This window comes from Oncorhynchus mykiss, chromosome 12 (assembly GCF_013265735.2).
Source record: "Oncorhynchus mykiss isolate Arlee chromosome 12, USDA_OmykA_1.1, whole genome shotgun sequence".
NCBI classification, from domain to species: Eukaryota; Metazoa; Chordata; class Actinopteri; order Salmoniformes; family Salmonidae; genus Oncorhynchus; species Oncorhynchus mykiss.
The window spans coordinates 44319136-44463314 of NC_048576.1; the positions used below are offsets into that span (position 1 = coordinate 44319136).

Genomic DNA, 144179 nt, shown 5'->3' on the forward strand with positions numbered 1-144179 from the left:
GCATTGCTGGTATGACTGTTTTGACTTCACAACCGCCTGTTAGAGCTCTGTTATTTCCAAAATAAACATCAGGTAACATTTTTCAAGAAGAGACAGTTAAAGGGTAAAGCTGAAAGTAAAGTGAATTTCTTGGCCAAATTATCCCAAAAGGTATATAATTTGATTGTGTAGCTTAATTAAGTTACTTTAAGATGATTTGTGCAGATAATTTAAAACCTTCTAATTTTGACTTTGTATTGACTTGCATTGGTGATTGGATAAAAATGCTGAAGTTAGTATTTGGTGACAGCAGCCAGGTAAACTGAACCAAAGCATGGATTGCTGTCTCTCCATGTCCAAAGACTGCTTACAGGGTAAGGACACAAATATGTAATTGTGTAATTTGGATGAACTATCCCTTTAAGTTTGTCCAATTGAGATACAATCTTTTTCTCAAAAGAGACATGGAAAAGGGATGACATTTACAGTGTTAAGGTTTGGACAGTCTGATGACCTAAAGGAATAGTTAAACTTTCTTACTCATCATTATTCATGATACATAAAGTGCATTCATTTCTAAATGGTATAACAGATACTGTATGAATGACAATGCCCTCAAATAAAAGGTGGCATTCTGTATTGTAACCTCATATAAAACATTTGATCTCAAATCCAAAATATTGGTGTATAGAGCCAAATTAAACGTTTTAGCTTCATTGTCCAAATTAATACATAGTGGAGTGTATCTCTCGTACCTCTCCTGTCACTGCCATGTCTGGTCAATAAAATATAGGAAATATTTAGAGTTAAACACAACAACAAAAAATATAGACCATGATGGACCCCAACAGAGTATTTTGGGCATATAAATAACATCATTGTGCAATAGATTGTATTTCTATAAATTCAAGCTCCTGTTTGCATTATGAATACGAGGTGAGGTGATCTGTCCTGTGTGTGATGAGTGTAGACAGTGCTCCTGTATCGCAACCAGATCTCTAAGGACAGGGGATGTGGTCGCATAAATAAAGAAAGCTGCATACGCACGCAGGATGAATAAGGCATCCCTCTGTGTTTTTCTCACATTTATTCAAATGTCCAAACAGTTTACTCAAAGGAAAACAAATATCCCAGCCACTTTGGATGTTTACAGTGTCAGTGACATCATGCAACTCAGGCCCAACAAAATATTTATAGGGACATACTTTGGCCAATTCAGTCTTGTGTTTCGTGGCATTGTATTATTATGTTTGAAATATGGGCGATCTCTCTCACTTTGTCAGAATTATGAATTGCCCTCAAGCCAGAATTAATCTTGTGTAGAAAAAAATGTAAACACAATTAACGAAGTAAAGAAATGAATGAATGAATAATTTATTATTAAACCCTGAGCTTATTTTTTATAGGGTTGTTTATAGTTCTCCTTATCCTTCTGTACGTTCTCATATTGAGTTTGATCCGTTTTCACAATGAATATGTATTTTTGTGCATGACATGGCACATTTTAAAAACACAAGCATGGAACCTTAAATTTGACTTTGTGGCTTACATGATTTCGTCTTAGAGAGAACACTTGTGGAAGACGTCTAAGTCAGATTAGATTTTATCAAGGTTATTTTACGATGCCCTCTGAAGAAAAGTGTACATCTGCTTCTCATGTTCTGGTCAAGGGTAATAATTTAAGGTGGACATGGATACTGACACAAACAGGGTGGGTGATCCACCAGCCAGGAATCCAGAGAAAAATACGGAGGCCTCTGCATCCCAAATGGCACCCTATTCCACTTATTGTGCACTACTTTTGACCAGGGAGCCCAGAGGTCCTGGTCAAAAGTGGTGCACTGTATAGGGAATAGGGAGCCATTTGGGATGCACTCTGAGTCTTATTCTCAGTTCACAGGTTACGGAACCATATGTCTCCTACAGTGCTAAATAAAGAGTAACCTGATGGATACACTGTGATAACATAAATCAGGATATCCCATCGGGTTTGACGAAGTGCCCTATTGTTTTGATTCAAGTGGGTAGCCATCCTGACAGACGCAGAGCAGACGTATTCAGTAGTGGAAGAGGACATGGGGTTCTATTGAGTCTTCCTCTGTCGGCTGGCGTGTTATGGCGGGCTGCATTGTGATGTGTTGTTTATAGGAACGTTGTTAAGCAAGCTATAGGCAGTCGATGCCACAACCCTGCCCTGCTGGGTCGTCACCCACTAGGAGAGAAAGAGTGCCCACTGGGCACACAATGGATGAATCAACGTTGTTTCAACATAATGTGATGTGGAATCAACGTGAAAAATACATTGTATTTGAAAAACATAATCAACCAATACTGTTTTCCTTCTCAATTCAACCAGCGTTGTAAACAATGTCGTGAACAGGATGAAAAATATTTTTTACTTTTCTATGTGGAATTTTTGATGCAATTTCAACTTCTACATAGTTCTGATGATTATGTTTAAATTAGATTGATGGAACAACCAGTTAGTCAGGTTAAGTCAATGTATTTACGGGGATGTTTTACCCTAATTTCAATGTTGACAATGCTGGTTGAAAATAGTACTGGTTGATTACTTTTTTCAAATCCAATGTATTTTCCAAGTTGATTCCACATCACAATACTTTGACAAATAATGTTGAAACAATGTTGATTCAACCAGTATGTGCCCACGTGGGTGGACACAACTCAACCGTGAGGCACACTCAGGCCAGAAGCTTGTATTTATAATCAAAGGGAATAGATGGTTGCTGTGCTCCAGACTGGGCCGACCCCTTCTCTCCCTCCCTCCTCAACACAGTCAGGAAAATCCAGAGCAAACAACAACAACAAAAATGTAGGAACCAAACCATGAAAATTTGTATTCATTGAGCGGAAAAAGAGAGGGGGAGGCGGTTGAGGCTTTGTTCCGAAAACAAACAGTGGATTGTTGGTGATTAAGTCAGATGTGTTTTCCAGTGCTGGCCAGTATTAATTAGGAGGAAGCTGGGTGGTTCTTCCCAGGGACTTCATTGTGATGTTCTGTTGCTGTTGCGCCATTAAAGGACCTGATCAGTGGGAACCTCCATGTACATGAGCTCATTTGGTTCCTGCCCCTACCTGCCTGCCTCTGCCAAAAAGGTTGGTCCTTGCCTGGAATACACACCGGTGGCATCCGTGTCCGTAGTGTTCTAGGTATATGAAAGGATTTCTGATGATGCCGTTAGATATGCATATAAATTTGAGTCAGCCAGCCAAGATTCAACATTCAAAGCAATGCCAAACTTAAATTGACTTACTTCCTGTCCTTTACAAGACTTGCCTAAATGGACAAAACATTGTGCTTTTCTAGGTCAAATAGCCTAGTCTCACAGTGTTCTGTACACTTTGGATGTTTCAACAGGGTTAGCATTGGAGCTAACATGGCTACAGCTAAAGGGTTAGCTCCAATCAACCGGTGGTGTAAAGTACTTAAGTTAAAATACTTGAAAGTACTACTTAAGTTAGATTTTTTTGTGGTACCTGTACTTTACTTTATTTATATTTTTAACAACTTTTACTTTCACTTCGCTACATAACTATAGAAATAATGTACTTTTTACTCCTTATATTTTCCCTGACACCAAAAAGTAGTCATTACATTTGGAAAGCTTAGCAGGGCAGGAAAATTGTCTAATTCACACACTTATCAAGAGAACATCCCTAGTCATCCCTACTGCCTCTGTAACCGATGTGAAATGGCTAGCTAGTGAGCGGTGGTGCGCACTAATAGCGTTTCAATCGGTGATGTCACTTGCTCTGAGACCTTGAAGTAGTGGTTCCCCTTGCTCTGCCAGGGCCGTGGCTTTTGTGGAGCGATGGGTAACGATGCTTCGTGGGTGACTGTTGTCTGTGTGCAGAGGGTCCCTGGTTCGAGCCCGGATATGGGCGAGGGGACGGTCTAAAGTTATACTGTTACATTGATGCTGTTGACCCAGATCACTGGTAGCCACGGCTTTTGTGGAGCGATGGGTAACGATGCTTCTTGAGTGACTGGTTGATGTGTGCAGAGGGTCCCTGGTTCAAGCCCAGGTTGGGGCGAGGAGAGGGACGGAAGCTATTCTGTTACATTGATGCTGTTGACCCGGATCACTGGTTGCTGCGGAAAAGGAGGAGTTCAAAAAGGAGGTGAGTGTAACCAATGTGAAATGGCTAGCTAGTTAGCGGTGGTGCGCACTAATAGCATTTCAATTGGTGACGTCACTTGCTCTGAGACCTTGAAGTAGTGGTTCCCCTTGCTCCGCAAGGGCCGTAGCCTTTGTTTGAGCAATGGGTAACAATGCTTCGAGGGTGACTGTTGATGTGTGCAGAGGGTTCCTGGTTCAAGCCCAGCTTGGGGCGAGGAGAGGGACGGACTAAAGTTATACTGTTACACCTCTGATCTGGCAGACTCACTAAACACACATGCTTTGTTTGTAAATGATGTATGAGCACAACTGTGTCCCTGGCTATCCGTAAATTTAAAAAACAAGAACATCTGGTTTGCTTAATATAAGGAATGAAAAATGATTTATACTTTTACTTTTGATACTTAAGTACATTTAAAACCAAATACTTTTAGACTTTTACTCAAGTAGTATTTTACTGGGTGACTTTCAGTTTTACTTGAGTCATTTTCTTTTGAGGTATCTTTACACTTACTCAAGTATGAAAATTGTATACTTTCTCCACCACTGCAATCAATTTTTATATTGACTGGCTAAGTTTAAGCTTTGATCAAAGCTTAAAATTGTTTTATTGTGAGCGAAAGTCGCACCTATTATTTATCTTAGGTCAATATATGAGGACATTTCTTGATCTAAACTTACCCTCGCAGTGATGCTGCAAGTGCAAGCTAAGTATTAGTAACTTGTTTTGATTATTTTCTGAGTCCTGTCTGTTTCAAATGTTTAGGTTACTTTGCGCACTTTGTTTGTGCGTTTACAAGAGGAAATGTCAACCATAGTGTTTACTTAGCATAGTGACAGGAGGCAAGATGCAATAACCATTGGCAGGAAGAAACTGTGAAAGTTAGGCAAAAATTATATCGTAGTACAATTTAAGTTTTTCTACCAAGTATTTCTCCCAACTTGTTTAGGCCTGTATTACAGATATATTCCACGTTATGGCCGACTCATCTCAGAATCGGCTTCCTATCGCATCACTGGCCTGGGGAGACTACAGTATGTAGCAAACCTGATACACAAACATAGAGAGTACCTCGAAACTGTTAAAGGGGGAGAGAGAGAGGAAAAGAGAAGAGGGAGGATTAGGAAAGGATTGATGACAACCCCAGTCAGAGGAAGAGCGAGGAGAGACATGACAGACAAAGTGAGCTGACAGGGGAGATAAGAATGCTATGGACGGAAACTTTCATGTCTGGTATTCTAACCATTGGGAATGAAGTCTGTAGACTAACCTTTCCTCTTTGTTTCAGATGACAGAGCAGCCTGGCACCAGGGACTGCTGTCAACTTTGGTTGTCTGACAACTGAAGACTTCCTAACTCTATTGTTTACCCATAGGGTTGCAAAATTCGAGTACCTTTCCCAAAATCCAAACCTTTTTCAGAATGACATGTTGGAGGATTCCTGCTTATTCCTTCTTGATTCCAGGAAACTTCCAGACAGGACTTTGGGGAAGTTAACATAATTTTGCAAACCTACCCTGGTAGTTCAGTGGCCTTGTGGTTAGTATACGCCCTGAGATTGGAAGGTTGGGAACCCAATCACCGTCCTACCAATGATGCATCTCCGCTTGGCAGAGGAGAAACAGTGCCTTACAAAAGTATTCATCCCCCTTGACGTTTTTCCTATTTTGCTATGAAGCCCCTAAATAAGATATGGTACAACCAATTACCTTCAGAAGTCACATAATTAGTTAAATATAGTCCACCTGTGTGCAATCTAAGTGTCACATGATCTCAGTATATATACCCCTGTTTTGAAAGGCCCCAGAGTCTGCAACACACTAAGCAAGGGGCACCATCAAGCAAACAACACCATGAAGACCAAGGAGCTCTCCAAATAGGTCAGGGACAAAGTGGAGGAGAAGTACAGATCAGAGTTGGGTTATAAAAAAATATCAGAAACGTTGAACATCCCACGGAGCACCAATAAATCCATTATTAAAAAATGGAAAGAATATGGCACCACAACAAACCTGCCAAGATAGTGCCGCCCACCACAACTCACAGACCAGGCAAGGAGGGCATTAATCAGAGAGACAACAAAGACACCAAAGATAAGGAGGAGGGAGCTGTGAAGCTCCACAGCAAAGATTGGGGTATCTGTCCATAGGACCACTTTAAGCTGCACACTCCACAGAGCTGGGCTTTAGGGAAGAGTGGCCAGAAAAAAGCCATTGCTTAAAGAAAAAAATAGGCAATCACATTTGGTGTTTGACCAAAAGTCATGTGGGAGACTCCCCAAACATTTTGGAAGAAGGTACTCTGGTCAGATGAGACTAAAATTGAGCTTTTTGGCCATCAAGGAAAACGCTATGTCTGGAGAAAACTCAACTCCTCACATCACCCCGAGATTACCATCCCCACAATGAAGCATGTTGGTGGCAGCATCATGCTGTGGGGATGTTTTTAATCGACAGGGACTGGGAGACTGGTCAGAATTGAAGGAATGATGGATAGCTCTAAATACAGGGAAATTCTGGAGGGAGACCTGTTTCAGTCTCCCAGAGTTTTGAGACTAGGACGGAGGTTCCCCTTCCAGCAGGACAATGACCCTAAGAATACTGCAAAAGCAACACTCGAGTGGTTGAAGGGGAAATATTAAAAATGTCTTGGAATGGCCTAGTCAAAACCCAGACCTCAATCCAATTGAGAATCTGTGGTATGACTTAAAGAATGCTGTACACCAGCAGACCCCATCCAACTCGAAGGAGCTGGAGCGGTTTTGCCTTGAAGAACGGACAAAAATCCCAGTAGCTAGATGTGCCAAGCTTATAGAGACATACATTTCTGTTATTTTGTCTTATTTCTTGTTTGTTTCACAGTAAAAAAATATATGTATCTTCAAAGTGGTAGGCATGTTGTGTAAATCAAATGATACAAACCACCAAAAATCTATTTTAATTCCAGGCTTTAAGGCAACAAAATAGGAAAAACGCCAAGGTGGGTGAATACTTTCGCAAGCCACTGTACACTATATAGTGCCTTCGGAAAGTATTCAGACCCCTTGATTCAGACCCCCTTCCAAATTTTGTTACGTTACAGCCTTATTCTAAAATGTATTTCTTTCCTCATCAATAGTGACAAAGCAAAAACATTTGCTAATGAATTAAACACAAATAACTGAAATATCACATTTAGATAGGTATTCAGACCCTTTACTCAGTCCTTTGTTGAAGCACTTTTGCCAGCGATTACAGCATCAAGTCTTCTTGGGTATGACTCTACGAGCTTGGCACAGCACAATCTTCTCTGCAGATCCTCTCAAGCTTTGTCAGGATGGATGGGGAGCATTGCTGCACAGCTATTTTCAGGTCTTTCCAGAGATGTTTTATCAGGTTCAAGTCCGGCCTTTGGCTGGGCCACTCAAGAACATTCAGGGACTTGTCCCGAAGCCACTCCTGCGTTGTCTTGATTGTGTGCTTAGTGTCATTGTCCTGTTGGAAGGTGAACTTTCAACCCAGTCTGAGGTCCTGAGCTCTCTGGAACAGGTTTTCATCAAGGATCTCTCTGTACTTTGCTCCATTCATCTTTCCCTCGATTCTGACTAGTCTCCCAGTCCCTGCTGCTGATAAACACCCCCACAGCATGATGCTGACACCAACATGCTTCACTGTAGCTATGGTGCCAGGTTTCCTCCAGCTGTGGTGCTTGGCATTCAGGCCAACGAGTTCAATCTTGGTTTCATCAGACCAGAGGAACTTGTTTCTCATGGTCTGAGAATCTTTAGGTGCCTTTAGTCAAACTCCAAGGAGGCTGTCAAGTGCCTTTTACTGGGGAGTGGCTTCCGTCTGGCAACTCTAACATAAAGGCATGATTGGTGGAGTGCTGCAGAGATGGCTGTCCTTCTGGAAGATCTCCCATCTGCACAAAGGAACTCTAGAGCTCTGTCAGAGTGATCATCGAGTTCTTGGTCACCTCCTTGACCAAGGCCCTTCTCCCCCAGTTTGGTCGGGCGGCCAGCCATAGGAAGAGTCTTTGAGCGGGTTGAGAGTTTCAAGTTCCTTGGTGTCCACATAACCAATGAATGATCATGGTCCAAACACACTAAAACATTTGTGAATAGGGCACAACAACACCTTTCCCCCCAGGAGACTGAAAGGATTTGGCATGGGGCCCCAGATCCTCAAAAAGTTAAACAACTGCACCATCGAGAGCATCCTGACTGGCTGCATCACTGCCTGGTATGGCAACTGCTTGGCATCTGACATAAGGTGCTACAGAGGGTAGTACGTACGGCCCAGTACATCACCGGGGCCAAGATTCCTGCCATCCATGACCTATATACTAGGCGGTGTGAGAGGAAGGCCCAAAAAATTGTCAAAGACTCCAGTCACCCAAGTCATAGACTGTTCTCTCTGCTACCGCACGGCAAAAGGTACCGGAGGGCCAAGTTTAGGACCAAAAGGCTTCTTAAAACCTGTTTGGGATAAGGGGCAGCATTTTCAGCATACTTCCTTTGACATGTTTCTACGAACTGTAATATGACTTTTCTTCTGAACTTTCGCCTGGACTTGCCCGCGTGTCGTGTGTTTTGATTTTTGAACTGAACGTACTAATAAAAGGAGGTATTTGTACATAAATGATGGACTTTATCGAACAAATCAAACAATAATCAAATTTATTGTGGAACTGGGATTCCTGGGAGTGCATTCTGATGAAGATCATCAAAGGTAAATGAATATTTATAACGTTATTTCTGACTTCTGTTGACTCCACAACATGGCGGATATCTGTATGACTTGTTTTGTTGTCTGAGCACTGTACTCAGATTATTGCATGGTTTGCATTTTCGGTAAAGTTTTTTTTAAATCTGACACAGCAATTGCATTAAGGAGAAGGATATCTCTAATTCTGTGCACAACACTTGTATCTTATATTAAAGTTTATGATGACTATTTCTGTAAATTGATGGGGCTCTCTGCAAATTCACCGGATGTTTTCCAGGCACAACATTACTGAACAATAACGCGCCAATGTAAACTGAGATTTTTGGATATAAATATGAACTTTATCGAACAAACAAACATTGGTTAACATGAAGCCCTTTGAGTGCCATCTGATGAAGATCATCAAAGGTTAGTGATTCATTTGATCTCTATTTCTGCTTTTTGTGACTCCTCTCTTTGGCTGGAAAATGGATGTACATGTTTTTGTGACTAGGCTCTGACCTAACATGTTATGCTTTCGCTGTAAAGCCTTTTTGAAATCGGACACAATGGGTAGATTAACAAGAAATTATGCTTAATTTGGTGTATTGCACTTGTGAATGTATGAAAGCTAGCGGAACCCCTAGCCATAAGAAGTTTAACAGCTTCTACCCCAAGTCATAAGACTGCTGAACAATTAACTTCTTATGGCTGCAGGGGCAGTATTGAGTAGCTTGGATGAAAAGGTGCCCATTGTAAACGACCAGCTCCTCAGTCTCAGTTGCTTATATATGCATATTATTATTAGTATTGGATAGAAAACACTCTAAAGTTTCCAAAACTGTCAAAATATTGTCTGTGAGTATAACATAACTGATATTGCAGGCGAAACCCTGAGGAAAATCAAAACAGGAAGTGGCTACTATTTTAAAAACTCCATGTTCCACAGCCTCCCTTTGCTCTAGTTAAAGGGATATCAACCAGATTCCTTTTCCTATCGCTTGCTCAAGGTGTCAACAGTCTTCAGACATAGTTTCAGGCTTTTATTTTGAAAAATGAGCCAGTACGATAACATTGCGTCAAGTGGTCGCATGAATTTTGCTCGTGCAACAGAGCAACATTGCTTTTCCCTCTCCTACTGATAAAGACATTTGCGGTTGATATATTATCGATTATATATTTTAAAAACAACCTGAAGATTGATTATAAAAAACATTTGACATGTTTCTGTGGACATTACGGAAACTATTTGGAATTTGTCTGCGTTGTCGTGACTGCTCTTTTTTCTGGATTTATTTTTTTTATTACCCCTTGAGGTATCCAATTGTTAGTAGCCGCTATCCCCCCACAGGAGTCGCCCGGCCCGCCACGCCACAGGAGTCGCTGGTGCGCGGTGAGACAAGGATATCCTTACCAGCCAAACCCTCCCTAACGACGCTAGGCCAATTGTGTGTCTCCCCACGGACCTCCCGGTTGCGGCCGGTTATGACAGAGCCTGGGCGCGAACCCAGTCTCTGGTGGCACAGCTGGCCCTGCAGTACGGCGACCTTAACCACTGCACCACCCGGGAGGCCTCCTGTCTGAACATAACGTGCCAAACAAACTTTGGATATAAAAATAATCTTTATGGAACAAAAGGAACATTTGTTGTGTAATTGGGAGTCTCGTTAGTGAAAACATCCGAAGATCATCTAAGGTAAACAATTAATTTGATTACATTTCTGATTTTCGTGACCAGCTACTTGATGCTAAGTGTACTTAATGTTTTCTCGAGTGATTGATAAACTTACACAAACGCTTGGATTGCTTTTGCTGTAAAGCACATTTTCAAAATCTGACACGACAGGTGGATTAACAAAAGGCTAAGCTGTGTTTTCCTATATTGCATTTGTGATTTCATGAATATAAATATTTTTAGTAATATTCATTGAATGTAGCGCTATGCAATTCAGCGGTTGTTGATGACAATTATCCCGTTAACGGGATTTCAGCCATAACAAGTTAATCCCCCTGTATATAGCCTTGTTATTGTTGTGTAATTATTATTATTATTTTTTTTTTTTAAACATTAGTTCATTTAGTAAATATTTTCTTAACTCTATTTCTTGAACTGCATTGTTGGTAAAGGGCTTTAAGTAAGCATTTCACGGTAAGATCTACACCTGTTGTATTCGGCACATGTGACAAATAACATTTGATTTGGTGGTTCCAAACTTCTTCCATTTAAGTATGATGGAGGCCCGTGTGTGACCTTCCATGATGCAGACATTTTTGGTACCCTTCCCCAGATCTGTGCCTCGGCGCAATCCTATCTCTGAGCTCTACGGACAGTTCCTTCAACCTTATAGCTTGGTTTTTGCTCTGACATGCACTGTCAACTGTGAGACCTTATATAGACAGGTGTGTGTCTTTCCAAATCATCTCCAATAAATTTAATTTACCACAGGTGGACTCCAATCAAGTTGTAGAAACATCTCAAGGATGTTCAATGGAAACAGGATGCAACTCAATTTCAAGTCTCACAGCAAAGGGTCTGAATATTATGTAAATAAGCTATTTCTGTTTTTTATTTTTAATACATTTGCAAAAATGTCTCAACCTGTTTTAGCTTTGTCATTATGGGGTATTGTGTTTAAATTGCTGAAGATTTGTTTGTATTTTTTAAATCCAATTTAGAATAAGGCTGTAATGTAACAAAATGTGGAAAATGTCATGGGTCTGAATAATTCCAAAGGTGCTGTATATAGAAAAGTACGAGGACACCCCTTCAAATGAGTGGATTTGGCTATTTCAGCCACACCCGTTGCTGACAGGTGTATAAATATGAGCATGCAGCCATGCAATCTCCATATAGAAACATTGTCAGTAGAAATGCCTTACTGAAGAGCTCAGTGACTTTCAACGTGGCACCATCATAGGATGCCACCTTTCTAACAGGTCAGTTCATCAAATTTTTGCCCTGCTAGAGCTGCCCCAGTCATCTGAAAGTGCTGTTATTGTGAAATTGAAACGTATAGGAGCGACAACGTCTCAGCCGCAAAGTGGTAGGCCACACAAGCTTACAGAAGAGAACCGCAGAGTGCTGAAGCGCATGGCGCATAGAAATCGTCTATCCTCGGTTGCAGCCCTCACTACCAAGTTCCAAACTGCCTCTGGAAGCAACTTCAGCACAATAACTGTTCGTCGGGAGTTTCATGAAATGGCTTGACATTCTAGACATTCTAGACGATTCTGTGCTTCCAGCTTTGCGTCAACAGTTTGGGGAAGGCCCTTTCCTGTTTCAGCACAACAATGCCCCCATGCATAAAGCGAGGTCCATACAGAAATGGTTTTGTGTGGAAGAACTTGACTGGCCTGCACAGAGCCCTGACCTCAATCCCATCGAACATCTTTGGGATGAATTGGAACGCCGACTGCGAGCCAGGCCTAATTGCCCAACATCAGTGCCCGACCTCACTAATGCTCTTGTGGCTGAATGGAAGCAAGTCCCCACAGCAATGGTCCAACATCTAGTGGAAAGCCTTTCTCAGAACGGTGGAGGCTGTTATAGCAGCAAAGGGGGGACAAACTCCATATTAATGCCCATGATTATGGAATGAGATGTTCGATTAGCAGGTGTCCACATACTTTTGACCATGTAGTGTAGATTGGGGGTAGGGCCCTGTGATAGACTAGCATCCTGTCCAGAAACAGACTCCTGCTTCTACTGTATGCACCGTTCAGACTCGTGCAAGGCTTTTTTTACTTACCCTGGTTGGTCTGCTGCAACCCTCCAGGACCAGGCGGGCTGGTGCAGGTGAGTCATGAATACTCACAGTAGGTAAATGGGACACTGTGTGCTATTGGTCACCATTGAAAAACAAGGATGTTCAAGTGGTCAATGTGAACAATCTGCTCTGAGTATAGAATTTTCTGCCATGTGTTGTAATTTTCCCATGGAAAAGGGTAAGAAAGCTACACATAGACATATAGTGACATAGGCTTTTAGAGATACAGGCCAATTTAGGGAGTGTGTGAAAAGAATACACAGCACATAACCCATACTGAGGTTGTCTGACTTGTTTTGAACAGCCCATGAGTGTTTATAAAGCATGAAAAAGATCCAGCGTGGCTGAACCCACAGTCCGACCAGCAAAAAGGAAGTTCCCTCCTAGTGTGTGGCGTAAACTTGGCTCCAATAAAAGCATCCGTTTGCCACCTCGGCGGTAGACAACACGTAGCCTTTGTTTACCACAAAACATCCCCTCGGACGAGTCTGGAGGTACGACCCTTCAGTTTCCCTTTGCAATCAAGCACCATATTGGAGCCAAGGTGGAACCCAAATGGACATACAGTAGCTTCCATAACACATGGTGGAGTATTCTTGATACACACAGGAAACTGTTTAGTGTGAAAAACCCAGTAGCGTTGCAGTTCTTGACACAAGCTTATGCGCCTGGCACCTACTAGGCACTTAAATATTTTGTCTTGCTAATACACCTTCTGAATGGCACACATACACAATCCATGTCTCAATTGTCTCAAGGCTTAAAAATCCTTCTTTAACCTGTCTCCTCCCCTTCAGCTACACCAATTGAAGTGGATTTAACAAGTGACATCAATAAGGGATCACAGCTCTCAACTGGATTCACCTGGTCAGTCTGTCATGGAAAGAGAATGCGTCTTTAATGTTTTGTACAGTCAGTGTATACCCTTCCTCATACACTATATCAGTTTGTCAGACTGCCCTTTGGTTTGTATTGTTCACCACTGCTGTTTTCAAGATGTTCAGCATTCCTCCCTTGGGCAGGAAACCGCCTTTTCTGTCATCAAACATATGCTTCTCAGCACATTACATTTTGTATTTTAAAGATTAGTTTGCTCCCAAACGTGACCAAATATACAGTATGTACTTCTATATATGGCAAAATATATGCCCCTATCAACTGAGAAGTTAGTTCAATCCACCCAATCAATGGGGGTTTATTTACTCTTTGGCAACATAATAGATCATATTCATTCACAGTTGAGTGTTCAAAACATTTACAAACCATGTCATATATATATATATATATATATATATATATATATATATATATATTTCCATACATATGTGTATCAAACAACAATACAAAGTTAGAGAAAGAGCAGAGAAAAGCTGTGCAGTATCCAAGACAAGGTTAGGATTAGGTTAAATTACCCATAGAATAAAGAGATATTGAACAACATATATATCCATAGGTCATACATTGCATTGGAATCTACAAAGCATTCAACTGGACAATAATTAGTTGGAATATGATGACAACAGTTTGAATAGTTTTGGTAACACTTTACCTTAACAGGTAAAACTTTACATTAAGGTGTACTTAAAATTATTCTTAAGTTCAGAGTTCTCTGATACAGAGGGGTTGGGTTAAATGTGGAAGACACAATTCGGTGGAATCCATTCAGGTGTGTTGACTAGGTACCCCCTTTGTTAGTTATAAAAGTTAAACAGTTATAACACATTAATTAGCTCTAAGTTATCGTTAAATGAATAATTTTCAGTTTATTAACTACTTATTTATGTATAAAGTATACCTTAATACAGTATTTCTCCATCCTGGTCCTGGGGACCTAAAGGGGTGAACATGTCTGTTTTGGCCCCAACACTAACACACCTGATTCACATCGAAAAGCTTGATGATGAGTTGATTAGTTGAATCAAGTGCTAGCGCAAGAACAAAAATGTACACCCTTTTGTGTCCCCAGGACCATCATTAAGAAACACTGCCTTAATGTAAAGTGTTACCCAATAAGGTTTACAAAACCATTGAAGTGATACATTCATAGATGATACGAAATCTGTATTTCAAGTATGCCTTAAAATCAATCCAAGCAATGCAACTGTGTACTGGTTCTCATTCCAAACATGAAGAAATGTCTGAGCTCGAGGTGCAGTAGATGAACTTGTACCTGAGGTCAAGTCATTTTTGATCACATTCCTTTGAAATGTCTGTAAATGAGTGATAAGTCAATTTACAGATGAATTAAAAACGGCATTTGATAGTTTCACGTTTCTTTGGAGACTTGAATTTCTTTTTAGTCGTATGTTTCACAGTATTCGGCCCCACAGTAGTAGTCGCAGCACAGTAGTCGCAGCACATAATATGACAGATATTAGGATTGAGTGCTCATCAAATTGTTGTCAACAACAAACCTCTACCTATGTTATTTACAGCAGAAAGCCAAACAATTACATTACGCACCATCAGTATTGGTTAGTCATACAAATGAACACATTGATACAGAATTATGAGTGTTACGGGTGAGCCTCTGTTCTACCAATGTGCTCCATATAATTTTCCTTGAAGTCAATCATCATCCATATCCTTCTCCTCGGTCAGGCGTTCCAGTGGCAGCGTGGTTCTGTTCCTGGGGTTTTTCTTGCGGTGTCGTCGAGGCCGGGCCTCTGAGAACCAGTTGGCGAGGGTCATGGCGACGCGGATGAGGCCCAGGTTGATGCAGTGCACCTCGGAGGTGACAGGGATGTCTGAGAAGAGGGCGTGATCCCGACATAGCAGGGCAGAGCTGCCACTGCTCTCGAAGTCTCGGACTATGTTCAGGATCTCCTCACGCTCCGCCTGACGCATCATGCCTCGCACGTTCAGCAGGGTGGAGACGTGCTTCTTCCTGCAGGGATGATGGAGGGAGAGAAGGGGAGGAAAGGGAGGGAGATAGAGACTGGAGTTAGTGCGTTCCAGTGGTTTTGATGCTGATTCATGATTCAATTATGCAGAGCAAAGGGCCATAACTTATTATGTTCAGTTTATCTATTGATAAAAAATGATGTGTATTTCACGTCAATTAGACATGATTCAACAAAGATGTGACAAAACCTTAATTGTTTTACATTTCTTCACCCGGTACATCTACCAGACTTTCCAAGTAAATTGAATTTAAAGTGTGTTGCGATTTTAAATTCACTTTAACTTAAGTTTGATTTGATTTGCTGATTGTTTCAATATGAACAAGAGGAAGGGTTTGTTCACAAAGCAATCAAGGGTGGGGTGAAACTGACTGAGCCTGTAAACAAAGGTGTTAAACAGTGGTTGGGGGGGGGGGGGGACATATGGGACATATGGGGGAGTCCCAGTGGTGGACTGCAGACTTTGATCTCTGAAAATACCAACGGCGAGTTGCGAGCAAGAAAACAAAAGGCACTCCTTGTGCCTGAATGAGTTAACATCGTATCGACCTGCTTTAGCTCCATCCTTTGATTCCAGAGAGTGGCACCAGACTGTCTCCCGTGGGGTGGCAGGAAAAGGAAATACTCTGCAGCAGCTTCCTGTCTGCCGGGCCACGGGTCATGCGTCACATATTGGGTACGCTGCCAGCTAGCAGTCCAGTGGCTGACCCCATGAAACACACAAACAACGAGGGGCCAGGGACAGTACCTTATGGGGCTAACCAGCCTCTGCCACTCAAAACAGCCCCTCGGTCCTCTCCAAGAATAGCAGGGTTAATATAAGTATGTTTCCGTGCTTCTTTTCCTTGTGTTGACCCATTGTGTCAAGAGAAAGTCTACAATGAGTGCACAAAACTTTAGGAATACCTGCTCTTTCCATGACATAGACTGATCAGGTGAAAGCTGTGATCCCTTATTGATGTCACTTGTTAAATCCACTTCAATCAGTGTAGATAAAGGGGAGGAGACAGGGTAACGAATAATTTTAAAGCCTTGAGACAATTGAGACATAGATTGTGTGCCATTCAGAGGGTGAATTGGCAAGAGAAAATATTTAAGTGCCTTTGAACGGGGTATGGTAGTATGCCAGGTGCATCGGTTTGAGTGTGTCAACAACTATGACGCAGCTGCGTTTTTCACGCTCAACAGTTTCCCGTGTGTATCAATAATGGTCCACGAAGGTGAACGGAAAGGCTCTGGAGCAACGAACCGCCCTTGCTGTCTCTGCCTGGCCGGTTCCCCTCTTTCCACTGGGATTCTCTGCCTCTAACCCTAATACAGGGGCTGAGTCACTGGCTTACTAGGGCTCTTTCATACTGTCCCTAGGAGGGGTGCGTCACTTGAGTGGGTTGAGTCACTGATGTGATCTTCCTGTCTGGGTTGGTGCCCCCCCCCCTTGGGTTGTGCCGTGGCGGAGATCTTTGTGGGCTATACTCGGCCTTGTCTCAGGATGGTAAGTTGGTGGTTAAATATATCCCTCTAGTGGTGTGGGGGCTGTGCTTTGGCAAAGTGGGTGGGGTTATATCCTTCCTGTTTGGCCCTGTCCGGGGGTGTCATCGGATGGGGCCACAGTGTCTCCTGACCCCTCCTGTCTCAGCCTCCAGTATTTATGCTGCATTAGTTTATGTGTCGGGGGGCTAGGGTCAGTCTGTTATATCTGGAGTACTTCTCCTGTCCTATCCGGTGTCCTGTGTGAATTTAAGTATGCTCTCTCTAATTCTCTCTTTCTCTCTTTCTTTCTCTCTCTCGGAGGACCTGAGCCCTAGGACCATGCCTCAGGACTACCTGACATGATGACTCCTTGCTTTCCCCAGTCCACCTGGCCGTGCTGCTGCTCCAGTTTCAACTGTTCTGCCTGTGATTATTATTATTTGACCATGCTGGTCATTTATGAACATTTGAACATCTTGGCCATGGTCTGTTATAATCTCCACCCGGCACAGCCAGAAAAGGACTGGCCATCCCACATAGCCTGGTTCCTCTATAGGTTTCTTCCTAGGTTTTGGCCTTTCTAGGGAGTTTTTCCTAGCCACCGTGCTTCTACACCTGCATTGCTTGCTGTTTGGGGTTTTAGGCTGGGTTTCTGTACAGCACTTTGAGATATCAGCTGATGTACGAAGGGCTATATAAATACATTTGATTTGATTTTGATTTGATTTGATTTTAACCAAAGGACATCCAGCCAACTTGACAACTGTGGGAAGCACTGGAGTCAACATGGGCCAGCATCCCTGTGGAACGCTTTCAACACCTTGTAGAGTCCATGCCCCAACAAATTGAATCTGTTCCGAGGGGAAAAGGTGGTGCAATTCGATAGTAGGAAGGTGTTCCTAATGTTTTATACAGTCAGTGTATATGTGGACTTAAATTGTGCTACCTTTGTCCACATGTCAAAAACAGCACTTATGAAACTGCACTGTGGAATGTAGGTTCTGTGTACTGTGGCATTGCGTATATAGGAAATGGGGACCAATGAATGACACTTAGCAAATTAGTTCACTGTACAACGTTTCTAAACAGTGCTCTATACTGCATTCCCCAAATGATTGAAACCTTTACCGTATGTCTGGAAACTCCTTCACCAGAACAGCAACCTCCATCTGGATGGACGGAGTGTCCTCCAGTAGAATGATGTCAGCTAGGTGAGCGAGGACACTGTCCAGCCAAGAGGATCCTGACTCCTGAGAGAAGAGATATAAGATAAGTCATCATAAAAATGTGTAACACGAATGACCACCCAGAGACATATAAAAGCATTTGAAAACGCATATGCATTCATCATTGTCCGTTTTTATCCTTAAAAGGTTTAGCTAATTTCATTGTTCTGGATGAGTTGCGTACTGTAAGTACAAAGGTCAATCATCTCCGTTGTCCATCAGCCATCAACAGATTGAAAAACCATTGTCTCAATCCATGATTGTTGGACAAAGAATCCACCAAAACCACTCATTCCTTTTAATGTAGTGTTAAATATCACTAATATGTGACAATAATGATTTTTGTGAACAAATGTTTCATTTTGGCGTTAAAATAAGATTGGGAGCAACATGGAAAATCATTGTGGAAATTTGTTGCAGCTCAAGTCGACTACAAAATCCACTAATCAATTCTCTATCTATGGGCTGACTGGCTAGCTAGCTAGGTAGCTAGCTAACGTTAGCAAACGTAGCTACACACAATAATACCAAAGACAATATTAGCATGTAACATAAAATGTAGCTAGTTAGCTGTAAAATCGCCTAAACAAACTGCACTATCAATTTAGGACTCTACAATCTTTGGCGAACACCAAACGGATTGCTTATTTTTTTCTTTAAGCAATGGCTTTTTTCTGGCCACTCTTCTATGTTCAACCTGCAGATGATTGTGCCTCATAGTGGAGTCTAACAGGCTGACCACACCGCTCGCGTCGCATGCGCGAGCGTTGCAAAATCAAATTTGAAATCTATGTTATTAAAATTATTAAATTATTGCACCCACACTGCTCGTGCGTGCCAACGAGCATCTGCGTTGCCACGGGCTAAAATAGAAATCAGTTCTATATCTGATGCAGATCACGCTGCAAGTCCTGCCTCTCCTATCTCCTCATTGGTTTATAGAAGCAGATACCCACGTGCCATCTCCTCATCGGTTATACCCACATGGGTGACTGAAAGACGAACAAGGTCAGTGGCGGTAATGCACCTAATTTATGAAAGTTGCCAATCGCAATATAAAGTTAGGAGAAGAAAAAGCCTGGAAGGAAGAGAGATGACTAGAAACGATTCGGTTGACCGTTTTATGTGTGGATTAATTGTTGCAGTAGAGGACCATGTGCATTTCAGGTTAGCAACAGCAAGCTAGCTAAATAGGACAAATTAGCTAGCAAGTGCAAGCTAACTAGCTAAATTGCCATAAATGTTTAACCCTTTTCGACCTTTCCCCAAAGTAATATAATTGGTTCAGAGTTTGTTTTGATATTTTAACCTGCGTGTCGTGATCGCATTTGGTGTGTGGGGACAAAATACATTTATGCACGACGGCGCACACGCGCAGCCGGTTTGGGTCCCGTGTAACATTCGCAACGGCAGATACACTTTTGATAAGATGGAAAATGTTGCCCATGGCACGTCAATGGTCCATGCAGTGCATTATGGGCGATTCAGAGACAAGGACTGAATGGGAGTCTTTTGGGCGCTAGCTCAAAAACTCAACATTAGCACAAACTTAATCAACAAGAAGTACAACATTACAAATATTTTCTGATATGGCAAGATAATTAACTTGCTATCCGTAGGATCATATAGCTTTGGAATCGTGACACTACATACTTGAGGAAAATAGCCATGTTTCTCAACATATTTTTAAACACATACTTTGAGAAGGGATTGCATGACGATTAGCTTAGCAACCTTGTCACACAACAAATCAAATCAAATTGTATTTGTCACATGCGCCGTGTATCCCTTACCGTGAAATACTTACTTACAAGCCCTTAACCAACAATGCAGTTCAAGAAATAGAGTTAAGAAAATATTTACTAAATAAACTAAAGTAAAAAATAAAAGGTAACACAATAAAATGACATAACAATAAAAAGGCTATATACCGGGGATACCGGTAACGAGTCAATGTGCCTGGGGTACAGATTAGTTGAGGTAGTTTGTACATGTAGGATGCCGAGCAGTTGCCATACCAGGCGGTGATGCAACCGGTCAGGATGCTCTAGATGGCGTAGCTTTAGAACCTTTTGAGGATCTAGGGACCCATGACAAATCTTTTCAGTCTCCTGATGGGGAAAAGGTGTAACCATGCCCTCTTCACGACTGCCTTGGTGTGTTTGGACCATGATAGTTAGTTGGTGATGTGCACACCAAGGAACTTGAAACTCTCGACCCGCTCCACTACAGCCCCCTTCGATGTTAATGGGGGCCTGTTTGGCCCTCCTTTTCCTATAGTCCACGATCAGCTCCTTTGTCTTGCTCACATTGAGGGAGAGGTTGTTGACCTGGCACTACACTGCCAGGTCTCTGACCTCCTCCCTATAGTCTGTATCATCGTTGTCGGTGATCAGTGTTGTGTCGTCAGCAATCCTAATGATGGTGTTGGAGTCGTGCTTGGCCACGCAGTTGTGGGGGAACAGGGAGTACAGTAGGGGACTAAGAACGCACCCCCGAGGGGCCCCGGTGTTGAGGATCAGTGTGGCAGATGTGTTGTTGCCTACTCTTACCAACTGGGGGTGACCCGTCAGAAAGTCCAGGATCCAGTTGCAGAGGGAGGTGTTTAGTCCAAGGGTCCTTAGCTTAATGATGAGCTTAATGGGCACTATGGTGTTGAACACTGAGCTGTCGTCAATGAAGAGCATTCTCACATAAGTGTTAATTTTGTCCAGGTGGGAAAGGGCAGTTTGGAGTGTGATACCATGATAACGTGAACACGATTGGTCAACAGTCTGCTGGGTGGGGCGTTATACGTTCCGTCATTCATTGTATTCCTTTCTCCTTTCTATAATATCGCTGGCAACGGCACCATGCAATGCACCCTGGACTAAAGAGGCAGACACATAGGAAAATTGGGCAAGACCCTCCTTTAAATTACACATTTCTCAAAGTAGGAATATCGCAAAAATATGATCAATGGATCATTCGCGAGAAGACATCCTCCAGAGTTATAACATCGGCCAGTATTGAAATCTGACATGTATGATAGATGGTTTTGCGATGTAAAAGTCGCGAAACCCAGGGAATCGATCAAACATCTCCCAGAGATGCACAAAAACAATATAATATTCCAAATGGGTGAACCTAAAGGGTCCTCTTAAAGCCAGGGGGAAGAATTTTCACTTTTGGATAAATAGCGTGCCCAATTTCAACTTCCTGCTACTCATGCCAAGAATATAACTTATGCATATTATTAATAGATTTGGATCGAAAACACTCAGAAGTTTCTAAAACTGTTTGAATCATGTCTGTGAGTATAACAGAACTTATGTAGCAGGCAAAACTCAGAGGACTAACTGTTCAGAATTTTTTTCCCCCCTCTCTGTTCCCTGTATTGTCTTTGCCATGGGATATTTCATAGGAACCTATTTTCAGTTCCTACCACTTCCACTGGATGTCGCCAGTCTTTGGAATTTGGTTGAGGTTATTCCTTTGTGCAATGAAGAAGTAGGCCAACTCGGAACTGGGGACACTTTTATGAGTTGCGCAAGACGTGAAAAGCAGCGCTGGTTTGTTTTCTTTCCTGTATTGAATACAGATTGCCCCGTCTACATTTTGATCCATTATTAACGCTTAAAAATACCTAACGTTGTATTACGAAAGTAGTTTGAAATATTTTGGCAAAGTTTATAGGCAACTTTTGAAATATTTTGTAGTGACGTTGCGTTTTTGTAAGCTGTTTTTTCTGGATCATACGCGCTTTATAAATGGACATTTTGGATATATATGGACGGAATTAATTGAACAAAAGGACCAATTGTGATGTTTATGGGACATATTGGAGTGCCAACAAAAGAAGCTCGTCAAAGGTACTACATATTTTATACAATGCTCAAAAAAATAAAGGGAACACTAAAATAACACATCCTAGATCTGAATGAATGAAATATTCTTATTAAATACTTTTTTCTTTACATAGTTGAATGTGCTGACAACAAAATCACACAAAAATGATCGATGGAAATCAAATGTATCAACCCATGGAGGTCTGGATTTGGAGTCACACTCAAAATTAAAGTGGAAAACCACACTACAGGCTGATCCAACTTTGATGTAATGTCCTTAAAACAAGTCTAAATGAGGCTCAGTAGTGTGTGTGGCCTCCATGTGCCTGTATGACCTCCCTACAACGCCTGGGCATGCTCCTGATGAGGTGACAGATGGTCTCCTGAGAGATCTCCTCCCAGACCTGGACTAAAGCATCCGCCAACTCCTGGACAGTCTGTGGTGCAACGTGGCGTTGGTGGATTGAGCGAGACATGATGTCCCAGATGTGCTCAATTGGAATCAGGTCTGGGGAACGGGCGGGCCAGTCCATAGCATCAATGCCTTCCTCTTGCAGGAACTGCTGACACACTCCAGCCACATGAGGTCTAGCATTGTCTTCCATTAGGAGGAACCCAGGGCCAACTGCACCAGCATATGGTCTCACAAGGGGTCTGAGGATCTCATCTCGGTACCTAATGGCAGTCAGGCTACCTCTGGCGAGCACATGGAGGGCTATGCAGCCCCCCAAAGAAATGCCACCCCACACTATGACTGACCCACCACCAAACCGGTCATGCTGGAGGATGTTGCAGGCAGCAGAACGTTCTCCACGGCGTCTCCAGACTCTCACGTCTGTCACATGTGCTCAGTGTGAACGCTGACTGTAGGAATGTCCACCAGAGCTGTTGCTAGAGAAATTCAATTCTCTACCACATCTGGCTTCTTCACCTGCGGGATTGTCTGAGACCAGCCATGAGTATTTCTGTCTGTAATAAAGCCTTTTCGTGGGGAAAAAATTATTCTGATTGGCTGGGCCTGGCTCTTCAGTGGGTGATTGCTGCGCCCCTGCCCTGTCGTGTGAAATCGACAGTTTAGGGCCTAATGTATTTATTTAAAATGACTGAGGCCAAATATTTTCAGTCTCCTGAGGGGGAATAGGTTTTGTGGTGAAGTGGACGCCAAGGAACTTGAAGCTCCCAACCTGCTCCACTACAGCCCCGTTGATGAGAATGGGGGCGTGCTCGGACCTCATTTTCCTGTGGTCCTCAATCATCTTCTTTGTCTTGATCACATTGAGGGAGAGGTTGTTGTCCTTGCACCACACAGTCAGGTCTCTGACCTCCTCCCTATTTGGCTGTCTCATTATTGTTTGTGATCAGGCCTACCACTGTTGTGTCATCAGCAAACTTAATGATGGTGTTGGAGTCTTGCCTGGCCGTGCAGTCATGAGTGAACAGGGAGTGCAGGAGGGGACTGAGCACGCACCCCTGAGGGGCCCCTGTGTTGAGGATCAGCGTGGAGAATGTGTTGTTACTGTCAGGAAATCCAGGATCCAGTTGAAGGAGGTGTTTCGTCCCAGGGTCCTTAGCTTAGTGATGAGCTTTGAAGGCACTATGGTGTTGAACTCTGAGCTGTTGTCAATGAATAGCATTCTCACATAGGTGTTCCTTTTGTGCAGGTGGGAAAGGGCAGTGTGGAGTGCAATAGAGATTGCATAATGTTTTGATCTGTTGGTGTGGTATGCATATTGGAGTGGGTCTAGGGTTTCTGGGATAATGGTGTTGATTTGAGCCATTACCAGCCTTTCAAAGCATTTCATGGCTAGAGACGTGAGTGCTACGGGTCAGTAGTCATTTAGGCAGGTTACTTTAGTGTTCTTAGGCCAAGGGACTATGGTGGTCTGCTTGAAACATGTTGGTATTACAGACTCAGACAGGGAGAGGTTGAAAATGTCAGTGAAGACACATGCCAGTTGGCCAGCGTGTGCTCAGAGTACACGTCCTGGTAATCTGGCCCAGCGGCCTTGTAAATGTTGACCTGTTGAAAGGTCTTACTCACATTGGATGTGGAGAGCGTGATCACACAGACGTCCAGAACAGCTGATGCTCTCATGCATGTTTCAGTGTTACTTGCCTCAAAGTGAGCATAGAAGTTATTTAGCTCGTCTGGTAGGCTTGTGTCACTGGGCAGCTCTTGGCTGTGCTTCTCTTTGTAGTCTGTAATAGTTTGCAAGCCCTGCCATATAAGACGAGCGTCAGCGCCGGTGTAGTACGATTCGATCTAAGTCCTGTATTGAAGCTTTGCCTGTTTGACGGCTCATCGGAGGGCATAGCGGGATTTCTTATAAGCTTCCGGGTTAGAGTCCCGCTCCTTGAAAGCGGTACCTCTACCCTTTAACTCAGTGTGAATGTTGCCTGTAATCCATGGCTTCTGGTTGGTGTATGTACGTACAGTTACTGTGGGGATGTTGTCCTTGATGCACTTATTGATAAAGCCAGTAACTGATGTGGTATACTCTTCAATGCCATCGGAAGAATCCCGGAACATATTCCAGTCTGTGCTAGAAAAACATTCCTGTAGTTTAGCATCTGCTTCATCTGATCACTTTTATATAGACCGTGTCACTAGTGCTTCCTGCTTTAATTTTAAGCTTGTAAGCAGGAATCAGGAGGATAGAGTTGTGGTCAGATTTGCCAAATGGAGGCAGAGGGAGAGCTCGGTAGGCATCTCTGTGTGTGGAGTAAAGGTGGTCCAGAATGTTTTCCCTCTGGTTGTACATTTAACAAGCAGATAGAAAATAGGTACAACTGATTTAAGTTTCCCTGCATTAATGTCCTCGGCCAATAGGAGCGCCACCTCTGGATGAACGTTTTCCTGTTTGCTTATGGCGGAATACAGCTCATTAAGTGCGGTTTTAGTGCCAGCCTCGGTCTGTGGTGGTATGTAGACAGCTATGAAAAATACAGATGAAAACTCTCTAGGTAGATAGTGTGGTCTGCAGCTTATCATGAGCTACTCTACCTCAGGCAGGCAAAACCTCCTTAGATATCGTGCACCAGCTATTGTTTACAAATATGCATGGACCCCCGCCCCGTGTCTTACCAGAAGCTGCTGTTCTGTCCTGCCAATGAAGTGTATAATCCATCAGCTGTATGTTCTTAATGTCGCCGTTCAGCCACGACTCAGTGAAACATAAGGTATTACTGCTTTTAATGTCCTGTTGGTAGGATATACGTGCTTTCAGTTCATCCCATTTATTTCCAGCGATTGAAGGTTAGCTAGCAAATCAAATCAAATGTATTTGTCACATACACATGGTTAGCAGATGTTAATGCGAGTGTAGCGAAATGCTTGTGCTTCTAGTTCCGACAATGCAGTAATAACCAACGAGTAATCTAACCTAACAATTCCCCAACTACTACCTTATACACACAAGTGTAAAGGGATAAAGAATACAGTATGTACATAAAGATATGAAAGATATGAATGAGTGATGGTACAGAACGGCATAGGCAAGATGCAGTAGATGGTATTGAGTACAGTATATACATATGAGATGAGTAATGTAGGGTATGTAAACAGAGTGGCACAGTTTAAGGTGGCTAGTGATACATGTATTACACAAAAAAGCAGTAGATGATATAGAGTACAGTATATACATATGAGATGAGTAATGTAGGGTATGTAAACATTATATTAAGTGGCATTGTTTAAAGTGGCTAGTGATACAATTTTTCCATCAATTTCCATTATTAAAGTGGCTGGAGTTGAGTCAGTATGTTGGCAGCAGCCACTCAATGTTAGTGGTGGCTGTTTAACATTCTGATGGCCTTTTTTCAGTCTGTTGGTCCCTGCTTTGATGCATCTGTACTGACCTCGTCTTCTGGATGATAGCGGGGTGAACAGGCAGTGGCTCAGGTGGTTGTTGTCTTTGATGATCTGTATGGCCTTCCTGTGACATCGGGTGGTGTAGGTGTCCTGGAGGGCAGGGAGTTTGCCCCCGGTGATGTGTTGTGCAGACCTCACTACCCACTGGAGAGCCTTACGGTTGTGGGCGGAGCAGTTGCCGTACCAGGCGGTGATACAGCCGACAGGATGCTCTTGATTGAGCATCTGTAGAAGTTTGTGAGTGCTTTTGGTGACAAGCCAAATTTCTTCAGCCTCCTGAGGTTGAAGAGGCGCTACTGCGCCTTCTTCACAACGCTGTCTGTCTATCGATATGCTGATAGAATTTAGGGAGTCTTGTTTTCAGATTAGCCTTGTTAAAATCCCCAGCTACAATGAATGCAGCCTCAGGATATGTGGTTTCCAGTTTCCAGTTTCATTCAGGGCCATCGATGTGTCTGCTTGGGGGGGAATATATACGGCTGTGATTATAATCGAAGAGAATTCGCTTGGTAGATAATGCGGTCAACATTTGATTGTGAGGAATTGTAAGTCAGGTGAACAGAAGGACTTGAGTTCCTGTATGTTGTTATGATCACACCACGTCTCGTTAATCATAAGGCATACCCCCCCACCCCACTTCTTACCAGAAAGATGCGTGTTTCTGTGTGTGTAGTTTGTGTAGTTTGTGTGTGTGTGTAGTTTGTGTAGTTTGTGTAGTTTGTGTAGTTTGTGTGTGTGTGTGTGTAGTTTGTGTAGTTTGTGTGTGTGTGTAGTTTGTGTGTGTGTGCTGAGACACAGATTTGTGTTTGATTATGGCCATGTGTCTTGTTTATGTCACACTACTTGAATGAGAGAAACAGATCATGCTCTACTGACTTCCTGGTTTAAGTCAAGTTGTAACAGATCTGTTCAGTAGACACTTTTTTTATAACCACCGAAGGAAGACTTTGCTCTTGCTTGTCAAGCTATGGCTCTGATTTCTTGTACATTCAAGCCTTTTAAATACCCTTCAGTTAACAAACCATCTGTAGCTCTTTATTGAAGCACAACTTCAACTAATATTGGATCATTAATTAGACAAATAAATCAGAGGAACACTGCTGTTCTGTATCTAAGGCCGTCTACCGATGGGATACGCACATCACTATCTGGAGTCGGTCGGTGTGGTGATTGTCTCACTGAACTGTAGCGAAGCTTTCATCCAACTGATATTCACAAGCATCATAACAATTGACTTAAATGGAAAAAAAGTCTGGAGCTTCTCGCACCCTTTGTAAATATGCTCTAAAGTGGCAAGAGTATCAAAATAACTGTCAGGGACTGTATGGGGAAAATGGTTCTATTGTTAAAGGTTCTTTGTTGAAAGGGTTCTCCCTGGAACCAATAAATGTGTCTCCTACAGGGACAGCCAAAGAACCCTTTATAAATCCTCTTTTTTTGAAAGCTATATGTTTTTCAGACATACTTTCTCAGAAAAAAAGACAACAGGGTACAGTGTGCTAACACAGCTTAAGCTCTCCATCCACTAAAAATATCCTCTTTCCTTTCAGACAGTGATTAAAAATGTATTCAACCCCCAGTTTCCACAGATGTCTCGTTCTGCTTCTCAAGCGAAAGGCAATCTAGGCTACCTAGAAACACATCAAAGTCATCCAGCTGACAGGAACAGGAAGTTCCTCAAAACACAGAGACTTCCTGTTGTCAGCCCGAGGTGACAGACATTTGTTTCAACTGGCTCATGGAGAGGGGCAAATGCCATGCTGGCAGAACCAGTTCCTCACAATCTCCCACTCCCTGGCTAACACTAACGTAGGCCTGCACTAATTCATCTCCATCTCGCTGACAGCGGCCATTCTTCAGCCTTCTACCCCGTATCAACACTGTCTGAGTTACGCCTGACCTGGCAACCCCCAGGGTCACGGGACCATTCGTAACAGACAGGCCTCTGCATTCCAAAGCCGAAGTTCTTTTGTTTCGTCTTTTAAAAAACCTTTTTATTTTATTTTTTAAAATCTGCTTCAAAGTGATTTTTCAGAACAAGGTCAATGAAGAGTATAGGGAAGTCAGTTTCTCAGTGGAAAGACTGACAGGGTCTGCCCCATGTTCCCTCAGCCTTATCTTTTCTGAGCCCTATGTTCCTTCAGCCCTATCTTTTCTGAGCCCTATGTTCCCTCAGCATGTCAGCCCTATGTTCTCTCAGCACCTCAGCATTCACTTAACCAATTTCAAACAAAATTGGCACGTGTATCGTATTTTATTAGAGGTCTGTTATAAATGCACGCTTAGGGTTTACCAAATAATTGTTGCGAGTGTTAATCTTAATCGTCTTATTTCATTCAGTCACTTGGTATAATATACTATGGCAAGTCAACGACCAATCCTATTCACCTGAAGAAAAATGAAAATGAAACGGGCCAATGGATGCTGGGGCTCGAGATTCAGCTCCGACTTAGATGTCTGTTAGTGGGGGAGCGTACTTTTCTGTTTTTTTCTGTTTGCTGAAAGCTAAGCACTTTCTGCTCTGCTTGTGTAGCTAATGCTTCCTTGCTTGGGTAAGAGGACCAGTGGTAAGAGTTCAAAAAGGCTAACCAGACAAATTTTAACCTGCAACCTCATGCATGGAGTTTCACAATGAAAAGTAAGTGCTGTCCTGTTTGCCTGGAGTGGAACCACACTCAGGAGGCTTGCTGGGAGAGAGCAGCAGCAGTGGTTAGAGTTAGAGTGAGGAGTGAGAGTGAGGCTCATTCCGGTTTCTCTGGCAGTGTTCAGAGTCTGGATTCCAGGAATATAATATACTATCCCTGGTTGGCTCTGGACGGTTTTCAGAGTGTGAATCGGATGGCATCTGTACAGGGAGCCTAAAGCCCCGGTTTTGGATTCGGTGGGGGAGTGTGAACCATTGGTGGTTAATGCACCTTTGATGGAGCTGTGTCATAGGCTGGCAGATCACCTGGGGTGGATTGGCCATCTTCTCATCCACAGCAGAGTTCCTCCAGGTTTGGGTGAAGTTATTTACCTCCTGTCCATGCAGCGCTTACCCATGTTTAAAGATTTCGCTGATGACCTGGGATTCCCCTCATTCAACCAGGCTGGTGCTACCAGGTTATGGTGAGCTCAATAATGTAGAGGGTACGGAGGAGGCGGGGTTCATTTACACACTGCCGATGGATGGAAAGCTGACAGGTTACTTTGCTCCAGAGGCTAACAAGGGGGCTTCTTCTAGCATTGTGATTCCAAATACACAGTGCCGGTTCTCGGCCGATCAGTTGGACAAAATGTATCAGGCTGAGGGTGTGGCGGCCCTGTATCATATCGATATCATATCGAGCAGATGTATCATATCGATTTGCTGCAGAATCTAAATAAGACCGTGGAGACGGGGAAGCCGGTTTCAGAGCTTCACGACGAAATCCGTGCTATGGTTGATTTTGTGCTGCGTCTGTCCTGCTGTACTATCCTAGCTGTGGGGGAAAGTATGGGGGCAATGGTGGTGGCTTAGCGGGGTTCTCCTCCCCAAGAATTTGCTTTGGCAACAGTGCCTTTAAGTGGCTCGGTCAATGGGGCCAAGTTACTGGTTGCCGAAGTCCCTGAACCCGGTGTGGGCTGGGTATCAGAACAGAGGTAATACAAAAGCACGTTGTTTCTACCCAAGGATCCTTGGTGAGGGGTATCAAGACTGTGTTATTGTCCAGGTGTGGGCATAACAAAAAACGAGTTCCTTCCCCACATTCAGACACACGGTTGTCAAGAGTGGTGGATATGAAAACAAGCACGATAAAAAAACAAATTATCCCAGTCCTCTGGGCGGTGCTTGACCTTTTCAAGAGATAAGGTCTGGAAGACTGGCAGCATACTTCAGTCCCGTGGGGGGCATGCAGTTTCACCATGGGTGATGAGGATGGTGACAGGGGCTCTGCAGTTCGCCTCTGTAGTGCCTCTGGGACTTCTATTGATGCTTTTGTTTTAGTGCTGGGTGACTGCTACGTGTCTGGATGTATCTCCATATCAGTATGCCAGCAGCATGCCAGCAGCATACCACCCTGCATACCACTGCTGGCTTGCTTCTGAAGCTAAGCAGGGTTGGTCTTGGTCAGTCCCTGGATGGGAGACCAGATGCTGCTGGAAGTGGTGTTGGAGGGCAGGTAGGAGGCACTCATTCCTCTGGTCTAAAAAATATCCCAATACCCCAGGGCAGTGATTGGGGACACTGCCCTGTGTAGGATGCCGTCTTTTGGATGGGACATTAAATGGGTGTCTCTGAGGTCATTAAAGATCCGATGGCACTTATTGTAAAAGTAGGGGTATTAACCCCAGTGTCCTGGCTAAATTCCCAATCTGGCTCTCAAACCATCACGGTCACCTAATAATCCCCAGTTTACAATCGGCTCATTCATCCCCCTCCTCTCCCCTGTAACTATTCCCCATGTTATTGCTGTAAATTAGAATGTGTTCTCAGTCAACTTACCTGGTAAAATAATGGATAAATAAAAATGTTGCCGCTGCTCATGGTATCCCAGACATGCCTAAGGGTGTTAATTCCTTGGAGGGACCTGCAACTATTGTTGCAGCGGGTTCTCATGGACTGGGTACTGTCCCGCAGGGTGATCACGACATATGCATCCTTACTGGGATGGGGAGCTCTGTGTGTGGGCTAATCAGGAAGAGGGATTTGGTAAACAGAGCAAAGGGCACTCAATCAATTACCTAGAGCTACTGACTGTTTTCTATGGCTGAGCAGCTTCCTTCCGATGTTGAAGGGCCAGTATGTGTTGGTAAGGTCTGACAACAGGACGGTGGTGGCATACATCAACAGGCAGGAGGGGATGTGGTCTCTCTATCTCATAAACCTGTCCCGTTATCTGCTCATATGGAGCAGTACACATTTCCTGTTGCTTAGGGTGAAGTATCTTCCCGGATCTCTCAATGTAGGTTTGGACCTGCTTTCCAGGGGGTGGTCCTATCTCTACAGAGTGGAGACTGCACCCCTCGATGGTTGCCCAGAATGGGACCGGTGTGCAGGGCTGGAGTAGATCTTATGCATCGCGAGAGAACACTTATTCTAGTCTGTTCTTGTCGATGATGGATCTGGATGCTCCATTGGGAACTGATTCTTTGGAGTATCAGTGGCCTTGGATCCTGCTCTATGTGATGGTTGGGGATCTCTACCTGCTATCAGTACACCCTTCCGGGCTTTCGAGCAGTTCCCTTTCTCACCTCCTCTGTTTGCTTCCAATGAACAACCGAGGTTGTATGCCCTGTGTCTGGTGCACGCTTTACGCACATGCTGTATATGAATAGGACCAAGGACATCTGTGTTTGTGACCAGCTTTTTGTATTTTTTGCTAATCCAGCTCGGGGTAGGGCACTTTCTCCCTGGCATATGACAACAAAGGACAAGGATTGCCTAGCGGTGTGCGTGCATTGTTCAGGGGCATGACAAGGTTTTATCGCTTGGATGTAACTGCTGCCGGTGTGGCTCACAGTGTTCTTATGGCTGGGACCAGGAGTGGGTGTTAGGCAGCGTGCAGGTTGCGCATTTTTCCAGGTTACAGCAAGTTTCCAGTGGGATGGAGCCTCGGGCTGCCGTGGTTCATCAACTCTGGTCGATGCTATACCAAGTCACAACAGGTGGTCTGATATTTTGGACTTTCGGTTCCTTGTACTACTTCTGACATTTCAAGATCGCAAGGTAAATATTGTTTTTGGAACCATGGGGTCTATGGACTTTGGCTGTAGTGGCAGCATGTCAGTGCGCATAGCCAAGTTGCAGCAGGTTCTGGTTCCCTATATGGGGCTCTGACAGTTCAGGCCTCATGAGGCTCTGACAGTTCAGACTTCTCAGGTAATTATTAGGGAAAAAGGTGGCTTCTATACCCCCTTTTAGAGGTGGTGGAACCTTTCTGTGCTTGAGCTGCCCTGGGCATCCTAATTTGGTACCCTCTGAGACGGCTTGAGTCGTTGCTGCTCTTAGACATTTCCACTTCACAATAACAGCACTTACAGTTGATCAGGGCAGCTCTAGCAGTGCAGAAATTTGATGAACTGACTTGATGGAAAGGTGGCATCCTATGACGATTCCACATTCAAAGTCAATGAGCTCTTCAGTAACATTCTACTGTCATTATTTGTCTATGGAGATTGCATGGCTGTGTGCAGCAAACCTGCCAAGAGAGGGCCGCTCGCCAAAACTCACAGACCAGGCAAGGAGGGCATTAATCAGAGAGGCAACAAAGAGACAAAATATAACCCTGAAGGAGCTGCAAAGCTCCGCAGTGGAAATTGGAGTATCTGTCCATAGGACCACTTTAAGCCGTACACTCCACAGAGCTGGGCTTTAGGGAAGAGTGGCCAGAAAAAAACAATGGCTTAAAGAGAAAAATAAGCAAACACGTTTGGTGTTCGCCAAAAGGCATGTGGGAGAGTCTCCAAACATATGGAAGAAGGTACTCTGGTCAGATGAGACTAAAATGGAGCTTTTTTGGCCATCAAGGAAAACGCTATGTCTGGAGAAACCCCAACACTTTTTGTCTCATCACCCCGAGAACACCATCCCCACAGTGAAGCATGGTGGAGGCAGCATCATGCTGTGGGGATGTTTTTCATTGTCAGGGACTGGGAGACTGGTCAGAATTGAAGGAATGATGGATGGTGCCAAATACAGGGACATTTTTGAGGGAAATCTGTTTCAGTCTTCCAGAGATGTGCCAAGCTTATAGAGACATACCCCAAGAGAAGTGGTGGGCATGTTGTGTAAATCAAATGATAAAATCCCCCCCAAAATCTATTTTAATTCCAGGTTGTAAAGCAATAATATAGGAAAAATGCCAAGGGGGTGAATACTTTCGCAAGCCACTGTATAGTGTATGTTATACCAAGTGACTGACTGAATGGGAACATAAAGTTATGAGTATAACTATTGTTCGCTGAAGGAGGGAACAAAGTATAACATATTATCGCCCTGTGCCGTCAGGGGATTTGGGCTTGATGAAGAGAGGCACCAAATTGAGGAAATGAATGCGAGCCCTGGTATTATAGCCAGAAAGGCAGGGCTTCCAAGGGCGGGCTTGGCATCCATTGGCCCGTTGGGTAGGAGTTCAGTTTTCAGGTGAATAGGATTGGTTGTTGACTCCCCATAGTATGTTGTACCTTGTTCCCTCCCTTTGGGAACAGTAGTTATATTAATAAGTGTACATTTGTGGTCATTATGACCATAAATCAGAGGGATGACTGACCAGGTCTTTGAAGAGTCCTTTGAGCTGTTTGGCCTCGTCCTGAAGTCGGAACGCCATCCTCTTTCTCATCTTCGATGATGTGCAGATGACCCGTCCTCGCATGATCGCACGCACATACTCCACCAGGATCCGCCTGTGTACCTCCCCCACCAGTATCTGTCAATCAAATAATCAACCAGTCAATCATTCAGTCAGTCAATTGCAATATAAGTGTTGATAAACAAAAAATATTGGGGTAGAAATATGTATTATTTTATGTATTTCGCGCAACATGTTATCGTGTCAGGTATGTGGTCATTGGTGGATACCTGATAAGGTGGGCAGTCCATTCTTCTGAACTTCTTAAAGTGTTGCTTGATGCTTGCTTCGATGGCCTCAAATGCCTCAGTGTTGTTTAGCCACTTTCTCTTCACCAGCTTGTCACAGAACGGCTGGAATAGAAATACACGGCTTTCATTCACATGAAGTTGATGAACAGCTTCTCCTAAATCAAAACATTTGTGCTAACGTTAGAGCATGTTTGTTTGTATTTGATCAGTCATGAATAAGTGTGGAATTGGTGAGTTGTGTATTGAGGAAGTTTTACCGCCCTAACAAAATAAAAAAACACATTGCCTCACCCTGATGTGCTCAAATAGTTTTTCCGTCAGAACCCTCACTGATTGGTTAATGATCCTATTGAGGGAGGAGTTAGCTCTCTGTGTGGACTCCTCACTGCCCTGTGGGTCACACTGCCTGCAGCGCTGTACAAAGGACCTACACAAAAATTGGAATGGAAACACTGTTGGTCTCGGAATTATCATATTTCTGACATGGAAAAACCATTTGAACCATTTACAACCTTAATCATGTGGATAACCTAGTTTGATCATGATGTTAACTTTAGCAAGATAGTTAACTTATTATTCGCAATGTTAGCAAGCTTATCTATCGGGCTGGATTATCTAGCTAACGCATTGGTCTATGCACTTGAATGCTCTCTTGTCGCATTTACGACTTCACCAACTTGAAAATATACGTTTTCGATGAGCATTTGAATGGAGCATCAGTCAACACAGTTGCCACAAGAGATGACTTCTCTGTCTGGGTATCCACCTTAGAGGAGGACAACAGTTGACCAGAGCGATGGTCCTGGAGATGTATCCATCACCCCGGTCCCCAAACTCAGCCTGGGTCTCATGGAACATCTCCACTTTCCTCTGGAAACTGGACACACAGTAAAATCGTGAAATGAAATCCATATATATTGATTTACATACAGGTTATTGATTGAATATACTCATTGTATATCTCTATAAGTACATCTTCTCCTCACCTGTACAGGAAGTCAGACAGCCCATTAAGACTGCAGCGGGCCACCCTGGCCCCCAGAAACGAGCTTACAGCTGTGGATCTGTCTAGGTCCAACGTCAGTCTCTGTTACAGCCACACACATACACACTAATAAGGGTAGGAACTTCAAAATCCAACCAGCCAAAATAGGTAATTCCTGAATATGCATAAAAGATTTACAAATGTCTTAGAGTTCTTTGCCACAATGTCAACAGACTGCCATGGTAATAGTGACCTACATATATACTATACGGTAGTGTCTCTGAGTGACAGCGTGACAGACCTGGATGATGGAGCGGGCCAGATTGGATTGGTACTCCTCTATGTGCAGCATTTGGGCCCACCGCCTCTCCTCCTCATCCAGAACCTGAGTGAGCTCTGTGGTCACCTTCTCCTGAGATAAACAACAGAACCCACACAACCATGAAGTCCATTGTCTATCCAAGCATGGGCAGTTCCACTACCATTAGATTAGTGCCAGAAACATTACCTCTGTCAGTGGGCAAGTTTTCACCTGACAGTGTTCAGTATTAAAGGAAGTGTGATTTTACCCTGACTGTGTTCAGGCAGTCCTGTTCCAGTCGGTCCACTGTATCTTGGTGCAGTAGGGGTTCCAGTGGGGAGTAGTTAATGGGGGTTTTCATGCCAACGGTGCCCAGGACATCCCTTAAAAAGACCAGCGGAAAAGGGAGGAAGTGCTACTGTCTGTCACTATTCAATCAACAACAAGTGGGGCACAATCATGAAGTGGAACGACATTTATTGGATATTTCAAACTTTTTTAACAAATCAAAAACTGAAAAATTGGGCGTGCAAAATTATTCAGCCCCCTTAAGTTAATACTTTGTAGCGCCACCTTTTGCTGCGATTACAGCTGTAAGTCGCTTGGGGTATGTCTCTATCAGTTTTGCACATCGAGAGACTGAATTTTTTTCCCATTCCTCCTTGCAAAACAGCTCGAGCTCAGTGAGGTTGGATGGAGAGCATTTGTGAACAGCAGTTTTCAGTTCTTTCCACAGATTCTCGATTGGATTCAGGTCTGGACTTTGACTTGGCCATTCTAACACCTGGATATGTTTATTTTTGAACCATTCCATTGTAGATTTTGCACGCCCAATTTTTCAGTTTTTGATTTGTTAAAAAAGTTTGAAATATCCAATAAATGTCGTTCCACTTCATGATTGTGTCCCACTTGTTGTTGATTCTTCACAAAAAAATACAGTTTTATATCTTTATGTTTGAAGCCTGAAATGTGGCAAAAGGTCGCAAAGTTCAAGGGGGCCGAATACTTTCGCAAGGCACTGTATTTTCAGAGGGTTTTCCTATATGGACAATTGAACAACCTTTTATGGTTCTAGGTAGTACCTTGTTTTCTAAAAGCGTATACGTCTAACCTGTTGTACATGTCATAGATTTTCTTAATGTTGTTATATTATGAGTTCTGACACTGACCTGTTATAGATGTTATAGAACCAGTCCAGCAGGGAGTAGACATCAGTGATCTGCAGCTGGGAGCTGGTGATGATGTTCAGGCGTCGGGCCACTGCCCGGTGGTAGCTCTGCACGTACACCTGGAAGGCCTGGAACTCCTCCGGGTAGACCGACACAACGTTCCTCCTCGCCGCGTCCAGGTCGTCCACCATGCGGCCCCTCAGCCTCTCCAGGTACGAGGCTAGCTGCCCAGCCGGAGTTCTCACCTGCTGGGGCAGGCTCCAGTCAGACGCCTCCCCCACTGCCTGCCGCCATTTCAGCTTGAGCTGACGGGGCCGCTGGCTAGGATGGGGCTGGAGGCCCTCCCTCAGGGGCTGGGTCTCCTCTTTCTGTGCCTGGGCGGTGTCGGCCTGCTCCTCCTGCTGGATGACCAGCACCACCAGCCCCAGGTTGGGCCCGGCTGTTGGCTGTCGGAGTGACTCCCTCACCACATCCCACATCTCCTTCTGCAGGGCCTCGTACAGCAACTCCACATCCTTGGCCTTGCGAAGGCTGGCGTCTCTTGACACATTGGGGCTGGAGGGGTCATCGAAGGACCCGAGAGGGTTTACTCCGGGAGGCGTGAATGAGGGTGTGGGGGGGTGGGGCAGGAGGGCCATCAGCTCGCACTCACGCTCCAGCTCCTGGATGTGTGTGTCTGCCAGGAGGAGGTCCCTCTGGTTGACCAGCTGTAGGATCTCCAGTACTGAGGGAAGGAGAGAGTTAGGAATCAATGCCATACTGTTTACTCTATTGGTTTGTACAATAGTATTAATATAGTATTAATGTGTGGGTAGGAATGGGTGGCGTAAGTGAAGAGAAAAAGTACATGTTTTAATCAGGCTATATTCTGTGTGAAATATCAACATTGACATATTGAAGGGTGCTGATATGTGTGATATTGAGTATATAAATGATCCAAGCCCAGCAAATGTACATTATACCGGGGTGTTGGTAGACACAATGTAAGTAACCTAATTTATGTCCCTCTAACTTCCCTGAATGCCTCTGCTGATCCTACAGCTATTGTATGCAGTAAGCATGTGCCCATGAACCAGATTTATACTGTTAGCACTGAGGTGGTGTGCCCTAGCAGGAAGTCCACTGGGTGCAGCTCACCCTGCACTAACCTAAATAACATGAGCATATCTACTTCTTCCAAGCTTCCCAGTAAAGCAACAAAAACAAGTAAGCATCCCAAAAGAAAAGTGCTCAAAATAGACCAAGTTAACATATGTAGCTTAAGAAACAAGGTTCATGAAATCAATAATTTGCTAGTAACAGATGACATTCATATTCTGACTATCTATGAAACTCACTTAGATAATACTTTTGATGATACAGTGGTAGCAATACAAGGTTATAACATTTACAGACAAGACAGAAATGTCAACGGTAGAGGTGTATCTGGATAGCACGTGTGAAATGCTTGATAATGTATGTGATATCAAAAGAGAGGTATATTTTCTGGGTGATTTAAATATTGACTGGCTTTCACCAAGCTGCCCACTCATGAAAAATCTTCAAAACTGTAATCAGTCCCTGTAACCTGGTTCAGGTTATCAGTCAATCGACCAGGGTAGTTACAAACAGCACAGGAATGAAATCCTCAACATGTATTGATCACATCTTTACTAATGCTGCAGAAATTAGCTTGAAAGCAGTATCTAGATCCATCGGATGGAGTGATCACAGTATAGTAGCCATATCTAGGAAAACCAAAGTTCCAAAGACTGGGCCTAATACAGTGTATAAGAGGTCATACAATAAGTTTTGTAGTTATCCCTATGTTGTTGATGGAAATCATATATGGTGGTCCGTGGTGTGTAATGAGGAGCAAACAGACGCTGCACTTGACACATTTATGAAATAGCTTATTCCAGTTACTAATAAGCATGCCCCCAAATAAAATTACTGTAAAAATTGATATATCCCAGTGGATTGAGGAGGAATTTAAAATTGTATGGTTAAGGGGGATGAGGCAAAATTAATGGTAAATAAGTCTTGCTGCACAACCGATTGGCAAAAATATTGCAAATTGAGAAATCATGTGACCTAAACTGAATAAAAAGAAGAAGAAACTACACTATGAAACAAAGACAACATAAAGAGCGATAGTAAAAAGCATTGGTGCACCTTAAATTACATTTTGGCTAAAAAGGCAAACTCAGCTCCATCATTCTTGAATCAGATGGCTCATTCATCACAAAACCGACTGACAATGCCAACTACTTGAATAGTTTTTTATTGGCAAGATTAGCAGACTTAGGCATGACATGCCAGCAACAAATGCTGACACTACACATCCAAATATAGCTGACCAAATTATGAAAGACAAGCATTATAATTTTGAGTTCCGTAATATGAGTTTGGAAGAGGTGGAAAAATGATTGTTGTCTATCAACAATGACAAGCCTCCGGGGTCTGACAACTTGAATGGAAAATTACTGAGGATAATAGCGGACGATATTGCCACTCCGATTAGCCATATGGAACAGCAGGGACTGTGAAGCAACATAAACATAGGCACAGACACATGCATACACACACATGAAAACATACACACTATACATACATGAACACATGGATTTTGTATTGTAGATATGTGGTGGAGTAGGGACCTGAGGGAACACAGTGTGTTGTGAAATCTGTGAATGTATTGTAATGTTTTTAAAATTGTATAACTGCCTTAATTTTGCTGGACCCCAGGAAGAGTAATGGGGATCCAAAAAAAATACAATATAAATCTCTTGACCTGGCATTTTGGATTGTTGTGAACACGCAATGTACTACACTGTCCTTTGATTGTCCCTTGTCTGTTTTGGTCCCTATTGAGCTCTGCCGAACAGTAGCTCTGGATGAAGTTCTATCTAAAGGAATCTGCAGTGGGAGGAAGTCAGTCATTTCCGGCTTTCATAGTCTGGTGCTGATTGAACCTGATGACTCAGGGGGTCCGGGGACCGCACACAGCTCATCAGAAACCAGCATGGGATTGGAGGAGGAAATACTGCAGGACCTGACCAGGAAGTTCCTGACTCGTAAAGTAAACACTGAAACTTACAAACACTGACTGTAGGAGGTCTAAGGTGCTCATGCCACAAACAGAAGTAACCTGCACTGACCCTTCCATGATTCAGATGTTTCGATTAGGTGATCTGTGATTGGTTGGCCCTGCAGGAAACATACCATACTGTATCTCCCCTCCTGATTGGTTTGTTTTGGAGCGCCATGTATACCTGAGAGAGGTTCCCTGGGTTTGACCACTAGTGGCTCCTCCTCCAGCTCCTCCTCAGCCTCCTGGGAGTTGTGGTCCGACAGGGACTCCCTCTTCAGCTTGCCAAGGCTGACCATCCTGAGGAAGGAGGGCCGGCGGCAGGACTCAGCCTCGCTGTCGGCGCTCAGGTTACCACAGGGCAGGCTCTCTCTGCGTTGCGTCTGCTTCCTCCGCCCTGCAAATCTACAAGCAGAAGAGAACCATTAGGAGAGCGTCGGAACTATATTATGCCACAGTATGACTTTGAAAGGCAAGAATGGCTATGTGTGGATTTACATAGTCTGAAATATTGTGTGGAAATAAAGGTAGCATCTAAAATAGAAGTGGAATGGGATACATAATTATTACCAAATACTGTGGAGTTCAATGTTAACGTGTGACCACCACATCTAGACTAGGCTTCATATGCTATAAATAAGCAGGTATTTAAATGCTTGAGAGGTGATTGTGGCTTTCCCTGACTGGAGGTGTCAAAGTGAAAACTGTTTATAAATAGTGCTTAGGTACACAACATAGTATTAGCAAACAAAGCAGTTCTGTTCATAAACATAGTAACTCATGGAACATTTTTATATTACATAACCAAATAGGAAATGATTATGCTATATGCTGTGAGCATTTCCATAATTTTGTTACAGCTTGATAGGGGGTCTCAGTCCTACCAGGTAACAGGAAAATCAGTTTGGATAGGCAAGCAAATCAGTAATTAATGGACCACAACGAAAGCTCTTTGGTCGAGACATTATGAATGAAAATAGTTACTGAGTCATATTATATATAGACATTACATGTATGTTAATCTGTGTCTCTGAGCCCGTATTTATAAAGCTTCTCAGAGTGGGAATGCTGATCTAGGATCAGGTCCTCCCTGTCCATGCAATCTTCATTGTGATCTAAAAGGCATAACTGATCCTAGATCAGCAACCCTCCCTCCCCGTTACCGGAGCAGGGTCATGATCTCCTCTGAGCTCCTGCGGAGGCCCTTCCTCTTCTCTTTCTCAGGCTTGGGTGAGTGGGGGTCTGTGGGGCATCGCTGGGACGGGAATGTCCCCCATACGCTGCACCCCGACATACGCAGCCCCTTCCCCAGCTTCCCCAGGGTCTTCAGGGGCGAAGAGCCGCACAGCCGCTCAAGGGTTCCCCTCAGGGGCCTCCCTCCTCCTCCTTTAGGGGCCTCAGGGCCATGCCTCTCCGCGTTCACCTCATTCTCCTCCTCTTCCCCATCATGTGGCGACCTGCTCTGGAAGATTTTTCCCCCGCATACCCCCAAATTGGGGGGCTCACCCTCGTTCCTCTCCTCCTCAAGGTCCACCTCCTCGAAGGGGTTCAGGTCCAAGTTTAACCTGGGCAGGATGAGCTCACCATTCCCATGGTTACTCTTGATCCTCCCCGGGAGGTTCTTAAGGATTGGCATTAAAATGCTGTGCTCAAGAATCAAATACTGCAAAGACACAAGGCAAGTTAGTTAGAAGAGAGAATGAGATCACAGATCATTTGAACAAGCTAGTTAGGCTACCAATACCAAGAGCTCAGCAGGAGTGTGCTGGAGAAGGTTGAACAGATAATGAAAGCCAAAACCAGAATGAATGGTAGAGTAATGTTGTACTCGAGGATCTACAGAATATTGTAATAGCATAGGAACTGTTGTAATTATACTATTCATTATGGACTTAACTCAGAGCTAAAATACCAACACAGATGATTAGCCAACAGCTCTTTTAAGTAATGACAGGACAACTTGCTATAGTAATGTACAGGTAAGTGCCAGAATAAAGGAAACACCAACATAGAGTGTCTTAATAGGTCATTGGACAGTGGTGTGGGGGCTGTGCTTTGGCAAAGTGGGTGGGGTTATATCCTGCCTGTTTGGCCCTGTCCGGGGGTATCATCGGATGGGGCCACAGTGTCTCCCGACCCCTCCTGTCTCAGCCTCCAGTATTTATGCTGCAGTAGGTTATGTGTCGGGGAGCTAGGGTCAGTCTGTTATATCTGGAGTACTTCTCCTGTCTTATCCGGTGTCCTGTGTGAATTAAGTATGCTATCACTAATTCTCTCTTTCTCTCTTTCTTTCTCTCGGAGGACCAGAACCCTAGGACCATGCCTCAGGACTACCTATGACTCCTTGCTGTCCCCAGTCCACCTGGCCGTGCTGCTGCTCCAGTTTCAACTGCTCTGCCTGCGGCTATGGAACTATGACCTGTTCACCGGACGTGCTACCTGTCCCAGACCTGCTGTTTTCAACTCTCTAGAGACAGTAGGAGTGGTAGAGATACTCTTAATAATCGGCTATGAAAAGCCAACTGACATTTACTCCTGAGGTGCTGAATTGCTGCACCCTCGACAACTACTGTGATTATTATTATTTGACCATGCTGGTCAATTATGAACATTTGAACATCTTGGCCATGTTCTGTTAAAATCTCCACCCGGCACGGCCAGAAGAGGACTGGCCAACCCTCATAGCCTGGTTCCTCTCTAGGTTTCTTCCTAGGTTTTGGCCTTTCTAGGGAGTTTTTCCTAGCCACCGTGCTTCTACACCTGCATTGCTTGATGGTTGGGGTTTTAGGCTGGGTTTCTGTACAGCACTTTGAGATATCGGCTGATGTACGAAGGGCTATATAAATAAATTTGATTTGATTTGGACCACCACGAGTCAGAATAGCTTCAATGCACCTTGTCTGGAACTCTATTGGAGTGATGTGACACCAATCTTCCACAAGAAATGTTATTATTTGGTGTTTTGTTAATGTTGGTGGAAAGCGCTGTCTCAGGCATCGCTCCAGAATCTCCCACGAGCGTTCAATTGGGTTGAGATCTGGTGATAAGATGGCCACGGCGTAGCGTTTCCATTGTTTTCATGCTCAACAAACCATTCAGTGACCACTCATGCGGGTCATATACTTGACCCGAAGCATGATGGGATGTCAATTGCTTAATTCAATATACTTTGTTTCCATGAATTTCTCAAGTGTTTCCATTATTTTGGCAGTTACCTGTAGATAATCCATACAGTACATAATGACCTGTACAGTACATTTACAACCAACCACCTGTTTATCCCATGTACATTATGTAGGACCTAATGCTCTAAGATCTTAAATTGTTTTAGGTTCCTGTACGTCTTCAGAGAGAAGTGGTTCAAAGTTACATACAGGGCATTGGGAAAGTATTCAGACCCCTTGACTTTTTCCAGAGCTTGTTACGTTACAGCTTTATTCTCATCAATCTACACACAATATCCCATAATGACAGAGCAAAAACAGGTTTTTAGAAATGTTTGCGAAAGTACTGAAAATAAAAAACAGAAATATCATATTTACATAAGTATTCAGACCATTTACTCTGTACTTTGTTGAAGAACCTTTGGTAGCGATTACAACCTTGAGTCTTGGGTATGACGCTACAAGCATGGCACACCCGTATTTGGGGACTTTCTCCCATTCTTCTCTGCGGGTCCTGTCAAGCTCTGTCAGGTTGGATGGGGAGCGTCGCCGCACAGCTAGTTTCAGGTCTCTCCAGAGATGTTTGATCAGGTTCATGTCCGGGCTCTGGCTGGGCCACTCAAGGACATTCAGAGACTTGTCCTGAAGCCACTCCTGCATTGTCTTGGCTGTTTGCTTAGTGTCGTTGGCCTGTTCGAAGGTAAATCTTCGCCCCCCAGTCTGAGGTCCTGATCGCTCTGGAGCAGGATTTCATCAAGGATCTCTCTGTACTTTGCTCCATTCATCTTTCCCTCAATCCTGACTAGTCTCCCTGCCTCTGAAAAACATCCCCACAGCATGATCTTGCCACCACCATGCTTCCTCATAGGGATGGTGCCAGGTTTATTCCAGATTTGACGATTTGCATTGAGGCCAAAGAGTTCAATATTGGTTTCATCAGACCAGAGAATCTTGTTTCTCATGGTGCCTTTTGGCAAACTCCAAGCGGGCTGTCAAGTGCCTTTTACTGAGGAGTGGCTTCCATCTGACCACTCTACCATAATGGCCTGATTAGTCGAGTGCTGCATAGATGGTTGTCTTTCTGGAAGGTTCTCCCATCTCCACAGGGGAACTTTGGAGCTCTGTCAGTGTCACCTCCCTGACCAAGGCCCTTCTCCCCCGATTGCTCACTTTGGCTGGGCAGCCAGCTCTAAGAAGAGTCTTGGTGATTCCAAACTTCTTCCATTTCAGATTGATGGAGGCCACTGTGGTCTTGTAGACCTTCAACATTGCACACATTCTTTGGTACCCTTCCCCAGATGTGTGCCTCGACACAATCTTGTCTCGGCGCTCTACCGACAATTCCTTCGACCTCAAGGCTCGGTTTTTGCTCTGACATGCACTGTCAACTATGGGACTTAACATAGGCAAGTGTGCGCCTTTCCAAATCACATCCAATCAATATCATTTACCATAGGTGGACTGCAATCAAGTTGTAGAAACATCTCAAGGGTGATCAATGGAAACATGACGCACCTCTGCTCATTTTAGAGTCTCATAGCAAAGGGTCTGGTTACTTATGTAAATAAGGTATTTTTATTTTTATACATTTGCAAAAAATATATAAAAAACAGTTTTTGCTTTGGCATTATTGATTATTGTGTGTAAATAAATGAGTTAAAAAACGTATTTAATCCATTTGACTGTAAAGTAACAAAATGGGGAAAAACGGAAGGGGTCTGAATACTTTCCGAATGTACTGTATAGTTCTCATAATCAGTGTTTACTGTTTGAACTCACCTGCCCTCCACCAACATTTATTTTATTAAACTTTTTTGAGGTGTAGATCAGCTTTAAATTCCAGAAAGATTTAGGCTTCTATCAATGTAATTGTCTCCATCATTTCCAATCCCCTATATCTTTTCTTTGTAAATATATACAGTACCAGTCAAAAGTTTAGACACACCGACTCATCCCAGGGATTTTTCTTTATTTTTACTATTTTCTACATTGTAGAATAATAGTGAAGACATCAAAACTATGAAATAACACATATGGGATCATGTAGTAAAAAAAAATCAAAAAAGTGTTAAACAAATCAAAATATATTTTAGATTTTAGATTCTTCAAAGTAGCCACCCTTTGCATTGATGACAGCTTACTTTCTATTTTATTTTGTATTTTTTTTACTTTAGTTTTAGTAGATATCTTTTTTGTCAATTCTATTTTCTTAAAACTGTATTGTTGGTTAAGGGCTTGTACGTAAGCATTTCACGGTAAGGTCCACACCTTTTGTTTTCGGCACATTTGACAAATACACTTTGATTTGATTTTAGTACACTACTAGTGTAAAGCAGGACATTCAACCCTATAGGGCCACAAGTGCCCATGTTGGCCCATTCCGGATCTCAGCTAAGCATTAGATCTGTTAAACAGTAATGTCACCAACTATCATTTTAGGATATGCCCTTGAGAGAATTTTAATGGACTTTATGACTGTAAAATCCAGCCACCAAAAAGTTGAACTGGTACCAGGCCAACACCAGTCTTAACGTCAACATGGAAGAGGCAACTCCGGGATGCTGGCCTTCTAGGCAGAGTCGCAAAGAAAAAGTAATATCTCAGACTGGCCAATAAAAATAAAAGATTAAGATGGGAATAAAAACACATGGACAGAAGAACTCTGTCTAGAACGCCAGCATCCCGGAGGAGCCTCTTCACTGTTGACGCTGACACTGGTGTTTTGCGGGTACTATTTAATGAAGCTGCCAGTTGAGGACATGTGAGGCATCTGTTTCTCAAACTAGACACTCTAATGTACTTGTCCTCTTGCGCAGATGTGCACCGGGGCCTCCCACTCATCTTTCTATTCTGGTTAGAGACAGTTTGCGCTGTTCTGTGAAGGGAGTAGTACACAGCATTGTACGAGATCTCCAGTTCCTTGGCAATTTCTTGCATGGAATAGCCTTCATTTCTCAGAACAAGAATAGACCTTTCAGAAGAAACATCTTTGTTTCTGGCCATTTTGAGCCTGTAATCGAACCCACAAATGCTGATTCTTCAGATACTCAACTAGTCTAAAGAAGGCCAGTTTTATTGCTTCTTTAATCAGACCAACAGTTTTCAGCTGTGCTAACATAATTGCAAAAGGGTTTTCTAATGATCAATTAGCCTTTTAAAATGATAAACTTGGATTAGCTAACACAACGTGCCATTGGAACACAGGAGTGGTGGTTGCTGATAATGGGCCTCAGTACGCCTCTGTAGATATTCCATTAAAAATCAGTCATTTCCACCTACAATAGTAATTTACAACATTAACAATGTCTACACTGTATTTTTGATACATTTTATGTTATTTTAATGGACAAAATAATTGCTTTTATTTCAAAAACAAGGACATTTCTAAGTGACCCCAAACTTTTGAATGGTAGTGTATATACACACTGGCAAGAAAAACTTTGTGAACCCTTTAGAATTACCTGGATTTCTGCATAAATTGGTCATAACATTTGATCTGATCTTCATCTGAGTCACAACAATAGACAAACACAGTCTGCTTAAACTAATAACACACAAACAATTATAATTGTTCATGTCTTTATTGAACACACCGTGTAAACATTCACAGTGCAGGTTATTTAAAAAAATATATTTCACCTTAATTTAAACAGTTAAGCTAGTTGAGAACAAGTTCTCATTTACAACTGTGTCCTGGCCAAGATAAAGCAAAGCAGTGCGACAAACAACAACACAGAGTTACACATGGAATAAACAAGCGTACAGTCAATAACACAATAGAAAAAAAGAAAGTCTATATACAGTGTGTGTAAATGGCATGAGGAGGTAAGGCAATAAATAGGCCATAGTAGCAAAGTAATTACAATTTAGCAGATTAACACTGGTTCACCAACTACTTCGAAGACAGAGTTCCGTGTGTAAAATCGGAGGGCCTGTTGTCCGGTCCTCTGGCAAAAAAAAAATTTAAAATTTTTATGTACAGCTGCAGCGATCGGTTAGCTGCTCAGATAGCTGATGTTTAAAGATAGTGAGGGAAATGTACGTCTCCAGCTTCAGTGATTTTTGCAATTCGTTCCAGTCACTGGCAGCAGGGAACTGGAAGGAAAGGCGGCCAAAGGAGATGTTGGCTGACCACTGGATGACCAGTGAGACATACCTGCTGGAGCGCGTGCTACGGCTGGGTGTTGTTATCGTGACCAGTGAGCTGAGATAAAGCAGAGCTTTACCTAGCATAGACTTATAGATGACCTGGAGCCAGTGGGTCTGGGGACGAATATGTAGCGAGGGCCAGCCGACTACAGTTCGCAGTGGTGGGTGGTATAAGGCTCTTTGGTAAAAAAAACGGATGGCACTGTGATAGACTACATCCAATTTGCTGAGTAGAGTATTGGAAGCTATTTTGCAGATGACGTCGCCGAAGTAGAGGATCCGTTGGATAGTCAGTTTTACTAGGATAAGTTTGGCGGCGTGAGTGAAGGAGGCTTTGTTGCGAAATGGAAAGCTATTCTAAATGTGATTTTGGATTGGAGATGTTTGATATGAGTCTGGAAGGAGAGTTTACAGTCTAGCCAGACACCTAGGTATTTGTAGTTGTCCACGTATTCTAGGTCAGAACCGTCCAGAGTAGTGATGCTAGTCGGGCGGGCAGGTGAGGGCAGCGAATGGTTGAAAAGCATGCATTTGGTTTTGCTAGTGTTTAAGAGAAGTTGGAGGCCACAGAAGGAGTGTTGTATAGCATTGAAGCTCGTTTGGAGGTTAGTTAACACAGTGTCCAAAGAAGGGCCAGATGTATACAGAATGGTGTTGTCTGCGTATAGGTGGATCAGGGAATCACCCTTAGCAAGAGCGACATCGTTGATATATACAGAGAAAAGAGTCGGCCCGAGAATTGAACCCTGTGGCACCCCCATAGAGACTGCCAGAGGTCCGGACAACAGGCCCTCCGATTTTACACACTGAACTCTGTCTGCGAAGTAGTTGGTGAACCAGGCGAGGCAGTTATTTGAGAAACCAAGGCTATTCAAATCAAATCTATTGAGTCTGCCGATAAGAATACAGTGATTGACAGAGTCGAAAGCCTTTGCCAGGTTGATGAAGACGGCTGCACAGTACTGTCTTTCATCGATGGCAGTTATGATATCGTTTAGTACCTTGAGAGTGGCTGAGGTGCACCCATGACCAGCTCGGAAACCGGCTTGCACAGCGGAGAAGGTACGGTGGGATTCGAACTGGCCAGTGATCTGTTTATTAACTTAGCTTTCAAATACTTTAGAAAGGCAGGGCAGGATGGATATAGGTCTGTAACAGTTTGGGTCTAGAGTGTCACCCACTTTGAAGAGGGGGATGACAGCGGCAGCTTTCCAATCTTTAGGGATCTCGGACAAAACGAAAGACAGGTTGAACAGACTGGTAATAGGGGTTGCAACAATGGTGGCAGATAATTTTAGAAAGAGAGGGTCCAGATTGTCTTGCCCAACTGATTTGTACAGGTCCAGGTCGTGCAGCTCTTTCAGAACATCTGGGATCTGGATTTGGGTGAAGGAGAAGATGGGGAGGCTCGGACAAATAGCTGCGAGGGGTGCGGAGCTGTTGGCTGGGGTTGGGGTAGCCAGGAGGAAAGCATGGCCAGCCGTAGAGAAATGCTTATTGAAATTTTCGATTATCATGGATTTATCGGTGGTGACCGTGTCGCCTAGCCTCAGTGCGGTTGGCAGCTGGGAGGAGGTGATCTTGTTCTCCATGGACTTTACAGTGTCCCAAAACTTTTTGGAGTTAGAGCAACAGGATGCAAATTTCTGTTCGAAAAAGCTAGCCTTAGCTTTCCTGACTGACTGTGTGTATTGGTTCCTGACTTCCCTGAACAGTTGCATATCGCGGGGACTATTCGATGCTATTGCAGACCGCCACAGGATGTTTTTGTGCTGGTTAAGGGCAGTCAGGTCTGGAGTGAACCAAGGGCTATATCTGTTCTTAGTTCTTCATTTTTTGAATGATTTTTTAAAATGGTGTTGAAATTACTTTTAAAGAACGACCAGGCATCCTCGACTGACGGGATGAGGTCAATATCCTTCCAGGATACCTGGGCCAGGTCGATTAGAAAGGCCTGCTCGCAGAAGTGTTTTAGGGAGCTTTTGACAGTGATGAGGGGTGGTCGTTTAACCGTGGACCCATAGCGGAGGCAGGCAATGAGGCAGTGATCTCTGAGAACATGATTGAAAACAGCAGAGGTGTATTTGGAGGGTCAGTTTGTCAGGATAATATCTATGAGGGTGCCCATGTTTACAGATTTAGGGTTGTACCTGGTGGTTTCCTTGATAATTTGTGTGAGATTGAGGGCATCTAGCTTAGATTGTAGGACTGCTGGGGTGTTAAGCATATCCCAGTTTAGGTCACCTAACAGAACAAACTCTGAAGATAGATGGGGGGGCAATCAATTCACATATGGTGTCCAGGGCACAGCTGGGAGCTGAGGGGGGTCTATAACAGGCAGCAACGGTGAGAGACTTATTTCCGGAGAGATTCCTTTTTAAAATTAGAAGCTCAAAATGTTTGGGCATACACCTGGAAAGTATGACAGAACTTTGCAAGCTAACTCCTCCCCCTTTGGCAGTTCTATCTTGATGGAAAATGTTGTAGTTGAGTATGGAAATCTCAGAATTTTTGTGACCTTCCTAAGCCAGGATTCATACACGGCAAGGACATCAGGGCTTGCGGAGTGTGCTAAAGCAGTGAGTAAAACAAACTTAGGGAGGAGGCTTCTGATGTTAACATGCATAAAACCAAGGCTTTTTCGATTACAGAAGTCAACAAATGAGAGTGCCTGGGGACACACAGGGCCTGGGTTAGCCTCCACATCACCAGAGGAACAGAGGAGGAGTAGGATGAGGGTACGGCTAAAGGCTAGCAAAACTGGTAATCTAGTGCGTTGGGGACAGATAATAAGAGGAGCAGATTTCTGGGCATGGTAGAATAGATTCAGGGCATAATGTGCAGACAGGGGTATGGTGGGGTGCGGGTACAGTGGAGGTAAGCCCAGGCACTGATTGATCATAAGAGAGGTTGCATCTCTGGACATGCTGATTATACTGGATGAGGTCACCGCATGTGTGGGAGGTGGGACAAAGGAGGCATGTACAGTGGGACTAGGGGCTCCACAATAAACTAAAACAATGATAATTATCCTAAACAACAGTATACAAGGCATATTGACATTTGAGAGAGACATAAAGCGAGGCATAAAGCAATCACAGGTGTTGATTGGGAGAGCTAGCTAAGTCAACAACGGGTAAGACAACAGCTAATTAGCTAAGACAACAACAACAGGTAAAATGGCGATGAATGGGCAGAGAGGGTCGGTTAACTACACACAGGGCCTGAGTTCGGGGCTAGGGCCGACAGATAAACAAAGGTAAACAAAGTGGAGTACTGTAATAAATGAACAGTCTAGCAGGCATCAGCGAGACACAGCGTTTAAAGTTAGCAGTCCGGGGTAAGTAGAAGTGTCTGCTCCGTTGTCCGGCAAAGGCCGGTTGAAGGCACAGCTATTGGAATTCCGTCTGCGGACCAGTTGTGGTGGTACGGCGGGGCACCATGTCGATGAAGGGACCGGGACAGATGCTGAAAGAGGTATTGTAATTTAGTTTGCTAGCTGGAGATGTGCCTGGCTCAGGGCTAGCTTCGGGGCTGATTCACTCAGTGGCAGCTAGCTAGCTGTGATGATCAATGGTCCAGGTTTTACGACAGGAAACTGGCGTTGTAGTGGAGAAAGACAGTCCGAGGCTGGCAGGTATTATCCAAGCTAAAAAAAACGGCTGGTGCCTGAGCAGACTAAATAGCTAGTAACTTAGGTTGGAAAAAGTATGTGAGCCTTTGGATTTATTAACAGGTTGACCCTCCTTTGGCAACAATAACCTCTACCAAACATTTTCGGTAGTTGCGGATCAGACCTGCACCAAGGTCAGGAGTAATTTTGGACTATTCCCCTTTACAAAACTGTTTCAGTTCTGCAATATTCTTGGGATGTTTGGTGTGAACCCCTCTCTTGAGGTCATGCCACAGCATCTCAATCGGGTTGAGGTCAGGACTCTGATTGAGACACTTCAGAAGATGTATTTTCTTCTGTTGAAGCCATTCTGTTGAAGATTTACTTCTGTGTTTTGGGTCGTTGTCATGTTGCATCACCCAACTTCTGTTGAGCTTCAATTAGCAGACAAATATACTTACATTCTCCTGCAAAATGTCTTGATAAACTTGGGAATTTATTTTTCCGTCGATGATAGCAAGCTGTCCAGGCCATGAGGCAACAAAGCAGCTCCAAACCATGATGCTCCCTTCACCATACTTTACAATTGTGATGAGGTTTTGATGTTGGTGTGCTGTGCCTTTTTTCTCCACACATAGTGTTGTGTGTTCCATCAAAACAACTCAACTTTAGTTTAATCTGTCCACAGAATATTTGACCATCTGGAACATCCAGATGCTCTTTCGTGAACTTCAGACGTGCAGCAATGTTTTATTGGACAGCAGTGGCTTCTTCCGTGGGGTCCTCCCATGAATAACATTCTCGTTTAGTGTTTTACGTATCGTAGACTCGTCAACAGAGATGTTAGCACGTTAGAGAGATTTCTGTAAGTCTTTAGCTGACTCTCTAAGATTCTTCTTAACCTCATTGAGAATCTGCGCTGTGCTCTTGCAGTCATCTTTGCAGGACGGCCACTCCTAGGGAGAGGAGCAACCGTGCTGAACTTTCTCCATTTATAGACAATTTGTCTTACGTGGACTGATGTACATCACGGCTTTTAGGTATACTTTTGTAACCCTTTCCAGCTTTATGCAAGTCAACAATTCAAACGTTGTAAGTGTTTTTTATAGGGCAGGGCAACTCTAACCAACATCTCCAATCTCGTCTCAATGATTGTACGCCAGGTTAGCTGACTCCTGACTCCAATTAGCTTTTGGAGGAGTCATTAGCCTAGAGGTTAACATACTTTTTCCAACCTATTGAAATTATATATTCAATATAGACAAGAAAAATACAATCATTTGTGTGTTATTGGTTTAAGCAGACTGTGTTTGTCTGTTGTTGTGACTTAGAGGAAGATCAGATCTAATTTTATGGGGGGGGGGGGGGGGGGGGGGGAATCCAGATAATTCCAAAGGGTTCACAAACTTTTTCTTGCCACTGTAGGGTTAAAGATCAGTAAGGGATCATCAAAGGAATAAATCTACAATTATATTTATACGAATATATAAGTTGTATATATATTTAAGTTGGATAGATATTTATATTTGTTTAAATATGTATAGTTTTATATATTTTCCCCTAACCCTGCACCTAATTGGAGTACACTAATGGACAACACCACTTAGGCTTCCACTTCCAGCATATATATATATATATATATACATTTTATGGACACAGTATGTTTTTCATTATGTATCTTATTTTTTAAGTTAAGAACAAATTCTTATTTTCAATGATGGCCTAGGAACAGTGGGTTAACTGCCTGTTCAGGGGGAGAACGACAGATATGTACCTTGTCAGCTCGGGGGTTTGAACTTGCAACGTTCCAATTACTAGTCCAACGCTCTAAACACTAGGCTACCCTGCCGCCCCGGCAGACTGTACAAATTGTAAAGGAAAGATTTTTGCTAAGAGTATTATTATATTATTGATCGATTGACAATGACTTTTCAAATCTTCCAGAAGTGCTATTTAGAGAGTTAGCTCCAGGTAAATGTTGCAATTCTTCAGCCATTCCTGAACCTGCGACCAAAAACAAGCTCAATACTGAATGGACAGTACCAAAACAAATGATCTAATGATTTGGTCTCTTTGCAGCAAAATCTGCAGAGCTGGGTTGGTTGTATCCCCCATATATCATATATATATATATATATATATATATATATATATATATATATATATATATATATATGAGTTGTTTTTGGTATCTTTAGTTGTCACTGTATTAGACTAAGCATAGGTGATTAGATGATGTTGAAGTTGAAATGGAGCTTGCACAAACATTACCTTGCTTGACCATGCTGTAGGTCATGTAACTGTTTGTTACATGCAATATGTTTTGTGGACTTCACCGGACAGATGTTGCTCTCCGGTTTCGTAATGAAACAAATGTGTGGTTGAACATATTCTGCCACTGTGTCCTCTCATTGTCTCTGCCTTCGGCCTATATATCACGGTGTCAAGGCATATGAACGAACAGGTTATAGAGTAAGCAACGCAATTATCACAACACATAAGTTGTAATATGGATTTTTGCTCACAGTTTAGAGATAATTGGGATTGATCCCATTTTGAATGAGTTAAAACTACAGTTTGTGAACATTAGGAACAAATGCTGTGAAATATTTCAGCTTATTTGAACAATAAGTGAGTTTGGATTGAACTATTTGCACATTTTTATTTGTCGGATTCCAAAATGTTATTTTCAAATTTAATTTTACAATGCTCAGCTCAAATCTTAACAGTGATTGTTTCCTTAACTATTAGTGTGTTTCAGAGGAACACTGTGAATCCATGTGTTAAACCACTGATTAACATCTCAGTTCAGAATCCCCAAAATATGTACAGTGTATGAATGTTGGATTGTGTTGAGGCCAATGTTCAGCTGGTGCAGACACATTGAACAGCAACACTGGGAGCAGGAGGTTAGTTTCTAAACAAACACTGGACATTCTGCTCCCTAATAGTTTAGAAAATAACAGGAAATATAAGTAGTGTCTGTCTGTAGCTGGCTACATTATTTTATTTTACTAAAACACTTAACTATTTCAACAACTTGGTTTAACATCCAACTATGTCTATGATTTAATCACTTAAAATTCCTCCCTAAGTTCAGAGTGAAAGAATTGATGGGGTCAAATGGTTTTAGTGCCTGGTTGCCTGGGACACTAGCTTGCTGACACTGCATGTAAATACATTTAGTACTGCAGCCTACTATATAACCATGTTATATAACCAACACTACAGGTATGGGTAATGTGAGACACAGAGGTTTTGTCCAAAAAATAACATAATAATGAAAATATACACTGTGTACAAAACATTATGAACACCTAATCTTTCCATGACATAGACTGACCAGGTGAATCCAGGTGAAAGCTACGATCCCTTACTGATGTCACTTGTTAAATCCACTTGTTTAATCCACAGATTAAAGGTTAAAGATGGATGGTTAAGCCATGAGACACAATATTGAAGTGCCTTTGAACAGGATATGGTAGTAGGTGCCAGGCACACCGGTTTGTGTCAAGAACTGCAACAATCCTGGGTTTTTCACACTCAACAATTTCCGGTGTGTATCAAGAATGGTCCACCACCAAAGGACATCCAGCCAACTTGACACAACTGTGCGAAGCATTGGAGTCAACATGGGCCAGCATCCTTGTTGAACGCTTTCAACGCCTTGTAGAGTCCGTGCCCCAACGAACTGAGGTTGTTCTGAGGTTGCAACTCAATATTGGGAAGTTATTCTTAATATTTTGTACACTCGATGTATAAATGCCGTTTAGCAGATGCATTTATCCAAAGCTTGCATACATTTTACGTAACATGGTAAGTAAAATATAAAGTAGTTCTTAAAGTCTTGGGAGATGGAAACATGAAATGTATATGGAAATAATTGAATTATCAGCCCAGTCTAGAAATATGTCATATTAATCAGAAATCAGAAGTACAGCGTACGTCCCGCTTTTTCATAACATGAGAAATATCTAGATTCCTCTTACCTTGTGTAGTTAGTGCACAGTGTCTCAGTGGAATGTCATCCCGATGTGTGCTGTATGTATTTGTGGCAGAGTGTGTTTGTGTGTGTGAGAGATTGTGTGTGTATCTCCTCTGTGGCTCAGCAGAGCACTGTACTCACCCGGCTTCCTGACTCTGGCTGTATTGTAGCTGTAGATGATGCGTTTTCCTGAGGAAATTTCCCCCCCCACACACACACACACACATACACTCACACACTCCCATGCATGTTCTGGGAGTTTGCAAATTATACTAATTGCATGACTACTGGCAGCACATTCTTCTACAATGGCTCCTTCTTTTTTAATTCAGCACATGTTTCTTTGTGTGTGTGCACGTGTGTGTGCACGTGTGTGTGTGTGTGTGTGTGTGTGTGTGTGTGTGTGTGTGTGTGTGTGTGTGTGTGTGTGTGTGTGTAGATTCATCTCTGTCTAAGGGTCAGTTGATAAGTCCGTGTTGTGCTTCTACATTCTGAGTTGACCTGAGTAACAGAGAATATTTCCAAGGGCTTCAAAGCTAATTTCTTATGTGAAGTTTTTCAACAATCGCCTTCACTACTCTGACATGAGGTCAGTCTAACATACAATACAAATCACATCAAATCAAATCAAATGTATTTATATAGCCCTTCGTACATCAGCTGATATCTCAAAGTGCTGTACAGAAACCCAGCCTAAAACCCCAAACAGCAAGCAATGTAGGTGTAGAAGCACGGATAAAGATTTTTTTTTTTTGACTGTTTGTAATAGAGACCTTGAAGAGAGCATGTGAACAGATTAAGGGCTGGTGTGTTTGATATCTTACATGACCAATCAAAAGTAGTTTGAGGCCCACAGTATGTCATGAATCAGACATCTGGAACTAACATTTAGTTAATATTCAAAGATGGTTGCTTTGCTTAGAAACCTTTACAGTGGAAAGAAGTTAACTTTAGTTTGTACTTACAATTTAGCATGACAAGACTATTAGGTTGATTCCATGGCAACTTGAACAGCAGTAAGCGTCAAACTCTTGCACCTCCAGTGATCAATTTTGTCCTCCTGCACCCACTAGTGGTGGAATTGTGGACCATCTGGATAATTGCCTATATCCAACACAAGGGGGATGTCTTGAGGAAGGTGACTTCTGTTAGTTCAGGATATTGATACACTACATGAACAAAAGTATGTGGACACCAGCTCTTCGAAGATCTCATTTCAAAATCACGGGCATTAATATGGAGTTGGTCTATGGAGCCAGATACCTGCCAAAAGGTTGAGCATGTGACTAATTCATATGACTAATTCAATATTACACATCCCATTCTCTGGGCTCTGTCAGTAGTACATACCAGGAATGATGAAACATTGAATAATAATAATAATAGATGTTTGGTGAATCTATGAATTATGTATGAATCTATGCATTACTCCATACATTTTCCCTGATACTCAAAAGTACTCGTTACATTTTGAATGTTTAGCAGGACAGGGAAATTGTCTAATTCACACACTTATCAAGGGAACATACCTGGTCATCCCTACTGCCTCTGATCTGGTGGACTGGAAAACACATGCTACGTTTGTAAATGATTTCTGAGTGTTGGAGCATGCCCCTTGCTAGCTGTAAATAAAAAACAAGAAAATGGTGCAATACGGTTTGCTTTATATAAGGATTTTTAAAAATTAATTATACTTTTACTTTTAATACTTAAGTATATTTGAGCAATTACATTTACTTTTGATACTTAAGTATATTTTAAACCAAATACTTTTGACTTTTACTCAAGTAGTATTTTACTGGGTGACTCACTTTTACATCAGTAATTTTCTATTAAGGTATATTTACTTTTACTCAAGTATGTTAATTAGGTACTTTTTCCACCACTGAGGAGGGGTTAATATGAATTTTAAACAATTTGACATGATTTGCATGAATCGGGTCATGAGCATATGGACTTGAAAAGAACACGGGAGAGGGCAGTGGCGCAGTGGTCTAAGGCACTGCATTTCAGTGCTAGAGGTGTAACTACAGACCCTGGTTAGATTCCAGGCTGTATCACAACCGGCCGTGATTGGGAGTCCCATAGGTCAGTGCACAATTGGCCCAGTGTCGACCGGGTCAGGGTTTGGCCGGGGTAGGCCGTCATTGTAAATAACAATTTGTTCTTAACTGACTTGCCCAGTTAAATAAAGGTTTAAAATAAAAAGGTTAAATGTAGGCTAAGTCTGGCATAAGCTTATTCCCACAATTTACAATAACTCTGTTGCAGTGGTCTTAGGAAGTCTCCGTATAGGCTATTCCCTCCATCATGACACTGCTGCCCAGTTGAAGAGCTTGTGATCTCCATGCAGCACCATGCGTCTTCAGAAAAGCACCCCTCAGCCTCAGAAGATGTCCTTCTGGGGGCATGCAGTCATAGAGTTATATACCCTAATGTAGGCCTATTTGCCAAATAAAGTGCAGAGCATGCTTGATGTGTGCAACTTGTCATTCCAACATATTTGAACATTTAATTAATCCTTCATTCAGTATGTCATCCATTCAGTCGTTTGTCTCAAATCTTATTATTCAAATCTTATTGGTCACACACACATTTTTCTTTACTAGGCAAGTCAGTCAAGAGCAAATTCTTATTTACAATGACGGCCTATGAACAGTGGGTTAACTACCTTGTTCAGGGGCAGAACAACAGATTTTTACCTTGTCAGCTCAGGGATTCGAACTAGGAACCTTTCGGTTCCTGGCCCAATTGTCTAAGCACTAGGCCACCTGCCACCCAGATGTTATTGCAGGTGTAGCGAAATGTTTGTGTTTCCATCTCCAACAGTGCAGGGTAGGGCAGTCTTATCCATTTGTTTATTGAAATTCATGTGTATTCAAAATGATCTAAAATGTAATAATTCAATGTTTAATTTAGGCCTATCCAAAACGAAATAGGCCTTCAACTTGTAGGCATTGCAATCATTTTGGCTACTGATGCCTTGTGGAATAATTTTAGAACTATATTTGTGTTTTATAACTGTTTCTATTATAAGGCTCCAGTTAAAAAGAGACCCTAACTCACAGGCCTGTAAATATAGTCTCTAAATAAATGTTAAACAAAATAGTTGAAGAAGCACGTGCAGTGGCTGATAGGGAAAACAGTACTGGCAATAAGAATAGGCTATAGATATTCTTGACCATTTGGGACCCATTGGCTATTTCGCTCAGGACAGGTTATAGCCAACACTTAAATATTTAGTTTTGTCTCATTAATTGAAATTAATTTAGCCTCTGTGTGAATGGATTGTGCAACACAAATTACTATAACAAGCCTACATACAGAGTGGAATTCACAAACACAACAGTCAAAAATACCTAATATAAGGCCTACAGTCCATGCTCCCAAATACTGGAAAAAAGTGTGCTTCATTAGGTTACATTAGGTATAATGACTCCATGGATGCATGCCTCCAGAAGAGCATCTTCTGAGGCTGAGGGGTGCTTTTCCAAAGGCGCATGGTGCTGCATGGAGATCACAAGCTCTTCAACTGGGCAGCAGTGTCGCGATGGTGGGAATAGCCTATACGGAGACTACCCAAGACCACTGCAACATAATTATTATTCATTATTAAAGTGTGGGAATAAGCTCATGCCAGACTTAGCCTACGTTTAACCTCTCCCTACATTAAGTTCATATGTTCATGACTCGATTCATAGAAATCATTTCAAATGATGTTTCCCACAGAATACGTTTTGACTCGATTTTGAGTGGTGAAATACATTTCAAAATATTCTATAAAAGATTTTGACTGTCAAAGACTCCAGTGGTCATACATAATTCATAGATTTACCAAATATTATTCTATGTTTCATTATTCCTGGTATATACTACTGGTTATGATTGCAGACAGAGCCCAGAGAATGGATGGTGCAATATTGAATTAGTCATATTTTGATTAAGTGCATGCATGGGGATGTCCACGTCACTCAAAGATATGCCCATGCTGTAGAGATACACCTAACAGACTGAAACTTCACTGTTGTAGGCATAATACAGTTAGTGCTATCTAGACCTGCGCTGGCAAACAAATCCATTGCATTAGCGACCTAAATGTGAAGTAAACTCAACTGAGGAGTAATAGAGAATGGAGACTTTTAACTTGAATACGTGCAGGATACCTCTTCCCGGTTTCCCTGACTTCCGTCTTTTTTAAATACTGTGTTATGCTTGTCGAGTAACATTCCTCACAGACCGTTTCGCGTACGTTCTTTTTTTGTTGGTGAGATTAAACTGATAAAACTCTGAAAGGTTAAGGTACGTCAGAACTGCAACACAAGATTTGCTCAAGCCTAAAATGTTAGTCCGTAATCGTAACATGGTGATTATCTGTTCAAAGATAAAACATGTCATGTTTACGTTTAATGTTTCACACATGACTTTTCTTTACGACCCTGACAATAAGTACGTTCAACCTGTTGGCGGCTATCTGTCTCCATAGGAACCCCCTTCTAAAAGATGACATGCCTGACCCAGCCCTGGCCTGTCATGCAGACAAACCTGTACAAAAGAAGGACGTACTGTAGGCTACGTCACATGCAAGAGCCCAGAGTAGTAACTCTGTCGCCTCTTTTTGAACTAGAGCCAAAGATAAACTGCCTAGAACAGTGCATGTAAAGCATGACAACCATAGAAAGAGGAGTTGCCTAAAGCACATACAGATCTCCAGGCCCATATTCATAAAGCGTCCCAGAGAAAGAGTGTTGATCTAGGATTAAATCCCTCTCTCTATTTAATCTTCTTCATTATGATCTAAATGGCAAAACGATATCCAAGATCAGCAATGCTACTGAATTCAGGACCTGGGACCAGGCTAGACATGCTGTTCTTTTAAAACCTTGTCGAAGCAGCCTATCTACAGCGTCTTTTTGAATGACAACAACAACGACAATACAGGCCCTATAGTGATTGACATATGTTTTATTTACCTCCATTTTAATATGATGAATTCATTTAATTAATTTAAATTCACTCAAAAATAAAGTTGACAGTACAAACAAGAGGGCAAACTGGCTGGGGGCCATCACTGCCAAGATGACTGGGATGAAATGGCTTGACAGGGAAACAAATTTACAGAAACATTCCCAAAATTCCCAGGTTTTCTAGAAATCCCGAGTGTAGGATTCCCGGGAATACTTGGTAACTGCTTATTCCCGCCTGATTCGTGGGAATTTTGGGAACATTTTCAGAGTTTTACGATCCCAGTCAGAGGTCATATGACAGGGATTTGGTGAGCTCAGGGGGTCTGGTGGGTGTGGGTTCGGGGCCAGTGGGGTCTGTTAAAGTGGTAGGGCTGATGGTGGTGCTGGGCGTGGTTGTAGTGGGAGGGGTGTTCGATGCCCTCGGTAGCCAGCTCCTCCTGCTTGTGAAGGCCCTCCAGCTTGACCAACAGCTCTCCGATGAAGGCCTGGCATGGAGGGACATATAGTAGCATCATGTACAGTACTAGTCAAAAGTTTGGACACACCTACTCATGCAAGAGTTTTTATTTATTTTTACGATTTTCTACATTGTAGAATAATAGGGAAGACATCATACTATGAAAGAATCCATATGGAATCGTGTTGTAACCAAAAAAGTGTTAAACAAATCCAAATATATTTTAGATTCTTCATAGTAGCCACCTTTTGCCTTGATGACAGCTTTATACACTCATGGCATTCTCTCAACCAGCTTTATGAGAAATGCTTTTCCATATGCTGTGCACTTGTTGGGAGCTTTTCCTTCACTCTGCTGTCTAACTCATCCCAAACCATATCAATTGGGTTGAGGTCGGGTGATTGTTGAGGCCAGGTCATTTGATGCACCACCATCACCCTCCATTTTGGTCAGATAGCCCTTACACAGCCTGGAGATATGTTTTGGGTCATTGTCCTGTTTAAAAACAATTGATTGTCCCACTAAGCGCAAACCAGATGAGATGGCGTATCGCTGCAGAATGCTGTGTTAGCCATGCTGGTTAAGTGTGCCTTGAATTCTAAATTAATCACAGATAGTGTCACCAGCAAAGCACCCCCACACCATTACACCTCCTCCTCCATGCTTCTCGGTGAGAACTACACATGCAGAGATCATCCGTTAACTTCATATGGCTGCAGGGGCAGTATTGAGTAGCTTGTATGAAAAGGTGCCCATTGTAAACGGCCAGCTCTTCAGTCTCAGTTGCTAATATATGCATATTATTATTAGTATTGGATAGAAAGTTTCCAAAGTTTCCAAAACTGTCAAAATATTGTCTGTGAGTATAACAGAACTGATATTGCAGGCGAAACCCTGAGGAAAATCAAAACAGGAAGTGGCTTTTATTTTGAAAGCTCTATGTTCCATAGCCTCCCTTTGCTGGATTTAAAGGGATATCAACCAGATTCCTTTTCCTATTGCTTCCTCAAGGTGTCAACAGTCTTCAGACATAGTTTCAGGCTTTTATTTTGAAAAATGAGCCAGAACGATAACATCGCGTCAAGTGGTCACGAGTTTTGCTTGCGCAACAAAATTTAGACAGCCATTGTTTTCCCCTTTCCTACTGTGAAAGACATTTGTGGTTGATATATTATCGATTATATATTTTAAAAACAACCTGAGGATTGATTATAAAAAACGTTTGACATGTTTCTGTGGACATTATGGAAACTATTTGGAATTTTTGTCTGCGTTGTCGTGACCGCTCTTTCCTGTGGATTTCTGAAACTTAACGTGACAAACAAATGGAGGTATTTTGGATATAAAAATCATCTTTATGGAACAAACGGAACATTTGTTGTGTAACTGGGAGTCTCGTGAGTGAAAACATCCGAAGATCATCAAAGGTAAACGATTAATTTGATTGCTTTTCTGATTTTCGTGACCGAGCTACCTGATGCTAAGTGTACTTAATGTTTTATCGTGCGATCGATACATTTACACAAACGCTTGGATTGCTTTCGCTGTAAAGCATAATTTTGAAATCTGACACGACAGGTGGATTAACAAAAGGCTAAACTGTGTTTTCCTATATTGCATTTGTGATTTCATGAATATAAATATTTATAATAATATTTATTGTATGTAGCGCTATGCTATTCAGCGGTTGTTGATGACACTTATCCCGATAGGGGGATTGCTGCCATAACAAGTTAACCTACTCTGCATCTCAGAAAGACACAGCGGTTGGAACCAAAATTCTCAAATTTTGACTCACCGGACAAAAGGACAGATTTCCCCCGTGGTAATGTCCATTGCAAGTGTTTCTTGGCACAAGCAAGTCTCTTCTTATTATTGGTGTCCTTTAGTAGTGGTTTCTTTGCAGCAATTCGACCACAAAGGCCTAATTCACAGTCTCCGCTGAAAAGTTCCTGAGATGTGCCTGTTACTTGAACTCTGTGAAGCATTTATTTGCGCTGCAATCTGAGATGCAGTTAACTCTAATGAACTTAGAATTAACTAAAGCAGAGGTAACTCTGGGTCTTCCTTTTCTGTGGCGGTCCTCATGAGTGCCAGTTTCATCACAGTTTCATCATGGTTTTTGTGACTGCACTTAAAGAAACGTTTAAAGTTGGCTGACCTTCATGTCTTAAAGTAATGATGGACTGTTGTTTCTCTTTGCTTATTTGAGCTGTTCTTGCCATAATATGGACTTTTACCAAATAGGGCTATCTTCTGTATACCCCACCCCTACCTTGACACAACACAACTGATTGGCTCAAACACATTAAGAAGGAAAGAAATTCCCCAAATTAACTTTTAACAAGGCACACCTGTTAATTGAAATGCATTCCAGGTGATTACCTCATAAAGCTGGTTGAAAGAATGCCAAGAGTGTGCAAAGCTGTCATCAAGGCAAATGGTGGCTACTTTGAAGAATCTAAAATATATTTTGATTTGTTTAACACTTTCTTGGTTACTACATGATTCCATATGTGTTATTTCAAAATGTTGATGTCATCACTATTATTCTACAATGAATCAGTAGGTGTGTCCAAACTTTTGACTGGTACTGTATCTACCAGTGGAGGCTGCTGAGGGGAGGACGGTTCATAATAATGTTGGGAAAGGAGCTAATGGAATGGCATCAAACACGTGTTTGATGTATTTGATACCATTCCACCTATTCCACTCCAGCCATTACCACAAGCCAGTCCTGCCCAATCAAGGTGCCACCAACCTCCTGTAATAAATAATGTTTTGTATTTTTCCCTTTCACATTAGATACATTCACTGTGTCACACCTTGATCTGTTTCACCTGTCTTTGTGCTTGTCTCCACCTCCCTCCAGGTGTTGCCCATCTTCCTCATTATCCCCAGTACGTGTTCTCTGTTTGTCTGTTGCCAGTTCGTCTTGTCAGGTCTTACCAGCGTGTTTCCCATCTCCCTGCTTTCTCAAGTTCTGTTTCCTAGTTTCCCCAGTTCTGACCATTCTGCCTGCCCTGATCCCGAGCCTGCATGCCGTTCTGTACCTGCCTGACTCTGACCCGTTTACAAACCTCTGCCTGTCATAAAACCCGAGTCTGCTTGCTGTTCTGTACCTTATTGAGTCTGCCCTGGATTACGGACCTCTGCCTGCCTTTGACCTGTCTTTTGCCTGCCCCCTGTTTGGGTCAATAAACATCTGCGACTCCAGCTGTCTGCATCTGGGTATTATCCTGAGTTCTGATACACTGAACAAAAATACAAATGCAACTTGTAAAGTGTTCGTCCCATTTTCATGAAATTAAATAAAAGATCCCAGAAATTATCCATATGCACAAAAATCTTATTTCTCTCAAATATTGTGCACAAATTTGTTTACATCCCTGTTAGTGAGCATTTCTCCTTTGCCAAGATAATCCATCCACCTGACAGGTGTGGCATATCAAGCAGCTGATTAAACAGCATGATCATTACACAGGTGCACCTTGTGCTGGGGGACAATAAAAGCCCACTCTAAAATGCCACAGATGTCTCAAGTTTTGATGAAGTGTGCAATTGGCATGCTGACTGCAGGAATGTCCACCAGAGCTGTTGCCAGAAATAGCCATGTTCATTTTTCTGCCATAAGCCACCTCCAACATTGTTTTAGAGAATTTGGCAGTATGTCCAACTGGCCTCACAACTGCAGATCACGTGTATGGCGTTGTGTGGGCAAGTGGTTTTCTGATGTCAACGTTGTGAACAGAGTGCCCCATGGTGGCGTTGGTGTTATGGTATGGGCAGGCATAAGCTACGGACAATGAGCACAATTGCATTTTATTGATGGCAGATTGGACAGAAATACTGTGACTGTATTTTTGCCCAGATGCTGTATTCCTGATATCTGTATTCCAGGTCATGTGAAATCCATAGATTAGGGCCTAATTCATGTATTTCAATTGACTGATTTCCTCATATGAACTGTAACTCAATAAAATCTTTGAAATTGTTGCACGTTGCATTTATATTTTTGTTCAGTATAGATAATACATAGATAGGAATTAGAGTGGGAGACGGAAAATAGAGAAGTCTCAACCCCGCCGCTACAGGTTTGGTCTCCAGAACACCTGGATTCACCTGGTGTGTGTGTGTGTGTGTGTGTGTGTGTGCGTGTGTGTGTGTGTGTGTGTGTGTGTGTGTGTGTGTGTGTGTGTGTGTGTGTGTGTGTGTGTGTGTGTGTGTGTGTGTGTGTGTGTGTGTGTGTGTGTGTGTGTGTGTGGAAGCATGTGTGCGTGCATGCCAGAGTATGAGAGCGGAGCGAAGTTGGAGCGTTCCCAATTTGACAGGGGTGGGGAGCGAGATTCCCAAAGGCTGGAGCATCGGCCTTCTCGCCTGCTCCAATTTCGCTCCATTAGCACTCACTTCATGAACTCAGGGCATGCCCGCCCCAGCTTGTATTTGTAGTCTGCTTGTCGTAGACTACAAATGCATGTGCTAAATCAAGGTGCTAAATCAAGGTGACATACAAAAAGGAGGACCAAGAGCAAGAGAGGGAGTACAGTGATGTAGTGTCCACAGCTAAATAATCATTGTGGAATCTGAAAAGAAACTTATCCCAAAAGCATGATTGTGTACTTACTATGAACTTACATGCTAAAAGAGAGGAACGAGGTGGATAGATAACTAGGTGTGTCATTGTAGCAAAGTATTTATAAACAAAACTCTTAAACGTTTAATTCATTTTTGTTCTATTATCTATATAATAGGCCATAATTGATTTTGGCCCATTAGGCCTGATACCCTAACCCTTACCCTACTTTCAAGGAGCTTTCAGTTTTGATTGGGATATTTTGCCTAAAAAACTTTTAGGCCTACCTATAGAAAAACAACAAAAAAATAACACTGCCTCTCTGCCCAAACTGGCAAGAGTGGCCAAAGGAGTGTTAGCATCCCCAGTGGTTCTGCAAGTGTGGAGAGGATATTCTCCGCTACTGGCCGGCTCTCCAGTTACCATCGCATGAGCCTGAAGCCACAGACTGGCCTAACTCTTGTTTCTAAAAACTAATTTTTAAAAAAATTCTAAGGCACTAATAAGGCATTTTTCATTTCATTTGTATTTGTACAGCTTATATACCTCATTTATAGACTATAATGATTTAATACAACAAAACGTTGTTTAAATGCTGAGGGTTTTATGTCCTTACCAGCCTATTGTGTCGCACTTGCAAATGCTTCACAATGTATTTATTTGTAGGCTATAGCCTTGAAAACATTTCAATAATATAACCTAAATAATTCATCTTCGTTCCTTCTTAGGCTCCCTGTCTGGCTCCTGACCTATTTCGTGTTTATATGCTGTTTAATATGACATGTAGCCTATTTGAAACTATGTTCGCGTCTTACATTCAGTTTTCATGTTTATTCAAATACTTTTCATTCAAATCCATATGGTTTGGTTTCAATACTTTAAAAACCAATTGGTCAGTCCAGGTAGTCACACAAATAGATGGGTGTTGGTTCAATTGTGATTTTAATGAATGTAGTGATTTTGGAGCGGGAGTTTTTTCTCCTGTGAGTGTGGAGCGGTTTTTAGCTGAGCGGTAGGAAAGGACAAGCAGCGCCAGAAGCACCACTCCATGAGTGATGAGCGGGATTTCCAACAGCTCAACTGTGCTCACATGCTCTGGTGCATGCGCATGCGTGTTTGGGCCTGAGCGGGCCAGTGTGGGCCCTGTCCTTTGTCAAAATAGGTCCTTTGTTACAACAGAGAAGAGGGGGCAAAACAGAAGAGAAGAAATAGGGAAGGGAGAGAGAGAAGGCTAGGACAGACGGTCATTGTAAGGCATGTGGAGTGACAGTGGAAGGAGGTGTCAGACACTGCTGCCTCCTATCTGAGGCCTATACAGTGTGTGTGTGTGTGTGTGTGTGTGTGTGTGTGTGTGTGTGTGTGTGTGTGTGTGTGTGTGTGTGTGTGTGTGTGTGTGTGTGTGTGTGTGTGTGTGTGTGTGTGTGTGTGTGTGTGTACAGACTAAATAAAAGGTATGACTTAATATGCATGATTATTCCATATCATAAAACATTAGGGTAAAACATACCTCTGTGTTGTTGCTGCACGTCTGAAGGATCTCCTGATGGTGAACAGAGTTTAAAGAAGAGAAAATTCCTTGTATCAAAATTCCAGCAGTTAACTTATCTGTCAAAGTCTGGTTGGTCTGAGTCCATGATCAGAGCAACTTTGGGTGGGCGGGGCCTACCTTTAACTTTTTCACTCGCTCTTCATTGCTAGCCAGGTCTAACAGATGATCAATGTTTACCTCATCTGGCATGTCATCCTCCTGCAAAACACAAGTCGGAAGTTTACATACACTTAGGTTGGAGTCATTAAAACTCGTTTTTCAAGCACTCCACAAATGTATTGTTAACAAACTATAGTTTTGGCAAGTCAGTTAGGACATCTACTTTGTGCATGACACAAGTCATTTTTCCAACCATTGTTTACAGACAGATTATTTCACTTATAATTCACTGTATCACAATTCCAGTGGGTCAGAAGTTTACATACACTAAGTTGGCTGTGCCTTTAAACAGCTTGGAAAATTCCAGAGAAAGATGTCATGGCTTTAGAAGCTTCTGATAGGCTCATTGACATAATTTGAGTCAATTGGAGGTGTACCTGTGGATGTATTTCAAGGCCTACCTTCAAAGTCAGTGTTTCTTTGCTTGACATCATGGGAAAATCTTAAGAAATCAGCCAAGACCTCAGAAAAAAAATTGTAGACCTCCTCAAGTCTGGTTCATCCTTGCGAGAAATTTACAAACGCCTGAAGGTACCACGTTCATCTGTACAAACAATAGTACACAAGTATAAACATCATGGGACCACGCAGCCATCATACCGCTCAGGAAAGAGACGCGTTTTCTCCTAGAGATGAACGTACTTTGGTGCGAAAAGTGCGAATCAACTGAACATGGGGACAAAGATTGTACTTTTTGGAGAAATGTCCTCTGGTCTGATGAAACAAAAATAGAACTGTTTGGCAATAACGACCATCGTTATGTTTGGAGAAAAGTGGGGGAGGCTTGCAAGACAGAAGAACATCAGTCTAACTGTGAAGCACGGGGGTGGCAGCATCATGTTGTGGGGGTGCTTTGCTGAAGGAGGGACTGGTGCACTTCACAAAATAGATGGCATCATGAGGCAGGAAAATGATGTGGATATATTGAAGCAACATCTCAAGACATCAGTCAGGAAGTTAAAGCTTGGTCACAAATGGGTCTTCCAAATGGACAATGACCCAAGCATACTTCCAAAGTTATGGCAAAATGGCTTAAGGACAACAAAGTCAAGGTATTGGAGTGGCTATCACAAAGCCCTGACCTCAATCCTATAGAAAAATTTGTGGGCAGAACTGAAAAAGCGTGTGCGAGCAAGGAGGCCTACCAACCTGACTCAGTTACACCAGCTCTGTCAGGAGGAATGGGCCAAAATTCACCCAACTTATTGTTGGAAGCTTGTGGAAGGCTACCCAAACGTTTGACTCAAGTTAAACAATTTAAAGGCAATGCTACCAAAAAATAATTTAGTGTATGTAAACTTCTGACCCACTGGGAATGTGATGAAAGAAATACAATCTTAAATAAATCATTATCTCTACTATTATTCTGACATTTCACATTCTTAAAATAAAGTGGTGATCCTAACTGACCTCAAACAGGGAATTCTTACTTGGATTAAATGTCAGGAATTGTGAAAATCTGAGTTTTAATGTATTTGGCTAAAGTGTATGTAAACTTCTGACTTCAACTGTATATTAAAAACGCACACACATGTATACTGTATATTATCAGAGTAGAAAAGTAATAGTAGCAATGTCCATGTATCCAACTCTCCAAACTGTATCAGTGGCCTAGCCAGACAGAACTGAGCTCTGTTGTTCCAGACCAGTTGAAGATCAGCCACCTCTCCACACAAATTCTCTCTTAAGGGCATATCCTAAAATGATAGTTGCTGACATTATTGTTTATCTGATCTAATGCTTAGCTGAGATCAGGCATGAGCCAACAAGGTGCACTTGTGGCCCTATAGGGTTGAATGTCCTGCTTTACACTAGTAGTGTACTAAAATCAAATCCTATCAAACTTTATTTGACAAATGCGCCAAATACAACAGGTATTTGGCACCTTACCGTGAAATGCTTACTTACAAGTCCTTAACCAACAATACAGTTAAGAAAAAAGAAATTACAAAAAAAAAAAAACTAAAACTAAACTTTAAAAAAAAAAAAAAAAAAATCAAACTGTCATCAATGCAAAAGTTGGCTACTTAGAAGAATCTACAATATAAAATATATTTTGATTTGTTTAATACTACATGATTCCATATGTGTTATTTCATAGTTTTGATGTCTTCACTATTATTCTACAATGTAGAAAATAGTAAAAATAAAGAAAAACCTGTCACGTGTGCTCCCTCTCTGGCCTCTAGGTCACCAGGCTGCTCGTTATGGCGCACACCTGTCACCATCATTACACGTACCTGCACGTCATCAGACTCACCTGGACTCCATCACCTCCTTGATTACCTGCCCTACATATGTCACTCCCTTTGGGTTCTTCCTCAGGCGTCATTGTTTCTGTTCCTGTGTAATTTCTGTGCGTTGTTCGTGGTTCTTATTTGATATTATGGTGTGTTTATTTATTAAAAAACTCACTCCCTGAACTTGCTTCCCGACTCTCAGCACACATCGTTACAAAACCCTTGAATGAGTAGGTGTATTCCAAACTTTTGACTGGTACTGTAGTTCCTGGATGGCAGGAAGCTTGCAGTATTGCTACAAGGTTACAAGGTGCAGTATTGTTACAGGTTTTATGTCCAAAATTGCAGCCTATTCCCTATATAGTGCATAACTTTGACCATAGAGCTCTGGTCAAAAGTAGTGCACTACATAAGGAATAGGCTGACATTTCAGATGCAGACAAGAACACGGAGCAGAATGTTATATTTTGACATTTTAATAATTTATCAGACACTTTTACCCAGAGCGACTTACAGGAGCAATTAGGGTTAAGTGCCTTCCTCAAGGGCACATTGACAGATGTTTCACCTAGTTGGCTTAGGAATTTGAACCAGATACTTTTCGGTTACTGGCCCAACGCTCTTTACCGCTAGGCTCCCTGTCACTAGGACACCTGTATCCCCAAACCATCACAGCAGAGCAAAACATCTGGCTAGTGATGTCACATGGCCAGCTGCAGTATGTTTACCCTACCTCAAGGAGTATTAACCCCATCCTCTGTACGTTCTCTTCCTGTTTCTCATCCTTCATCCCTCATTCCCTCTCTGTAAGGGAGGGAATGAGGGATGAAGTTCCATTTCTGTTCCTTTCCCTTTTTTCCAAGTGGCCATGTAAGGCAGCGAGTTAGCATCCCCCAGCCACCATGTATACATGTGTCTCTGTCAGGAGGCGGCTGCTACAGTGGTGGCTCAAGACTTAGGCTACATCTGACATGGCACATTATTCTCTAGTGCACTACCCATAGATCCCTGGTCAAAAGTAGTGAACTATAGGGAATATGGTGCCATTTTGGACAGAGCCTTAGTCCACAGTGCACCTTGCATCTTCTCCGGTCCTTTTATGGACACTGTGCCCTCTCATAACATACATATTGTATACGCCTTGTATATACATCTCATATACAACGCCCACAACAATGTGCAAGTCTGCTTAGTCCTGTTAAGGACGACGCAGAACAGCTGGTTTAGAAATGCCTCTGTAATTTCAAGTACCAGTTATTGTGTTTGAATGTACTACAGTAGTTATTCTACATTGTTTGTGTCTCAGAGGAGTGTTCATTTGTCTGCATGTTAGACATGGGTTATAAAGCCCTGTAATACCCTCAGTGCTGTGAAAAGTCCAAATGTAATGTTGAGATCCATGTGTTATGTACAGTGTGTCTATACAGAGCACAACCCAGCCCTTTTTATATGAATATCCAACTCAAAGCCTTGTTTTTAAACATAAAGTGACTATTTTTTTAATCAAATTCTATTGATTTTGGCAAAGGTGAAAGAGCAAAATTCTCATTCTTAAAGGATGGGAAACTTTCAGATAATATTGCCTGATTAGAAAGTTAACTTGCCATGATACCCAAAATGTCTTAACAGTCTGAAACCTATTGCCTGAGCACTTACAAGACACTTTGTGTGGTGACCATTATTATGATCCATAGGCTATGACGGCACTCACTTTGCTCAAGTACAGCTCATCCAAGCAGTCATCGATCCATTTCTCCACGTCTAGTCGTCTCTGTAGCTCTTTTCTGTTGTATTTCACAGTCACTCGAGCTTGTCTCTTCTGTAGTTTGACTCCGTGTTCTCGAGACGTTTCCAAATCTGATGAGTGGACTTCCTCTGCTCGCATCCGTCCGACCCTGTCGGCTGCCATGTCTGGTCTGACTGGTTCCCAAGCAAATGGGAGCTTGAAACACTGTGTGGGTTGAAGCGAGAATGTAATTGTGGATTCGACAACATTCTATGTAGCAAACCTAAAACAGTCTTCGGGTTCTAGTTTCAACTCTTTCCTGCGGAAGCGCACCGGAAAAAAAGCGCACAGTAAAAAGTGACCAAAAGATTGTAGGTTGTTAAACCAACACAGACAGAAATTGGGACAGATTCTGGGAAGAAAAAAATAAATATTATAGAAACATGTGTTTGAGCAAGCGTTCGAATAATTTTGCTAATTGGGTAGGCCTTCCTTGCGTACATTATGCAATGGCAGGTTACTTCTCACATTATATACCAATCGTTTTACATAAACCCCTCATTATAGGCTTATTTTCAAACATTTGAATTGAATGGCATTTATACCTTTGTCTATCATAGGGCCAACTTGCTCTATGATGATACTCAATCGATAGGTGACAAAAGCTGATGATTTTATAGTTTTTATTCAACACACTCACAGCAACAAAAAAACTTAAAATATATATTTTTTTTAGCAAATGCCTGACAAACTAACTTTGGCATGAACATAAATTTACACTGGCTGTTCTTCAGAAACAGCAATACTCATAATCCGTGTATCAAAGTCACATGTTCATTGATTTCAGGTCATAAATAATTTCCCCGGAATATTCCTGGTGTATTTAGATTACACAGAATAATCAAAGATGTAGAACAAGTTGTTTATTTAGGATCACATAAATATATCTCTGAATTTGTGACAAAAGGAAAACATTTTACATATAAACTCAGCAAAAAAAAGAAAAGTCCTCTCACTGTCAACTGTGTTTGTCAGCAAACTTAACGTGTAAATACTGGTTGGAACATAAGATTCAACAACTGAGACAAACTGAACAAGTTCCACAGACATATGACTAACAGAAATGGAAGAATGTTGCCCTGAACAAAGGGGCGGGGACAAAATCAAACATAACAGTCAGTGTCTGGTGTGGCCACCAGCTGCATTAAGTACTGCAGTGCATCTCCTCCTCATGGACTGCACCAGATTTACCAGTTCTTGCTGTGAGATGTTACCCCACTCTTCCAAGGCACCTGTAAATTCCCAGACATTTCTGGGGGGGAATGGCCCTAGCTCTCACTCTCCGATCCAACAGGTCCCAGACGTGCTCAATGGGATTGAGATCCAGGCTCTTCACTGGCCATGGCAGAACACTGACATTCCTGTCTTGCAGGAAATCACGCACGGAATGAGCAGTACGGCTGGTGGCATTGTCATGCTGGAGGGTCATGTCAGGATAAGCCTGCAGGAAGGGTACCACATGAGGGAGGAGGATGTCTTCCCTATAATGCATAACGTTGAGATTGCCTACAATGACAACAAGCTCAGTCCGATGATGCTGTGATACACCGCCCCAGACCATGACGGACCCTCCACCACCAAATTGATCCCACCGAGTACAGACCTCGGTGTAACGCTCATTGCGTCGACGATAAACGCGAATCCAACCATCACCCCCGGTGAGACAAAACAGTGACTTGTCAGTGAAGAGCACCTTTTGCCATTCCTGTCTGGTTCAGCGACGGTGGGTTTGTGCCCATAGGCGACGTTGTTGCCGGTGATGTCTGGTGAGGACTTGCCTTACAACAGGCCTACAAGCTCCCATACCAGCCTCTCTCAGTCTATTGCAGACAGTCTGAGCATTGATGGAGGGATTGTGCGTTCCTGGTGTAATTCTGGCAGTTGTTGTTGCCATCCTGTACCCCTCCAGCAGGTGTGATGTTCGGATGTTCCGATCATGTGCAGGTGTTGTTACACGTGGTCTGCTACTGCGAGGATGATCAGCTGTCCGTCCTGTCTCTGTGTAGCTCTGTTTGAGGCATCTCACAGTATGGACATTGCAATTTATTGCCCTGGCCACATCTGCAGTCCTCATGCCTCCTTGCAGCACGCCTAAGACACATTCACGCAGATGAGCAGGGAACCTGGGCATCTTTCTTTTGGTGTTTTTCCGGAGTCAGTAGAAAGGCCTCTTTAGTGTCCTAAGTTTTCATAACTGTGACCTTAATTGCCTACCTTCTGTAAGCTGTTAGTGTCTTAATGACCGTTCCACAGGTGCATGTTCATTAATTATTTATGGTTCATTGAGCAGGCATGGGAAACAGTGTTTAAACCCTTTACAATGAAGAGCTGTGAAGTTATTTGGATTTTTACAAATTGTCTTTGAAAGACAGGTCTTGAAAAAGGGACATTTCTTCTTTTGCTGAGTTTAATAAATAACATAAATAAAATGATGGTATAACGACTGATAGTTTCATCTTAGGAAATGGTATGTTGACAAAAATAATAGTTAATTTTAAAATGAAAAATATATATGTTTTATCTTTTGGAATTGCTAATATCAGAGTTCTGGTGAAATGAGCTTAGAAACAAAAACAGTGGAAAAAGTTGAATATATTTGCTGTATTCATCTCCTTGGTCATTGATAACAGTCTATTGTCTTCCAAAAAAAGTACAGGTCAGAGAATCAGGTCTTCCTGTATTTGGTTTAAATGGTTCTTCCAGAGTCATTTGGTCAATATCACTGTGTTGGAGCAAGTGCATTGATAGGTCAGTGTCCATCGTAAGTAGTTATGAGGAATTGGTAGTCATCTCTTTGGGTTATTTGACATGGAAGACCTTTCTCTGAGGAGATTTCCTAAAGTTCCCATACATCAAGAGGTCATTTACTATTCTTCTTCATGACACAAGGTTGTTTTCCAACATAATTTTTTTTGTCAAAATGTGTAGCAAACATTTTCAGAATGAGGGGAATAATTTCCAAACATTCAAGCAGTTTGTATTTTTCTTCATTAACTTAACATTTCAAAATGAGAGAAAAATAAGTGCTAATGATCCGCTGTTCTTCCTCCCAGTTTTTGTCTCTCACTCCCCAGGTGTTTGGCTGTCCAGTCTCCTTTTCTGTCCATCTTGGGTCCAGGCCAGTGGCTCATCTCAGCCCAGCCCCGCTGTCCCCCCTCCAGAGGTAGTCCTGTCCAGGGGAGAATGAGTGGCGCTCCCCCCCAAGTCCCCGGCCCGTCCTGTCATCTGTGGGTCTAAGCGATGCAAGTGAAGCCATGCTGAGGCGCGGGTCGCTGTTGCTGATCTTGAACAGGCCACTAGCCGCCATGAAAGCCTCTCTCTCACTGGGGAAGCGGTTGATCCCCGTCTTCAGGTCGTTGAACACCGCCGTGTCATTCAGCTGCTTCCTGCCACTCAGCCAGCGCTGCCGCAGCACCACAATGCCCATCGCCAGGCCAAGGGCGAGTAACGCCAGGACACAGGAGGCTGTGAGGGCTGTGGAGGAAGGTTTATTGGTCAGTCGGGGGGCAGGATGGAAGCTGGGCTGCAGTGTGAACTCGCAGCTGGGTCCCATGAAACCCGACGGGCACTGGCACACGGGCCCCGTGAAGTGGGTGAAGCAAGTGCCGCCATTCTGGCAGGGCTGGGCACTGGCACCGCGGCCACAGGCATCTGAGCGCAGGCTACAGTTCTTGCCGGCGTAGCCCAGCGTGCATGAGCAGGTGTAGTCGTCCACACCGTCCTGGCAGGTGCCAGCGTTCTGGCACGGCGCTGAAGCACAGTCGTCGATGTTGAACTGGCAGTTGGCGCCGGTAAAGCCCGAGTGGCAGCGGCACAGCACGCTATGACCCAGGTCTAGACACTCACCGCCTAGAAGACAACATATCACACGGCGCCAATTAGTACACTGCAGCCTACCACATTCTGAAGTAGCACAAGATGTGATATCACACTGTTGGCACTTCATGACATCATGAATTCATATACCCTGAAAACATGTATTAATTAATTGTTCTACCAGCCAAGTGAAGTACTTCATTATCAAGTACTTCAAGCAAGTGCAGGTGCGTACTTCAACCACTAGATGTTGCCAGAACCAAGGCAAGCTCCTCTCCATCCACTTTCACCTGTTTCCAGTTATTTGGGGAGCTGGTGGACTGTTTTAAATTCCTTGGCATAACCATCTCATTCGATCTGATATGGCCAGCCAACACAAACGCTGTGATCAGGATGGTACAGCAGCGGCTCTATTTCCTGAGGCTGCTGAAGAAGTTTGGCATGAGTACAGGCACTCAAGTCAACTTCGACCAATGCACAGTAGAGAGCATCCTGACTGGATCCATCAATGTGTGGTATGGTAACACCAATGCATAAGACTGCAAAAGGTTTCAGAGGGTAGCACACACTGCAGAGAGAATCATTGGCACTACCCTCCGCGTCATTGAGGCCATCTATGCAGACAGATCCCTTCCTAGTGCCCAAAAGACCCCAGCCACCCTGCGAGTGCACTATTCTCACAGGAGCATCAAGACCTCCACTACCAGGTTCAATAATAGTTTTAATCAGAGTGTAATCCTCCTTTTAAACCAAGCAACCTGGCTGCTGTTTTTCCTCTTCCTTTTGGAAGTTTACATAAACGAGTTTTAATGACATCAACCTAAGTGTTTCAACCACTCCACATATGTATTGTTAACAAACTATAGTTTTGACAAGTCGGTTAGGACATCTACTTTGTGCATGACACAAGTAATTTTTCCAACAATTGTTTACAGACAGATTATTTCACTGTATTACAATTCCAGTTGGTCAGAAGTTTACATACACTAAGTTGACTGTGCCTTTAAACAGCTTGGAAAATTCCAGAAAATGATGTCATGGCTTTAGAAGCTTTTGATAGGCTAATTGCCATCATTTGAGTCAATTGGAGGTGTACCTGTGGATGTATTTCAAGGCCTATCTTCAAACTCTGTGCCTCTTTGCTTGACATCATGGAAAAAAATCAAAAGAAATCTGCCAAGACTGGAGACCTCCACAAGTCTGGTTCATCCTTGCGAGCAATTTCCAAACGGCTGAAGGTACCACGTTCATCTGTACAAACAATAGTGCGCAAGTATAAACACCATGGGACAACACAGTCATAATACCGCTCAAGAAGGAGACGCGTTCTGTCTCCTAGAGATGAACGTACTTTGGTGCGGAAAGTGCGAATCAATCCCAGAACAACAGCAAAGGACCTTGTGAAGTTGCTGAAGGAAACAGGTACAAAAGTATCTATATTCACAGTAAAACGAGTCCTATATTGATAAAACCTGAAAAGCTGCTCAGCAAGGAGGAAGCCACTGCTCCAAAACCGCCATAACAAAGCCAGACTACGGTTTGCAACTGAACATGGGGACAAAGATTGTACTTTTTGGAGAAATGTCCTCTGGTCTGATGAAACAAAAATAGAACTGTTTGGCCATAATGACCATCGTTATGTTCGGAGGAAAAAGGGGTAAGCTTGCAAGCCAAAGAATACCATCCCAACCGTGAAGCACGGGGGTGGCAGCATCTTGTTGTGGGGATGCTTTGCTACAGGAGGGACTGGTGCACTTCACAAAATAGATGGCATCATGAGGAAAATGATGTGGATATATTGAAGCAACATCTCAAGACATCAGTTGAAAGTTAAAGTTAAAGCTTGGTCACAAATGGGTCTTCCAAATGGACAATGACCCCAAGCATACTTTCAAAGTTGTGGCAAAATGCCTTAAGGACATCAAAGTCAAGGTATTGGAGTGGCCATCACAAAGCCCTTATAGAAAATTATTGGGCAGAACTGAAAAAGCGTGTGCGAGCAAGGAGGCCTACAACCCTGACTCAGTTACACCAGCTCTGTCAGGAGTTACGGGCCAAAATTCACCCAACTTATTGTGGGAAGCTTGTGGAAGGCTACCCAAAATGTTTGACCAAAGTTAAACAATTTAAAGGCAATTCTACCAAATATTAATTGAGTGTATGTAAACTTCTGAATCACTAGGAATGTGATGAAAGAAATAAAAGCTGAAATAAAATTACTCTACTATTATTCTGACATTTCACATTGTTAAAATTAAGTGGTGCCCTAACTGACCTAAGACAAGGAATGTTTACTTGGATTAAATGTCAGGAATTGTGGAAAAACTGAGTTTATTGTATTTGGCTACGGTGTATGTAAACATCCAACTTCACAACATACTGTATGACTGAAAACATTTAAAATCTTTTTACTGTACATGTCTATGTACTGTACTATATGTGCGAGCGCTCCAACAAAGAATTACAACTACTTTAATACCTGCAAATAAACTATAACTTCAATTTGAGCTTGATCCATTGCAGTCAGACTCACCATTCAGACAGGGGCTGTTGCTGCAGCGGTCCAGTTTCTTTTCGCAGTTGGAGCCAGTGTAGGTGGGAGGGCAACGGCAGGAATAGCCCCCCGTCAGCATCTCCATGCAGGTTCCTCCATTGAAACAGGGCCCATCGGCACACGTCATGGCGATGATCTCACAGTTCTTCCCATAGAAGCCCTGGGGGCAGGTGCATGAGTAGTCGTTCTCCAGGTCCTAAAGAGACAGATGATTGTCATTAGAGTATTTTTGATAATGTCGAGAGAATTGTCGTTAGACAGACACCTTGACCGAGCTTTGGCTTTCTACAATCCATAGATGAACCATGATTACTGATCATGTTTCTGACATTGTGTCTTATTTAAATATGTTTATTACTGTGTTATGTTACGCTGCGTTTGTACCTTGGACACATTTCCATTTTACCTTCAAATGGAAGATTAAGAAAAAAAACAATATAACATGGAATGCCAAATTAACCGAAATACAAAATTGTTTAATTAACACCCAATTGAACATTTAAAAAAAATCTGAGCCAATATTTAACTATCCCTATTTCCTGTAAGCTGTAATATTACTCACATTGCAGCTGCCTCCGTTCTTGCAGGGGTTGCTGTCACACTCGTTGGTCTCCAGCTCACAGTTGGTGCCACCGTAGCCCGGGCGGCAGATACAGGTGAAGCTGCCCTGGCCTGTGTTGGTACAGGTGGCACCGTTGGCACACGGCCGATGGTTGGTGCAGTAGTTTAGGTCCTGGTCGCAGAAGAGGCCGCCCCAGCCCTCCTTGCAGTCACACTGCCACGGCTGGACGCAGGTGCCATGGAGGCAGCCCGGGTAGCGCACACACTCGTTGCAAGAGGGCCCCTGCCAACCCATTCTGCACTTGCAGTCCCCAGGGGCCTCGCAGTAGCCATGCCTCGCGCTGCAGTCTGCCGAACAGATGGCTGGTGGGAGGAGGAGGGGGGGGGGGGGGGGTGTGATTACAATGAATGGGCAGATTGGGCACGCATGCACACACCCGCCCACCAACTCTGTCTGAGCCCCCCCACTGCCGGCCCTCCCAACTGTTTGTTAAGTATCAAACCAAGCAGCTGGTGAGCACTCGACCGTAGGAACAGAAGCCAGGACTTTCTTTTCGCCCTCTGCCTTACACACACACACACAGCATCTCCAACATGTGTCCCTGGTGAGGCATGGTTCTTTCTCCCTTTGTTATAGGGGAACAAAGGGCAGATCGAACTCCACAAGCCGTCCTTACTATAAAGTCTACAAAGCAACAACAGGAGGCTTTCTGAGATAAAAGTACATACTTAAGGCTCATGCAATTATGCCTGTCTAAAATAGTAGAGTGGCTGGTTATGGGATTAAATTGAAATCCTTGAGGCAGAAGAGTAATCTTAGTTTAGAAATAACTTGGCACAAACATTTTCAAATTAAAATGTGTTGCACATGCTTAATTATTGGTGTGATTATATGTAAGCCTGTATGTACACATTTTTGCCACCAATCATTCAGGTCTATATACTGCCCTTGTGACACCTTCAAAGAGCATTAATTGTTTTCACTAAGGAGAATGCCAAAATTAACATTTGCCTCATTTATCAATGAATCCTTGTGTGCACTGTGCAGTCTAATTATACAATAGGCCTATACAGTGCAGACTGAGACAACCTGGTTGACAGAATCTGAGTCTGGACAGTAATGTAGCCTAAAGTCATCGACGTTAACCAAGTAGATTGAACTTACAATCAGAACAGTAGTTGCCCTTCCAGCCCTCCAGACATTGTTTGTTTCCCTCCACGTCACAGTTGTAGTGGCCCAGAGTGTCATCGCGGGGTCTGCAGTATTCGGCGCAGCTGTCGCCAAAGTAGTACTCGTCACAGAATGCGTGATAGGAGTAGCGCAGCTCGCTCTGCTCTCCGAAGTGGACGTCTTGAGACCAGTCCTCGCCTATGGCCAGTCTTCTTCTGGTAGCCAAGCGGCTGACCAGGTTGTTTTGGTTGTCTGAAAAAATATAAGAAAAGTAGTATTGTAGTAGCCTATTGGCATACTGATTTGTTTTTAAGTAACAGGAAGGCTGTTAAAAAAAGTGCTATAATAAGCCTACTGCAACAACACCTTACCTGTGTATTCTGTAGGGATTTCTGCGTTCCATGCTTCAATGATCAGCGAAAATGTTCCCTGTAACAGAGGTAAATCCTGTATTAAAACATTTATGCAAGAATGATAGAGTAACATAACATGTATATGTCCTTGTGTAACAGTATTTATGAATAAAATATTATTTACCGGCCACTTAAAATGGAACGGTATTCTAATAGGAGCGCTGCTGGAAATTGAGGTCTGATCTGCGCTTATGACGTTGGTGTGTCCTGTTCCAAAAGTGCATGGTGGCTCCGCATGGATGACGTCCTCTGAGTGTTTGAGACAAATTCTGAAAAAGATGTGACAGTCCCTATGCCTTCTGCATATGCGCTGAGCAGTGTTGAACGAATGGACTTTCAGCTCGAACACACCAGAAGATGATACCTGCCAAGAGAAGAGCGAATTGGACATTAGAGATATGCTGTGCATAAAGCACGGCAATTTTGAATGGTTCCTCATTGTTACATTTCGTACTTACCACTTGCACTACAGCCAAAGCAAAGACACATCTAAGAGGTAGCGAGGCCATTTCCGCCAGGTGTTTGGTTGGTAGCTATACAACAATCCGCAGGTGTTTGCATTCGTTGTGTCCAATAGAAATGTGACAGGCGCGTATTCCCAAAAAACAGGATAGAAAAAAATCCTTGCAGTCACACCATAAAATTAGTATGAAAAGGTATAGCAGTCCAAGCAAAGTCCTCGCTCTTCCCTATGTCCTGGTCGCTGGTCTTCACTTGTTTTGGTTCTGGTGGTTAATGAGAGTGAATGAATTTTATACCCCTGATGCGCGCCCCTGTCACGCGTCAGGAGGCGGGGCACGATAAGACCCAAGGGACAACCACGACGCGTCGGAACATGTGTGTGGATTTGGTGCTGATTAAATTTATCAGCAAAAATAACATAAGGCCTATACTTAGAGCATAATCATATTTGAAGTGTGATTGGCACAATACATATTTTATACAGTTATACAGCTGCAACAAGCTGCAACAAACACTCAAACGGGACAGTTTTATTTCAATCTCTTCATTTAAAAACTCAATCATGGACACTCTTACTGACAGTTGTGGCTGCTTTGTGTGATGTATTGTTGTCTCTACCTTCTTGCCCTTTGTGCTGTTGTCTGTGCCCATTAATCTTTGTACCATGTTTTGTGCTGCTACCATGTTGTGTTGCTACCATGCTGTGTTGTCATGTGTTTCTGCCTTCCTATGTTGTTGTCTTAGGTCTCTCTTTATGTAGTGTTGTGCTGTGTCTCTTGTCGTGATGTGTGTTTTGTCATATATTTATATTTAATTTATGCATTATTTTTAATTCCAGCCCCCGTCCCCGCAGGAGGCCTTTTGCCTTTTGGTAGGCCATCATTGTAAATAAGAATGTGTTCTTAACTGCCTTGCCTAGTTAAATAACGGTTAAATAAATAAATAAAACATAAATACAACTAACTAGCCAAATGTCCACGATTTTGGAGTCGAGCTAGGAAATGTGTGACACAAGCATCGAAAACTGAATTGTTAGGCCTACATATTTAATTATTAAACTTCAATCAGACACATAATAATATAGTTCCACAAAAGCATACGATTTTCAACCAGTATAATGAATAGGCTTCACAGCCTAACAGCTCTACAGTATCTATACCTACTGGAAACATGTAACAGAAAAAAGTTGTTAATTTATTAAGCACTTTAGCCTACCGGCACAATGATGGTAAATTAAGTGTTAGACAGCATCACATGATAATAAACATTTGGGTTATGAGTGGTTATAACCTAGGCTACTATTCGATATCACCTATTCTTAGGTCTTTCAATTATATTCAAAATAAGTTGTTTCACAAAACGTTGGCATAAGAACATGTATTGTTCAGTATTAATTCATTGTTCAGTATTAATTAATTTGTGGTAAATATCGATCTGAAGGAAGTTGGGAGAATAGCATGATCCGCCCTTTCTTCAGTCACAAAATTGTAATTGCTCAGACGCGTGCGGGCAGGTTATGGATGAGACCTTTCATTGTGCGCTTCAGGGATATTCGGGGGTCTATTGTTGAGGTTGAGTCAGGGGAGGGGCACTCTCTCTGGACCATGCAGCGGGCTAGAGTTTTTGCCTTTGTGTGAACAGCTGTATGGTAATCAATGGCACATGACCTTCTCAATTTGTCCTTCCCAACTGCACACAACTTTCTTAATGCATATTGATTTAGGGGGCATCAACAGGGGTATTTCCAGCATATGTCGTGCTTATTGCAATTATAGCCTATACACTTTTAGAAAAAAAGGTGCTATCTAGAAGTAGTTTAGTTATAGGACTAGGCTACCTTACACCATGCACTTTAAGATCTTTGACCACTTTCAGATCACATGTCTTTCCTGTATTATTAAAATTAACTCTAATAAACCCAAACAATTACTATTGGATATTGGACTACAGTCAATGTAAAATATTACTATAAAATCCAACCAATCAAGTCTTAACAATATGGGTAGCCTGCTGAGTGCACTGTCGTTTTACGCAGAGTAGATTCATTATTCATGGTTTTAAAGTGCGAAGAGATGTAGAAATCTCCTGATTATTGAGAACAAAACCTTCTATCAAGCAGCACCACTTGAAAAAAAAGTGCTTCACGCGAAAGTGTGTGTGTGAGAGAGATTTAGAGGGGAAGGGCCACCACTGCTTCTCGTTCGTGCATTGATATTCTAATGAGCGAGGGGCGCGTGCCGTCACTGACCCACACACACTTCTCTGCTAAAACAGTAAATCAAGTAATTCCATGAAGTTGCGCACAAATAAGTCACAAGTAGAGCATAATGAAAGAAGTCCTCAATGACAAAGAAATATAGAGAAATGTTCAACTGAACTATGTAAAATATAAAGGACACCATGTAAACTTGACACAACTGTTCAAAAGCATTGGAGTCAATATTGGGCAACTCAATAGTAGGAAGGTTTTCCCAATGTTTGGTATACTCAGTGTATATCTATTTATTATGCATGGGAATAGTTTAGAACAGATTTCGAAAATTAAAATCACTTGGAGCTAATTTGCATGGTGTATTTACATTATATGTTAAATTTGACTAGGCAAGTCAGTTTAGAACAAATTCTTATTTTCAATCACGGCCTAGGATCAGTGGGTTAACTGCCTTGTTCAGGAGCAGAACGGCAGATTTTTACCTTGTCAGCTCTGGGATTCGATCTTGCAACTTTTCGGTTACTAGTCCAATGCTCTAATCACTCGGCTACCTGCCGCCCCAATTTATGTCAAAAAATAAAACAAATGTATACAAAAACACTACCATTCAAATGTTTTGGTCACTTAGAAATGTCCTTGTTTTTGAAAGAAAATATTTTTTTTGTCCATTAAAATGACATCAAATTGATCAGAAATACAGTGTAGACATTATTGATGTTGTAAATGACTATTGTAGCTGGAAACGGCTGATTTTTTATTCAATATCTACATAGGCGTACAGAGGCCCATTATCAGCAACCATCACTCCTGTGTTCCAATGGCACATTATGTTAGCTAATCCAAGTTTATAATTTTAAAAGGCTAATTGATCATTAGAAAACCCTTTTGCAATTATTAAACTTCCGACTTCAACTGTACATGTGTAGTGCGGTGCACAGTGTGTTCTTTTACACGTTCTTCACAGAAAATGAGCTAAGGCCAATGAGTCTCAGGATGAAAAAATAATTAATTGTAATTGTATTGTAATTGTATTAATTATATTTTTCTTTTAGCAAACATTGAAAATGGGTCCCACAACCCGGACATCACACAAGGGTTAATCTAACACTGCATTTAATGTAAAAATAAATTGGCAGTTGTAGTGTAATGTGTCTAGGTGAAGCAGGTAAGGCGGAGTCAGGCGCAGGACACAGAGATGAGTAGTATTCGTAACTTTCCTCAAACAAAACAACAAAATATTCCAAGAAGGAAAATATACTAGCTCACAATACAATACTTCTTACAATGAACAAACACGCACAAAACCATTGGGGAGCCAGAGGGTTAAATAGGGAACATATAATTCAGGAATGGAAACCAGGTGTGTACAATGAAGACAAAACAAATGGAAAATTAAAAGTGGATCGGTGGTGACTAGAAAACCGGTGACGTCTAACGCCGAATGCCGCCTGAACAAGGAGAGGGACCAACTTCGGCGGAAGTCGTGACGTGTAGCCTACCATCCAATGAGGCCTATGCACTGTCATGACGTTGGCCTGGGGGTAGGTTTATGACAGTCATAAATACCTCTTCCCCTCTTTTTCCTCTCTCTACCCTACTGAGGTTACATTTGCAAAACCCTTGGTTAACATAGAGATTCTGGGAACATCAGAAGGTGGGGGGGAAATTAACTATATTCTGGCAATCCGATCAATTGAACATATGCGGTGGTACTTAATGAACATGATGTCAGTTCGGTTGTCATCTGAGACATTCTCATCAATGATAAGATGACATAAACTCTCAATTGGAAAGTCTACACATCAGAGCTATCTGATTCACATGGAATTGTTGTTCAATTTAAATGTTTGAATATGAAATTATTCGTGATGGGATGAAATATGATTTTAGCTTCTAAAATGTGATATTTGAGTTTTCATAAGATAGGGCTCTGCTCAATCAGTGGCCCGTCCCTATGAAGGGACATGGGCTATAAAACTTTTCAAACACGCCCTCCTCTCCCTTCCTATATAAGCCCTTGACGACAATATAACCTCCTGTTCCGAGGACTTGAGGACGACGGTCCTATGTCAGAATGGTTCAGATAATATCTACAGAACGAAGCCAACATCAGCGTGAGCTTTGGTTGCGAATGGTATGAACTTTGAACTCTTATTCACTACAGAAGTGATACCTCCTAGCCGTTGAGTTAGCAACAGCAGATGCAAACGAAGGTTAGGAAGGAACAGACAGAGTATCCCGTCTATTACCCAACGACGTTACTACAACGTACCCAAATGACAACCTGAGACACTCTTCAAAGGACTCGGTTGGACAACACGGCCTTCCATCTACCACCAACCTATCGAAGCACAGCTCAGAGTAAATATTTATTGCATTTTCCTTTTCCAAGCGGGCGGTAATTTAGAATGCATAAGATACTGTATTTATGATAGCACAGCTTCTTCCCTTTGTTCCTCAGTCTTCCCACTCTTTCACTCAAACCCAGCCCCTTTTCTTTTGTGTAACCTGCTGTCATAACTGTTCTGCCCGCTAGAGACGTTTTCCTTAATGACGTAATGTATAATCAAGTTATGATTTAATTATGTGTATGTGTAATTTTGTGTGATTAGTTAGGTATTTAGTAAATAACTGGACCAAGGTGCAGCATGGTAATCGTACATTTTCTCTTTATTCAAAAAATGACGCCGACAAAACGAAGAACAAAAAACAAACCGTGAAGCTTTGGGCTATGTGCCCTGAACAAAGACAAAGTTAACTTCCCACAAAACGGGTGGGGGAAAAGGGTACCTAAGTATGGTTCTCAATCAGAGACAATGATAGACAGCTGCCTCTGATTGAGAACCACACCAGGCCAAGACATAGAAATACAAAACATAGAAAAAAGGACGTAGAATGCCCACCCTAGTCACACCCTGGCCTAACCAAAATAGAGAATAAAAAGCCTCTCTATGGCCAGGACGTGACAATAGATTAAATCTATTGCTTACCTCTCTCTATTGCTTACCTTTGATGATCTTTGGATGTTTGCACTCACGAGGCTCCCAGTTACACAATAAATGTTCCTTTTGTTTCATAAAGATAATTTTTATATCCAAAATACCTCCATTTGTTTGGTGCGTTATGTCCAGAAATCCACAGGCTCGAGCGGTCACGACATCGCAGACGGAAATTCCAAATAGTATCCATAATGTCCAGAGAAACATGTCAAACGTTTTTCACAATCAATCCTCAGGTTGTTTTTAAAATATGTAATCGATAAAATATCAACCGGGACTGTCGCTTTTTCAATAGGAGAGTGAGAGACAATGGCTACCCCACTCTGTTGCGCAAGCAAAACTCTGCGAACACCCAGCTATCCACTGACGCGATGTTATATTTCTCGCTCATTTTTTCTAAATAAAAGCCTGAAACTATATCTAAAGACTGTTGACACCTTGAGGAAGCCATAGGAAAAGGAATCTGGTTAATATCCCTTTAAATAGAGGCAAGGCATCCAATGGAACAGAGAGCTTTCAGGAAAAACAGCACTTCCTAGTTTGATTTTCCTCAGGTTTTCGCCTGCAATATCAGTTCTGTTATACTCACAGACAATATTTTGACAGTTTTGGAAACTTTAGAGTGTATTCTATCCTAATCTGACAATTATATGCATATTCTAGTTTCTGGGCCTGAGAAATAAGCAGTTTCAAATGGGTACGTTTTATAGCCAAAAACAAAAATCCTGCCCCCTACACTCAAAAAGTTAACAAGAAGTTTATATTTTAAATGATGTAAGACATTTGTATCGTCATGAATGTTTAATATTACTTAGTTACTATTTTTGAATTTCGTGCTCTGCAATTTACCGTATGTCAAATCTATCTCGTTAACGGGATTCGATTGTTAAGGGGTCCCTAAGAGGTTTAAACCATGCTGTTACGGCAAAATACAATTTGCTCTTAACAACTTTCCCATACAGATTAAATCCCTTACCCACTTCACAGCAAGCTGACCTATCCGCACTGATTGGTGAAGTAATTTTAAAGACGCGCTAAATGTAAAAAATATGTTTATTTCAGACATTTAAAAAGGAAAAGAAAGGAACGATAAAACAGTACCTTCTTTTGGTTAGAACCAGTTCAGAACTTAACTTTGCTGGTTGGAACAGTGGAACGGAATGAAAAAAATAAAGGTTCTGTTCAGAATGAAACAATTGGAAAATATTTTGGCTCCATCCCCTGCTTCAATTTAAAAGGTCTCCATCTTCACAATCAACATTAGGCCTAGGCTCCTCTCTCGCTTTCTCTCTCCCCAGCAGCAGGGCAGACCCAGCTCCAGTTTTATTTATCGGCTTTTCACTTATTGTATCAGCCAAAAGCTGTCAATTACCGGTTAACAGAGACCCTGCACCCCAGTGGCTTTCCATCGCCCCCCTACACACACCACGGCGTGCTCTGTCCATTTTGATGACATAGCGCAGCGGAGATAGAGATTTTGCACCAACCTGTCACTCGATCATTTTAACTTTTTTTTGTTATTTTTATATAGGGACATTAAACTAAAACGGAGGGAGGACAAGTATCAACTGAGGGGGCTAAGCCTACTGCAACCATTGATGGCACTAGATTATCACCAGCTGATGTCTCAAACCATCAATATGTGCTAAATTCACCCACACAGCTGAACTCAACTGTAACCATTATTGGTCACCTCATTACCGCTCCCTAAAAGATGTCGGTGTTACCTTAGCCCAGTGGTTCTCAAACTAGGGGTCGCGACACCATGTGGGGTTGCCTGATTTTAAAATGGGGTCGCGGGAGAATTTCCAGAATCCTGTAAAAAAAAAAAAAACACACACATATATACAGTGGGGCAAAAAAAGTATTTAGTCAGCCACCAATTGTGCAAGATCTCCCACTTAAAAAGATGAGAGGCCTGTAATTTTCATCATCAAAATTACAGGCCTCTCTCATCTTTTTAAGTGGGAGAACTTGCACAATATAGTCTTTGTATCTCAAAATCGTTGCAATGTGGTTAACCTTCAAAATCTAAATAAAAGTTATGAAAAACTAAAAGATAAAACTCAACCAGAGAGTGACTTTAGATCATGGGAAATGGCCACACTTGATCGCTGCACATGAATCATTCCCACTGTGATTGGCTAGGCCCGCTACGCTATGAAACCTCACACAATTGCAGAGACTTTGATATTACCGGCCACAATTAATATTGTGAAAGCTGGCACTAACAACAATCATTTGGGCAAAACTGAAAGAACTGACCATATGTAATGGCTTCAAGCTAGCTAGCTAATATTGTTAATTACTGGATAACATACTACTGTGATACAGTGGGGGGAAATACAATTATTTTATATGTTCTAACTTAGCAATCTTGTAGCTAGCTAGGTAAGTAAGCTAGCTAAACAACTACCAGTAGCCACATCCCATGATGAAAAATAGAAGAGATTTTACAATCTGAGATCTCGATTGTAAAACCTCTTCTCTTTTTAGTCATAGATACGGCTAGCTACTAAACAGAAAGCTACAACATTATAACCAGCCACCTAAAGCTAGGTTTATCAGCAAATGATAGAACATGACGGGGATTGGCTAGCTAGTTAGGCTGACGCCTGCTAACTTACCTCACATTTGTAACTTGTCAGCAAACGTGTAACTTGTTAGCAAACATTGTTGGCAAACTGTATATAATTTTACTAGCTAGTTACAGTTGAAGTCGGAAGTTTACATACACCTAAGCCAAATACATTAAACTCCGTTTTTCACAATTCCGGACATTTAATCCTATTAAAAAATTCCTGTCGTAGGTCAGTTAGGATCACCACTTTATTTTAAGAATGTGAAATGTCAGAATAATAGTAGAGAGAATGATTTATTTCAGCTTTTATTTCCCAGTGGGTTAGACGTTTCCATACACTCAATTTGGTAGCATTACCTTTCAATTGTTTAACTTGGGTCTAACGTTTTCGGGCAGCCTTCCACAAACTTCCCACATTAAGTTGGGTGAATTTTGGCCAACTCCTCCTGACAGAGCTGGTGTAACTGAGTCAGGTTTGTAGGCCTCCTTGCTCCTATAGGATGAGGTCAGGACTTTGTGATGGCCATTCCAATACCTTGACTTTGTTGTCCTTAAGCCATTTTGCCACAACATTGGAAGTATGCTTGGGGCCACTGTCCATTTGGAAGACCCATTTGCGACCAAGCTTTAACTTCCTGACTGATGTCTTGAGATGTTGCTTAAATATATCCACGTAATTTTCCTGCCTCATGAAGCGATCTATTTTCTGAAGTGCACCAGTCCCTCCTGCAGCAAAGCACTCCCACAACATGATGCACCACCCCCATGCTTCACGGTTGGGATGGTGTTTTTCGGCTTGCAAGCCTCCCCCTTTTTCCTCCAAACATAATGAAGGTCATTATGGCCAAACAGTTCTATTTTTGTTTCATCAGACAAGAGGAAATTTCTCCAAAAAGTACAATCTTTGTCCCCATGTTCAGTTGCAAACCGTAGTCTGGCTTTGTTATGGCGGTTTTGGAGCAGTGGCTTCTTCCTTGCTGAGCGGCCTTCAGGTTATGTCAATATAGGACTCGTTTTACTGTGGATATAGATACTTTTCTACCTGTTCCCTCCAGCATCTTCACAAGGTCTTTTGCTGTTGTTCTAGGATTGATTTGCACATTTCGCACCAAAGTACGTTTATGTCTAGGAGACAGAGCGTATTTTCTTCCTGAGCGGTATGATGGCTGCGTGGCCCCATGGTGTTTATACTTGCCTACTATTGTTTGTACAGATGAACGTGGTACCTTCAGGCGTTTGGAAATTGCTCCCAACGATGAAGCACACTTGTGGAGGTCTACAATTTATTTTCTGAGGTCTTGGCTGATTTCTTTTGATTTTCCCATGATGTCAAGGAAAGAGGCACTGAGTTTGAAGTTAGGCCTTGAAATACATCCACAGATACACCTCCAATTGACTAAAATGATGTCAATCAGCCTATCAGAAGTTTCTAAAGCCATGACATCCTTTTCTGGAATTTTCCAAGCTGTTTAAAGGCACAGTCAACAAAGGCACAGTATATGTAAACTTCTGACCCACTGAAATTATGATACAGTGAGTTATAAGTGAAATAATCTGTCTGTAAACAATGGTTGGAAAAATTACTTGTGTCATGCACAAAGTAGATGTCCTAACCGACTTGCCAAAAACATAATTTGTTAACAAGAAATTTGTGGAGTGGTTGAAAAACTAGTTTTAATGACTCCAACCTAACTGCATGTAAACTTACGACTTCAACTGTATGTAACATATTGACGAGGGTTGACATTGGTTATGATTATGAACTTGCATGCATTTCAGTCTCACAAAATTATACTTATGACACAAGATAGGACTCCAAACTGATGTAAATAACAAGTATTGCATATCCAGCAAGCTAGCTAGCTAAGTTTACTAGTAAACATTGAGGAGAAACAACAATACAACTATATACTGTTGTATATCTCTAAAACTGAAGCTGGTTTTACTGTACAAAATATTTGCCTACGCATGCCTGATACATATGGCTGTATGGAGATGCTGTCTGCCTTCCTACCTAGGCTCATTTGTACGGTCTGGACACTGTGCAAAGGTTGAGGGTTCTGCCATATTTCTTTCTATTTGTCTAGATTTTGTTGTACATATAATCTCTGTTCCTGTGCCCATGTATGCATGTTCAACTAGGCTACCCTAATGTTGATGTTATGCTGACACAGTTAAACTGTTGTTTTTATGTCTTACAGACAATACCATGTGATGCCTGGGCTTCTTCGTGGAGTGGATTCTAGATACAGAAACCGACTTCCTTTGCCTGCGTGTGGCATTGTAGTAGAACTGTATCCCATGAACTGTATTCCTCTCGAGGGATTCGATATTATGCTGGATTTCAAGCAGATGACTCACAAGGAGCTGAATGGTAGTTTGATCATGACAACACTCCTTCCTCAACATTACAAGTATTCACTGAACTTACTGTATGTTTCTTTGGAATGGCATTTTCATTATGATCACCTCCCCCATCATCTGCTGATCGACAGTTCTCTTAGCTACAGGTTGTTACACCAGATGTGATTTAAACAAAGATTTTTGGAATCCTTTACTGGAAGTTACTGTATAGGGGTACTCAATCAAATGTATTTATAAAGACCTTTTTACATCAGCTGATGTCACAAAGTGCTAGACTGAAACCCTGCCTAAAATCCCAAACAGCAAGCAATGCAGATGTAGAAGCATGGTGGCTAGGAAAAACGCTCTAGAAAGGCAGGAACCTAGGAAGAAACCTAGAGAGGAACCAGGCTCTGAGGGGTGGCCAGTCCTCTTCTGACTGTGCCGGATGGAAATTATAACAGTACATGAACAAGATGCTCAAACATTCACAGATGACCAGCAGGGTCAAATAGTAATAATTACAGTAGTTGTAGAGGGTGTAACAGGTCTGTTTAGTGTAGTTTAGTTTTCAACCAACCTTAGAGATGCTTTCTTCGTCATCGACTCGGGGAAACGGAAGTCTCATAAAAAGTCTGTGTCCAGTTGCAGGGGGTCCGTTTGAATTTAGAAAATGCTCCGCTATTAAAATAAATATTTTTTTTGCTCCATAAAGTAATCAAACTGTCCTGCCTGCCCCCGCGCTTCCCCCCTGGCACTCATGGGCGCCAGGCTCCCCAGCATTACGCACTCCTGCCTTCCCCCGTCACTCGCATCAGCGTTTATTGGACTCACCTGGATTCAATCACCTCTGTCATTATCTCCCCTATATCTGTCTGTTCCCCTGCTGTTCCCCACTTCAGCAATGATTGTCATATACCCGTGTGTATACCCGTGTGCTGATGCTATTCCTGTCTTGTTCCATGCCTGTTCCGATTAAATTTTGACTCCCCGTACCTGCTTCTCTACTCCAGCGCCGGTCCTTACACAAACAATATGTGCCTCGCCATCATGTCTATTTCAAGTCTTCTCACTCATTGATTGAGACAGGACTCATGCAGCACCTTGGTGTGAACACCCACCTGTATCGATGAGGGAAGACTTGAAATCGATAAGATGTCGGCAAAAATCTTTGGGTAAATCCCATTATCTGGTGTAACAATCTGTAACTACAGTTCTCTGCACTTATGAGTCTCTACACTTCTGAGACACTGTACTACACTGTTCATAAAATGTGTTTTGGTATGTATATTTTACCATATAAAGTTGTTGAATACCCAGTTATTTTGAGTTAGCATTAAATAGTGTACACTATTTTAGATTTTGACAAATTAACAAACATTCTTTGGATATCTGAATGTCTAGCATCTGTTTGACCCATAATTATTTTATCATGGCTCTCCAACCCTGTTCCTGGAGAGCTGCCATCCTGTAGGTTTTCATTCCAACCCTACTCTAGCACTGTAACATGTGCGCTGGGAGTCGGGAAGCAAGTTCAGGGAGTGCATAAATAAGTTGTGAAAAGTCTTAGGAAAGCAGTTCTTACAGCATGAATTGTTGTGTATTGGACATTGAGGAGAAATTGCACCTCAATCGCTCTCATGCACAACAATACATTTACTGTCTAAGCACAACCCTGCACAACCAAAACCCCCTTCCTCATCTCAAAATACTGCCTGTTAACCTCCCCCAGCCTGTAGACTTTGACAGATCATTCTTGTCAATAGTAGCCCCTTGCAGGGGAATTTTCTAGACATTTCTTTGTATTGTGTTTTGAGAATCTGCAGAGAGAATGAGGTGGTTGTGTCATTACTGTTGTAGTCTTGATTTTATACTTTTCAGTGTCCCACACAATCTTGTTGTGCTCCATAACTGGAAGGTGTGTCTGCTCCCTCATACTTGTGTACCCAAAATGCCCCCGCTTTTGGGTATTTTTCAGCAGGGCACTGTGGAATGACTCCAGATAACCTGAGTTTTACAAAAACAAAAGGTCAAAAGAAAAGAGGGGTAGACTAAATTGATTACATTGTCTGGAAGGTACTCTGTGGTCCTCAGACTACCTCTAACCACCTGCTACCCCATAACACAAACCATACAAACACTACCCAATTCATGTTTATACTGTCAATTGAGCTAACTTAGCCATCAGCTTGTGAATATTTTGTCCAACCTACCTTCACCTTGTGCAGAACTAGGGGTTGGAAGAGGTGGAATCAGATTCTGTACCACCTACAACTTAACAGACAACAATACACAATTGAATCACCCCTAATTGTATTGTTTGATTGATTTTATTAAACAATTGTTTTAATACATACATAAGTGCGCTCCAGCCGGTGACGCCTCCACGTAAAATTGTAAAAATCATCAAGGATAACACAATAAAGCTTATTTCCATTGTGTTCCTTTTGAAGAAGGAAGAGGTTAGAGGGAATGCAACATGGTTAGGCGGCAATTGTAGTGGCAACAGACAATGACAGACACAATTGTTGTTGGTTTCATAACATGAGACAATTAGTACAATTCCCTTTCCTAATAAACAACTATGGCATGATGAAGCAGTTTTTCAGCGGCAGGAACTGGAAGACTATGATTTGAGTGGCCCCGCCAGAGCCCGGACTTGAACGAGATCGAACATTTCTGGAAAGATCTAAAAATAGCTGTGGAGCAACGCTCCCCATCCAACCTGACAGAGCTTGAGGGGATCTGCAGAGAAGAATGGGAGAAACTCCTCGAATAAGGGTGTGCCAAGTTTGTCGTGTCATACCCAAGAAGGCTCAAGGCTGTAATCGCTGCCAAAGGTGCGTCAACAGAGTGCTAAGTAAAGGGTCTGAATACTTATGTAAATGTGATATTTCCGTTTTTTAATTGTTTAAAATTAGGAAAAAATTCTAAACCAATTTTTGCTTTGTCATCATGGGGTATTGTGTGTACAGTAGATTGATGGGGGGGGGGGGGGGACAATTGAATACATTTTTAAACAAGGTTGTAACGTAACAAAATGTGTAAAAAGTTAAGGGGTCTGAATACTTTCCGTATGCAAGACAATCACAATATGATAAACAGGCACCAAAAGGCCATATGCTATCCCGGGAATTTCCTTCTCAGCCACGTACTATAATCTTACGACTCACTTTTGAGACATACTACTATTTAGCCATTTTTTTCAGTGAGAACTTGAAACTACTTATGGAGGTTATACGTTTCAAATCATTCGGAAGGCTATTCCAAAGAATGGCAGCTGAGAATAAAACATGTTCTTTCCCCATACCACTTTTATATCTAAAAGGAACAGCGTCAGTTTCACTACTTCTAGTGGAATAGTTATGGTTATCCCATACCAAGTTAAAGTTACATAGGTACCTGGGGACCATACTGTTGACATTCTTGTACAAGACACAATTTAATCTGTGAGACTCTCACCTCCACTTTGAGCCATCATGCGTAAATGCTAGAAGTTTAAGAATAATCCTGACTCATTTGTTCTGAGATGTCTTCAATTTGTTTGATTATCTTGGGGGCACTATTTTCCCAGTAAGAGCACGCATAGTCAAAGTGGCACTGTACAAGAGTCCCTGCCAATGCTCCTGTTGCATTCTTATCCAGATATTTGCAGGTTCTTGCCAGAAACCTAATATTATGGTTCACTTTGGAGATAATGTTTTGTGCCATGTTCTCCCCCTGTCAGATTATCTAGCACACAACCAATATAAGGAACAGAGTATTTTGCTGTGACTACTATGTCACCTACTACCACCTTAAAATCAGGGGATTTCCTCAGTTTCCCTTTGGACCTGAAAACGATGGACAAGATGTTTATTGTCATATAGCCATTTACTGACATTCAGACGTTCAGCACTTAAGGCTTTCTCAACCACATTTTTGTCTATGTGGGAAACCAACAGTGCAGAATTATCTGCATAGAAGAACATTTCACATGTACAAGCAGATTTCAGATATAATTTATAAACAATAGAAAAAAAGTGGACCCAACACACTCCCTTGGGGTACCCTGCAGTTCAAGATTTTGGGTTTAGACAGGATCCCATCCACATCCACTATCTGTTTTCTTCCTTGCAGATAAGAACAACCCATTTTACTGCTAACTTGTTAAAGCCCATGTCTCTTAGTTTGATTAGCATAATCTCATGATCCACTGTATCAAACGTCTTTTGGAGATCTAACATAACCATACCACAAAATGTCCTTCCATCTACTTCCTTGCTTGTGTGGTCAGTTAGATATATCTAACATAATCTTTTCCAAGACCTTCGATAAAACACACAGGATTGAGACAGGCCAATATTTTCCATGATCTAATTTATTTTATTTTTTATATAAAGGAATGATCCTTGCAAGTTTTAGTTCAATGGGAAAACACCCTAGTTCAATAGACAGATTTACATTGTGAGTTACACAGGGGGTGATAATTACCGGAGTATCCCTTCGAAATCTGGCAGGAATGTTGTCAAGGCCAGTTTCTTTGGAATGGTCAAGTTCTTCTTTAGCACAGTTGACTGAGACACTTGAATCCCATGCTATGAGTAAAACTGCTGGACATGAATTTCCCAATAGCAACCTGATTGACAAGGTAACTTGCTAACTAATGTATTAGCTATAGTTGTAAATTAGCTATTCAGACTGTCTGCAACCTTGATCTTGTCTGACGTAACCTTTCCTCCAATGTCCAAGCTAAAATGTCAAGCTTTGGTATTTAATCTGTTACTGTAACATGTTACTGTGACCCCATTTCTTAAAGTATATAAATATATAATCTGCCCTGGATTTCCTGAACTCCAGAAAGCATTCATTTCTATGCTTAATTGCCTTTAAAATGTTAGCAGTTATCCATGGTTCTGTTCTTTGATTAATAAAAATAAATAAATCTGGAGCTTGCTTATCTACAGCATCAAAAAACAATCATTTAAAACTGCCCCAGGCATTTTCCACCTCATTGCATTTCAATACAGCAGACCAGTCCAAATTGCTCAAACAATTAACATATTAAAATATCTGACTATAATTCTTCACATACCACATTTTTATTGAGTTATGACAATTAAAAACTGTTTTCTGAACCTTCCTACGACAGACAATTATGGAATGATCGCATTTAACTCTATTAGACTTGCTAGCTAAGCATACCTAACATGGACATTTCAATATTGGCATCTTGCTGTTAGCTAACTAGAATTACTAAATTGGCAGCAAGATTGAGTACAAACTAACCACCCATAGATGATTTATACACATTCATCATTGCTACCAACACACAGTGAGTTAGCTATTTTGACAATTCTATTTTTAGTAATAGAGTGTTTTCCAATCAAGGGTGGAATATATGGCTACCAAATTGAGATTCTCTTTATTTGGCAACATTAGCTAGCTAACATTAGTCAAAGAACAGACAAACATGTTTACTCTGAAGGTAGCTACCAGTCTAGCAGTGACTAAAATGGCATAGGCTGAATTGATTGACAGTGTGTATACCAAAATATAGCTATATATGATTTAGCTAATGGCTTTCAGTTAAATACAGGACTAACGTTAGTTAGTTAGCTAGCCAGCTAACATACCGAACTAGGCTAGCAAGCTAGCTAAAGTTAGGTTACCTCTAATTGAGAATCGTCAGTTTTGTTGTGAAGGAAAACAATTGTTGATATAGCATCATTTCTCAGCTGTCGTCAAAATGGATTCACCAACATCCTGAAAATCTGTCTGATAATCTTTGGTCATCGTATCATTCTTGATAGCCGCAAGCCACTGGAAGAATCGGGGTGAATCTCTGGTAGGTAGAAGAGTGAAAGATTGTCACATCAGCCTTTGCTCTGGCTCCCCCTCCTGTCCAGCTGAGGCGTTCAGCGCTGCCGGCCTAGCTGCTGCCGAACCTGCTGCTGGAAAACGCCCTTCACTCATCAACCCTGGACTTGCCTCGTCATCATTACACACCTAGTTCCAATCCCCACTCTATCACTGTATATATACTCCCTCTGTCATTTGTCTTTGTAAATGTTGCTTGTTTTCCTGAGAGGAAGTATCTCCTAGTATTTCCTGAGTACTTTATTTTGTTTCGTCCTGCTTTTTTTTTATGTATGCTTGCTTGAATAAATTCAGCAATTCTAAACATTCGACTGCCTCCTGCCTAATCCTCTCTATACTTGTGACAAAGATAACTCATTTTAGATAACGACTTCACAAAAATCTTTCCTAGAGAACTTCTGAGGTTACTGTGTGTTTGTTGGTATTTTGAAGTAAACAATGCCATTATTCAAGTTTGTGGGCACTACCTGGCAGGCTGTATCAGCATTCACTGAATGCCAAACTTGATGGTTCACTATGAGCAGACCAATATAGAGTGAAATGTGCTAGTTTTAGCTTGTGGTTTGGATAATTGTGATGTTTATGATAAAAACGTAATGTTGACAATATAGCAATGGCAATATGCCGTGGCAGAGCCAGGGTTAAATTCCCCTTTTAACTCAAGGTTTTAATATATAACCATTACTTTTGAATGTTCTATATTTTCTCTGGTTATTATTCTTATCGTCCTATGGTCTTTAAATACAGTAATGATGTTTTTATTTTACTCTACGTCTCATACTGTGTATTATACCTTTTCGTAGTATAATAGGTCAAATCATCTTATCTCAATATCTCACTCCGTTCCCCAGTTATTAGCATACCCGTTGTCTTTGTATGCGAACCAATGCGGTGCATATCAATAGGTATATCTGAGAGGTCTTTGTGTCAAGGAGCAGATGGACTCTGTGCCTGGTCTCTCTCCCTCTCTGATGTTGTTTCATCTGTATCCCCTTGAGTGGTGTGACACAAGCCTGCCACAGGGCATGGGAACCTGGGAAGAGGAGTCACGCAGTCACCCAGTCCCTCCCATCACTCCCATTAAAATGACCAGCATCTGTTTGGTTCACAATACAGCAGTCCAGAGACCATTACCCCCGCGAGGGAGAGGGGAGAGCTTGGGGAGAATCAGGCCCAGAGCCCCAGACCCTCAAGGGAAAAGCCAGGCTGCTTCGGCCACCGCTCCAAGCCCCTCCTACCCCCCAGCCTGCAGTCTGACTGTGGTACAGGACAAAAGGAGGAGTGGGGATTGTACTGGAGCATGTGGCTGGGTGTGGTCGGTTGTGCAATTGATATGCTGCTCATGTGTCAAAGTGTGGATTAAGTATGTGTGCGTGTCTGTTATAGCTATTTTTGTATGTGCATGTGTAAGGACATGGTACATGTCTTATGACACTGTAACGAAACGAGTGAGAAGTACAAGGTCCCTAGCTGGCCACAAACTCTGGTCGCCTGGCCCTAAGACAACTGCCTTAACCACAATCCCAATAAGGATATCTCTTTTGTCAAAGATTGTAAGTCGTGTATCAACTAGGGTCATTACAATACGTGTGTGGACGTGTTTAATAAGTCCCCACAATAATCATAAATGAACAAAAATTTGACCGACTGGGAACATTTTGTTAGTTCCCACAAGGTCAAATGCTATTTCCAGGGGGTTTAGGGTTAAGGTTAGAATTAGTGTTGGGGTTAGAATTACGTTAGGGTTAGGAGCTAGGGTTAGGGTTAAGGTAAGGGTAAGAGTACGGTTTAGGGTTAGGGGAAAGTGTATTTTTAATGGGACTGAATTGTGTGTCCCCACAAGGTTAGCTGTACAAGACTGTGTGTGCAATGCTTAATTTGTAAATGAGCCCGAGAGGGAGGTGACCCGGGGTGCTCTGAGGTACAGGAAGGCTTGAAAAAAAAATCACCTTTTATTATAAAGCATTGAATCATGCTTAATCATGCTTTGCGTACTAGCATAGATTACTAGAGTAGAGGCGCTTGCAAAAGTTGCGCGCACACATATGGGGAACATGTTTTGTAGCCTAGGGTTCCGGAAAAATGTGGCCTTTATAAACACATTTCATGCAATTCTATCATACCTCACAAAGGCCTGATTTTGCTGTATGATATTCACTGACAGATTTGCCACGCATTCCCGGCTGAAGGCATGCCTCGTGATTGGGCTACACACAATCCACAGCTAGGCAATTTTTTAAAATAAACTATTGATAATCTGTGGCTAAATTATAGGCCTGTTCCTGGTGTAGTATTAAGAATAATGTTATTTATTTCTGAACAGACAGCAGTAATTCTATAACTTTGGCAAATGTAGGCTATTTCAATGTATGCGGCACCTCCAGAACCATTTGCTCGGATATGATTCTATAAGGAAATAAATTATGAAGTGCAACGCTGGAGAGGTGAGAGTTGCAGTCTGATGTCAGTGAGTGAGTGAGAGGCTAATCTCTTACCACAGCAATGGCCACACGTTGGTCTATATACCCTCTAAAAAATAAGGGGTTCAACAAGGTTCTTCTAAGATTCTCAAAGTTCTTCAAAGAAGTTTAGGGTTCTTGGCACTGAAAATTGCCCCCAAAAGGTTCTTCCAAGAACCCCATAGGAGGTGGAGTTCATCGTGGGGGTTCTTGCAGGAACCTAACTGCCCAACTGAAACGTTTGCATTTTAATTTGAAAGGACAGCAGGTGCAGTCACTTAACTGAAATTGTTTTACTTCTTATGGCTGGGGGCAGTATTGAGTAGCTTGGATGAATAAGGTGCCCAGAGTAAATTGCCTGCTCCTCAGTCCCAGTTGCGAATATGTGCATATTATTAGTATATGTGGATAGAAAACACTCTGAAGTTTCTAAAACTGTTTGAATGATGTCTGTGAGTATAACAGAACTCATATGGCAGGCAAAAACCTGAGAAAAATCCAACCAGGAAGTGGGAAATCTGAGGTTGGTCGATTTTCAACTCAGCCCCTATTGAAGATAGTGGGATATTGGTCATGTTGCACTTCCTAAGGCTTCCACTAGATGTCAAGCGTCTTTAGAAACTTGTTTGAGGCTTCTACTGTGAAGGGGGGCTGAATGAGAGGGGAATGAGTCAGAGGTCTGCCAGCAGCCACGAGCTGGTCATGCGCATTCACGAGAGGTAGCTCCCGTTCCATTTGCTTTTCTGAAGACAAAGGAATTCTTCGGTTGGAACATTATTGAAGATTTATGTTAAAAACATCCTAAAGACTGATTCTACACATTGTTTGACATGTTTCTACGGACTGTAACGGAACCTTTTGACATTTTGACTGATGGACATGATGGATATTATCAAACAAATCAAACATTTATTCTGGAACTGGGATTCCTGGGAGTGCATTCTGATGAAGATCATCAAAGGTAAGTTAATATTTATAATGTTATTTCTGACTTCTGTTGACTGCACAATATGGCGGATATCTTTTTGGCTTGTTGGGTCTCTGAGCGTAGTACTCAGATTATTGCATGGTTTGCTTTTTCCGTAAAGCTTTTTTTGAAATCTGACACAGCGGTTGCATTAAGGAGAATTGTATCTATATTTCCATGTATAACACTTGTATTTTCATCAACGCACTGCGCCCGGCCCGCCACAGGAGTCGCTGGTGCGCGATGAGACAAGGACATCCCCACCGACCAAGCCCTCCCTAACCCGGACGACGCTAGGCCAATTGTGCGTCGCCCCACGGCCCTCCCGGTCGCGGCCGGTTACGACAGAGCCTGGGCGCGAACTCTGCACCACTGCACCACCCGGAGGCACTCATTATAAATGTTGATGAAAATACAAGTGTTATACATGGAAATATAGATAAAATTCTCCTTAATGCAACGGTGCACGGTGTAGCCTCCGACACATTGGTGCGGCTGGCTTCCGGGTTGGATGCGCGCTGTGTTAAGAAGCAGTGCGGCTGGTTGGGTTGTGTTTTGGAGGACGCATGACTTTCAACCTTCGTCTCTCCCGAGCCCGTACGGGAGTTGTAGCGATGAGACAAGATAGTAGCTACTACAACAATTGGATACCACGAAATTGGGGAGAAAAAAAATAAATTATAATGAGTATTTCTGTAAATTGATGTGGCTCTCTGCAAAATCACCGGATGTTTTTGGAACTACTGAACATAATGCGTGAGATTGAGATTTTTTGATATAAATATGAACTTTATCGAACAAAACATACATGTATTGTGTAACATGAAGTCCTATGAGTGTTATCTGATGAAGATCATCAAAAGTTAGTGATTAATTCTATCTATATTTCAGATTTTTGTGACTCCAGTCTTTGGCTGGAAAAATGGCTGTGTTCTTCTGTGACGTGGCTCTGACCTAACATAATTGTTTGTGGTGCTTTCGCTGTAAAGCCTCTTTGAAATCGGACACTGTGGTGGGATTAACAACAAGATTACCTTTAAAATGGTATAAGATACTTGTATGTTTGAGGAATTTTAATGAGATTTCTGTTGTTTTGAATTTGGCGCCCTGCACTTTCACTGGCTGTTGTCATATCGATCCCGTTAACGAGATTTCAGCCCTAAGAAGTATTAAGATCTCCTCAATTTAAAGTAAGGTTTGTCCCTTGTATGATCTTTTCATATTTGTGCAAATCTTTCTAAAATGGACACAATTCAATGAATATCAACCAACAGAGGTAAAAAGGCTATAATAATATGTTGAAGGCTAGCTGTATTGGGTGCAGATGACTGAACTGCTCACCTTGTGTCTGTCTGCAGGTATACATACCAGAAGGCATACAAAGGTATGTTATGCAGATCACATTTACCATCCTCCTCCCTTACCTCTTCAATGAATATCCCATAGGCCTCTACATTATGGACAATGTATGTGTATGAAAACTTATCAAAACAGTTTTTTTCATTCACATTTACCACAGGTATGAATGTTGTCGTGTGCATGTTTTGTTAAACATCTGTATAATTACTATTTTTGGATTCACAGACTTCACCCTCCCTACACCTCTGGATATAACAGGAAACCTGTTCGATCACCATGCACTGCAAAATCGTTCTGGCTATGGAGAACATCAACACTAACATCAACACGCCAGAGGATATATCCATTATACTTGGGGCTTATACAAAATGTAAAAAATATGAATTTATTTTTACAGTGCATATTTAGATTTTTTAAATTCTGCTTTGCCACTAAAATCGTAATAAACACTGACAACTAAAAAATTGAGTTATTTTTATGCTGATTAATAATGCCACAAGAGTTAACAGATCCTCGCAAATGGGTTCCGGAAGGACACTGAGGTGCCGGATCCTGTTCCGGCACAAATTAAGCACTGTTTCGTTTGTGTGTGTGTCATGGATGTGGCTATTTCATTTTGTATCTGCCATGTCCAAGAAAACAATGGCTAAATACATTGATACCCCTCCCTGTCTTTAAATGGTTTTATAATAAACTATATTTTGATCTGTTCCCAAAACTTCCACACTTCCACACAATAATTTACTGGAAATAATTTTTCAATCAAACAAATGTGGTGAAATACATAACATTAAATGGTTTATCAGCTTGAAGAAATATGTAAAATTGGGCAGTCAGAATCCCCGTTGTCTGGTTACTTGGTGGCATGATGATAATTTGATACAGACCAAGCGTATAGAGAGATCTCCCTCACACCTACCTCTATCCACATCCCTCCCTCTATCCGTCTGTCCCTCACTCCCCATATCCCTCTCTCTCCTCGTGGAGCTACTCTGGCAGATGGGAGATGAAAGGGGGAGCAGGGGGGATGGGAGAACAAGAACAGGTGGGCATGAAGAAAGAAAAGGGCTGAGCGGTCAACAGGGGCTAAAAGAAAGGGGGAGGAAACTCCAACTTGTACTTGCAGAGGAGGAAATAAGCCTCCATTTGAGCTCATTTTTCAAAGTAAATAAGTATTGAACATATTTTCACAATCTAGTTTAACAGAACAAGTCATGAATCTTCCTTTCCCCACTCTGATCCGATGTCTAAAGCAAAAGAAAGGCAGAGAGGTAAAAATCAAACCCAATAAAATTGTATTTTTGGTTGCGGACACATATTTTGTAGATGTTATCGCAGGTGTAGTGAAATGCTTATGTTCCTCACTCCAACAGTGCAGTAATACCTAATAATACAATACGATACATGCAAATCCCAAAAATAAAAAATTATCGAATTAAGAAATATAGTAATATTAGAACGAGCAATGTCCAGAATATAAATATACAGTGCCTTCAGAAAGTATTCAAACCACTTATTCCACATTTTGTTGTGTTACAGCCTGAATTCAAAAAGGGAATCTCCAAACAATACCCCATAATGACAAAATGGAAACATGTTTCTAGAAATGTTTGCACATTTTGTGAACATGAAATAGAGAAATGTCTCAGTTACATAAGTATTCACAGCCCTGAGTCAATACTTTGTAGAAGCACCTTTGGCAGCGATTACAGCCGTGAGTCTTTCTGGGTAAGTTGCTGAGAGCTTTCCACACCTGGGTTGTGCAACATTTGCACATTTTTCTTTTCAAAATTCTTCAAGTTCTGTCAAATTGGTTATAGAATAGAAACATTAACTCATGTTCTCTGGAATGCTCTTTAGGTTATATCACCCAAAGACATCGTAAATCTCCTCGGTCAGTGTTACCTCATACAGGCCCATCCTCAGTAGAACACACACAAAATAGTTAACAGAATACTCTATTCTGTCGAATAAAACAACCATTATAATGCAATACAAGCATTTTAACATAATCTTGCAATTACCCTGACATTTCCTCCAGACGGGCCACTTGGCATTCAGGCCAAAGAGTTCAATATATTTATTTATTTATTTCACCTTTATTTAACCAGGTAGGCAAGTTGAGAACAAGTTCTCATTTACAATTGCGACCTGGCCAAGATAAAGCAAAGCAGTTCGACACATACAACGACACAGAGTTACACATGGAGTAAAACAAACATACAGTCAATAATACAGTATAAAGAAGTCTATATACGATGTGAGCAAATTAGGTGAGATAAGGGAGGTAAAGGCAAAAAAAGGCCATGGTGGCAAAGTAAATACAAATAGCAAGTAAAACACTGGAATGGTAGATTTGCAATGGAAGAATGTGCAAAGTAGAAATAAAAATAATGGGGTGCAAAGGAGCAAAATAAATTAATTAATTAAATACAGTAGGGAAAGAGGTAGTTGTTTGGGCTAAATTATAGGTGGGCTATGTACAGGTGCAGTAATCTGTGAGCTGCTCTGACAGTTGGTGCTTAAAGCTAGTGAGGGAGATAAGTGTTTCCAGTTTCAGAGATGTTTGTAGTTCGTTCCAGTCGTTGGCAGCAGAGAACTGGAAGGAGAGGCGGCCAAAGAAAGAATTGGTTTTGGGGGTGACTAGAGAGATATACCTGCTGGAGCGTGTGCTACAGGTGGGAGATGCTATGGTGACCAGCGAGCTGAGATAAGGGGGGACTTATAGGTGTCATCATACCAGAGAATCTTGTTGGTCTAAGAATCTTTAGATTTCTATTGGCAAACTCCAAGCCGACTGTCACGTGCCTTTTACTGAGGAGTGGCATCCGTCTGGCCACTCTACCGCAAATGCCTGACTGTTGGAATGCTGCAGAGATGGTTGTCCTTCTGGAAGTTTCTCCCATCTCGACAGAGGAACTCTTGAGCTCTGTCAGAGTGACCATTGGGTTCTTAGTCACTTCCCTGACCAAGGCCGTTCTCCCCTGATTGCTCAGTTTGTCTGGCAGCCAGCTCTAGGAAGAATCTCCAAACTTCTTCCATTTAAAAATGATGGAGGCCAATGTGTTCTTGGGGACCTTCAATGCTGCAGACATTTTTTGTTACCCTTCCCCAGATCTGTGCCTCGGCACAATCCTGTCTCGGAGCTCTATAGACAATTCCTTCGACCTCATGGGTTGGTTTTTGCTCTGACCTGCACTGTCAACTGTGGGACCTTATATAGACAGGTGTGTGCCTTTCCATATTAAGTCAAATCAATTGAATTTACCACAGGTGTATTCCAATCAAGTTGTAGAAACATCTCAAGGATGATCAATGGAAACAGGATGCAACTGAGCTTAATTTCCAGTGTCATAGCAAAGGGTCTGAGTACTTAAGTAAATAAGAGATTTCTGTCCATTATTTTAATACATTTACAAAAATGTCATTATGGGGTATTGTGTGTAGATTGCTGAGGATTTTTTTTATTTTATCCATTTTAGAATAAGGCTGTATTGTAAAACAAAATGTGGAACAAGTCAAGGGGTCTGAATACTTTCCGAATGTCGGAAGGTTACATACACCTTAGCCAAATACATTTAAACTCAGTTTTTCACAATTCCTGACATTTAATCCTCGTAACAATTCCCTGTCTTAGGTCAGTTAGGATCACCACTTTATTTTAAGAATGTGAAATGCCAGAATAATAGTTGTGATTTATTTCAGCTTTAATTTCTTTCATCACATTCCCAGTGGATCAGAAGTTTACATACACTCAATTAATATTAATATTCTCACACAAATTATCAATGAACCCACCAGGTACAACCCCAAATCCGTAAACACAGGCATCCTCATAGATATCATCCTAACCAACTTGCCCTCCAAATACACCTCTGCTGTTTTCAACCAAGATCTCAGCGATCACTGCCTCATTGCCTGCATCCGTGATGGGTCTGCGGTCAAACGACCACCCCTCATCACTATCAAACGCTAACTAAAACACTTCAGCGACCAGTCTTTCTAACAGACCTGGCCCGGGTATCCTGGCAGAATATTGACCTCATCCCATCAGTAGAGGATGCCTGGTCATTATTTAAAAGTGCCTTCCTCACCATCTTAAATAAGCATGCCCCTTTTAAAAAATGTAGAACCAGGAACAGCCCTTGGTTCTCTTCAGACCTGACTGCCCTTGACCAGCACAAAAACATCCTGTGGCGTTCTGCATTAGCATCGAATAGCCCCAGTGACATGCAACCTTTCAGGGAAGTTAGGAACCAATATACACAGGCAGTTAGGAAAGCTTATGTCAATAAGCATTTTTCTACGGCTGGCCATGCTTTACACCCCCCACAGCAACTTGCCCAAGGCTCCCCATTTCTCCTTCACCCAAATCCAGATAGCTGATGTTCTGAAAGAGCTGCAAAATCTAGCTTGGCTAGGGGTTAAGGTTAGGGATGGAGGTTAAGGTTAGGGTTAGGTTTAGGAGTTAGGGGTTAAGGTTAGGGCTAGGGTTAGGGGAAGGGTTAGCCAACATACAAGTGGTTGCAAATTAGCTCAAAAGTAATATTACTTAATTATTATCAAATTAGCTAATTTGTTCAAATTCTAAAGTTTTCCAAATTCGAACACACAACCTTTGGGTTGCTAAATGTTCACGTTACATGCCCACCCATCCTTCCCGACCAACCTCTTTCCTCTCTCCTACCAGGACCCCTATAAATCAGCCGGCTAGACAATCTGGACACTCTCTAAAATTAAATGCTGAAATGTTTGCAACCCCTATCACCAGCCTGTTCAACCTCTCTTTAATATCGTCTGAGATTCCCAGAGATTGTAAAGCTGCCGTGGTCATCCCCCTCTTCAAAGGGGGAGACACTCTAGACCCAAACTGCTACAGACCTATATCTATCCTACCTTGCCTTTCTAAGGTCTTAGAAAGCCAAGTTAACAAACAGATCACCAACCATTTCGAATCCCACCGTACCTTCTCCGCTATGCAATCTGGTTTCCGAGCTGGTCATGGGTGCACCTCAGCAATGCTCAAGGTCCTAAACGATATCATAACCATAACCATAAGAGACATTACTGTGCAGCCGTATTAATCGACCTGGCCAAGGCTTTCGACTCTGTCAATCACCACAATCTTATCTACAGACTCAACAGCTTTGGTTTCTCAAATGATTGCCTCGCCTGGTACACCAACTACTTCTCTGATAGAGTTCAGTGTGTCAAATCGGAGTGCCAGGGTTCAATTCTCAGGCCGACTCTCTTCTCTGTATACATCAATGATGTCGCTCTTGCTGCTGGTGATTCTCTGATCCACCTCTACGCAGACGACACCATTCTGTATACCTCTGGCCCTTCTCTGGGCACTGTGTTAACTAACCTCCAGACAAGCTTCAATGGTATACAACTCTCCTTAAGTGGCCTCCAACTGCTCTTAAATGCAAGTAAAACTAAATGCATGCTCTTCAACCGATCCACTGGCTCCAGGTCAACAAAAAGTCTCTGCTAGGTAAAGCCCCGCCTTATCTCTGCTCACTGGTCACCATAGCAGCACCCACCCGTAGCACGCGTGCACATCTACCATTCCAGTGTTTAATTGCTATATTGTAATTACTTCGCCACCAGGGCCTATTTCTTGCCTTACCTCATTTGCAGACACTTGAAAAAGCCAAACCATGACCCAGAAAATATAAAAAACTATCGGCCTATTTCGAATCTTCCATTCCTCTCAGAAATTTTAGAAAAGGCTGTTGCGCAGCAACTCACTGCCTTCCTGAAGACAAACAATGTATACGAAATGCTTCAGTCTGGTTTTAGACCCCATCATAGCACTGAGACGGCACTTGTGAAGGTGGTAAATTACATTTTAATGGTATCGGACCGAGGCTCTGCATCTGTCCTGGTGCTCCTAGACCTTAGTGCTGCTTTTGATACCATCGATCACCACATTCTTTTGGAGAGATTGGAAACCCACATTGGTCTACACGGACAAGTTCTGGCCTGGTTTAGATCTTATCTGTCGGAAAGATATCAGTTTGTCTCTGTGAATGGTTTGTCCTCTGACAAATCAACTGTAAATTTCGGTGTTCCTCAAGGTTCCGTTTTAGGACCACTATTGTTTTCACTATATATTTTACCTCTTGGGGATGTTATTCGAAAACATAATGTTAACTTTCACTGCTATGCGGATGACACACAGCTGTACATTTCAATGAAACATGGTAAAGCCCCAAAATTGCTCTTGCTAGAAGCATGTGTTTCAGACATAAGGAAGTGGATGGCTGCAAACTTTCTACTTTTAAACTCAGACAAAACAGAGATGCTTGTTCTAGGTCCCAAGAAACAAAGAGATCTTCTGTTGAATCTGACAATTAATCTTAATGGTTGTACAGTCGTCTCAAATAAAACTGTGAAGGACCTCGGCGTTACTCTGGACCCTGATCTCCCTTTTGAAGAACATATCAAGACCATTTCAAGGACAGCTTTTTTCCATCTATGTAACATTGCAAAAATCAGAAACTTTCTGTCCAAAAATGATGCAGAAAAATTAATCCATGCTTTTGTCACTTCTAGGTTAGACTACTGCAATGCTCTACTTTCCGGCTACCCGGATAAAGCACTAAATAAACTTCAGTTAGTGCTAAATACGGCTGCTAGAATCCTGACTAGAACCAAAAAAAATTGATCATATTACTCCAGTGCTAGCCTCCCTACACTGGCTTCCTGTCAAAGCAAGGGCTGATTTCAAGGTTTTACTGCTAACCTACAAAGCATTACATGGGCTTGCTCCTACCTATCTCTCTGATTTGGTCCTGCCGTACATACCTACACGTACATAGCGTACACAAGACGCAGGCTTCCTAATTGTCCCTAGAATTTCTAAGCAAACAGCTGGAGGCAAGGCATTTCTCATATAGAGCTCCATTTTTATGGAACGGTCTGCCTACCCATGTCAGAGACGCAAACTCAGTCTCAACCTTTAAGTCTTTACTGAAGACTCATCTCTTCAGTGGGTCATATGATTGAGTGTAGTCTGGCCCAGGTGTGGGAAGGTGAACGGAAAGGCTCTGGAGCAACGAACCGCCCTTGCTGTCTCTGCCTGGCCGGTTCCCCTCTTTCCACTGGGATTCTCTGCCTCTAACCCTATTACAGGGGCTGAGTCACTGGCTTACTGGGGCTCTCTCATGCCGTCCCTGGAAGGGGTGCGTCACCTGAGTGGGTTGATTCACTGATGTGGTCATCCTGTCTGGGTTGGCGCCCCCCCTTGGGTTGTGCCATGGCGGAGATCTTTGTGGGCTATACTCGGCCTTGTCTCAGGATGGTAAGTTGGTGGTTGATGATATCCCTCTAGTGGTGTGGGGGCTGTGCTTTGGCAAAGTGGGTGGGGTTATATCCTTCCTGTTTGGCCCTGTCCGGGGGTGTCCTCGGATGGGGCCACAGTGTCTCCTGACCCCTCCTGTCTCAGCCTCCAGTATTTATGCTGCAGTAGTTTGTGTCGGGGGGCTAGGGTCAGTTTGTTATATCTGGAGTACTTCTCCTGTCCTATTCGGTGTCCTGTGTGAATCTAAGTGTGCGTTCTCTAATTCTCTCCTTCTCTCTTTCTTTCTCTCTCTCGGAGGACCTGAGCCCTAGGACCATGCCCCAGGACTACCTGACATGATGACTCCTTGCTGTCCCCAGTCCACCTGACCGTGCTGCTGCTCCAGTTTCAACTGTTCTGCCTTATTATTATTTGACCATGCTGGTCATTTATGAACATTTGAACATCTTTGCCATGTTCTGTTATAATCTCCACCCGGCACAGCCAGAAGAGGACTGGCCACCCCACATAGCCTGGTTCCTCTAGGTTTCTTCCTAGGTTTTGGCCTTTCTAGGGAGTTTTTCCTAGCCACCGTGCTTCTACACCTGCATTGCTTGCTGTTTGGGGTTTTAGGCTGGGTTTCTGTACAGCACTTTGAGATATCAGCTGATGTACGAAGGGCTATATAAATAAATTTGATTTGATTTGTATATATATATTTTTCGTTTTTTCTACTGTATTATTGACTGTATGTTTGTTTATTCCATGTGTAACTCTGTGTTGTTGTATGTGTCAATCTGCTGTGTTTTATCTTGGCCAGGTCGCAGTTGGTAATGAGAACTTGTTCTCAACTAGCCTACCCAGTTAAATAAAGGGGAAATAAAAAAATATTTGGTAGCATTGGCTTTAAATTGTTTAACTTGGGTCAAACGTTTCAGGTAGCCTTCCCACAATTTGTTGGGTGAATTTTGGCCCATTCCTCCTGACAGAGCTGGTGTAACTGAGTCAGGTTTGTTGGCCTCCTTGCTCGCACACACTTCTTCAGTTCTGCCCACAAATGTTCTATTGGATTGAGGTCAGGGTTTTGTGATGGCCACTCCATTACCTTGACTTTGTTGTCCTTAAGCTATTTTGCCACAACTTTGGAAGTATGCTTGGGGTAATCTTCCATTTGGAAGACCCATTTGCGACAAAGCTGTAACTTCCTGACTGATGTCTTGATGTTGCTTCAATATATCCACATAATTTTCCTGCCTCATGATGCCATTTATTTTGTGAACTGCACCAGTCCCTCCTGCAGCAAAGCACACCCACAACATGATGCTGCCACCCCCGTGCTTCATGGTTGGGATGGTGTTCTTCGGCTTGCAAGCCTCCCCCACTTTCCTCCAAACGTAACGATGGTCATTATGGCCAAACAGTTATATTTTTGTTTCATCAGACCATAGGACATTTCTCAAAAAAGTACAATCTTTGTCCCCATTGCACAGTTGCAAACCGTAGGCAGGCTTTTTTGGAGCAGTGGCATCTTCCTTGCTGAGCAGCCTTTCAGGTTATGTCGATATAGGACTCGTTTTACTGTGGATATACTATTGTGCCTGTTTCCTTCAGCATCTTCACAAGCTCTTTTGCTGTTGTTCTGGGATTGATTTTCACACCAAAGTACGTTTATGTCTAGGAGACAGAACACGTCTCCTTCCTGAGCGGTATGACGGCTGCAAATAGGCACTGAGTTTGAAGGTAAGCCTTGAAATACTTCCAGAGGTACACCTCCAATTGACTCAAATTACGTCAATTAGCCTATCAGAAGCTTCTAAAGCCATGACATTTTCTGGAATTGTCCAAGCTGTTTAAAGGCAAAGTCAACTTACTGTATGTAAATGTCTTACCCACAGGAACTGTGATACAGTGAGTTATAAGTGAAATAATCTGTCTGTAAACAATTGTTGGAAAAATTGCTTGTGTCATGCACAAAGTAGATGTCCTCACCGACTTGCCAAAACTATAGTTTGTTAACAAGAAATTTGTGGAGTGGTTGTAAAACGAGATTTAATGACTTCAACCTAAGTGTATGTAAACTTCCGACTTCAACTGTATATATATAAATATATATTTTTGTATATGGGGGATTGGAATTGATGCAGACAATTACATTGATGGAAGCTACGATCTATCTACAATATTAAAGCTTATCTACCACCTAAAAAAATAACATTAGGCTCCTTAATTAAGAGCACATCTCGGACTGAGCTGCATATAAAGGTGAACTTTTTTGTTGGTTGGTAGTAATTGGGGCCAATGTGTGTTAAAATGCTGGTGTAAAGGCTACAACATTCTACACTCTTTTGGAATTCTTGATCTAGTTTCTTAATCGTTTGATGGGGTGATTGAAATGAAAAGACAGTCTTGCAGAACAGCCTACACTGCAGCTCAGGCAAGGCTGCCCTCTAGTGACAACATTGTCACGGTCATCCCTACCTTGACTTGCTTGGTTAAAGCTACAATATACAACTTTTGGGGGACCTGACCAAATTCACATAAAAATGTGAGATACAGATCTGTCGAGCTCATTGAAAGCAAGACTAAGAAGCGGTAGACCTGTTCTATTTATGCTATTTCTATGCTTCCCTTTTGTGTGTGTGCATCTTTTACAAATGTTTGTACACCAGCTTCAAACAGCTGAAAATACAATATTTACAATATAAAAGGACTATGAGAAACAAGATTCTCTGGTATGATGAAACCAAGATTGAACTCTTTGGTCTGAATGCCAAGCGTCATATCTGGAGGAAACCTGGCACCATCCCTACAGTGAAGCATGGTGTTGGCAGCATCATGCTGGGGGAATGTTTTTCAGCGGCAGGAACTGGGAGACTAGTCAGGACTCAGGAAAAGATGAATGGAGCAAAGTAGAGATCTTTGATGAATACCTGCTACAGAGCGCTCAGAACCGCAGACTGGGTTAAAAGTTCCCCTTCCAACAGTTTAACAACCAGAAGCAAACAGCAAAGGCAACGCCGGAGTGGCCTGGGGACAAGTCTCTGAATATCTTTGAGTGTCCCAGCCAGAGCCCGGACTGGAACCCACTAACATCTCTGGAGAGACCTGAAAATACATGTGCAGTGACGCTCCCCATCCAACCTGACAGAGCTTGAGAGGGTCTGCACCAAATACAGGCGTGCTAAGCTTGTAGCGTCATACGTAACAAGACTTCAGTCTGTAATCGCTGCCAAGGGTGCTTCAACAAAGTACTGAGTAAAGGGTCTGAATACTTATGTAAATGTGATATCCATTTTTAATAAATGTGTATTCATTGAAGTGAGGCAGACATCTTCCACAATGCCCCTTATCCATCTCGTGGTCTGCTTTCTCTCTGGTCTCGACCTTCCCAAAACAATTCTCAGTACAACACTGGACCTATATCAAATAGACAGCATACAACTAAAAGAAGATGCATTTGAAAAATTATAGAATTCTGATTACAGTATAAGCTGGATAAAAATCGGCAGGTGGGCGTGCTAAAGAGGCGCATCAAAAATGAGGTAAAGTGAAGTGTCCACGAATGCGCATTTATATTATATTTGGTTCCCGTTACATTGCATGAAAGAAAAAGAATACAAGCCCTGCAACCTATTTAAGTAGCTACATTAGTTAGTTACCCTTTCGAAAAAAATGCATGACTTGCTAGCTAACGTTAATGTACACAGCGGTAAACCCTGTTGGTATGGCAAATGGTAGCATATTAGCACTTTAAAAAGCACAATGCCTCAATCAAATGTCGTTTTTCAAATTTGCCCATGTTTATCCACAAATAACGCTAGCTAAACTCATGTTAAAGAGTCACGGCTTTACAAAATTGTAGCTAGCTACGCAACGTTTACCACGCATTGTCGCCTCTTCATTCTTTTTACAAGACCGACAAATACCAACAATAAACTTGATATTTCTAATATTACTATGCACGATAGTGTTTACCTTTGAGGGAAATGAAGGTTGTGTAATTTCTGACTAGTGGGAAAACATTGTAGTTGGCTAGCTAGCTAACCAGTCAGATTTCTCACGCCTGTTTGTAAGCAAGCTCAGTAGCTAGTTACGTGGTTTACTTTTCTGTGAAAGGAGAAGTACCTGGACTGACCAAAATATATGAGCTAGAGCACTGTGTTGGATGCACATTTGAACTATAATTTAAAAAAAAATACATTTATCATTCCAGCCATTAGGTAAATGCATCAACCCTTAATGATTGAATGGTCGATAAGTAGGCTTGAAGTGTTCAAATAACACATGCAATAAATACATTAAGATTTCTTTAATTCCATACATTTCAAAGTAATAACAGCTCAATGACTTATGGCAACATTTACCCAATCATTAAATGGCATCTGTTGGCTTCATGAAGCAATGGCACAAGACAATGTTGTGAGACATGACAAAAACTAGCATTGTATTGGCGTTGTGTACCTACCTACATATGTGACAGGCTATTTCATAACTGGCTTAAATAATTGTTAAATTACTACTATTTGAGAGAGCTCTTTGAAAGGCGAAGACAGCCATAGCCTGTGTAGAAGTTTTCTTGAATTCAAAAGGAAAACAAGCAGATAGTCGTGGGCGAGTGCAAGACTAGCATTGGTATTGAGCAGCCCAAAGAACACCGTGTGCAGGTTTTTGCTACCACAATAGTCTACAAATTGGTCTACAACTCTCCTTCGTTATATGGGAAAATGCTATATTCACATAGTGTAGGTTGCAAAGCATGTAGGGAAACCTGCATAAATTGGGGGGCTGGTTGACTGACATAGGGGGTCCCTGGAGTGGTCTAAAGCGCAGCGCCATGTAGAAAGAGTGGTTTTGTTTTGTAAACACGTGTAGCCATTTAATGTGCTTAGGAGTACATTGTCAACTGGAGCCACTGCAGAGAGAAAGAAAAACAATTGATTGACATCAACCCTGTACAATGGTGGGTTTTGACCTCGTGTGATATCGTCTGCATTACTCTACAATGTTGTTCCTAAAGTAGTTCTGCTAGGCTAATTACATTCATAAAACCGTCTAATTGTTACAGCTTGTAAGTGTGACATGCTTACCTCTTGAACGTTGACCTTGATAGTTCCATTGTTATTCTTGTCTAAGGTTTTGAAGGCACCTGAATCAAGAAGATACTACTTTTAGTGACAAAACAACTGCAAATTTTCACAATGATTATGTATGTACCCCATTATTTTCAAAGTACCATTAGTTGTGCTGACACACAACAAATGTAACAAAGGTTAATGCGTATGTTTTTATTTTTTACATCGAACACCTATACAGATCTAAAATAACCCTTGCCATGGTGATGAGATCGGAAAGAGCAGGGAGTCGGACTTACGGCACATAGCGTCCAGTCTCACAAGGCAGCCAATGCAGTTGTCAAAGTCCATGTTCCCGTTCTCATCGCTGTATCTGCGAATGATCATCTGGAACAGCTCATCATTGAGGGGAAAGCCTGTGTCCAAACCATAGACATACATGTTTAGGTTTAATGTACATCCTTGGTCCACACTGAAAAGCTGATAGCTATAAAGTTGTAAATAATAACAGAATTGCTGGGTCAAACACAACTTTACTTAAGAACTTAAGAGATTCAAAATGTATTCATTTCAAAAAGTGCAATGTTTCAAGATGTATGCTGTAAAAAGTGTCTGGCAAACAGCCAAAATGTTTCTGTGCTACATGATAGCTTTTACCTGCCGCCCTGAAAGCATTGGGAAGCTCATCTGCACCAATAACCCCAGAGCCATCAGTATCATAAGTCTTATACACACCCTGAAAAAAAACAGTGAAATACATCTATGATTAAATCTCCATGGTTCCAAATTTGTATTATACTTTCTAATACAAAAATAAAATGTATATTAGTGCCAATACTCTCAAACTACTTTTACTCTCACCTGCCATTTCTTGATATTGTTCCAGAGGTGTTTGAACTCATGGAATCCGAGCTTCCCAGTACTGTCACACTGCAACAGCGTTAAGGTTAACAAAAACATGACACCTATAACAATGCTGTGTACACAAAACATTAAGAACACCCGTTCCTTCCCTGACAGACTGACCAGGTGAATCCAGAAGAAAGCTATGATCCTTTATTGATGTTACTTGTTAAATCCACTTCAAAATCAATGAAGGGGAGGAGACGGGTTACAGAAGGATTTTTCAGACAATAGGGACATGGATTGTGTATATGTGCCATTCATAAGGTAATTGGGCAAGACAAAAAAGATTGAAGTGCCTTTGAACAGGGTATGGTAGTAGGTACCAAGCACACCTGTTTGAGTTTGTCAAGAACTGCAACGCTGCTGGGTTTTTCAACTTCAACAGTTTCCTGTGTGTATCAAGAACAGTCCACCACCCAAAATGACATCAAGCCAACTTGAGAACTGTGGGAAGCATTGGAGTCAATATGGGCCAGCATCCCAGTGGAATGCTTTTGACACCTTGTAGAGTCCATGCCCCGATGAATTAAGGCTGCTCAATATTAGGAAGGTGTAAGTTACCTCATTGGATTGGTGGAGGCAGGGGCTAATGGGAGTTTCCACCATATTTCTTATACGAGTAATTTCCTTTCAAATAGTGAAAGGGTTAACAAGTGCACACTACAAATCTAAAAGCATTGGATTGGTGGAGGCATGGGCTAGGTGGAGTTTCCACTTTATTTCTTATACCAGTCATTGGGAGATTCTCAATTTGTTTTGCTCGACTCCTTGCTTCCACCACTCGTCTCCTTTGAAAAAGGCCAAAGGTAAATCGAGGAGCGGAAGAAAGGAAACAAATACGCAGTATGAAATTAGACTCCACCACACACATCAGGCTAATTACGTTTACAGAGGAGGAATCCCAAAATACATGTGTAAAGTGGTAAAAAGAAATGTAGCCAGACATTTCATATATAAAAGATAAGTAGTGTATTGACTTTAAACATGTGCAGGGTTCTTCTCATTCGAGAAAACAACAAATGATTCCAAGGGGATGTGGGCAGATTTCAAAACACTTCTGTGATAGGAAACATCAGAATGTCCTTGGCTGGAGGAGGCTATCAGAGGTGCAAACTCTTCCGTTCGCCTATTAACAAATCGACATCCCTACATATGGTGACCACTTATCGGTTTCCGGGTCACAGAAAAGAGGATGGAGTAGTCGAGGGGAGGACAAACATTACCAATTGAGAATTCCCCCATTTCCTTTCAAATCAGAGAAGTGAAGTGAACATGTGCACAACTACTTCTCACAACTCGAAAAGCATTGGATTGGTGGAGTGAGAGTTTCCACCATATTTTTTTTAACCAGTAATTTCCTTTCAAAAATCACTGAAGGGACGTGAACAAATACTCACTTAGGAAGGTATTTCCACATAGCCATAGAAAAAAGGTCTAAGAACAAGGGGGAGGTTATGAACAACCTATGCTTTCCAAGAGTTTAGGTCAATTTAAATAATCCATGTGTTATATGATGGATAATTTTAATTGACCTAAACTCAAGAAACATGGCTTGAGAAACATGGGTTGTCAATAAACCTTCCCCTGCTGAGACTTTTTATATGGCTATGTCTGAATTATCTCTCCATCCTTATGGCCCTAAATTCTGGAAATGATATTTTTGCATCAACATCAGATGCATTACCACAAACAGGTAATAACAGGAAGGATACATCCATGACTGCAACCATGCTCCTGCAGGACTCAATGCTAAACCCGTCTGTCTTCAGGTCACCATCTGAAATTCAAAAGCAGCCAGTTCACTCACTGGATTACCATGCCCTTAATGAGTCACAAACAAAAATCAATCTCACTGAGAAATTAATCACAAATATTACATCTCAAACATGGCTTTCTGAGAGAGGGATTGAACAGGTATACACTTAATGCACACAAGCACAGGCAAAGCCACATGAACAGAGACAGAAACATAGCTTACGTTTGGAAATAATTCTGTTCAAGATGTTCATCAATTCAGTTGGGCTCACCTCCATGTCCTTAGGGAAAAGTTATTCCGTTTAATTAATCCAACATCGAAGAATACCACGTATAAAGTGTCTTAACAATATTCAATAGTGAATTTGAGCCATACTTAAAAGCAGAAATAATTACATGAAGATCAAACTGCTATGTTGCATCAATTTCAGCAGTCACAGTGCCTTTCTAATGGCATTGCCACAAGGGGTTTACATTTACAGGGGTATTATGAAGGTAAACTAGAATAGGAATGTGTGAGAAGTGACAGGGACCTATCGTACTCACATCTCCAGCCAACTGCTGGAAGACTTTGCGAAACTGTCTTTCCTCGTCACTCTCATTCTGCTCTGCGTACGCAAGTGGCCTTCGTGGTGCGGGCTGCACGATAACATTTGCACTTCAGGTTACTATTATCCATAACAAATCCAAATTTTCAGCAAAACAGTATGCTCAAGTGATAACTTGAATGATAAAATAGCGATGCCACTCACTGGGTCAGAGGGCACAAACACAGCTGGATCAATATTGCTGCAAAGGACACAGGAAATTAACAGGTTAGTCACTTGGTAGCATTCCTAAGAGATAGATAGGGGACACACACTTGTGGACACCCCTTCAAATTAGTGTATTCGGCTATTTCAGCCACACCCGTTCCTGCAGCCATGGAATCGCCATAGACAAACATTGGCAGTAGAATGACCTTAATGAAGAGCTTTGAACGTGGCACTGTCATTGGATGCCACCTCTCCAACAAGTCAGTTTGTAAAATGTCTGCCCTGCTAAACTAAGTGCTGTTATTGTAAAGCCTTGGTTTCATGCATGTTAACATCAGAAGCCTCCTCCCCAAGTTTGTTCTATTCGCTGCTTTAGCACACTCCGCTAACCCTGATGTCCTAGCCGTATCTGAATCCTGGCTTAGGAAGGCCACCAAAAGTTCTGAGGTTTCCATCCCCAACTACAAAATGTTCTGTCAAGATAGAACTGCCAAAGAGTTGCAATCTACTGCAGAGATAGCCTGCAGAGTTCTGTCATACTATCCAGGTCTGTGCCCAATCAGTTCGAGCTTCTACTTTTAAAAATCCACCTTTGCAAAAATATGACTCTCACTGTTGCCGCTTGTTATAGACCCCCCTCAGCCCCCAGCTGTGCCCTGGACACCACATGTGAATTGATTGCCCCCCCATCTATCTTCAGAGCTCGTACACTTAGGTGACCTAAACTGGGATATGCTCAACACCCCAGCCGTCCTACAATCTAAGCTAGATGTCCTCAATCTCACACAAATTATCAAGGAACCTACCAGGTACAACCCGAAATCCGTAAATAAGGGCACCCTCATAGATATCATCCTGACCAACCTGCCCTCTAAATACACCTCTGCTGTCTTCAACCAGGATCTCAGCGATCACTGCTTCATTGCCTGCTTCTGCTATGGGTCCGCGGTCAAACGACCACCCCTCATCACTCTCAAACGCTCCCTAAAACACTTCAGTGAGCAGGCCTTTCTAATCGACCTGGCCCAGGTATCCTGGAAGGATATTGACCTTATCCCATCAGTAGAGGATGCTTGGTTGTTCTTTAAAAGTGCTTTCCTCACCATCTTAAATAAGCATGCCCCATTCAAAAAAATGTAGACCTAAGAACAGATACAGCCCTTGGTTCACTAAAGACTTGACTGCCCTTGATCAGCACAAAAACATCCTGTGGCGTACTGCATTAGCATCGAACAGGCCCCTCGATATGCAACTTTTCAGGGAAGTCAGGAACCAATATACACAGTCAGGAGAGCAAAGGCTAGCTTTTTCAAACAGAAATTTGCATCCTGTAGCACTAATTCCAAAAGGGTTTGGGACACTAAAGTCCATGGAGAATAAGACCACCTCCTCCCAGCTGCCCACTGCAGAGGCTAGGAAAAACTGCCACCACCGATAAATCTACAATAATCAAGTTTCAATAAGCATTTTTCTACAGCTGTCCATGCTTTACACCCCCCCCCCCCTCAGCTGGGCTAGACAATCTGGACCTCTCTTTCTAAAATTATCCGCCGAAATTGTTGCAACCCCTATTACTAGCCTGTTCAACCTCTCTTTCGTATCATCTGAGATCCCTAAATATTGGAAAGCTGCTGCGGTCATCCCCCTCTTCAAAGGTGGAGACACTCTAGACCCAAAATGTTACAGACCTATATCCATCCTGCCATGCCATTCTAAAATCAAGTTAACAAACAGATCACCGACCATTTCGAATCCCACCGTACCTTCTCCACTATGCAATCTGGTTTCTGAGCTGGTCATGGGTGTACCTCAGTCACGCTCAAGGTCCTAAACGATATCATAACCGCCATCGATAACCGCCATTCGACTCTGTCAATCACTGTATTCTCATCGGCACACTTGATAGCCTTGGTTTCTCAAATGACTGCCTCACCTGGTTCACCAACTACTTCTCAGATAGAGTTCAGTCTGTCAAAACGGAGGGCCTGTCGTCCGGTCCTCTGGCAGTCTCTATGGGGGTTGCCACAGGGTTCAATTCTCGGGCAGACTCTTTTCTCTGTATATAAATCAATTATGTTGCTCTTGCTGCTGGTGATTCTCTGATCCACCTCTACGCAGACGACACCATTCTGTATACATCTGGCCCTTCGTTGGACACTGTGCTAACAAACCTCCAAATGAGCTTCAATGCCATACAACACTAGCATTTAAAAGCAGTAAAACTAAATGCATGCTCTTCAACCGATTGCTGCCCGCACCTGCCCGACTAGCATCACTACTCTGGACAGTTCTGACTTAGAATATGTGGACAACTACAAATACCTAGGTGTCTGGTTAGACTGTAAACTCTCCAGACTCTCATTAAGCATTCCAAAATCAAATCTAGAATCAGCTTCCTATTTCGCAACAAAGCCACCTTCACTTATGAAGCCAAACATACCCTGGTAAAACTGACAATCCTTCCGATCCTTAACATCGGCGATGTCATTTACAAATTAGCCTTCAACACTCTACTCAGCAAATTGGATGTAGTCTATCACAATGCCATCCATTTTATCACCAAAGCCCCATATACAACCCACCACTGCAACCTGTATGCTCGTTGGCTGGCCATCACTACATATTCGTCGCCAAACCCATCGGCTCCAGGTCATCTACAAGTCTTTGCTAGGTAAAGCCCCTCCTTAGCTCACTGGTCACCATAGCAACACCCACCCGTAGCACGCGGTCCAGCAGGTATATTTCACTGGTCATCCCCAAAGCCAACACCTCGTTTGGCTGCCTTTCCTTCCAGGTCTCCGCAGTCAATGACTGGAACGAATTGCAAAAATCACTTAAGCTGGAGACTTATCTCCCTCACTAACTTTAAGCATCAGCTGTCAGAGCAGCTTACCGATCACTGCACCTGTACACAGCCCATCTGTAAATAACCCACCCAACTACCTCATCCCCATATTGTTTTTTTTTTCTTTCACCCAAGTATCTAAACTTGCACATCATCATCTGCACATCTATCACTCCAGTTTTAATGATAAATTGTAATTATTTCATCACCATGGCCTATTTATTGCCTTACCTCCCTAATTTTACTACATATGCACAAAGCTTTTTCTATTGTGTTATTTACTGTACGTTTGTTTACCCCTTGTGTAACTCTTGTTTTTGTCGCACTGCTTTGCTTTATCTTGGCCAGGTCGCGGTTGTAAATGAGAACTTGTTCTCAACTGGCCTACCTGGTTAAATAAAGGTGAGAAAATAAATAAATAAATAGGAGCAACAACATTTCAGCCGCGAAATGGTAAGCCACACAAGCTCACAGAACTGGACCGCCAAGTGCTAGAGCGTAAAAATCAACTGTCCTCAGTTGCAACACTCACTACCGAGTTAGGTAGGTACCGGGAAATCTTAACGCTACTGTATACATACTAGACAACTTCTTGGCAACAGTTTGGGGAAGGCCCTTTCCTGTTGCAGCATGACAATCCCCCGAGCACAAAGCAAGGGCCATACAGAAATTATTTGTTGAGATCAGTGTGGAAGAACTTGACTGGCCTGCACAGAGCCCTGACCTCAACCACATTGAACACCTTTGGAATAAATTGGAACGCCGACCGTGAGCCAGGCTTAATTGCCCAACATCAGTGCCTGACCTCACTAATGCTTGTGGCTGAATGGAAGCAAGTCCCCACAGCAATGTTCCATCATCTAGTGGAAAGCCTTCTCAGAAGAGAAGAGGCTGTTATAGAAGTGAAGGGGGGAGAGAGATTCCATATTAATGCCCATGATTTTGGAATGATTTTGGAATGAGATGTTCAACAAGCATGTGGCCACATACGTTTGATAATATAGTGTATGATGAGCGATTTATTTATGGTCTGAGGTTACTATCTGAAGAATCATGCTCCTATCCGACATAGCTTGGCTGTTGCAACGGTACAATCAGTTAAGAGTGGCAGTGTCCTAAAATTAGACTACTTTCATTGCCCTTCCTCCCCCACAACCTATACAGCCTCCTCAACCACCTTCCCATCGGACATTTTTTATTTTTTTTAGCCAGAAACATGTAGAGACTAAATTCCTGTGGTGATCATAAGAGATGATGATTTAGAAGATCCCTCCCTACCTTACGACATCAAGAATGCCACCGATGAGTCTTTTGGCCAGAAACATGTTTAATCAATTGAAATGTGTCAACCTGTGAGAAAGAAAAAACATTCAAAACGTTAGTCGTTTTTAAACGTAGTTTATATTTAAAAAACACACCTGAGTCAAATACATCATGGAAATCATACGGCCATTACATAATGGAAGCCTACTAAGTCAGCTAGGATAGGCCAATGACTATGGGGATAGGCTAATTACTCAAGTTGACACATGCCATGGGAGGCACACCCGCTGCAAATGTTTCGCCCTAAGTAAGACGCCTTTGGCAACAAAAAAAACACCCCTTTCAGAGTGGTCTGCTAAAAAGGACCAAATTAATCAATATTAGCCCTGCGAATGATAAATTGATGTTTAACTCACGACAACTAGTTAGGGGGCTAATTTGCCGACCACATCGACGTTAACTTAATCAATGCTACGAATATATTTAATGGGAAGGCTGAACATTCAGTACGTTTAAATAATGTTACGATTACAACCTAAAACTGTATGGCCTTTTTCGCAAGCCTACAAACCCACTACTAGACAGGCTAGCTACTAGCTAGCTTGCCCGGACAGGAAGAGGATGGCTAGCAGTGTGTTAAACTGTACTAACTAGTTAACGTTAGCTAGCTAAGAATGCTGACGGTAGTACGCAAACGAGGCTACAATAACACTATAGTCAAATCGACAAAAGTATTCAACATATTAGTAGTCGCTACTTACCAGACTTGGAGGTGCCAGTGATATTGTTAAAAAAAAAAAAATAGCAAGGAGGCTGTCACGCACATTATTTTAGTAAGCCAATGAGGAGTGATGCCGTGCACATGTCATGTCTGAAACTGGGGACCTCTTAGTTAAAGTGAACGTAAGTTATTTGCGTAGAGCTTGCTGCTTCTTTGATGAGGTGAAACAGCTGTTAGCATCCAATGTTGCATTACAGCCACATACTACACTGGAGTACAACTAACTCCCTTGTACATTGCTTGAATTTTTCTTTATTTTATATTGTTTTAAATAAACTACCCTCTAACACTACACTCACAAAAAATAACACTACCCTACTCCACAATTTAAACATATTTAGTCCTACCTCAGGCCAACAACCTGAAAGGATGAGAGACCACCACTTAACACACCCTGTAAATCTTCTAATGTCATGTCTCCCACACCCAACTACCTCTCTGCAGCTGCCACCACAACCTCAATTTTCTTATGTTATTTTCTTATGTTCTATCCCTCCAGTACAGTTGATAACCATTGCTATAAATGCTAAAAATCCAATTTTACTCTAACATATCACTTTTTGGCCTATCCCTCTGTACTGGTACATATCTACCTCACACCCCTCCTCTCAGGATCCCTCCCCCTTGACCCATCTTCCTCCACTTTCTTCACTGTCTCAGCATATGACAACTTTTGCACTAGTCTAACCATGAAAACATCAACCTGCCTCTCTCGCACGGGCCATTTCTGATCCCCAGCCCCATGAGTACCCCTACAATTAACACATACCACTACTTTCCCCAACGCTACACATTCCTTTGTCTCATGCCCTTCTGCAAGCTTCTCACATCTAGGAACCTCCCTCCTACACACTTTGTCTCATGCCCTTCTGCAAGCTTCTCACATCTAGGAACCTCCCTCCTACACACTGCTGCTACATGCCCATAAGCTTGACACCTGTAATAACGTAAAGTATTTGGCACAAAAGCTCGTACAGGATAACTTATATATCCCAACATCACTCTGTCAGGCAGACTCAACATCAAAACAACAAACAATGACTCTTCCACCACTCACACCACCCTGCCTGCGTCACACAAAACGACGAGCATCAAACACCGGGAATCTTCCCCTTCAGTTGGTCAACTTTTACATTTACTGTTACCCCAGTAAATCACTCCTTTCAATGGCGCTATTTTATTGAGAGCAAAACAATTCAAATTTCGTGCCCCCATTGTTTTAACGCAGAACACCTTCGTACCTATGACCAGCAGAAACACAAACAATTATCACAAGACCACTTCTGGTTAACCTCACTGATTCTACAGCACCCAACTCTGTTTTCACTGACCCTAAAAAAACAAATGGATCAGCCAAAGGGCAAGGGTCCACATCTTCCAAAAACTTCAGTCCTACTGTCACAGACTCATCTTTATCCTGACCCTTGGTGCAAGCCTCAGGCTCTGGGAAATTCACCACAAATTCACCACACCTACTTGTTCCCAAATGGGAAACTCTGGTATCATCTTTCTACGCGTAAGCAAATTGAAAATGTCCGTGATTCCATGTGAGTTGATCATGGCATAAACAAAACCACTGACACTGTCAATCAAACTCACTAGCTGTGTCCCCTGAAGGAAGTCTTTACCGCCAAACAAAATTTGACCACAAATAGAAAATATTTGCCACAATCCTGATAAAACCACACATGAAATACTATCATCTAACATCTGTGTGTACAGTTTTCTGTACTGTTATCTGTACAGAAATCTGAAAATCTACAGACTCTGGTTTCTCCTCATTACACACTGTGCAGTGGAGATTTTCCGGGGTTGTGTCCCTCTATACCTTTTCTCCATCTTCTATTTTATTTTGATGGACAAGGGGACAGCGCTAGTAACAGTGACTTGACCACGGCTATGGCTGGTCCCCAAGTTCACGGACCACTCAGACACCTGAAAGACTGGGGAAGAAGGAAAGCTACTGTAAGTGTCTTGACAGCGGTCTGACCTGACTCCACGGACAATCCTGGACTCCCCCAGCCACAACCAGCCAACCGCCTGAAGCAGTTTCCGAACAGGAGAAACCAGGCTGGACACAGAAAACACCATCTCAACCAGGGCACAGAGTAAGGAATCCCCTAAAGATACCAACCTACGCCCGGAGCGAGCAGGCCACAGGGGAGTACCATCACTTCTGTCTCTGTGTAACAGTATAGCTTCCATCCCTCTCCTCGCCCCTATCTGGGCTCGAACCAGGGACCCTCTGTACACATCAACAACTGACACCCGCCAAGCATCGTTACCCATCGCGCCATAAAAGCCGCGGCCCTTGCAGAGCAAGGGGAATAGCGACTTCAAGGTCTCCGAGCGAGTGACGTCACCGGTTAAAAAACTATTAGCACGCACCACCGCTAACTAGCTTGCCATTTCACATTGGTTACACTCACCCCCCTTTTGACCTCCTTTTCCGCAGCAACCAGTGATCCGGGTCAACAGCATCAATGTAACAGTATAGCTTCCTTCCCTCTCCTTGCCCCGAACCAGGGACCTTCTGCACACATCAACAACTGACACCCACGAATCATCGTTACCCATCGCGCCACAAATGCCTTGGCCCTTGCAGAGCAAGGGGAACAACTACTTCAAGGTCTCAGAGTGAGTGACGTTACCGGTTGAAACGCTATTAGCGTGCACCACCGCTAACTAGCTAGCCATTTCACATCGGTTACATCTGCTCGCTCATCAGGTTGTCCCAGCTCCAGCATCAGACCCAGTACTAGAACCAGTCCCAGACACCAGACGAGGTGCAGAGGATGGACCAGAAATCTAACCTTCACCTGAAGCAAGCAGACCACAGGGGAGTGCCACCGTTGACCACTGGGTCTAGGGCTTCCTTGTGTGTCTTTGCTTGCTCCTCAGGTTGCCCTTCCTCCTGTCTACAGACCCAGTCCCAGCACTAGAACCAGCACCCACCCCAGGTTTCCAGTCCTGGTACCAGCACGACTTCCAGACCCGGACCAAACACAGGTACAAACCAACGATTTACAGCAGGGATCTTCCACTAGATTCATCCACTGGTCAATTTCTTCTTGAGCGGATGGTCGGGGGGCCGGAACATAATTACAAATAATTTGGAGACTGCAAAAAGCCTAAACAGATATAATATTTGACTAAAACATAATAATTTCAAACCTTGCTTACATTTTTATATGATCTCTCTATTTTGCGTGGAAATGCATTTTACATTTACATTTTCGTAGACAGATTTCCCAAATTAAAATCACTTGGAGCTGATTTACTGGTGTTTTAACAGTTTATGTCCAACAATGAAAATTCAACAGAAACTTGAGGGGCCAAATAAAACGGGCCGGTAGTTGGGGAACCCTGATTTACAGTATATACACTGAGTATACAAAATACTAAGAACATCTGCTCTTTCCATGACATAGACTGCAAGGTGAATCCAGGTGAAAGCCATAATCCCTTATTGATGTCACTTGTTAAATCCACTTCATTCAGTGTAGATGAAGGGGAGGAGACAGGTTAAAAGAAGATTTTAAGACAATTGAGACATGGATTGCATATGTGTGCTGTTCAGAGGGTGAATGGGCAAGACAAAAGATTTAAGTGCCTTTGAACGGGTGCCAGGATCGCCGGTTTGTGTCAAGAACTGCCATTTAGCAGTTTTTTTGGGATCACACTCAATAGTTTCCCATCAGTGTATCAATAATGGTCCACCACACAAAGGACATCCAGGAGGGGTGCAACTCAACATTAGGAAGGTGTTCGTAAGGTTTGGTATACTTAGTGTACATACATACACACACATACATATATACAGTGGGGCAAAAAGTGTCATGTTGTCTTGTCTCTGTCCTTTCCCTTCACCCTGTCTCCCTCTGCTGGTCGTTGTTATGTTACCTTTTCTCCCCCTCTTTTCCCCAGCTGTGCCTTGTCTCCTCCTAATTACCCATTCACCCCGTTCCCCACCTGTTCCCTTTTTCCCTCTGATTAGGTCCCTATATCTGTCTCTGTTTCTGCTCCTGTCCTTGTCGGATTCTTGTTTGTTTGTTTATGTGTCTCATGCCTGAACCAGACTATCATCGTGTGTGCTGCAACCTTGTCCTGTCCTGTCGGAATCTACCTGTCCATCTGAGCCCACGTATGTTCGTCATTAAAGTACTCTGTTTGTTAATTCGCTTTTGGGTCCTCATTCACGCACCATAACAGAAGAATCCGACCAAGAATGGACCCAGCGACTTCGGATCCTCTCCACTCAGCCGTCGAGATCCAGGGAGCGATGCTAGGCAGACACAAGCAGGAATTGTCTGCTGCTCGACATGCCGTTGAGACCCTGGCCACCCAAGTCTCCAACCTCACAGAACAGGTTCACCATCTCCGCCTCGATCCACCGGCCACTTCCAGGGCTTTCGAATCTCCGGAGCCCAGAATCAATAACCCGCCGTGTTACTCTGGGGAGCCCACTGAATGCCGCTCGTTCCTCACCCAGTGTGATATTGTGTTTTCTCTCCAGCCCAACACTTACTCCAGGAGCACTGCTCGTGTCGCCTACGTCATATCTCTCCTTATTGGACGGGCTCGTGAGTGGGGCACGGCAATCTGGGAGGCAAGGGCTGAGTGTATTAACCAGTATCAAGACTTTAAGGAGGAGATGATACGGGTTTTTGATCGATCTGTTTTTGGGGAGGAGGCTTCCAGGGCCCTGTCTTCCCTATGTCAAGGCAATCGATCCATAACAGACTACTCTATTGAGTTTCGCACTCTTGCTGTCTCCAGTGGCTGGAACGAGCCGGCCTTGCTCGCTCGTCTTCTGGAGGGTTTCCGCGCAGAGGTTAAGGATGAGATTCTCTCCCGGGAGGTTCCTTCCAGCGTGGATTCCTTGATTGAACTCGCTATTCGCATTGAGCGACGGGTTGATCTTCGTCACCGAGCTCGTGGAAAGGAGCTTGCGCTCTCCGTCGCCTCCCTCTCCGCATCACTACCATCTTCCTCTGCCGGCTCGGGTGCTGAGCCCATGCAGCTGGGAGGTATCCGCATCTCGACTAAGGAGAGGGAACGGAGAATCACCAACCGCCTCTGTCTCTATTGCGGTTCCGCTGGTCATTTTGCCACTTCATGTCCAGTAAAAGGCCAGAGCTCGTCAGTAAGCGGAGGGCTACTGGTGAGCGCTACTACTCCTGTCTCTCCTTCAAGATCCTGCACTACCTTGTCGGTCCATCTACGCTGGACCGGTTCGTCAGCTTCCTGCAGTGCCTTAATAGACTCTGGGGCGGAGGGCTGTTTTATGGACGAGACCTGGGCTCGGGAACATGACATTCCTCTCAGACAGTTAAAGGAGCCCACGGCCTTGTTCGCCCTGGATGGTAGTCCTCTCCCCAGGATTCAGCGTGAGACGCTACCTTTAACCCTCACTGTTTCTGGTAATCATAGTGAAACCATTTCTTTTTTAATTTTTCGTTCACCTTTTACACCTGTTGTTTTGGGCCATCCCTGGCTAGTTTGTCATAATCCTTCCATTAATTGGTCTAGTAATTCTATCCTCTCCTGGAACGTCTCTTGTCATGTGAAATGTTTAATGTCTGCTATCCCTCCTGTTTCCTCTGTCTCTTCTTCACAGGAGGAGCCTGGTGATTTGACAGGGGTGCCGGAGGAATATCACGATCTGCGCACGGTGTTCAGTCGGTCCAGGGCCACCTCTCTTCCTCCACACCGGTCGTATGATTGTAGTATTGATCTCCTTCCGGGAACCACCCCCCCCCGGGGTAGACTATACTCTCTGTCGGCTCCCGAACGTAAGGCTCTCGAAGATTATTTGTCTGTAGCTCTTGACGCCGGTACCATAGTCCCCTCCTCCTCTCCCGCCGGAGCGGGGTTTTTTTTTGTCAAGAAGAAGGACGGGTCTCTGCGCCCCTGCATAGATTATCGAGGGCTGAATGACATAACAGTGAAGAATCGTTATCCGCTTCCTCTTATGTCTTCAGCCTTCGAGATCCTGCAGGGAGCCAGGTTTTTCACTAAGTTGGACCTTCGTAACGCTTACCATCTCGTGCGCATCAGGGAGGGGGACGAGTGGAAGACGGCGTTTAACACTCCGTTAGGGCACTTTGAATACCGGGTTCTTCCTTTCGGCCTCGCTAACGCTCCAGCTGTCTTTCAGGCATTAGTCAATGATGTCCTGAGAGACATGCTGAACATCTTTGTTTTCGTTTACCTTGACGATATCCTGATTTTTTCACCGTCACTCCAGATTCATGTTCAGCACGTTCGACGTGTCCTCCAGCGCCTTTTAGAGAATTGTCTTTTCGTGAAGGCTGAGAAGTGCACTTTTCATGCCTCCTCCGTCACATTTCTCGGTTCTGTTATTTCCGCTGAAGGCATTAAGATGGATCCCGCTAAGGTCCAAGCTGTCATTGATTGGCCCGTCCCTAAGTCACGCGTCGAGCTGCAGCGCTTTCTCGGCTTCGCAAACTTCTATCGTCGTTTCATCCGTAATTTCGGTCAGGTGGCAGCTCCTCTCACAGCCCTTACTTCTGTCAAGACGTGCTTTAAGTGGTCCGTTTCCGCCCAGGGAGCTTTTGATCTCCTCAAGAATCGTTTTACATCCGCTCCTATCCTTGTTACACCTGACGTCTCTAGACAGTTCGTTGTCGAGGTTGACGCGTCAGAGGTGGGAGTGGGAGCCATCCTTTCTCAGCGCTCCCTCTCTGACGACAAGGTCCACCCATGCGCGTATTTTTCTCATCGCCTGTCGCCGTCGGAACGTAACTATGATGTGGGTAACCGCGAACTGCTCGCCATCCGGTTAGCCCTAGGCGAATGGCGACAGTGGTTGGAGGGGGCGACCGTTCCTTTTGTCGTTTGGACTGACCATAGGAACCTTGAGTACATCCGTTCTGCCAAACGACTTAATGCGCGTCAGGCGCGTTGGGCGCTGTTTTTCGCTCGTTTCGAGTTCGTGATTTCTTATCGTCCGGGCTCTAAGAACACCAAGCCTGATGCTTTGTCTCGTCTCTTCAGTTCTTCAGTAGCCTCCACTGACCCCGAGGGGATTCTCCCTGAGGGGCGTGTTGTCGGGTTGACTGTCTGGGGAATTGAGAGGCAGGTAAAGCAAGCACTCACTCAAACTCCGTCGCCGCGCGCTTGTCCTAGGAACCTTCTTTTCGTTCCCGTTCCTACTCGTCTGGCCGTTCTTCAGTGGGCTCACTCTGCCAAGTTAGCCGGTCACCCTGGCGTTCGGGGTACGCTTGCTTCCATTCGCCAGCGTTTCTGGTGGCCCACCCGGGAGCATGACACGCGTCGTTTCGTGGCTGCTTGTTCGGTCTGCGCGCAGACTAAGTCCGGTAACTCTCCTCCTGCCGGCCGTCTCAGGCCGCTTCCTATTCCCTCTCGACCGTGGTCTCACATCGCCTTAGATTTTGTCACCGGACTGCCTTCGTCAGCGGGGAAGACTGTTATTCTTACGGTTGTCGATAGGTTCTCTAAGGCGGCTCATTTCATTCCCCTTGCTAAGCTTCCTTCTGCTAAAGAGACGGCACAAATCATCATCGAGAATGTTTTCAGAATTCATGGCCTTCCGTCAGACGTCGTTTCGGACAGAGGTCCGCAATTCACGTCTCAATTTTGGAGGGAGTTTTGCCGTTTGATTGGGGCTTCCGTCAGTCTCTCTTCCGGCTTTCACCCCCAGTCTAACGGTCAAGCAGAACGGGCCAATCAGACTATTGGTCGCATCTTACGCAGTCTTTCTTTTCGCAACCCTGCGTCTTGGTCAGAACAGCTCCCCTGGGCAGAATACGCCCACAACTCGCTTCCTTCGTCTGCGACCGGGCTATCTCCTTTTCAGAGTAGCCTCGGGTACCAGCCTCCGTTGTTCTCATCTCAGTTCGCCGAGTCCAGCGTCCCCTCCGCTCAGGCTTTTGTCCAACGTTGCGAGCGCACCTGGAAGAGGGTCAGGTCTGCACTTTGCCGTTATAGGGCGCAGACTGTGAGAGCTGCTAATAAGCGTAGAACGAAGAGCCCTAGATATTGTCGCGGTCAGAGAGTTTGGCTCTCCACTCAGAACCTTCCCCTTAAGACGGCTTCTCGCAAGTTGACCCCGCGGTTCATTGGTCCATTCCGTATCTCTCAAATCATTAACCCTGTCGCAGTGCGACTTCTTCTGCCGCGATATCTTCGTCGCGTCCACCCGGTCTTCCATGTCTCCTGTGTCAAGCCCGTTCTTCGCGCCCCCGCTCGTCTTCCCCCCCCCCCCCCCCATCCTTGTCGAGGGCGCACCCATCTACAGGGTCCGTAGGATTTTGGACATGCGTCCTCGGGGCCGTGGTCATCAGTACCTAGTAGATTGGGAGGGGTACGGTCCTGAGGAGAGGAGTTGGGTTCCCTCTCGGGACGTGCTGGACCGTGCGCTGATCGATGATTTCCTCCGTTGCCGCCAGGCTTCCTCCTCGAGTGCGCCAGGAGGCGCTCGGTGAGTGGGGGGGTACTGTCATGTTGTCTTGTCTCTGTCCTTTCCCTTCACCCTGTCTCCCTCTGCTGGTCGTTGTTATGTTACCTTTTCTCCCCCTCTTTTCCCCAGCTGTGCCTTGTCTCCTCCTAATTACCCATTCACCCCGTTCCCCACCTGTTCCCTTTTTCCCTCTGATTAGGTCCCTATATCTGTCTCTGTTTCTGCTCCTGTCCTTGTCGGATTCTTGTTTGTTTGTTTATGTGTCTCATGCCTGAACCAGACTATCATCGTGTGTGCTGCAACCTTGTCCTGTCCTGTCGGAATCTACCTGTCCATCTGAGCCCACGTATGTTCGTCATTAAAGTACTCTGTTTGTTAATTCGCTTTTGGGTCCTCATTCACGCACCATAACAAAAAGTATTTAGTCGGCCACCAATTGTGCAAGTTCTCCCACTTAAAAATATGAGAGGCCTGTAATTTGCATCATAGGTACACTTCAACTATGACAGACAAAATGGGGGAAAAAAATCCAGAAAATCACATTGTAGCATTTTTAATGAATTTATTTGCAAATTACAGGCCTCTCTCATCTTTTTAAGTGGGAGAACTTGCTCAATTGGTGGCTGACTAAATACTTTTTTGCCCCACTGTTTAAATACACACACACACACACACATATATATATATATATATATATATATATATATATATATATATATATATATATATATATATATATATACAGTGCCTTGCGAAAGTATTCGGCCCCCTTGAACTTTGCGACCTTTTGCCACATTTCAGGCTTCAAACATAAAGATATAAAACTGTATTTTTTTGTGAAGAATCAACAACAAGTGGGACACAATCATGAAGTGGAACGACATTTATTGGATATTTCAAACTTTTTTAACAAATCAAAAACTGAAAAATTGGGCGTGCAAAATTATTGAGCCCCCTTAAGTTAATACTTTGTAGCGCCACCTTTTGCTGCGATTACAGCTGTAAGTTGCTTGGGGTATGTCTCTATCAGTTTTGCACATCGAGAGACTGAAATTTTTTCCCATTCCTCCTTGCAAAACAGCTCGAGCTCAGTGAGGTTGGATGGAGAGCATTTGTGAACAGCAGTTTTCAGTTCTTTCCACAGATTCTCGATTGGATTCAGGTCTGGACTTTGACTTGGCCATTCTAACACCTGGATATGTTTATTTTTGAACCATTCCATTGTAGATTTTGCTTTATGTTTTGGATCATTGTCTTGTTGGAAGACAAATCTCCGTCCCAGTCTCAGGTCTTTTGCAGACTCCATCAGGTTTTCTTTCATCAAGGCATAGGGTGGCTGCTTTATCTCAAATATATTTAGATTTGTTTAACACATGATTGCATATGTGTTATGTCTTAGTTTTGATGTCTTCACTATTAATTTTGCAATGTAGAAAATAGTAAAAAATAAAATAAAAACACTTGAATGAGTAGGCGTGTCCAAACTTTTGACTGGTACTGTAAACATTTTCCTTAAATTATAATTTAAAAAAAAGATTGTCCAGACTACAAAAGAAAAGGTTATTGTCCAGACTAAAAAATAAATACATGGAATTTTGGCCTCAAATAATTTAATTGAAATACTGTAGAATTTCATTAATACCTGTGGAGGACTGCTCCTCCTGGGGAATGCCAATATGCCAATATCTCTCTTCATCACTCAATACCTAGGTTTACCTCCACTGTATTCACATCCTACCTTACCTTTGTCTGTACATTATACCTTGATGCTATTTTATCGGCCCCAGAAACCTCCTTTTACTCTCTGTTCCAGACGTTCTAGACGACCAATTCTTATTGCTTTTAGCCGCACCCTTATTCTACTCCTCCTATGTTCCTCTGGCGATGTAGAGGTGAATCCAGGCCCTGCAGTGCCTAGCTCCACTCCTATTCCCCAGGCGCTCTCTTTTGACGACTTCTGTAACCGTAATAGCCTTGGTTTCATGCATGTTAACATTAGAAGCCTCCTCCCTAAGTTTGTTCTATTCACTGCTTTAGCACACTCTGCCAACCCGGATGTTCTAGCTGTGTCTGAATCCTGGCTTAGGAAGACCACCAAAAATTCAGACATTTTAATTCCAAACTACAACATTTTCAGACAAGATAGAACTGCCAAAGGGGGCGGTGTTGCAATCTACTGCAAAGATAGCCTGCAGAGTTCTGTCCTACTATCCAGGTCTGTACCCAAACAATTTGAACTTCTACTTTTAAAAATCCACCTCTCTAAAAACAAGTCTCTCACCGTTGCCGCCTGCTATAGACCACCCTCTACCCCCAGCTGTGCTCTGGACACAATATGTGAACTGATTGCCCCCCATCTATCTTCAGAGCTCGTGCTGCTAGGCGACCTAAACTGGAACATGCTTAACACCCCAGCCATCCTACAATCTAAACTTGATGCCCTCAATCTCACACAAATTATCAATGAACCTACCAGGTACCTCCACAAAGCCTTAAACACGGGCACCCGCATAGATATCATCCTAACCAACTTCCCCTCTAAATACACCTCTGCTGTCTTCAACCAAGATATCAGCGATCACTGCCTCATTGCCTGCATCCGTAATGGGTCAGCGGTCAAACAACCTCCTCTCATCACTGTAAAACGCTCCCTGAAACACTTCAGCGAGCAGGCCTTTCTAATCGACCTGGCCGGGGTATCCTGGAAGGATATTGACCTCATCCCGTCAGTAGAGGATGCCTGGATATTTTTTTAAAAGTGCCTTCCTAACCATCTTAAATAAACATGCCACATTCAAGAAATTTAGAACCAGGAACAGATATAGCCCTTGGTTCTCCCCAGACCTGACTGCCCTTAACCAACACAAAAACATCCTATGGCGTTCTGCATTAGCATCGAACAGCCCCCGTGATATGCAGCTGTTCAGGGAAGCTAGAAACCATTATACACAGGCAGTTAGAAAAGCCAAGGCTAGCTTTTTCAAGCAGAAATTTGCTTCTTGGAACACTAACTCAAAAAAGTTCTGGGACACTGTAAAGTCCATGGAGAATAAGAACACCTCCTCCCAGCTGCCCACTGCACTGAAGATAGGAAACACTGTCACCACTGATAAATCCACCATTATTGAAAATTTCAATAAGCATTTTTCTACTGCTAGCCATGTTTTCCACCTGGTTACTCCTACCCCTGTCAACAGCACTGCACCCCCAACAGCAACTGGCCCAAGCCTTCCCCATTTCTCCTTCTCCCAAATCCATTCAGCTGATGTTCTGAAAGAGCTGCAAAATCTGGACCCCTACAAATCAGCCGGGCTAGACAATCTGGACCCTTTCTTTCTAAAATTATCTGCCGAAATTGTTGCCACCCCTATTACTAGCCTGTTCAACCTCTCTTTCGTGTCGTCTGAGATTCCCAAAGATTGGAAAGCAGCTGCGGTCATCCCCCTCATCAAAGGGGGGGACACTCTTGACCCAAACTGCTACAGACCTATATCTATCCTACCATGCCTTTCTAAGGTCTTCGAAAGCCAAGTCAACAAACAGATTACCGACCATTTCGAATCTCACCATACCTTCTCTGCTATGCAATCTGGTTTCAGAGCTGGTCATGGGTGCACCTCAGCCACGCTCAAGGTCCTAAACGATATCTTAACCGCCATCGATAAGAAACATTACTGTGCAGCCGTATTCATTGATCTGGCCAAGGCTTTCGACTCTGTCAATCACCACATCCTCATCGGCAGACTCAACAGCCTTGGTTTCTCAAATGATTGCCTCGCCTGGTTCACCAACTACTTCTCTGATAGAGTTCAGTGTGTCAAATCGGAGGGTCTGTTGTCCGGACCTCTGGCAGTCTCTATGGGGGTGCCACAGGGTTCAATTCTTGGACCGACTCTCTTCTCTGTATACATCAATGAGGTCGCTCTTGCTGCTGGTGAGTCTCTGATCCACCTCTACGCAGACGACACCATTCTGTATACTTCCGGCCCTTCTTTGGACACTGTGTTAACAACCCTCCAGGCAAGCTTCAATGCCATACAACTCTCATTCCGTGGCCTCCAATTGCTCTTAAATACAAGTAAAACTAAATGCATGCTCTTCAACCGATCGCTACCTGCACCTACCCGCCTGTCCAACATCACTACTCTGGACGGCTCTGACTTAGAATACGTGGACAACTACAAATACTTAGGTGTCTGGTTAGACTGTAAACTCTCCTTCCAGACCCATATCAAACATCTCCAATCCAAAGTTAAATCTAGAATTGGCTTCCTATTTCGCAACAAAGCATCCTTCCCTCATGCTGCCAAACATACCCTTGTAAAACTGACCATCCTACCAATCCTCGACTTTGGCGATGTCATTTACAAAATAGCCTCCAATACCCTACTCAACAAATTGGATGCAGTCTATCACAGTGCAATCCGTTTTGTCACCAAAGCCCCATATACTACCCACCATTGCGACCTGTACGCTCTCGTTGGCTGGCCCTCGCTTCATACTCGTCGCCAAACCCACTGGCTCCATGTCATCTACAAGACCCTGCTAGGTAAAGTCCCCCCTTATCTCAGCTCGCTGGTCACCATAGCATCTCCCACCTGTAGCACACGCTCCAGCAGGTATATCTCTCTAGTCACCCCCAAAACCAATTCTTTCTTTGGCCGCCTCTCTTTCCAGTTCTCTGCTGCCAATGACTGGAACGAGCTACAAAAATCTCTGAAACTGGAAACACTTATCTCCCTCACTAGCTTTAAGCACCAACTGTCAGAGCAGCTCACAGATTACTGCACCTGTACATAGCCCACCTATAATTTAGCCCAAACAACTACCTCTTTCCCAACTGTATTTAATTAATTTATTTATTTTGCTCCTTTGCACCCCATTATTTTTATTTCTACTTTGCACATTCTTCCATTGCAAAACTACCATTCCAGTGTTTTACTTGCTATATTGTATTTACCTTGCCACCATGGCCTTTTTTGCCTTTACCTCCCTTCTCACCTCATTTGCTCACATTGTATATGGACTTGTTTATACTGTATTATTGACTGTATGTTTGTTTTACTCCATGTGTAACTCTGTGTCGTTGTATCTGTCGAACTGCTTTGCTTTATCTTGGCCAGGTCGCAATTGTAAATGAGAACTTGTTCTCAACTTGCCTACCTGGTTAAATAAAGGTAAAATAAATAAATAAATAAATAAATATGGCCGACAGGTGGCTTCAAAGCCTCTCATTGGCCAAGACATAGCATCAGCCATGCAGGGTTTATATACATCATTGAAAGCATGTCTAAGAAGAGTTAGAATATATATGTATATGAGCTATTTCTATGCTTCAGTTCTTAAATTTATTATTATTACTTTTTTTAACCTTTCACCAAGGAATCATAACCTTAGTATTAAGTTACTGGCTCTGGCCCAACCCATCGGTTTCTGGACCAATCAGACAGCCCCGAATGTGTTGCCATTCTGTTAAGGGTCAGGGAGGTGCTCAGATCCACGACCTCTGGGGGCCCATGTGCCCGTCCTTTAAATCTGTACAAATAATTGACAGTAAGCATTTAAAAAGTCATTCATAAACCTTTATAATTTCAATACTAGGATTCTAAGTGCTTGTTTCTTGGGCTTCAGGAATGACTGAAAAAGTTCCTCAGGAAAAAAGTAACTGATTGAAAGTATATTGGTGAACAAATGCCATGGTCAAGGCTATGTCCACACCAGTGCAATGAGTGGAGTTTATTCCGGTGGTCTGATTTAGGCTCTCGTTCAAAAGCGTATTTCTTATATTTCCCATTTAGCAGACGCTTTTATCCAACGTGAATTACAGTCATGCATGCATACATACTACATATGGGTGGTCCCGCGAATCGAACTCACTACCCTGACATTACAAGCACCATGTTCTAACAACTGAGCTACAAACAGCAGACAACAAAAAAAGCGGTTTGCGGTTTCATTCCTACCACTGAACCAGTGTTTGAGTTCTGTGGTAGCAAATATCAAGTCCCTTATCTCTGGTATATCTTGGCATGTGTCAATCAAGACTAAGTTTAAATTGTGTGCAGTGGAATGGACATATAATGCACAATGTCTCAGGAAAGACTGTCTGGGTTGGCAATACTCACTATAGAAAACAGTCGGGCCCGCAACCTGGACCTACAGGCGTGGTGACTTCAGGAGTCTCAAATTGGATTTCATTTATTTTTAATATTGCAGCCTATTTGTGTAGGCTATTAGCCACATTATTCCAAATGTGAAACAGTGAGGAAGTATTCTACATGTACATAAAGGCTTCACCGCATGAAGCCTCGGACAAAAACGTGCCTGATCCGAACTGTATCAAAACATACTGTACATACAATGGGTTTCCAAAATTCAAGGTTACCAAAGTGAATCCTCGCTTGCATTTTGTAGTGTCTCTTGGCATTATGGTTAGTGCTATCCGGGATCCTTGTGACCACCCTACCCTAAACAGGGCGGTGGAGGTCATGAAATTTTGTCTGGTTATGGTCATGAAAAAGACTGCTGGTCCCACAGAAATTGACCGATAATGAACATAAACATGTTTAGCATCTCCAGACCTCCACACATACAAGCTGCTGATACACACCTTTGAAACATCCACATAAAAAAAGTATAATAACTCCATTTAACATAGTGCCTTCAGGAGGTATTCACACCCCTTGACCTTTTCCACATTTTGGTGTGTTACTGCTTGAATTGAGAATGAATTAAGTTGAAGAAAAAAAAATTCTGCCCTACACACACACACAATACCCCATAATATTTTCAAATTTTTAGTAGAAAATATTAGTAGAAATTTGCTACAAGTCACATACTGTAAGTTTCATGGACTCACTCTGTGTGCAATAATAGTGTTGAACATGATTTTTGAATGACATCATCTCTGTACCCCACACATACAATTATCTGTAAGGTCCCACAGTCGAGTACTGAATTACACTTTGGATGGTGTATCAATACACCCAGTCACTACAAAGATACAGGCGTCCTTCCTAACTCGGGTGCCGGAGAGAAAGAAAACTGCTCAGGGATTTCACTGTGAAGCCAATGGTGACTTTAAAACAGCTACAGAGTTTAATGGCTGTGATAGGAGAAAACTGAGGATGGATCAACAACATTGTAGTTACTCCACAATTGAAATTGAAGCTCTCAACCTGCTCCACTACAGCCCCGTCGATGAGAATGGGGACATGCTCGGTGCTCCTTTTCCTGTAGTCCACAATCATCTCCTTAGTCTTGGTTACGTTGAGGGATAGGTTGTTATTCTGGCACCACCCGGCCAGGTCTCTGACCTCCTCCCTATAGGCTGTCTCGTCGTTGTCGGTGATCAGGCCTACCACAGTTGTGTCGTCAGCAAACTTAATGATGGTGTTGGAGTCATGCCTGGCCATGCAGTCATGGGTGAACAGGGAGTACAGGAGGGGACTGAGCACGCACCCCTGGGGAGCTCCAGTGTTGAGGATCAGCGTGGCAGATGTGTTGCTACCTACCCTCACCACCTGGGGGCGGCCTGTCAGGAAGTCCAGGATCCAGTTGCAGAGGGAGGTGTTTAGTCCCAGGATCCTTAGCTTGGTGATGAGCTTTGAGGGTACTATGGTGTTGAACGCTGAGCTGTAGTCAATGAACAGAATTCTCACATAGGTGTTCCACATCCGACGAGTGTCGGAGCCGTCGGATGTGATCATATGAAACAGTTCATATTCGCTAGATTGAGTAATTTGGCAACAATTGTGAATGATACAAACCTTAAAAATGTCCCAAGAAATCAAAAATATATGGGCTGCATGATGCAACTACAGGCTACTGATGAGAAAGTCGCAAAAAAAGCTTGCGCTCTGTTCCTTGCCTTAGGCTGCACAGCTGTTCTCTCATCAAGTGATCATATTTTCACCAATCATACTTTTCTCAATTTAATCTTTAATGTGCAAAACTAGTTTTGATTTAAGAAGGGCCAGTTATCAAATGGGCAAGAACAGGGGCAGGGGAAAGAAGACATCATCCGTATGTACTCCAATAGTGAATGGAGGCCACTTTTCAATATATTTTTTTTCTCCAATGATGCTGGGTAGGCTACTTCAGTTTTCTAGCAGAGCATGTGCTTAATATGAGCAGCTAAGAAATAAATATAGTAGCAGCAGGGATCCTCTTTTTAGTGGCAACCACAAAAACTTTGCTTTCACACGGGGTTGCATATAGAAATGTCTGGGCTTATAAGAACCCTTACTTCACTCCACGCATCAATCACTGTTTGAGGAGCATGCACTCGCAGTGTGACAGGTGATATTCCGCCCAAACTGTATGCCATGGGCTCTCCAACCCTGTTCTTGCAGCAACCCATTGCTTAATTTGGGAAACCAAGTAAAATCTGTTGGGGAACATCGATACTAACATGTTTTCACAACAAAACATTTAATTCAACCGTTGACAGCCCCTCTCTCTGCATGGCCGAGAAAGGAATGAAGGAGAGAAGAGCTGTAGTGGTGAGATTCTCTATAGCTAAAATGTCATGTGTAAGCCTAATAAATAATGAAAATATAAAGAATGCACTAGGTTTTTCAAAAATCAAATACAACATCGCTATAATTGTAGGCTAACTCTGTAAGCCGCCCTGCACAATCAATGAACCAACAGCATCGCCTAAGCCTATACGTTCTCTCCTAGACTCGTGGACAAAGTTTGGTGTGTAGCACAGGCAACCAGTCCATCCAGTATGCATAATAATACAGTCCACACTCAAAAGGCAATTACTAGAATTTGTTTAGGCTAGACCAATTACATCTGAAATCAGTTTTGTTTTATGTTTTTCTGCCATGCATAATATGTGGTAGGCTATATATTGTATAACGGCACAATCATTTTAATTTGTTTTTTAAACCTTTTTTATCCTTGCATATGCGTAAGCTTGAATATGTGTATGTATGTTTTGAATTAACCATCACCTTAGAAAGTGCTGTCCATTTCATTGTGTTGGGCTTTGAAACGACGACCATGTTTTCCACTCAGTTTCAACCTGTTGTTGAAATTCTTTCTTCAAATTGATCATCACAGTGAGGTGAGTTTTAAAAGCACAATACTGTTTTGAAGATAAGTGTTTGTGATTTTCAACTGCATTTGCATTGACTTCAGAGTGGTTAGAAGGACAATAGAGCCCTGAGTACCAGGCCATTGGTAACCTGAAGGTCATTAGCAATTTGGGTACTACCAACCAAGGCCTAAAACAAACTTTTCTGTATACCAGCCACTGTGGCAGGTATAATTATTATTATTTTTAAATCTACTAGCCACTCAGATTTTTTACCAGACAAAATATAGCTTTGCATAATTACACACAAAAAAACCATGAGCATGCTTAGTAATGTTTCTAAAACAAATGTATTACTAGTAAGAATGTTATATATTGACTGAGTTAATATTCTGTGACCTTTGAACCAAAAAATTCTGCTGCCCATTTAAGGTTACCTTGGTAACAGGGCCACTCAAGTCATGTGTGCCTGTGAGAATCTCAATTGTAGAATCTGACAATGTCTGTTTTTGCTAGCAGTGGAAACAAACTCCAACATTAAAAATAAACCTTGTTTGTGAACAAAACAATGTCAATAGCCAAGAAAAACGGGGACCGTCTCACTGTAGTTGAATTGAGTAAATTAGACCAACTTTTATTCCTGTGCGCATTGCTTCTAAAAACAAACCTTTTAGCGCTTCACACATGGTGCTCATAGCCCCCTAGACAGGCAGCATTGCTGTGCGAGGTGGGATAGCTATAACGTTAGGATTCAGATTTCATTGTGCATTAACAGATATAAAACAGAATGGCATTTATTTTGGTATAAATCACAACTGGCACTTGTGCCCATACTTGACTATTTTTATGAAATGCTCACACTGTAGAGCCCTGAGTATTACCACCTGCCAACGTGGCTAGTGAATTACACATTTAAGGCCCTGCTACCAACGCATGTCCAGAACACAGAGGAGATTACCGTGACCGTTGCCGTTGTCATGTGGAACTTTACTGCAGCCATGACTAATGACTGCCGGTGTGGCGGTAATATATCCACTGCAACAACCCTACCCGCTTGAAATTTGGGACATCCCAAGGATCCCATTTAAACTTTTCCTTGGCAGACAATGAATGACATAATCAAGTCAGTCTGTATCATGGTGTCAATTTTTTCCCAAGTCCTCAAATGTCACTTCCTCTTGTCATTTCCTGCCCAGGAGCAGATTGGCCCTCATGACTATGGGCACGTGACGCACGGTGAGGGACACCCTGGTGCCTCGGGTTAATGTGGCCCCTGGCAGGACCCCGGCAGCGAGCAGGTTGGCCACCCTTTCAGTGAGAGAGTCGTGGTGCGTCCCCTGGATGCCGTGGAGGAGGCGCTGGTACATGTCGTCCTGGAGGATGAGGAGGCTCCGCGGCCGCACCAGCAGAGACAGGAGGTAGCGGCTCTCCTCAGTCTGTGGCACCTCATCCAGCTGGGGATGAAGTGAGTGACAAGACGTTAGTAAACAAGTTCCACCAATTCAGTGCCTTTTGAGAAGTGTAACTTATTATTATAATAAATCACCTCATAACATTGTCAAGAAGAGCACATGTTCAAATTCATAAAAACAATTTCCCTTTTTAAGAGGTTAAATAAACTATAGTAAGAGTCTATTGAGTGCCAAATAAAGTAACAGGGTTGACAATTTGTTCTTAAAAATCAGCCATGAATCCCTTTATGACATGGGGACTAGAATCTTGTTGTGTGCAACAGCGAGTGGAAATTGAACGCGCTCTTCACCCCCAAAAATGTAATTGTTGAAACATTTCTAGCCTGTCTATCCATGGATAGATAACAGGGTTGATGTGTTATGCTCGAACCGCTCAGTTTTCCAATACAAAACACAAGACACTGTCCAAAAAGAGAACCAGCTCATCTGCTTTTACTCCATTTTTTATTTAACGTTTATTTAACTAGGCAAGTCAGTTAAGAAAAAATTCTTATTTTCAATGAAAGAACAGTGGGTTAACTGCCTTGGAAATAAGCAAACAGGAAACCACTCACCTAGAGGCGGCGCTCCTAGTGGCCGGAGACTAATGCATGGAAACTTAAATCAGTTCAACCTCATTTCTATCAACATGTTAAATGTGCAACCAGAGGAAAAAAAAATTCTAGTTCACCTGTACTCCACACACAGAGAAGCGTACAAAGCTCTCCCTCCATTTGGTAAATCCGACCACAACCCTATCCTCCTGATTCCTGCTTACAAGCAAAATGTAAGCAGGAACACCAGTGACTCGGTCTATAAAAAAATGGTCAGATGAAGCAGATGCTAAACTACAAGACTGTTTTGCTTCCACATACTGGAACATGTTCCGGGATTCTTCCGATGGCATTGAGTACACCACAAATGTCACTGGCTTTATCAATAAGTGCATCGAGGAAGTCCTCCCCACAGTGACTGTACATACATACCCCAACCAGAAGCCATGGATTATAGGCAAAATTAGCACTGAGCTAAAGGGTAGAGCTGCTGCTTTCAAGGAGCGGGATTCTAACCCGGAAGATTATAAGAAATCCTGCTATGCCCTGCGACGAACCATATACAGGCAAAGCGTCAATACAGGGCTAAGATTGATTCATACTACACCAGCTCCGACGCTCGTCTTATGTGGCAGGGCTTGCAAACGATTACAGACTACAAAGGGAAGCACAGCCACGAGCTGCCCAGTGACACGAGCTTAATCACTTCTATGCTCGCTTCGAGGCAAGCAACACTGAGGTATGCATTAAAGCATCAGCTGTTCCCAGACGACTGTGTGATCACGCTCTCCGTAGCCGACGTGAATAAGACCTTTAAACAGGTCAACATTCACAAGGCTGCGGGGCCAGACGGATTACCAGGACGTGTGCTGACCAACTGGCAGGTGTCTTCACTGACATTTTCAACATGTCCCTAATTGAGTCTGTAATACCAACATGTTTCAAGCAGACCACCATAGTCCCTGTGCCCAAGAACACGAAGGCAACCTGCCTAAATGACTACAGTCCCATAGCACACAAGTCGTTAGCCATGAAGTGCATTGAAAGGCTGGTAATGGCTCACAACACCATTATCCCAGAAACCTTAGACCCACTCTAATTTGCATACCGCCCAAACAGATCCACAGATGATGCAATCTCTATTGCACTCCACACTGCCCTTTTCCACCTGGACAAAAGGAACACTTATGTGAGAATGCTATTCATTGACTACAACTCAGCGTTCAACACCATAGTACCCTCAAAGATCATCACTAAGCTAAGGATCCTGGGACTAAACACCTCCCTCTGCAACTGGATCCTGGACTTCCTGACGGGTCACCCCCAGGTGTTGAGGGTAGGTAGCAACACATCTGCCACGCTGACCCTCAACACTGGAACCCCCAGGGGTGTGTGCTCAGTCCTCTCCTGTACTCCCTGTTCACCCACGACTGCATGGCCAGGCACGACTCCAACACCATCATTAAGTTTGCAGATGACACAACAGTGGTAGGCCTGATCACCGATAACGATGGAGACAGCCTATAGGGAGGTGGTCAGAGACCTGGCCGGGTGGTGCCAGAATAACAACCTAACCCTCAACGTAACCAAGACTAAGGAGATGATTGTGGACTACAGGAAAAGGAGGACCAAGTACGCCCCCACCGGGCTGTAGCGGAGCAGGTTGAGAGCTTCAAGTTCCTTGGTGTCCACATCACCAACAAACTAGAATGGTCCAAACACACCAAAACAGTCGTGAAGAGGGCACGATAAAGCCTATTCCCCCTCAGGAAACTAAAAAGATTTGGCATGGGTCCTGAGATCCTCAAAAGGTTCTACAGCTGCAACATCGAGAACATCCTGACCGGTTGCTTCACTGCCTGGTACGGCAAATGCTCAGCCTCCGACCGCAAGGCACTACAGAGGGTAGTGCTATTGGCCCAGTATATCACTGGGGCAAAGCTGCCTGCCATCCAGGACCTCTACACCAGGCGGTGTCAGAGGAAGGCCCTAAAAATTGTCAAAGAAAGCAGCCAACCCAGTCATAGACTGTTCTCTCTACTACCGCATGGCAAGCGGTGCCGGAGTGCCAAGTCTAGGACAAAAAGTAATCAACAGTTTTTACCCCCAAGCCATAAGACCCCATGAATAGGTATTCAAATTGCTACCCGGTGTATTTGTATTGTGTGTTTCCCCCCAATCCCTCTTTTAAGCTGATGCGACTCTCTGCTTATCATATATGCATAGTCACTTTAACTATACATTCATGTACATACTACCTCATTTGGCCCGACCAACTAATGTTCCCACACATTGGATAACCGGGTTATCTGCATTCTCTCCCACCACCCAACAACCCCTCTTTTACGCTACTGCTAGTCTCTGTTCATCATGTATGCATAGCCACTTTAACCATATCTACATGTGCATACTACCTCAATCAGCCCGACTAACCGGTGTCTGTATGTAGCCTCGTTACTTTTATAGCCTCACTACTGTATATAGCCTCGCTACTGTTATTTTTCACTGTCGTTTCACTGTTGTTTTTATTCCTGTTGTTCACCTAATACCTTTTTTGCACTATTGGTTAGAGCCTGTAAGTAAGCATTTCACTCTAAGGTCTACACCTGTTGTATTCGGCGCACGTGACAAATAAACTTTGATTTGACTTGATTGTTCAGGGGCAGAACGACAGATCTTTTTACCTTGTCAAGCTTTCGGTTACTAGTCCAACGCTATAACCACTAAGCTATCTGCCACTCCTATATGATGAGCATTACATTTTGACGGTTTCTGTTGAATTTTTTTCCCAAATGGAAGAATTTCACCATATTAAAACAAGAGTTCAGTTCACGTAACAGGGTTGACCTTAAAGATAGATGCCTCACAAGTCCTCAACTGGCAGCTTCATTAAATAATACCCGCAAAACACCAGTCTCAACGTCAACAGTGAAGAAGCGATTCTGGGATGCTGGCCTTCGAGGCAGAGTTGCAAAGTAAAAGCCATCTCTCAGACTGGCCAATAAAAAGAAAAGATTAAGATGGGCAAAAGAACATAGGCACTGGACAGAGGAACTCTGCCTAGAAGGCTAGCATCACGGAGTCGCTTCTTCACTGTTGACGTTGAGACTTGTGTTTTGCGGGTACTATTTAATAAAGCTGCCAGTTGAGGACTTGTGAGGTGTCTGTTTCTCAAACTAGACACTAATGTACTTGTCCTCTTGCTCAGTTGTGCACCGTAGCCTCCCACTCCTTTTTCTATTCTGGTTAGAGACAGTTTCTAGGCTGTTCACCTATTCTTTCCCCATTCATTTACCAGAGGTAACGTTTAAACGTATTTTAGGACTACAAACTGGCAAGCTCTATTGGTGCACAATTTCTTCTTAAAATATATAAAGGACGCAACAGGCACTCTTGTCGTGGAATGACCCAGTAATACTGTTGTGTAATACTATAAGTCTGCATGTCATCTAGTGTCTGTATAAACAGTGCATTCGGAAAGTATTCAGACATGTTGACTTTTTCCACATTAAAGCATTATTCTAAAATTGATTCAAAAGTTTTTTTCCTCAATCTACAAACAATACAACATGACAGAACATTTTTTTTTTGTAAATGTATATAACATTTTACTGAAATATGACATTATGTAAGTATTCAGACCCTTGATTCAGTACCTTGTTGAAACTCCTTTGGCACCGATTACAGCATCAAGTCTTGTGTATAACACTACAAGCTTGGCAGACCTGTATTTGGGGAGTGTCTCCCCTTCTCTTCAGATCCTCTCATGCTCTGTCAGGTTGGATGGGGAGCGGCGCTGCACAGCTATGTTCAGGTCTCTCCAGAGATGTTCGATCGGGTTCAAGTCCGGGCGACCCTCAATCCTGCCTAGTCTCCCAGTCCCTGCCACTGAAAAATATCCCCACAGCATGATGCTGGCACCATCATGCTTCACCGTAGGGATGGTGCCAGGTTTCCTCCAGACGTGAGACCAAAGAGTTCAATCTTGGTGTCATCTAGAGAAGCTGGTCTGACCAGAGAAGCTAACTCCATGCAGGCCGTCATGTGCCTTTTACTGAAGAGTGGCTTCCAGCTAGCCACTCTATCATAAAGGCCTGAGTGGTGGAATGCTGCAGAGATGGTTGTCCTTCTGAAAGGTTCTCCCATCTCCACAGAGGAACTCTAGAGCTCTGTCTGAGTGACCATTGGGTTCTTGGTCACCTCCCTTTTCCTCCGATTGCTCAGTTTGGCCAGGCGGCCAGCTCTAATAAGAGTCTTGGTGGTTCCAAACATCTTCCATTTAAGAATGATGGAGTCCACTGTGTTCTTGAATGATGCAGACATTTTTTTTGTACCCTTCCCCAGATCTGTGCCTCAACACAATCCTGTCTCGGAGCTCGTTTGACCTCATGGCTTGGATTTTGCTCTGACATGCACAGTCAACTGTGGGACCTTATTAGAGGTCGACCAATTAATCGGAATGGACGATTAATTAGGGCTGATTTCAAGTTTTCATAACAAATCGGTAATCATAATTTTTTGGACACCGATCATGGCCGATTACATTGCACTCCACGAGGAGACTGCGTGGCAGGTTGACTACCTGTTACTTGAGTGCAGCAAGGAGCCAAGGTAAGTTGCTAGCTAGAATTAAACGTATCTTATAAAAAATCTAACTACACATGG

The 144179-nt window shown here is 42.8% G+C and overlaps 5 protein-coding genes across 7 annotated transcripts in view; all 5 read right to left on the minus strand.

Moving 5' to 3' along the window:
- Nucleotides 1-13740: 13740 nt before the first annotated feature.
- LOC110537654 (exocyst complex component 3) lies at nt 13741-54062 on the minus strand. The gene is made up of 13 exons (XM_021623862.2): nt 53873-54062; nt 40121-40620; nt 39142-39362; nt 35888-36611; nt 34987-35101; nt 34719-34829; nt 34419-34519; nt 34199-34309; nt 33724-33859; nt 33412-33534; nt 33104-33259; nt 18076-18197; nt 13741-15461 (listed from the first exon to the last, which is right to left on the minus strand). The coding sequence occupies exons 2-13, from the start codon at nt 40591-40593 to the stop codon at nt 15143-15145; spliced, it is 2712 nt and encodes a 903-aa protein (XP_021479537.2). The 5' UTR covers nt 40594-40620; nt 53873-54062; the 3' UTR covers nt 13741-15142.
- A 4745-nt stretch (nt 54063-58807) lies between these two features.
- LOC110537655 (protein phosphatase 1 regulatory subunit 14A) lies at nt 58808-69719 on the minus strand. Its single transcript, XM_021623864.2, has 4 exons — nt 69522-69719; nt 65529-65609; nt 65370-65402; nt 58808-59317 (listed from the first exon to the last, which is right to left on the minus strand). The coding sequence occupies exons 1-4, from the start codon at nt 69717-69719 to the stop codon at nt 59147-59149; spliced, it is 483 nt and encodes a 160-aa protein (XP_021479539.1). The 3' UTR covers nt 58808-59146.
- A 2177-nt stretch (nt 69720-71896) lies between these two features.
- Nucleotides 71897-78833, minus strand: LOC110538901 (delta-like protein B). Its single transcript, XM_036937627.1, has 7 exons — nt 78570-78833; nt 78236-78475; nt 78070-78127; nt 77693-77950; nt 76529-76890; nt 75946-76162; nt 71897-73445 (listed from the first exon to the last, which is right to left on the minus strand). Exons 1-7 carry the CDS (start codon nt 78618-78620, stop codon nt 72724-72726), a joined length of 1908 nt encoding a protein of 635 aa, XP_036793522.1. The 5' UTR covers nt 78621-78833; the 3' UTR covers nt 71897-72723.
- A 32101-nt stretch (nt 78834-110934) lies between these two features.
- Nucleotides 110935-120143, minus strand: LOC110537656 (calpain small subunit 1). Its single transcript, XM_021623865.2, has 11 exons — nt 119998-120143; nt 119252-119323; nt 115126-115162; nt 114920-115012; nt 114597-114654; nt 114331-114395; nt 112574-112642; nt 112370-112448; nt 112012-112128; nt 111728-111786; nt 110935-111552 (listed from the first exon to the last, which is right to left on the minus strand). The coding sequence occupies exons 2-11, from the start codon at nt 119296-119298 to the stop codon at nt 111526-111528; spliced, it is 651 nt and encodes a 216-aa protein (XP_021479540.1). The 5' UTR covers nt 119299-119323; nt 119998-120143; the 3' UTR covers nt 110935-111525.
- Nucleotides 120144-137840: 17697 nt separating this feature from the next.
- alkbh6 (alkB homolog 6) overlaps nt 137841-144179 on the minus strand; it is a 16484-nt gene continuing 10145 nt past the window's right edge. For all 3 annotated transcript variants that reach the window (XM_021623867.2, XM_021623866.2, XM_036937629.1), the window contains one exon: nt 137841-138963. In XM_021623867.2, the coding sequence (XP_021479542.1) occupies nt 138691-138963 (273 nt within the window). In that variant the 3' untranslated portion in view covers nt 137841-138690. The remainder of the gene's footprint in view (nt 138964-144179) is intronic.

Coding starts and splice junctions, on each gene's coding strand:
- LOC110537656 (XM_021623865.2), bottom strand. CDS start 119,298: ATGTTTCTGGCCAAAAGACTCATCGGTGGCATTCTTGATGTCGTAAG. Junction 112,449..112,573: donor ACAATATCAAGAAATGGCAG/GTGAGAGTAAAA, acceptor GTTTTTTTTCAG/GGTGTGTATAAGACTTATGA. Junction 112,129..112,369: donor CAATGCTTTCAGGGCGGCAG/GTAAAAGCTATC, acceptor GTTTGGACACAG/GCTTTCCCCTCAATGATGAG.
- LOC110538901 (XM_036937627.1), bottom strand. CDS start 78,620: ATGGCCTCGCTACCTCTTAGATGTGTCTTTGCTTTGGCTGTAGTGCAA. Junction 78,476..78,569: donor CTTTGGCTGTAGTGCAAGTG/GTAAGTACGAAA, acceptor TTCTCTTGGCAG/GTATCATCTTCTGGTGTGTT. Junction 73,446..75,945: donor CAACAGCCCCTGTCTGAATG/GTGAGTCTGACT, acceptor GTTGTCTTCTAG/GCGGTGAGTGTCTAGACCTG.
- LOC110537654 (XM_021623862.2), bottom strand. CDS start 40,593: ATGCCAATCCTTAAGAACCTCCCGGGGAGGATCAAGAGTAACCATGGG. Junction 34,520..34,718: donor TGGCCCGCTCCATCATCCAG/GTCTGTCACGCT, acceptor TGGCTGTAACAG/AGACTGACGTTGGACCTAGA. Junction 33,860..34,198: donor AACTGTTGTCCTCCTCTAAG/GTGGATACCCAG, acceptor ATTTTTGTGTAG/GTCCTTTGTACAGCGCTGCA.
- LOC110537655 (XM_021623864.2), bottom strand. CDS start 69,719: ATGGCAGCCGACAGGGTCGGACGGATGCGAGCAGAGGAAGTCCACTCA. Junction 65,610..69,521: donor ATGAGCTGTACTTGAGCAAA/GTGAGTGCCGTC, acceptor TGTGTTTTGCAG/GAGGATGACATGCCAGATGA. Junction 59,318..65,369: donor CGTGCAGCAACAACACAGAG/GTATGTTTTACC, acceptor CCTCCATGCCAG/GCCTTCATCGGAGAGCTGTT.